The 144,179-nt window shown below is 37.5% G+C and overlaps 3 protein-coding genes and 1 long non-coding RNA gene across 13 annotated transcripts in view; 3 read left to right on the plus strand and 1 right to left on the minus strand.

Annotated features, from left to right (window-relative positions):
• The first annotated feature begins 11,556 nt into the window (after nucleotides 1-11,556).
• On the plus strand, nucleotides 11,557-80,941 carry TRPC3 (transient receptor potential cation channel subfamily C member 3). 9 transcript variants are annotated; one of them, XM_032292389.1, is made up of 13 exons: nucleotides 11,557-11,859; nucleotides 30,776-31,547; nucleotides 38,505-38,693; nucleotides 48,140-48,304; nucleotides 51,612-51,828; nucleotides 53,271-53,504; nucleotides 56,068-56,332; nucleotides 59,114-59,309; nucleotides 60,570-60,779; nucleotides 61,989-62,036; nucleotides 63,888-63,971; nucleotides 75,244-75,319; nucleotides 78,154-80,941. In XM_032292389.1, the coding sequence occupies exons 1-13, from the start codon at nucleotides 11,645-11,647 to the stop codon at nucleotides 78,294-78,296; spliced, it is 2,814 nt and encodes a 937-aa protein (XP_032148280.1). In that variant the 5' UTR covers nucleotides 11,557-11,644; the 3' UTR covers nucleotides 78,297-80,941. The 9 variants fall into 9 exon arrangements, 8 of the variants coding, with proteins under 8 accessions (XP_032148280.1, XP_032148281.1, XP_032148283.1 ...); XM_032292390.1 differs by having other exon boundaries at nucleotides 75,247-75,319; XM_032292395.1 differs by lacking the exon at nucleotides 11,557-11,859 and adding an exon at nucleotides 11,978-13,222.
• Nucleotides 80,942-87,406: 6,465 nt separating this feature from the next.
• On the plus strand, nucleotides 87,407-137,312 carry BBS7 (Bardet-Biedl syndrome 7). 2 transcript variants are annotated; one of them, XM_032292397.1, is made up of 19 exons: nucleotides 87,408-87,637; nucleotides 90,110-90,175; nucleotides 95,090-95,152; nucleotides 97,334-97,509; nucleotides 99,880-100,066; nucleotides 103,167-103,239; nucleotides 103,905-104,021; nucleotides 105,597-105,727; nucleotides 109,614-109,698; nucleotides 111,388-111,490; nucleotides 113,410-113,602; nucleotides 115,361-115,435; nucleotides 122,576-122,641; nucleotides 127,372-127,511; nucleotides 129,283-129,447; nucleotides 133,253-133,362; nucleotides 133,468-133,571; nucleotides 133,705-133,828; nucleotides 135,814-137,312. In XM_032292397.1, the coding sequence occupies exons 1-19, from the start codon at nucleotides 87,602-87,604 to the stop codon at nucleotides 135,945-135,947; spliced, it is 2,148 nt and encodes a 715-aa protein (XP_032148288.1). In that variant the 5' UTR covers nucleotides 87,408-87,601; the 3' UTR covers nucleotides 135,948-137,312. The 2 variants fall into 2 exon arrangements, with proteins under 2 accessions (XP_032148290.1, XP_032148288.1); XM_032292399.1 differs by lacking the exon at nucleotides 133,705-133,828 and having other exon boundaries at nucleotides 87,407-87,637; nucleotides 135,814-135,904.
• Nucleotides 110,579-111,203, minus strand: LOC116560864. Its single transcript, XR_004273175.1, has 2 exons — nucleotides 111,027-111,203; nucleotides 110,579-110,690 (listed from the first exon to the last, which is right to left on the minus strand). It is a non-coding gene; the product is annotated as an uncharacterized LOC116560864 (long non-coding RNA).
• A 272-nt stretch (nucleotides 137,313-137,584) lies between the features above and the next one.
• The window catches only part of CCNA2 (cyclin A2), a 7,776-nt gene continuing 1,181 nt past the window's right edge, over nucleotides 137,585-144,179 (plus strand). Inside the window, exons 1-7 of the mRNA XM_032292401.1 lie at nucleotides 137,585-138,362; nucleotides 139,132-139,375; nucleotides 140,767-140,879; nucleotides 141,075-141,298; nucleotides 142,323-142,530; nucleotides 142,960-143,073; nucleotides 143,698-143,831. Coding sequence (XP_032148292.1) covers nucleotides 138,150-138,362; nucleotides 139,132-139,375; nucleotides 140,767-140,879; nucleotides 141,075-141,298; nucleotides 142,323-142,530; nucleotides 142,960-143,073; nucleotides 143,698-143,831 — 1,250 coding nt within the window. The 5' untranslated portion in view covers nucleotides 137,585-138,149. The remainder of the gene's footprint in view (nucleotides 138,363-139,131; nucleotides 139,376-140,766; nucleotides 140,880-141,074; nucleotides 141,299-142,322; nucleotides 142,531-142,959; nucleotides 143,074-143,697; nucleotides 143,832-144,179) is intronic.

The following is a 144,179-nucleotide window of genomic DNA, read 5'->3' on the forward strand; positions in this document are numbered from 1 at the left end:
ATGCCCAGCTAATTTTTTGTATTTTTAGTAGAGACGGGGTTTCACCATGTTGACCAGGATGGTCTCGATTAAACTCTTAATTACAATTATTTCTGAGGGGTTGGGGGGAGTAGGCTTGAAGGAGGTAAAAGGTAAAGAGTATTGTTAGTTTTTACTTTTACTAGTTCACGCTTATTTAAACTTTTGATAATTAGAATATATTCACTTGTATAGTTTTGGTTTTACTCCCTTAAAAAAACGTTCAGAGGGCTGGGCATGATGGCTCATACCTGTAATTCTAGCACTGTGAGAGGCTGAGGTGGGTGGATCATGAGGTCAGGAGCTTGAAACCACCCTGACCAACATGGTGAAACCCTGTCTCAACTAAAAATACAAAAATTAGCCAGGCGTGGTGGCACATTCCTATAATCCCAGCTGCTCAGGAGGCTGAGGCAGGAGAATCGCTTGAACCTGGGAGGCAGAGGTTGCAGTAAGCTGAGATCATGCCACTGCACTCCAGCCTGGGTGACAGAGTAAGACTCCGTCTCAAAAAAAAAAAAAAAAAAAAAAACCCAAACATTCAGTGTGGTTCTAGTCTAAAGCAGGTTTGTGTTCAAGGCACAATGGTGGAATTATTTAAAGAGTGAAAAGGTTAGTGGTGAACTTGCCTTGGGGAAGGAAACTTTAAGGAGGAGACTTTTGAGTCTTGAAGGATGAAGAGTTCGCTAGGTGGACATTCATGGACGGGCACGCGGTTGGTGTACTTTATTATTATGATTATTATTATTTTGACAGAGTCCCACTCTGTCACCTAGGCTGGAGTACAGTGGTGTAATCTTGGCTGACTACAACCTCCGCCTGCCGGGTTCAAGTGATTTGCCTGCCTCAGCCTCCCCAACTGGCCTGTGCCACCACCCCTGGCTAATTTTTGTACTTTTTTTTAGTAGAGATGGGATTTCACCATGTTGGCCAGGCTAATCTTGAACTCCTGACCTAAGTTGATCTGCCAGTCTTGGTCTCCCCAAGTGCTGGGATTACAGGCTTGATCCATAGCACCTGGCCTACAGTTGGTGTTCAACAAGTTTTTGGAATGGATTCTAGATAGAAGGAACACATATACAAAGTCTCAAAGGAATGGTAGCAGGAGACAAAGCTGGAGAGGTAGGCAAGTGCCAGATCACCAAAGGCCTTATGTGTTAAGTAAAGGGCATTTTCTGGAAGCAATGAGGAGACATCAAAGAGAGTAAGTGGGGAAGATCACATCTATTTGGGTTTATTTTATGTTTCCAGCATATCATCTTACAGGTTCTTACTGCACATTAAGTGTTAAGGGATATTAGAAGAGAATAATCACTACTGCTGCTAATGAAGATGATGATGCTTTGAGATTCTGGGAAATAAAGTATATGGACTGTAATTATGACTGTCGCAAATCATTTAATGAATTTTTTGTATTTAAGATCACTTCATTCATGGCCACATTACTATCTTGATGTTTTGTGTTTTTTCTTTTGTTTTGTTTTGTTTTGTAGAGATAAGGTTTTGCTCTGTTGCCAGGCTGGTCTTGAAGTCCTGGCCTCAAGCAATCCTCTCCTCAGCCTCCCAATGTGCTGAGATTACAGGTGTGAGCCACCATGCCCAGCTCTATCTTGAAATTTTTTGTATCCTTAGGTACTGGTAATATTTTTCCAGCTTTTGACTCAATTGTAAATTTTGCATTTATATAAATGTATATTCTGAAAGATCTAAAGTTATGAATAAAATCTTCTGTGTTCCCAGAATGTCATTCTAGCTAAGCAATTCTATTTTCCCCCATAACAGTTCTAATCCATTAATCCTTACTGCACTCTTGCTGCCTGTTATGAGCTTTTACTATTCCTCCTAAATCAATTTATTTCTGGGTGTTGGGTTTTTGCTGAACTATCTCCAGAGGTGTCTTTGTTGATATTTTAATATATTTGGCTACAGTATGCATGATATTTCTAGCCAAGGATGAGCTGATTATTTTTAAATAAGGTATTATTGGTGGCATAGGCCCTTCAATGCATTTTTGGTAGAAATCCACCTGTGATTCACTAAGCTGACTTTACATGAAAATTGGAGCCATTTACGGTTTGGTAGCCTGCCATCTTCTTTCTGATGTGTGAGAAGCCTCTCTTTCCTTTGGGATTTCAGAATTTTAAGCTGGTAGGTAAACAGCTGAGTGAGGGAAAAGTCCTCATAAAACAAACAAAACATCCTAATGACTCCTTTTGTTGTTCAGTAGCCAAGACTAATGTATAACTTTTAGAATGAACACTTTGTTGTGCAGGAATTTTTTGATGTAGATATTAAGTCTTTTATTATTTTTCTCAGGCTCTACAGAAAGTGTCAGCCTTCAGAGGGTGCCAGAAATGTCCATTGGACAGAGCTCCTTTTGCAGAATAAATCACATTTAAGCCAAGATTCAAAGCTTTCACTCTCCATTATGTTTTAGAGCATTCTCCTGTTTGGTAGCCAAGTCTAAATTTATTGAACGCAAAAAGGTGTAACCTGTTTCATTTTTGGCTTACAACAATATAGATCTTTATTCATTGCCTTCTATCTCTGTCCCCAACTCATAATTATAACAGAAGTTCTGACTGGTTATATCCAAGACTTGAACTTAAAAGGCACACATTTTCAATAGGGACCCTATTGTTTACTGAATTTTTATTTTTTACACGTTGATATAGTGTGAATGTATGTCCCTGCTCAAATCTTACATTGAAATGTAATTCCAATTTTGGAAGTAGGGCCCAGTGGGAGATGTTTGGATCGTGGGTCCCTCATAAATGGCTTGGACCATCCCCTTGGTGATAAGTGAGCTCCCATTCTGAGTTCACACAAGATCTGGTGGTTTAAACGTGTGTGGCACCTCCCACCAACCCTCCCTCCTCCTTCTCTTCCTCTTTGTTGCTCCTGCTTTCTCCATGTGACCTGCCTGCTCGCCCTTCATTTTCTACCATGATTGTGAGCTTCCTGAGGCTTCCCTAAAAGTTGAGCAAATACCAGCACCATGCTTCCTGTAAGCCTGCAGAACTGTGAGCCAATTAAATTTCTCTCTTTTTTTAATACACTACCCAGTCTCAGGTATTTCTTTATAAAAATGCAAGAGCAGCCTAATACACATTTCCACTTGGACTTTTCTACTTCTCAAAGATGTACATGGTGTTGTACATCAGTGCCTTCCAGGAACTCTCACAGACCTCACTTAAAGTTCCCTTCTGAGTGCTTATCTCATCGCTAAGATATACAACAACCTTTTTAATAAGGGCATTTACTCATAGATTTGACTCATTGATTAAGATATAAGCCACGCTATGAAATTTTTTTGCTGGCATCCAAATCTCTTTTAAGAAAGGACTTATAGAAAAGGGAAAAAAAGTAAATAAAAAAGAAAAACCAGAATGTATTACGTTAAAAAATAATCTATAGAGGCAAATGAATCATCCTCTTAAAACTGTTTAGGTAATGAAAATATTAATGTATATGTAAGAACATTTAGTCAGGACTGTGCAAAGGAATTCAAACATTATAAGGTGATCAGACTAGATGTCCTTTAAAATTGTTTCAACCCCACATAGTTCATGATTTTCTGGACAATACAATCTCTTACCTTTCCTTTAGCTCTAAAGTCTTTAAAGATGTAATCATAATGTCATAGCAAAAGGATTAACAGTTGAGTTACACATTTCTATGTTGCCATATGAATATCTTATAATTTTAGTTATTTAACCAAAATTTGCATTAAAATGAGGCCATTGAGTGTCTTGTATGGGTATTTCATCCATTTGCAAGGTAATTTACTCCACATAATTTTGGGGAATCTTGCATGATACCACTATACCAGTGGCACTCCAAGTGAATATAGGGAGAAAAAATAATTTTTTAAATTTTTTTGTCTTCTCTATTTCTCTTTCCTCTTGCTTTATCTTAACACTTTTGCCTAAAGTTAAGAGTTACAGGATAAAAAAAGTTACATTTGAAGATTAGAGCTGGCTAATGGGAGGTAGGAAAGGCATGGCTATGGCAATAGGGAAACAGTGTCCTTTATATATCCAGAGTGTTTAAGTGAGTTTCCCCCTCACTTCTTGAAATTCATATCTGGTTTAACTTAGGGCATCAGCAAGTCAGATCTTTCTGCAATCAATGGTCGTGAGTAGATATTTCTGCTTTTAAACAAAACAAAGTTAAAGTGGTTAGCCACTAACCTGGTAATATGGACACTAACAACCTTATCCTAATTCCATTATTAGTAATTCGGAACTTAGAATGGGGCTGCATTTGGAACCTGTAAGAGGTGTGCATGTAGCACAGAATAAATTTGACATGAAAGAGCTCTGCAAAAAGGAAAAGTAAAGAGAATTAAGTTTACATTTTTAATTAACATTTTTAATATGTCTTAAGAATTCAGCCTGGGTAGGATTAATATAAATAAGAAACTATTGTATCTCATTCAATTGAAGGTAAAGGTACCATGACTGGAAAGACTGACCTACTCTATTTTCCCAATTTCTCTTTCTGACAGGTGACTTATATGACCCATTTCTGCCAGCTTCCATATTGTAAGTGATTGGTATTCTTTTTCTCCCTGAAGGAAAGACAAATATAACCTTTTTTTTTTCTTTTTTTTGAGACAGAGTCTTGCTCTGTCACCAGGCACTAGGCTGGAGTGCAGTGGCGCAATCTCAGCTCACTGCAACCTCCGCCTCCAGGGTTCAAGCAATTCTCTTGCCTCAGCCTCTCGAGTAGCTGAGACTATAGGCACGCACCACCACACCCAACTAATTTTTGTATTGTAGTAGAGATGGGATTTCACTATGTTGGTCAGGATGGTCTCGATCTCTTGACCTCGTGATCCGCCCACCTCGGACTCCCAAAGTGCTGGGATTACAGGCCTGAGCCACTGCACCCAGTGACAAATATAACTTTGAAGAACATGTCTTTAAATAGTTTTTGGAAGAGGGTCGGCAGGGATCATAGGGATCAGGGCCAAGTAGAATTGTTCTTAACCTTGCCAAAAATAGAGGCTGGACAGATTTGATTTCTGTACATTCAAACAGAGAGAGGTTGAGGAAACGAACCCTAAGTCTTCATGCCTACTTTCCCCAAATCTGCAAACGCAATAGCATTCTAAGCCCTGAGTTGCAATTTAGAGTTAAGTCATTTTTCAGATTACCAGCAAAAAACTGCAAGCACTCATCAAGTCTGTATCTCACATTGATTCCCTCTGGGATTGATTTCATATAAAAAATTGTATTAGCAGGTGTGCAAAGAAGTACGTGATCATAGAAAAATTGATTAATAATGACTTAGTCACATAGGAAAGTTATTACAACCCTTTTAAGACATTAATTTACTCTCAGAGATTTCTGATCTGGAGGGAGCTGTGAATTTTCCATCTATAAAATGTAATAATTTTTTTTTTTTTTTTGAGACAGGGTCTCACTCTGTCATCCAGGCTGGAGTGCACTGGCACAATCTCGGTTCACTGCAGCCTTGACAACCCAGGCTCAGGTGATCCTCCCACCTCAGCTTCCTGAGGAGCTGGGATTACAGGCATGTGCCACACAGTGTCGCTGTGTCGGGCTCATTTTTTAATTTTTTATAGAGACAGGGTCTCACTATGTTGCTCAGGCTGGTCTCAAACTCTTGGACTTAAGAGGCTCAGGCTGGTCTCGAACTCTTGGACTTAAGAGATCCACCCACCTCGGCCTCCCAAAGTGCTAGGATTACAGATGTGAACCACTGCACTCAGCCTATAAAATGTAATAGTTGTTAAGAACTATGAAAGATCTGAAATTTTACCCTATTTGCTAACAAGGTAGTTAGCCACAGTTCCACGAATGCTGGCAGAAGGCACAAAACTCCTGGGCCCAATACAAAGGATGATTTATTACTCATAGCAATAGCAGTAGCCAGAGTGCCAGTATTTGTGCCAGTTTCCTGAGTCTCAATTCCAACAGAGTGACATGGAGAGGGGCAGATGACACCTGCACATGCAGCAGGTTGCATTACAAGAGTAAGTACCTGGAGCTTAGGTAACCTGAATCTTTTCCAGCAGTCAGTAGGCATGCCTGAACTTTGCCTCAAGGAGAGCATTATCTTTATTACACAGGACAGTGAACATATTAGCTCTTTGCTGCTTGCCATACAACCATCCTTGAAAAAATATTCTAGAACAAAGGTAACCATTGCCTCTGCTTTCAAGGTGTATAGAAACATGAGGCACTCATGGAGAACTGTCTCCCAAAAATAAGAAATTTCTGTCTCTATTTGCTTAAGATTGAAACTATACATAAATCCCCTAGCTTTGCCCCTTAGCCCATTTTCCACACCCTCCACAAGTTGGGACCCCATCTTGACAATGCTATTGGTAGATGTTAATGGGGTGCAGAATGGGGCAAATTCAAAATGGTAGAAAATTATAACTTTTAGTAGTGGTAAAATGAAAGTCAGCTGGGCGTGGTGGCTCATGCCTGTAACACAGCACTTTGGGAGGCTGAGGTGGGCAGATCACAAGGTCAGGAGATTGAGACCATCCTGGCTAACATGGCAAAATCCCATCTCTACTAAAAATATAAAAAATTTAGCCACATGTGGGAACACCTGCCTGTAGTCCAGGCTACTCAGGAGGCTGAGGCAGGAGAATCTCTTGAACCAGGGAGGTGGAAGTTGCAGTGAGCTGAGATCATGCCACTGGGTGTGACAGAGCCAGACTCCATCTCAAAAATAAAGATGAAAGTCAGAGACTTTACAGGGGAGTGAGTTGTAGGCAGCTCTTCCCCAAAAGCATCTTCCTTTCACTGCATTTTAATACACAACAGGGGCTCACTCACATTAGCACTAATTTAAGATACTTTCTCTTTAACAGCTAACTAAGACTGACTGCCCTGAAGGAATAGCAGTTTTCACTGGCAGGGAATAGAAATGTCATTGAGAAGCATGGAGTGCTTCTGGGGTAATGGCAGGCCAGAGATAAGATCCTGGAAGGATTAAAACAATACAATGTCACTGAGCTCATAAGTGCCAGGAAAGATGGCATCATAAGGTAGACAAAGATGTAGAGAAAGAGCAGAGAGATACCAGAGAAAGGTTTTGTCAATTCTCAGATTTTACGTGGGATTGGCGCTGTACCCAACGCAGCCAAAGAAAAGTCTCTTCCTCCTCCTCCTCACTATGGGATCTCCTCATTTCACAAATAGTTATTGAATGGCTGCTGTTCCAATGGCCACTGCTGTTCCAACTGCCACTGCTGTTATTACTACTTACCATTTATTGAACACTCTCTATGTTGCCAGCTTTATTATTACACTGGTGTGACAATGTCAAATAAGACAGTATGCCTGACCCTAGAAGAACTGACAGCCCAGTTGTACAACTTAGCAAATACTATTATAGAATGACATCTAAATCAGATAGGATAGATTCTTGCTTTAGGAAACAGACTTCAGATTTCTATTGTTAGTTCTATAATTCACATAGTGAACTAGTAGTAGCTAATACTTACTAGTGCCTACTATATGCTAGGTACAGTTTTAAGTGCCATTAACACAGAGTCCTTATAACAGCCTTATGAAGTAGATACAATGACTATATCTTCATTTTACTGAGGAAAAAAACCTGAGGCTCGGAGAGGTTAAGTACCTTTCTCAAGGTCACACAGAACCTGTGAGCAGCAGAGATGGGATTTGATTACAGGCCTCTGATCTTATGTTCTTAAGTACCTCCCTACACTGTTATTGAAACAAGTTTAAGCTAACCTTCCAGAAAACATAGCCATAATTTATAACTTATTTCTATGTTAAAGTATATTTTGAGTTGTGATATGGTTGGGCTGTGTCGCCACCCAAGTCTCACCTTGAGTTGTAATGATCTCCATGTGTCAAGGGTGGGGCCGGGAGGAGATAGCTAAATCATTGGGGAAGTTCCATTTATAAATGGAACTGCACAAGCTCTCTTGCCTGGCTTCACGTAAACCGTGCCTTTGCTTCTACTTTGCCTTCTGCCTTGATTGTGAGGCCTCCCCAGGTATGTGAAACTGTGAGTCCACGAAACCTCTTCCTTCATAAATTACCCAGTCTTGGGTATGCCTTTATTAGCAGCATGAGAATGGACCCATATAAGTTCCAAAGTTATGATTAGAGGACATTTTCAAAACACATGTTTTAAGTGAGGAAACTGCCTGGGACCTCCTGAGACTGTAAAAGAACTGCAGGCTTCAGTGAAAGACAGTTTATGGGACACTATATAAGTTCTATGTAAAAGGCACTAGAAGGTTAATTGCCACATCATAAGTTCGGGAATCCTAATTTGGGGGGATTGACTGAAATGCAGCTTTTCTTATCTTCTTAATTTATACTGCTAACAAAATTAATCAGTTAAGGTTACTTTACAAAGCAAGCAAATGCATTTATAGGAGAACTTCTGCTTTTATTTTTATTTATTTATTTTTTTTTGAGATGGAGACTTGCTCTTGTTGCCCAGGCTGGAGAGCAGTGGTGAGATCTCAGCTCACTGCAACCTCCTCCTCCTGGGTTCAAGCGATTCTCCTGCCTCAACCTCCTGAGTAGCTGGGATAACAGGCACCTGCCACCACGTCTGTCTAATTTGTGTACTTTTTTTTTTTTTTTTTTAGTGGAGACAGGGTTTTGCCGTGTTGGGCAGGCTGATCTCAAACTCCTGACCTCAGGTGATCTGCCTGCCTCAGCCTCCCAAAGTGCTAGGATTACAGGTGTGAGCCTTTGCACCGGGCCAAGAACATCTGCTCTTAAGGAGGAGGAAAAATGTACACTGTCAGGAGCACTTTACCTGTTTCCGTGCTCTTGCTCCCTTTAGAAGATTGCTAAGTCTAACTTCTATGCCGTGTTTAATAAGAAGACATTGTTGAGCAGTAATTCTTACAACCTTATTTTAAAATTTTTGTGATACATTGAAGTGTTTAATCTTTCCTTTTCATATCCTTTTTTTCCCTGTCGTTTCTTCAATTCCTTTTGATATCAGAAAGTTATCTTCTGTTATGGGCTGAATTGTGTCCTGCTAGAATTCACATGTTGCAGTCCTAACCCCCAGTACCTCAGAATGTGCCAGTATTTGGAGATGGAGTCTTCAAAGAGGTAATCAAGTAAAATGAGGTGATGAGGGTGGGCCCTAATTATGTATGAGTGGTGTTCTTATAAGAAGAGGAGATCAATACACAGGCACAGAAGGAAGACCATGTGAAGACAGGGAGAAGTTGGCCATCTACAAACCACAAAGAGAGGCCTCAAAAGAAACCAACCCTGTGAACACTTTGAACTCAGACTTCTAGTCTCCAGAATTGTGAGAAATTATCTGTTGTTTAAGCCACAGTCTTTGATACTTTGTTATGGCAGCCTTAGGAGACTAAGACATTGTGTAAGAGTAAGCCCTGGTGACTCCAGCACTGCTATAGAGCTTCTATCCAAAGTCCTATAAGGGCAGTTTATAAACATATTAATGTAATTATAAAGAAACTATAAACTTCATGAATTCATCCAACAAACATTTATTGAGCTAGTACTGCCCATCAGGTACTGAGCTAAATGGCAAATACAAAAAGATGAGCTCCTTAGTAGCTCAAAATAAATAAGATCCCACATCACCGTCAAGGGATTAATAGTTTAGAGGAAACAGGCACATACAGAGTGAATTTCAATATGATGTGATCACTGATAAGACTGTGGTATGCTCAGTGTGGGTAAGGAACAGATCCTGTGGGAAATCCACTGGGACCTCAAGAGGGCTGTCAGACTGGAGGCCACAGCTAACCTAGTTCTTTAAGGAAAAGTGTGGCAGATGGATGAAGAGAGACATTTCAGTGACAGGAATGCCACAGACAAAGGCAGAGAAATGGGAAAGTAACTAGTTTGTCAGTTGATAGCTGAGAGTTCAGGGTAACTGCAGTTAAAATGTGTATGAAAGAGAGTGGGAGAAGAGATTGAAAATTTGGATTTTAACCTGATAGTGGAAAGCCACCAGAAATTTTTATAGAGAAAAGTCGTGATTGGACTTTGCTTTGAGCATGTTCTTTTTAGTAGTACAAAGAATGAAACAGTATAGGGAGAGAGAGATGGGCTGCAGAAAGGCTGGATGGCAGAGAGAAGCAGGGGAGCCTGAACTGAGGCGGTGGTACCCGTGTGGAGAAGGGCAGTCCTGCTTTAGAGATATTTAAGAGGTGAAATTGAATGGGTCTGCTAACCTACATTGTGAAAATGTTAACACTTTCATATGTACTAGCAAGTGAAAAGCACTTCCAAACATAACATAGTATACAATATTTACTTGTTTTTGTTCTCGCTGTATTAGATGTATAAATAAGTATCATTGTTTCTTTCAACATATAGACTTTTCGATTTAATACGCAATTTTTAATTTACTTTTTAAGAATTAAATTCAAAGGAGCTACATTTTCCTGTGATATACTTAAATTTGGGAACAACTGTTCCTCTAAAAAATACAGTATAATTGGATACAGTTAAATAAATTTTATCTCATTAGAGCGCTTCTGGTATTTTTGTGATTTTTCCAAGTTGGACTTGCTGGAAAGCTATTTGAAACAAGAGAAAATCCGGGAGAATACACTCTTCTGGATCTAATCTAAGTTTTCTCACTACCCACCTATCCTGGGTACTTTTTTCAGTCTCTCTAGGCCAAGGGTTTCTTATTTCCAAAAGGAGCAATAGATTCCTTGATACCTAAGATTCCTGCTGACTAAAATTCTGTAACTCTTTCCTCCCAAAAGAACTACTGGTCTTGAATTCTAAAAAATGCAATTTTTGTTCATGTGTTTTAAAAAGAAGACTACATTTTGCTGAAAAATGTTTCTTGGACAGTATATAAATCTTATTAGATGCTTTTGAGATTCATTCAAAGAACTGAAGCATCGTGAACGTTTAAAACATTGCCAGGCTGGAGTACGGAGGCATTCAGGGGAACGTACTTAAACCAAGTCTCACTGAGAGTAACACGATGAACAAGTGACGCTTTTTGAAACAAATTTGGAGAGTTGGCTGCAGGAAAATTAACAAGCCGGTGGATTTCCTTTTCCCTTCCTTAGGAAACTTGTTTCTGTAGGTGCAAAAATGGCCCTAGATCCTCTGAAAGAGGAGAGTGGGGAGGGGAAGTTTCTCCGCTTTCTCTACTCCCCACCTGCGGTCTGTCTGATTTCCTCTCCAGCTCTGTCTGATAAGGAATTGATTCTCCCCCTCCTCTTCCCCCTCCCACCCTCCCTCTCCTTCTCCCTGAGTAACGAGGCTGTCCTAGCAAGTGATGCTGTCGGAGACAGGAGACCGGCGCCGAGTAGGCAAAGCTGCCGCCGCGGGACTGGAGAGCCTCTCACAGCACCAGCGCTCCAGCTCGGCCCCGGGCTTCCTCATCGCAGCCACGGCCGCGGCGGCTGCTCCCACGGTTTGATGGTGGGCGGCGGCGGCTCGGCTTCGGCGCCCGCCTCTAACTGTTTGATTGCGGGCCGCGCGGCTCTCCGCTCCTGCCTTCCCGCCCTGGGTCGCCCGGGGCTGCGGAAGCCGCGGGAGGTGGGGAAGGGGCGCCGCCGGTAGACCGCACGGCTGCGAAGGCAGGGGAGGCAGGCGACCTGCACCCCCATACTCGGACTGCAGCCGGCGCGATGTCCACCAAGGTCAGGAAGTGCAAGGAACAAGCAAGGGTGACCTTCCCCGCGCCGGAGGAGGAGGAAGACGAGGGCGAGGACGGGGGCGCAGAGCCGCAGCGCCGCCGCCGGGGTTGGAGGGGCGTCAACGGAGGGCTGGAGCCGCGCTCTGCGCCGTCGCAGCGGGAGGCCCACGGCTACGGCCCGCCGCCCTTATCCCACGGGCCAGACCTGTGAGTACCGGGGCCCGGCCGGGGCCCGGCCGCGGCCCGCGCCTCGGAGGGCGGTGCCGGGAGGGGGGCGGGAAGGCGCGCGCCCGGCGGCTCCACGACGTGACCTGGACCTCCGAGACCCACTTGGTACGGCCGGGCAGTTCGATTCAGGGTGATCTGGAAGGGACAGACCTCGGCTGGAGGCTTGCCCCCTTGGTCCCGCGCGGTGGAGGGACTCAGGGGCCGCGGAGTGCGTGGCGCGGGCTCTGTCCCGGCTCAAGCGCACGGAACAGCCCGCAGACTGGCACATGGACGCCAGACAAGCATCCTAGCGAGCAGCCACTCCCTGTCCTAGAGCCAAGGAGCGCGCACGACTGCCGGCAGGGCTGGGCACCCCTTGGAAGTCGGATCCCGGGGTCCCGAGCTTACTTTGGGAGGCCAAGGAACGGGAAGAAGTGCGCAGACCCAGGCGCGCACTTGAACCTCGAACTCCTCCGAGACGTCCCAGCGTGTAGCCACTCTGGGAACTTGGGTCCCCTCCGACGCTTGGGACGTCGAGGGCGGGGGCAGAGAAGTGGGGAGTAGGGAGGGGACAGTGCGATACAGGGTGTGGGTTGAAGGTTTGCCCGGACGCCTGGTCTCCCAGGGGTTCAGTTACTATTAGGGTAAAGCGGTAACCGAAGCCCTATAGGGTCCCCGGAGGGAGGGAGTAGGCACCGGGCAGCGGGGGAACTGCTTTTTTTTGGTAACTTTGGCTGCGGTTCCCAGGCGGCGCGGGGTCTCTCTCTCTCTCCTCTTTCTCTCTCTTCCTCTCTTTCTAAACGAAGGAGCGGTCGGCGCGCTAGTACTTAGGAAGGAGCAACTTTTCTTAATTTCCTATCTTGGAGACAGCCTTTAATCAGTGCGAGACGCAGAGAAGATTAGAAGAGGGTGATCAGTTTTACAGGGTGACATGCTCTGTATTTTTCCTGTTACGTACACTGGGAGTGCCGCAGAGCTCTTTTTTAGGAAGAACGCTCAGAACTAGGTAGAGAACTTGGGGTCCAACGGTGGCGGGAGGCGCGGACTGGCGGAGCCGGGTGGTGGTTCTCCAGGGCGGAGACCGAGGTTCTGCAGCGCCCCCTGCCGCCGGCGAGCAGCCCACCGCCCGGGGCCGATACTTATAGGGTGACCCCGGACCCCAGAATCGTGCGCTGCTCGGCTCGCGCAGAGTCTGCGCCTGGCCTGGCTGCACCTGCCCGTAGGACACAGGAACACAATGAGTGGCTGGGAGTAGATCCCGTAGGGAAGAATTCTGATTTAAAATGAGCGACGCATCGCGATGTGGTTCAGTTATTGCTGAAGATTAGCGTGGAGTGGAAACGGCCCAGGAAACGGAGGGAAGGTATATCCTTTGGGATTAAAGCGCCGCCAGCTCACTTCCCTGTCTCCCTAAGGTTTTAAAACATTGTCCATTTTTCCTTTTGCCAAACTGTTTTTTTATAACCTAGCTGTTTCTTGATTCCTTTTAAAATTCTTCTTTTTAAAAAACCTTAAATCCTGACTACACGAGACACCTGAACTCTTATCTGAGAAAGCAGGGCAGAGGAGAGATTACTCACTTTGCTTTCTGAAATTTGAGGTCTATTACACAAAGCCCTGGGGCAAATTCTATTGCAAGCTTGCTATTTCACTGCTAATAGAACATCTTTCGTATAGGTTTGCTAACTTTATAATTCGACAAGCAAATGTGGTCGAGAAGAAGACCCAGTCATTTTTAAGGAGATATACATTAATAAATATTTCTTCTAGAGGAAGAGCAGCAAGCTCTTCATCTTTATTTCAGGTCTGTTACTTGGTAACATCAGAGATTAGCTTGATCTCCGTAACAGAGATTAGCTCTTTATTCTCCCTTTGAGGAGAATATGACCACTGTTTAATAAACACTGTTAACTTATTGTTGTTTAAAAGTGAACACGACAGCTCTAGGATAGGCTCAGAGGATACCCAGGGTCATTTCAGTAGTCAGAACAGCATAGCTGAATTTAAAATGCAGCAGGATGCTAAGGATACAATCCCACTTTTACCAAGGTAATTCCTCAGGGTAGTTCTGTTGCTCATTTCACTGCTCCATGTTTCGATTTTCCATGTGGAAATTTTAAATAGACTGACTTGGGAGGAAAAGTGTCACCTGCTGTATCACCAACAGCTGTTGATAGAACTCTTGATTCAACCACTGATTCAAACCAAGACTTCTTTATCCCAATTGTTTGCAAACCTAGGATCAAGTAATATGTCATTGTAGTGATGTCCTCATCCTTGAAATGTTTCAGTTATTCAGTCTATCTGATGAACTCCAAAAAAGGCATTGGAAGGCAGTTTTCATGAGTCTGAATTTAAGCATTTCTCAAGCATGCATATGTGCAAAGTGTGGGCTAGGTACAGCAAGCCACAAAGACAAGCATGACAACTTTCCTGTACTCAAGAAGTTTAAAATCTCATGAGGGAGAGGTGGTAATGAGACTGGCATGAGCATTTTTGCTATAAGTTAGAGTAAAATCAGTTCCATTCTTCAAAAAAACAAAGAGTTATAAAGGGTCAAGTGCAAAGAAGAGAAGGACAACATTAGGTTGTGGAGAAATCAAGGAAACCTTTATGGGCCTTGAAGGATAGATAGGACCAGAAGCAGAGACAGGGTAAATACTTAATTCAAGCCCTCTCTCCCCTCAAAACTCCAGGTGTGTTTAAGGAATATTAGTCAAGTTTGGTTGGAACACAGAGTATGTGTAGGCAAGCAGTGAAATTTAGCTGGACATGTTGGTTTGAGGCATTAACGTGGAGGATCTTGTATGCCAGGATGAGGCACTAGGGAACCACTGATTATTTTAAAGTAGCACTAATTTGAGCAAACCCACTCTGAATTGCAGTGGCAATTAATTGAAAGTGAAGAAACAAATTAGGAGACTACTGTAAGTGTCCAGGCTGAGATTAGGCTCTGTAATAGTATAGTGTTGGTGGAATGGAAAGGGGAGAAATTGGAAAAAAAAAAACCCAGCCAGAATCTATGGAATTTTGCAATTTACTATCCATGAGGGGTTTAAAGAGAAAGCAGGATCAGAGACAACTTAGTGATTTTTGACCCAGATAGCTAAGATTGTTGATACTGTTGTTGACAAGAAAAAAGTAAAGGTGAAGATCTGATTTTTTAGATAGTTGTTTATTTTTTCTTTTTTATTTAGAGGAATCGTGAATAATCAGATATTCCTGACAGAAGTGTTAAGCAGGGAAAAGGAAATACAAGTTTAAAGCTCAGGAGAATGTGAGAGGCTGCTGTCTGATGGGAATTGTTGCACAGTTGTGTGACTACATGAGAGTACTCAAAGGAGTATGAAGAGAGAAACAAAGGGAGACCAACATAGATTTTGAGGGAAATTTTTTTTTGTTTAGAAGGCAGGGAGAAAAAGCAGCAAGAAAAGAAAAACATCACTGCACACTCAGCAAAAATGGAAAAGATCAAGAGAAAAACTGATGAGTCCACTGCTAGTAAGAAGAATCAGTCCTTGTATGTATTAACATACATGTGCAAAATCATTAGATTTTTCAGCAATGTTATCTTTAACAGAGGAAGATTTCTAGAAAAAAATCTGTTTAATTTTTCTTCAGAGGAAGTGCTACCAAAAAATAGCCATAATAAAAGCAGTTAATTTGTGTTTATATACTACTTCATGTTGTCATTTATACTCATTCATTTGAATCACTCCTCTTTAAAGCATTTTTAAAAAAATCATTGTCATCACTAGCAAAGTGGTACACAGAGGAAGTTGGTACACAGAGAAGTAAAGTAATTTTCTAACACTCCCTGGCAAATCAGTAGTAGATTTTCTGACACCCACCTTTATATGATCAAGGAACCAAAGGTGAGTCCACAGTGCCTTGTAACTCAGATTACCTAAAGTACTTTGTATGTTAGTTTCTGTGGCACTGGCCTTGTATAAATGTTCCAGTCTTGGCTTCGTGTGTGTGTTGGATCGGGCATCAGATTGGATGCAGCACTTCCCTCCCTCCCAACTCGAGTAGAAATCAGATTCTCCAAGTGATTGTTGAATTTTAGGGAGAGGAGTCTGGACTTTGAGGACTGAAATTAGACTGACTAGTGTTATTAAGAAAGGCAACTTTCTTTACAGTTATAGTTTAATTTTTAAGAACAGCACAGCATGGCATTAGACTTAAGGACTTTATTTTTTTAATTCTTTTTTTTTTTTTTTTTTTTTTTTGAGACAGAGTCCCACTCCATCGCCTAGGCTAGAGTGCAGTGGTGTGATCATAGCTCATTGCAGCCTCAAACTCCCGGGCTCAGGTGATCCTCAAATCTTAGCCTCCCAAGTGGCTGGGACTACAGGCACACACTACCATGACTAGCTACTTTTAAAATTTTTTGTACAGATGAGGTGTCACTATGTTGCTCAACCTGGTCTCGAACTCCTGAACTCAAGCAATCTTCCTGCCTCTGCCTCCCAAATTGCTGTGATTATAGGCCTGAACCACCATGCCACCCAGCCTTGAGGCCTTTAATACTCTGAAACTTTTCTTTATATTATCAGTTGTATAACCTACAGTAGCAATTTCACTATGTAGAATGAATTGTCATTTTTGTTGGTTTGTTTTAAATTATTTTATGTAATTTCAAAGTATTATATGGATGTAGCTTTAAAAGTTAGATAGTGCTAAAAGACTTCTTTGAACAACAGCAAACCCCCAGCAATTCCATGGTCCCCTCTCCTTTTCTTTCCATCTTCTCTGTTTCACTCCACTTTCAACTCTTTCATATACAGCTATCTTTTTATTCATATTTTAGATGTTATCAATAGTCTCAGGTGAGAATTTATGTTCACATGTGTCTCTTTTCTGTTAATATCTTATTTAAGTTCTTCATTAATATGACCATGTAATCATTGTTCACTGCTAAATCAAGTAGTATAGTATGACTACATTTATTTTCTTTGATAATTGGTTGTTTTTCTTGGAGTAAATATTTGTCACATCGTGCCCTCGTTTCTTTAGCTGAACCTTCTGCTGTCTAACTCTGTGTGTTTTCCTGAAGTTATCCCTTCTAGAGCCCTCTAACTTTTTTTGTATGAGGTCTTTCTTTTCCCCGCTTCAGGAAGCTCTTAAAGCTCTCGTCTCTTCATTAGCTCTCTTCTGAAGATGTGCGTTGGTATGGATGCTTTCTTCATCACCTGAGCTGGACACTTGGTTAACGCTTTCCATCTGAACATTATGTCCTTTAGTTCTGGGAAGTTTTAGTTCTGGGAAGTTTTCCTACCCACTATTTTTATTCTTTGCTTTTTCTGGAATTTCTATTGTCTGGATGTTGGACCTCCCGACTGATCCCCTACTTTTTGTATCTCTTCTCTTCTGTTTTCCAATGTTTGCTTTTCATATTCTTTCTGAAATATTTCCTTGTCTTTATCTCCCAACTCTTCCACTAAATTTATTTCCATTTTAGTGTTATATTTTTAATTTCTAAGAGCTCTTTCTTGTCTTAAAAACGCGTATTCTTTTTTTGTAGCATTCTTTATTTCAGAGATGCAGTTTTTTTCCTGAAAAGCTCCTGTATCTCAGGGAAGAAGAGATTGGGAAATAATAAACCTGGTGTTGGTACTGATGAACTGGGCAAGAGTCCCCCTGTTCCTAGTTCCCGTCTTCCCCTGGGCCTGGTATCCCCACATCTAGAGCATTTCTGTTTCCACATCTCCAGAGATTCCATATCCTATCTTTTATAGGGGTGCAGGAGGGTTGTCTCTTAACTATATCAATTGGCAGGTGGGGATGTAGGGGCAGGGTTTCTATGCACTTGTTATACAGCCAGTTCCCTCATTTTAGGTTCCAGCCTTATCTCTACTTTCTGGAATTTCTTTTGCCTTCAATTTCTAGGCATTCTCTGGCATTGACCTTGGTGGATCAGCTTGTTTTCTGTAACAGGCACTCTAGTTGGAACTTCATTCTCTCCACTAAATGATTTACTATTGTAACAACTCATCTCCTTTCCACCTTTATATATTGTGGCTTGGAGTTACAGATGTCTCTTGGTTTTATGGAAGATGACATTTGTGTTGCAGTTCCCTGTTCTCCTCGTTTAGGGAGGTAGTTTTGAAAAGGAGAAGGGGTAAGAAAGGCCTTTATTCCACTATCTTGGGACTAAACATCCCTATGATTGTGTCTTTTGTTTATTTAAGCCCTAATGTTGACAATATTATTTAACAGAACCACGAATGGCAGAAGGAAGACTGTTCCTACCTGTAACTGATCTTACTAGGCACAAGGAGTAGACAGTAACTTAAGAATGTGTAATAAGAATGCTACAAAAGATGAATTCCCCACCTAAAATCATCTTAGTACCACACTTCTGACATTTAACAATATAGAATACTTTGAAGAATAATAGAATGTTTGAATTTGAAAGGATTTTATCTAGTCCAGTCTCTTATTTTACAAATTAAGAAACTGAAGCTACAGATTGACATCTAATTCACAGCAGCCCCAGGCCATCTGAAATCTCCAGCTTTCTGGACTGTGCTGTTCACACTGTGGCCTCCTTTGGTTAAGCATTTCTCTCTTCCTCAAAGAAATTTTAAAATGCATTTACTCCTGGGAGGAGCAACATAGGAAACTATTAATTAGTATTAATTTATTTATGAAATCCAATTAATTCATCATTTTAATTTGGCTGCTGATGGCAGAGCAACTTGAAATAGTTGGTAAGCTAAGTAGGAGGACTAAGAATAAGGGGAAAGAGGAGAAAAAGTTTATATCTCAAAGTACAGTGGATCCCCCGTCAATATTATTTATGATTATCTCTTTTATTAATATCAAAGAAATGAGAGGATCCCAGTTCAGCACTAGACCATCTTCTGAGGACCGAATTAGAATTTTAAGGATTTTCTATTACTGTGCTGGGGTAGAAAATGTGTTTGTGAAAAATTAGCCGGGCGTAGTGGCACGCACCTGTAGTCTCAGCTACTCAGGAGGCTGAGGCAGGGGAATCACTTGAACCCAGGAGGCAGAGGTTGCAGTGAGCCGAGATCATGCCACTGCACTCCAGCCTCGCGACAAAGCAAGACTGTGTCTAAAAAAAAAAAAAAAAAAAAAAAAAAAAAGTAAAAAGAAAAAAAGAAAATGTGTGTTTCTGTTTCTCTCTTAAAGTTTTCTCCAACATTGAACTTTTCCTTTGCCTACAATATCCCATAAACCTTTACTCCCACATACCCCTTCACCCCTCAGTTTATAATAGGCAGTCAAACACCATGGGAAATGTAACGGGAGAAAGAAAACTTCACGGAGTTGCTGTGTCATTGGTAGGAAGGAATCGTTTAAACATCCTAGCTCAGGGTTGAGATTTCCTGTTTCAGGGAGGATGCTTAAGTAATGATGAATGGCTGCTGGGCATTCTTCTAAGGAGGGGAGTCTCTTTGCTTGGCCAGAAGTCTTGCTTCTCAATCCTCTCCCCTGTACTGCCCTCAATGTTGCATAACATCCACCCAGAAGGGGCACCGTATTAGTGGCCTGTGCTGGGTGAACCCATAGGCATCTGGCCTGATATAGAGGGTCTGCAGATGTAGACTGTGGGCTGGCTGACTTCACACTTACACACAAGGGGCTCAGCAGTGACTTTATGAGAATAATTAGGATGGTCATAACATTTTGTGTTTAATTTAGCATTTAGGTCAGGAATATTTATCTTCAATTATCTAGTTTAAAAAAACTCTATTAAAAATACTATTTTCTTTGCTCTGTTCAAATAATAGGTGGTAATATGGATTTGGTCCTAGGTCTTTTTTAAAAATGAGAATTAAACGTCCACAAATACGTGACTTGTTAAGGAAAGAGCTTAATAGTGCTAATATTCTATGCCAGTTTTGCATCTTTAAATACATTTTATCAAATAGGACTGATGCATATAGATTCTCTGTTGAAAAGTAGGTTGCAGGGTTATGGGGTAGGAGTGAACATCTAAAAGCCTCAGACTTTTCACTTTAGATATGGATGATAATGATAGAAAACCAGATCCCTTTATTCTAATAACTATATATATATATAAAATTGATAGTGACTATCAATATATATAATTGATAGTGACTAATGTATTTAAATAGCCAAATATGAACATCTCGGGTCAGTAGAAGTTCCTTAATTTTATTATCTGAGGTTATTTTGTCTGAATTCTTGTTCAAGTATAGACTGAATTTATATAACTTTTAATTTCATTGTCACTAATCTTCCTGAAATAATAAACATTAGTTTTTAAAAGCATTCTAAAGATGAGTTTGAGAATATTTAATTACTAATTAATTATTAAAGGTTGTTAATTTTAAGATATATCTCCTGTTTGCCTCTAGATTATCCTGATAAAATATAATTATGTAAAATCAAAATCAAGAGATATAGAATGCATCAAACACTTTTATGGTATAACCAAGAATTAAATGTTATTAAGCAGAAATTTGCTTTGAAAGAATGGTTGTTGACATTGCTTGTATTTCTGATTATTAATTTATATTATTTGTGATATTCTTTTTTATAGACGAATCACTTCAATTACCCTCCACCACTGCTTCTTCCACACATAATCATATGTGGCCAGGGTATTCTGTAATCCAGAGGGGAAAATTGTCTATTTCTTAGGTCTTCAGTCATGTGGTTTATATATGTGTGCATCTGTGCATCCATCCCTCCAACAGATATTCATCACCATATAATAAAAGCCAAGTATATAGAGATGAAAAGAGTCAGTCTTTGCCTTTAAGGGCATTTTAGTATCATTAAGGAGATAGCCATGAAGACAGACAATTGCAAAGCAATACAGTAGTTGGTTTAATGGAGTTATACACAAAACACAGTTGCTAGAAGAATAAACATCTAAGTTCTAGAAGGCATTTGCTAGAATACTTTCTTGGGCATATTCATTTAAGAAGTATTACCAAGAAGTCATGCAGACAATGGCTAAGGGTCCTCACTTCTGTTCTAGTGTACTTTTAGAGGGAGCAATGCACTGTTAGATATCTGTTTGCTTTTCTGGTTTTAGCTGCTGAAGAATCTGGCAAAGAGCTACTCATGCTTTCAGGAAAAGAATGAGAGATCAAGCAATGGAGATAGACCAGAGTTCCTCTCCTTAAATATAAAATAGCTTCTTGCTTCTGAAAGTCATCTGGGAAAATGCCAAAATTAGCATATATCAAATATAATTTTTTAAAGTGTTTTTTTCTTGAGATAAGGTCTCGTTCTGTCACCCAGGGTGGAAAGATGCAATCTTGGCTCACTGCAAACTCCGACTCCTGGGTTCAAGTCATTCTTGATTCTCGTGCCTCAGCCTCCTGAGAAGCTGGGACTACAGGCACACACCACCACACCCAGCTAATTTTTGTATTTTTAGTAGAGATGGGGTTTCACTATGTTGCCCTGGTTGGTCTAGAACTTCTGGCCTCAAATGATTTATCTGTCTCTGCCTCCCAAAGTGCTGGGATTACAGGCATGAGCCATCATGCCTGGTGAAGATTTATTAAAATTGTGCATGAAGAATTCTGAGTATAATGCAGGGCAGCAAAAACTATCAGGGAATTCATTACTGTGGAGACGTAAATATCTCTCTGGGTTTATAAGTGCTGGAATGTTTATATTTAAAGTTTTTATGTGTGTGTATCAGGAGGGGCAGCAGGAAGAATGTGAATCTTTAGAAACGAAATCTGTGCTTTCCTCTTTCCTTAGCACCTTATCTTGCTGGTTTGGTTGTTACTGTGACAATGTATTATTGAGCTCTATGATGTGTAGGTAAATGCAGGCTGAAAGACAGGTGGTATGAGATAACTGTGGACCATCTCTGGCCATGCACCCTCTAACTAGACAGTTGAACTGATGGGGTACCTTTCTCTAGCCTTGCATGCTGGTGCACTTAACGGCTACTGGGGTTCAGAGTGTCTCCACTCTACTTCTTCCCCTCCAAAAAATACATAGTAAGAGACGTTCAAAATGTGTGTTTTTGATGATATTATTAAGACTATTTGTCAGATTCTTTCTCCTCCTTCCAACCACATACACATAAGCCTAGTGTGTAGATGTCAGATGTCTCCAGAAGTAGCCACATTGACTGACAGGTGCCTTCTTGCCAGGGAGATTATGGGATTTTTCTATTTGTTGACTCTCATCCCTGACTTTCTTGTCCTTTGTCAGTCCCTGCTGCTTCGCACCCTCATTACCATTTCCAATTATCACCATCTCCATAGTGTAACTAACATGGTGGTGGTTCTCTAACACTTTCCCCCACCTCTGTGCTTTTCTCACTACTTATCTTCTGTGGTTCCGTCTGTTCTTCTTGCCCTTCATAAACTGAGGGACAGGATCTTGGCTAGTTATCACAGTCACTTTCTTCATTGTGGTGAACTGCTCCATCCAAACATTTTGGATGTCATTCTCATTAATTCAGCACACATTGATGGTGTTCTTACTTTGCTTGCTTGCTACACGGGTTGAATGGCTGGTTAATCTTTACCTCATTCAATAAAGGATTTGAGGTGACTTCCTTAATAATGTTCATGTGTTGCAGTGTGCTAAGGAGCTTGTGATTCAATCCAAAGAGCCATGTTAGAAGCTGTTCTTTGTAGAACCAAAGTGTTGTAACATATAAGCTCAGCAAGCATTTTAACAATGATACTTGGATTTATAACCCCTTGTTCATTTTCTTATTCCCTAGCAGCATCATGATAAAGTAGCCAGGAAGAAGACCTCTGAGCTCTAATCTTCTAGTTCTGTACTCCTCAGTGACCTTAAGGAGGTACCATTTTGATGAAGTCTTTTAATCTTCACAATTAGTATTAATTGGCAAGTATTTCTGAACATATACTATATTAGGTACAGTGAAGATAATATATCAAAAATAAAACATAAGATAGAAGCATAAAACATTTATCCTCAATTGAACTTGAGGACATGAGTGTCACAGGAGACAGTAATTGAGACAAAAATCAAGGAGATGAAATAAAATTAATTCTCTGTATTTATGAGTAGACTGCCTATATTACAAAAGCTCAGGCTGAAGTGGTTACAAATGGTTTCAGAAAAGATTAAAAGACTCAACACTTTACACTGAACAGAATATTGTGGGTCATATCGGCATTGCCCTGTGTAATGTGACCCTCTGTATACAGAAATGTGTGCTACTGCCCTGTGAAACGTGACCCTCTGTGTACAGAGGTGTGATGTAAACTGGACCGCTGATGGTAGGAAGGATTTGAATTGGCAAAATAAGAGCAGAAATAAGAGTATGTCCAGGGAGGGAAATGTAAGGGGAACATCCCGGAGGCAGGTGTAAAAAGGTCAAGAAATGCTTCACGACTTGGATGGGCAGCCACGTGTAGCCCCCGTAATCTGCCTTTAACAAAAGTCTGTCTCCTAAGCCTCCCACCTACTGAGTAGGAGAGAAAAAATTAAATGTCCAATCTGTGGTTCACATTAGTGTTTTAAATTTTGTTTTGTTTTTGCATACCACACAGACACTCAACAAGTTAATAGTGCAATCAATAAATTAAGCAATTAAGTCAGTTAAGCAATTAAGCAGTTAGGTGAATTGACAAGGAGGGAAGGCTTGTTCTGCATTTCTGTAAGGATTTGGTCAGTTAAGACAGTGTCTCCCCATGTCTTGAGCTGGTGTGTAAGGGGCTTTTGCTTCCTGATTCTTGTCCCCCAATCTCCAAAAGGGCTCAGAGTCGCAGTGGCCTGTCTACCAGCGTTCAGCACACTGCAGAAAGAGGCTGGGAGGCTGACCTCATTTGTCTTAGTTTGATACTATAAAGTAAATGTTCTTTTAAAGAAATACTCTCTCATTTGGATAAACTTGCTCAGGCTCTTGGGAACTACCCTTTTTTTTCTGCTCTTCTCTGACACATCTGGCCCTTGCGGGAGGGGAGCTTATGTGTCTCTGGAGGGGGAAAGCGTTGGTATCCTCTAACTCTTCTGGTCTCTGGGCACTGTTCTATGTCTACTTGGGTGCTGCTTGTCAGTAGAAGTAACTGGATCTTGGCTGACTTTCTTTTGTTAGGAACCCAGATATGCTCCCTCAGGTACTTGGTTTCAGCTCAGCTTCCACTGCTACAAATCCCAGCACCTGCGACATCCTTCTTCCAGCATACGGAACTAGCAGCCTATTCGTGGGCTTAGTGCAGGCTACTTGGCTCTCATAGCAGAGTCCATACCACAGGGGAGCTGAGGGCGGCTTGAGAAAGCTCTTTGCTTTTCCCACACCATTCCATTATTTATCTATCCATTTCTTAGGTCCTTCCTCACCTTATTGAATCCACATCTTGACTTTTATTTCCCTTCTGTTATTTATTTGTCCTCCCAAAACAGTAAGCATCACAGCTTTGCTGTCAAAAGTGAGAGAGCTATCTTGTTTGCACAATGAGAGCACTTTATGATCAGTCTCCATCAGGATGAATTACAAGAATAAAGGAATTGAGCAAATCTTTTCATTAGACAATTTCCCTTTTCTCAAATTCTGCTTGCAAAATCCCATTTTGCTTGTAAGAATCTGAACATCTCCATGATCCTTTTCTTTGTAATCCTCCCCTAAACTGTATCTTCTCAACCTCCCCTTGAACACACCTATCCGATTCTATACTGCACCACTACCCTCCAGGCAGAGATGTCCTGAGTCAACCAGGGCAAAGAGCTTGTATTTGAAAAGATAAAAAAGAACACTTTAATATATTTTCAACAAATATCCTCAATAGTATAGGAATACGCTTGACAGAATAGGAATAGTAGAATAATATATTTACAGGACAGTGAAGAATGAATCTGAAGAACAAGGGAAGGAAGGTTGGCTAGGCAGGGTAGGGTGGGCTATGACCAACCCTGAAAGTCATACAGAAGAGTCTCAACTGATGGAAAGAACGGTAGGGGGTTACAATTTTTTTCGTTGTTTTAAAGGGAAGTGTGATATGGTGAAAGCAGAATTTACGAACAGCAAGATGCTGGGCATGGTTGTCATGTATAAAGAGGAGAATCAGGTACAGCCAGAGGCAATGGAAAATAAGAGTCAGACAGATTCCAGGTTGAATCCCAGTTCTTCGTTATTTTACCATTTGTGTCACCTTGGGCAATTTCATTTGAGCTCAGTTTTGTTATCTATGAAACAGAGAAAATTATACCTGCTTCATAGTATTGTTATGAGAATTAAATATGATAGTGCATTGAAAACACTACATACATATGAGGTACTCAGAAAAGTTTAGTTGCCTTCCCTCGTGCCATCTCTACTGGGAAGCTGTTACAACAACCCGGCTATGACTTGATAAAGATCCGGAGGCTGGTGCTGTAATGAAAATTGGAAGGAAGCATTCACTTCAAGAAATATTCCAAAGCAGAAGCTTCAGAACTTTGTGACTGACATGATCAAAACAGTGAGTCATAGATGACCTTGAAATGTCTAAATCTAAATAATCAGCCTGAGATACAAATGTTAGGAGTGGGAGCTGCTTTAAGGAAGAAGGTGACTTGGGACATTTTAGAGTGACCAGGGGACAGACCACAGTACATGTGGGACCTGAGGTCAGAGGATGGGACCTAGGAAGAGATTTGGAAACTCAACTAAAGATATATTATGGATATTTACTTTCTATGGGGCACTGTGTAAAACTCTGTGGATAATGATAAATAAAACATGATATTACTATATATGAATGTGCACAGTAATGGCATATATGACAGGGTATTTATTAAAACTCTGTTTGTTTTTTTAAATCAATTCAGACACTTGAGCCCGGAAGGCGGAGGTTGCAGTGAACTGAGATCCTGCCACTACACTCCAGCCTGGGTGACAGAGTAAGATTCTGTCTCAAAAAAAAAAAAAAAAAAAAGACTCAGATAACTGAAAACAGGCTTAAAACACATGGACTATAGGGTATTTGGTTTTAAATCAATGTGAGAAATCATTTAAAAAAAGAGAAAGACTGTGCCAGAAATTTGGAATAAGATAGTAACAATAATTGAGCAGTTTTAGTTCCTGGCTGTATTCCTGGATACCCTAAGAGGGGTGCGGGGAAGTGAGGGTTGGATAGTTTACATTATTAGATTAAGGGACAAAATCTCATCTGAAGAGAGAGGCTTCTGGATTTACAATTCTAGGTTGACTTTGGCACTTTAATCCTCATAAAAGGTACAATGAATACTATAGTAAACAATCTCTTTTTGACTCTTTAATTGTAGTTTTTGAAAAGATACAATAACCTTTTAAAAATACCACTCCTTCATAAAGCAAGGTCTTGACATTAAATAGTCCGTGCTGAAGGCATTTCTGTAGGCTACCTACTTGCTGTGCTGTGGTTTAGGTACATGGCTTCCTAGAGATCAAATTTTAAATAGTTAATAAAGTTTAGGGAAACTAAATGAATGTGAGGCTACTTGTCTTTTAGCCTGTGCTGCTAAAACATGTTATTTCAATTTGATTTTTGGCAGGACCAGAATGACAATTGCTTGAAGGCATCATAGTCTGGGGTCATTGATCCAGGATGCTCCATTGTTTTTATATTGGAGGTTCTCAGGAATTGTAAAGGACTTTCATTTAAAGTGCATATTTCAGGGTCCAACCATGAGAGATTCTGATGTAGTTCATCTGGAACAGGGCCTAGAAATCTGATTTCAACAAATAGTCCAAATGACCTTGAGGTGGGCGGTACTCAGGTCACACTGAGAGAAACCCCGTTAGAGGTCAGATGAGTTGATGACAAAGTTATGAAAACTGATGAGTGTTACTTGTATTTTTGCTTCTGAATAGAGTATAGCAGAGGCTTCCCTATGGCTCCACCACAATATTTCTCAGAAGAACCTTTCATCTGCTTAAGTGTTTGGACAAATTACAGGATCCCAAAATACATTAAAAAAATATGTTTTGCTTTAAAATGTATTGTCAGTGTCTTCATTCAGGCTGCCATGACAAAATATCATAGAATGGGTGGCTTAAAAACAACAACAACAACACAGAAATGTATTTTCTTTCAGTTCTGGAGGCTGGAAGTCTGAGATCAGAGTGCCGGCATGTTCGGTTTCTGGAGAGGTACCTTAAAGGTGGCCACCTTCTCAATGTTTTTTCACATAGGACATAGCAGGGTGAGGGAAGCAAGCCCTCTTGTCCTATAAAGGCACTAATCCCATCATCAGAGCCTCATCTTTATGATCCTATGATTTCATAATTAATCTCCCAAAGGTTCTATCTCCAAATTCTGTCACATTAAGGGTTAGGATTTCAACATATTAGTTTTGTAAGGATGCAATTTGGCCCATAGCAGTTAGATATTACTAGCTTTCTGTGTTAGCCAAAAGGAGCTTAAACATGGCCCTCATAGATCTTCTGATTTGAGGTCAGTGGTGCTCCAGTGCTTTTACCAGAAAGAAGTCCCTGCAGAATGCACTCTCACAGTGTTGAATGACCCATTGGATGAATATCTAAGGGTAGGAAGTTCCTGGCAAAATAATTTTAGTGTTAACATTATTAAACATTCTCTCCCATTCATCCCCATTCCTTCCTTATTTTTCATGCTAGAAGAGATACACTGTCAAAGCCAGCTGAGATTGTTTTTGCATTGTGGATGATGCGAATGTTGACTCATTCCATCAGTTCAGATTGATGAAATTAACTTGGTACTATAAGGAAAGTTAAAAAAAAATCCTTCCATTTGTGAGTTTACTATGAGTGACATTAAGTCAGCTCTTTTATTTTTGAAATAACAGTATAATTTGTTCTAATTGAGATATCTGACTTCTCACTTAACTCAGTGTCAGAATGTTTTAAAGATAAAAATGACGCATGACTTGTACTAAAATCACACTTTTCAGTTCAAATATATAGTATGGAGGTATAGGTTCTGAAGGAATAAAATGTATTAAGAAAAAACTTAAAATTTTTATTTAATTTTATTTTTAATCCCTTAGTTGACAAAAATGTTAAAATATAAGTACTTATTGGAAACCATGACATTATAATCTTTCTGAAGTAAAATAAATGTCCTGTATTTGGCTGTTATGAGTAGGTTATGATGTGTAACGGAGAGCATGGAGTGGAGAATAAAGAAAATATTCGGAAAATAAAGAAAATATTCATGAAAGAATCATGTCCTAATATTCTCAACCTGGTCTCTTTTGCGATAAATAGTAGGATTTTTATAAGTGATTTTCCTTGTAGGTAGCAATCATTAAATTAAAAGCCTTTCCGCCAAGATCTGACACTTTAATAAAAGTTTATTTTCCCAAAGATAACCCCTCTGAGTATTTAAATTCTGACATCTATACTCTGCATATATATCTTCTCATCAATGTATGATATTTTATACAACATGGAATTTCTAGCCATTTGAATAATATCAGTTCATAGACTAATAATAAAAATATTAACCCAATGAAGTCAGTACCACTAAGAGTCATAAAACATATTTATTACCATAATATTTGTAAGATTTGTTTAAAATCCTGTCATAGAGTTTGGTCTTGAAACACAGTTCTCTTTTATGTAGTTCTTGTCCACCTAAAAGTCGTTATTATACCAACACACACACAAACACACCCCTCACATGTCCGCCAAGTCAGACTTGCACCTCAGTCGTCTCCCACACATACCACACATCATACACTCCACTCTGTGCTCTCCGTTACACATCATAACCTACTCATAACAGCCAAATACAGGACATTTATTTTACTTCAGAAAGATTATAATGTCATGGTTTCCAATAAGTACTTATATTTTAACATTTTTGTCAACTAAGGGATTAAAAATAAAATTAAATAAAAATTTAAAACATTGATTTTATGTTTAATAGAGATTCAAACTGTGGTTAAAACTATTCAAAATGTGCAAGCTGGTATAATGAAAAGTGAAAGTCCCCCTTCCTCTATGACTTCTTAGTCTTAGTCCAGATAAAACTTTAAAAGCTTCATGTGTTGATTTCTAGAAATTGCTAGAAATACATATGTGTATATAAAACAAATGTTTATTTAATTTTTAAAAGTTGATCACTTGACACTAGTTGAGCCATTAGAATTGGGTGCCAGTCACAGCACTGTGTCCTTGAATAAGTCAACAGGCCTCTGGGGACCTCTTTCGTTGCCATACCTCTATAGAGTGAGGCTTGCCTGGCCACATTTGCCTTAGTTCCTATCTGGGAGACCTTCTGCCAGTGGCTTCTGTGCTCCTCTCTCTGTTTGGGGCCCTCAGAGCTGAAAATGGAGTGGGCACTGGTAGCTGCCTCAGATTCTTCTTGCCAGGGAAGCTTCCCAATTTAGTTGTCCACCTCCAGGTATCTGGGGAGACCAGTGTCCTCTCTAGTTAATTTTCAACTCCTAATTCCACGAATATAGTTTTTTTTCAATGGTAGGAGGTATTTCTGGAATATATATTCTAGAAATAAAGCACTTTCTTTTCTAGCCATTCACTTTTAACTTTGACTTATTTGTTTCAAAAGTCAGTAATGTGGAAGAAGCTTTATTTGGTACCTTTTGGTACAATTCATCCCATCAAAAAAATCACAGCTTTAAAAGGAAGTTATCTTGAATGTTGGAACTGGGTAATGTAAAGATATAGATTTATACAACATTTATGCAATATTTTAGTAGCCACCAAAATATTATACAGATTATTGAAAGATTATATACAGTCACAATGTTAAAAGTATTTAGCATTGTTTTTCAGAGACTGAATTTCTAAAAAAGCTTTTTATTCATGAGGAAAATCTGGAGAACTTTATAAATTTCCATTTTGTACCTGGCATAAGGATACACAAGAAAATGAAATTATTTACCTAACATCACAGAAACTAAGATGCGAACTGAAATCACTGTACACATCAATTGATACGATTTTTATAATGCCGCTAAATAAATCTCAACTAATGTGGTTGGTGTTAGGATTTCAGTGTGCATTGATCCAGATGTACAATTAGTGCCTAGTTGCTTTACTCATAAAGTAATTCTAGTGATTTTCAAACCATAATCAAACCTTATCCTTTTCATTCCAAGAGGCAAATATATAATACTGATAATTAAATATTTCTCATTACAAAGGCACACTTGTTTTCAATAAAATAAATCTAGGTTGATGCTTAGATTTTATAACTGCTAAATCTTGTCTGCATCTTTGAAAAGATAAATCCTGTAACTGGGGATGGTGAATTCCCTTAAGAGAAAAGCATGAGGTGGAAGGTGTGGGGGCTGGTGGCATGTGCCTGTAGTTCTAGCTACTTGGGGGCCTGAGGTGGAGGATTGCTTGAGCCTAAGAATTCAGGGCTGCAGCTGTGATCTTGCCACTGCACTCCAGCTTGGGCCACAGAGACCCTGTCTCTAAAAAAATATTTAAACAAAAATTTTAAAATAAAAATAAAAGGATCATAAAAATCAGATCCTGCAAGATGATACTTGGCCTAAATCCTGCACGTTTTTAGGGGGCTGAGAGTCAATGATTTTATTTAGTTAAAAGGATGCAATGACTTGGCCTCATTCTTGAAAAAATTAACTTCCATTAGCCTTCAAGCCTAGTGCTTTAATGTCAAATACCTGCTAGTTTCAATGTCCAGGCTTTTAAGAGCGGAAGGTACAATGAGTTCCATTTTTGCTAGGGTCACAAAAAAGGCATGGGTATATAGAAATTTTTTAAATTATTCCATCTGAATGTCATTTTCTAGAGAACAGGAGCATTTGTTCTGAAGGGCTACCAGCCCCTCTCTGGGATCTAGCAGCCAGTGTTAGACAGAGGTGTCACTTTCAGGCAAGTAGTTGGCAACGGTATCGCTAGCAACTGAGCCGGCCCCGCGCAGCCAGAGGTTTGCAGTAGGTACTGTGTATTCCAGAAAGGGCCCTGACGTGTGAAAGGAAGGAATATGCCCTAATATTCTACAGTTGTTTTATCGTTGCTACTGATTAGGTCCATGGAGGGAAGCCCATCCTTGAGACGCATGACGGTGATGCGGGAGAAGGGCCGGCGCCAGGCTGTCAGGGGCCCGGCCTTCATGTTCAACGACCGGGGTACCAGCCTCACCGCGGAGGAGGAGCGCTTCCTCGATGCCGCGGAGTATGGCAACATCCCAGTGGTGCGCAAGATGCTGGAGGAGTCCAAGACGCTGAACGTCAACTGCGTGGACTACATGGGCCAGAACGCGCTGCAGCTGGCCGTGGGCAACGAGCACCTGGAGGTGACCGAGCTGCTGCTCAAGAAGGAGAACCTGGCGCGCATCGGCGACGCCCTGCTGCTCGCCATCAGCAAAGGCTACGTGCGCATTGTAGAGGCCATCCTCAACCACCCTGGTTTTGCAGCCAGCAAGCGCCTCACCCTGAGCCCCTGCGAGCAGGAGCTGCAGGATGACGACTTCTACGCTTACGACGAGGACGGCACGCGTTTCTCGCCAGACATCACCCCCATCATCCTGGCGGCGCACTGCCAGAAGTACGAAGTGGTGCACATGCTGCTGATGAAGGGCGCCAGGATCGAGCGGCCGCACGACTATTTCTGCAAGTGCGGGGACTGTACCGAGAAGCAGAGGCATGACTCCTTCAGCCACTCGCGCTCGAGGATCAACGCCTACAAGGGGCTGGCCAGCCCGGCATACCTCTCCTTGTCCAGCGAGGACCCGGTGCTCACGGCCCTAGAGCTCAGCAACGAGCTGGCCAAGTTGGCCAACATAGAGAAGGAGTTCAAGGTAAGCTTTGCGCTCTACCCCGGCTGCTCTGCAGTCTCACCCGCTTCCCGGTGGCTGCCTGGCCCGCTCCGCCACCCTTCGCTCCACATTCGGTTTTGCCCAGTGAATGTGAAATCACGAGGGACTGAGAGCCTCATTCAGACTTCAGCTGATGTTTTCTTTCTCCCTCTCAATGATGGTGCTGTGACAAATTCGCTTTGGGAATCCAGTATTCTGGATCAGAGAGCTATAATTATGTTGCCGCTCTGTGTTCTGAGTAAGCATTAAATAATACTCAAAACTTCTCCCTTTTTTGCTCAAAGGAGGGTTTTGGTGTAATTTTTTGTCTTCCAAATACTTCCTCCTGTTTTGTAGTTAGTTGTCTTGTGGCAGCCAACACATAAGTAATATTAGTTTGTTTTATTCCCCCTGAGGGAGCGTACCGTTTCTGGAGGTCCTGCAATACCAGGTCTGTAGTGGACCAGACTGAGCAAGCTCCCATTTCATCTCCGCGATAGTGTTAGTTTTGAATGCGCTGTTCATTGGTCCAAGCATCTGTATACCCCTTTAGAATCAAAAGTCAAACGCACAGTAAAAAATACTATTAAAGTCATTTCGCTAATATGACAAAGTGCCTCTCCCTGAATTCCACGAATGTACAAAGTGGTGAGCCGTGAATATCAGTTCAATCTAGAAATAGGAGGACAGCAAAGTGATTTGCTTTAATGGATTTTTTTTTGTTTAACGAGTGAATTTTTTTTTCAGGACATTATCTTCAATCAAGCAGTATTATTTATTTTTATAAAAATTATATATTAATGACGGATCATTTTTATTTTTTGGTCAGTTGCTAAATCCTCCTAGGCGTTTTGATTGGTTCTAACTACTAAATCTGGGTATTTTTTAGTTCTGATCAAAATCATTTAGACTATTTTTGGCAGGTTCTTATCTCCCATTTCCCATCTAAGAAGGTGATTGTAGACATCAATTCCTTGAATTATTTTCTACATGCTAAGTTAATCTTTTTAGTTTAGTGTTGTGTTGTCAGATCACAGAAGAAGTAATTATACTTTCACAGCTGAATATGGTTTTTATAGTTAGTGAGATTTACACAAATGCAACTAGTAATATAATTCAGGTTACAGGAAATATACTTTGCCCTGGTGTTGCAAGAAAATGGTGGGAAAGTTGTCCCATCCCTTTTTAATACACAAAAAATTCTCTGGATATTCATCAACCCTCGTTTTGTCCCAGTAGAGGTCTGCATCTACTATAATTTTGTTAAACCATTAAAAATATTTTCTGATGTAAAAGCCACATACATTTATTGTAAAAATTTTCCAAAAAAGAGAAAATAAAAAGAAGAAAATATCTTATGTCTAATCCCTTTTAAGAGATTCATTATGTGGTATTTGAAAAGATTTGTTTACTTGAACCCAAAATGAATTTTTTTTTTTAGATAGAACTCAGATCCAGTTGAAAACTCTAAATTCTGTTTAGAGAGAGTAGAAAAGCATTTAGGTAAAGCACTTGTAAATATCACTTTGTTATTTTGAAACAGTAATAGAAACATAATTCTAAACATATTTTTTGCCACTATTTCAAATGGCACGCAAACTTGGTTTATACACATTTTTCTTTATATATACTGAAAGTCTGCAAGAGATTCTATAAAAGGGAATATTTTCTAAGATCATGTTTTAATAATTTACTAAGATGCAGCCATGGTAAGAGAATTTATTATGCATAGTTTTACCCTGAAGCTGGCTAAATCCATATTGGTAATGCTTACAATCTCTTTTATTTTGACTTACAGAGTCACCTCTGATAACCTTTCAAGGGTGAGGAAATATCATAAATAAAGAGGCAAAAAGGGGAGAAAACATAATTGGGTTCCAGAGGACATCTGTAAAGCTGCCAAATATCTATAAGGATATGCAAAAATAATCTAACTATCCCAGTTCTTTTTTTCTAGATTATATGGAAAGCACTATGTAGCAAGACAACCCTCTCTGAGTCAAAATTAGGACAATTCTTTAGAAGTTATAGTCTCCAAGGATTTTGTGCCTCTCTCTCCTAACTGAATATGCCTTTTCTTTCTCATTCTTACCTGTCCTTGTTATTTTTTCTTATCTGCCTTTCTTTCACCTTTTCCCCCTGTTATCTCATGTTCATGTCCATCTGTCAGGGCTTTAGACAGACAGAGAAAATACTGCTTTCATAGCACTGACCCAGAGACTCTGAGCTCTGAAAGGGCAGTGAAAGTGAAGCTCATTTCTGAGGCAAGCCGGTAACCTAATTTGCCCTATTCCATGGTGTTCGCTATATTCTTCCCATGAGGACTTTGAGCTCAAAGCACTAGCCTTGAAATAAAAAAATAGATGATGTGTTTCCCTAGTGAAAAAGAGGTGATTTTTTTTCCTTTTAAGATACCTATATTTTATCTTATCAATGGTCTGTAATATCTAGTATCTTACCCCTGAAATTGCCATCATTTAGATGCTTCAGAGAAGATTCTTAGCTACTCTGCAGTTTTCACATTTCTTTGAGGAATACAGTAGGCATGGTGCTGAAAACATATAAAGGTCAATACCCTAAGAGGTCAAATATTCTAGGATACAGATTTAGATAAATTAATGTAGGATAGCTTGGTGACAGGTTATTTAAAAAATATTTTGGGTGTGCAAATGCTGTTTGAAGCTATTCTGAGAAACAGAATATTGGACAGGATAGACTCTAGGTCTAATCCTCCAAAATGTCAGCAGCAAGGAAGCCAGTCATTTATTAAGCTGTGAGAACGCAAATTGAAATTTTCTAGTTCTGACTGAGTCAGTGACGCACCTTTTTTGTAAAAATAAAGAAGTGGGGAGAGGCGTTTGCTTCCCTGTGCCTCAGTTTTTCCTCTCCTTAAAGTAAAAAAGCAATTTCACTTAGTATCAGCTGTAAGGAAGAAAAGAAATGAAATAATCCAAACACAAGATAACATTTTATAGCAGGAAAATAAGAATCATCTTTCATTTTGTAAAAGATAAAGGCTATAGGCAACATTTTATATGTTAAGCCTAGATTTGAGTTTCTTGAGTCCCAGTCCTAGGTATTATATCTAATATAATGTACCTAGTAATATTGAAGCACTTCTTAGCACCTAATTTGTACCAAACACATTCTAAGCATTTAATCCTCATCGTACCAATATTGGGTGGGATTATTCATGTCACAAAGGTAAAGTGAATTCCACTTTAGCTGGTAGGTGGTAAGGCAGTATTTGAGCCCAGGAAGTCTGGCCTCAGAATCTATGCTTTTAATCACTATGAAAAGGCCTGACAGAACCAAGCCTGTTAAGAGTTGAATTTCAGCTTTCCTTTTCAGGACAAAAAGGGATTTGAATGATAATTCAACCATATATATTAAAGGAGTGTACAGAAGCCTGTAGATAGATTGTGATGAAGACTGAACTTCATTGTTTTTCCTCTGGCTTGAACAGATCCTTAGGGTTTTGAGTTCTGCTCTATAGGGTATGCAGTAGGTCCACCTGCTTAACTGTGGAGGGCTGTGGTAATGGATGAGTGGTACATTAAAGACCATTAAGCAAAACTAACTTAAGAAAAAATTATTAGGAAATATAGACCAGACAAATGGTCTGATCTGTGAAGTAACATGAGGCAGAGCCTCATGGTGGAACTAACAGTCAATGCAGACTATACATAGATGGCTGCTTTTGCAGCTGAAGAGAGGCTGTTCTTAGTTGGAGTTCTCTGTCTTTCCCCGGGAGCTCTGAATATGCTTTAAAAATGGTATCCAATGACTATAACAAAAGAAATCACCATTGTCTCCAGCTCTGATTATTTTCTGCACTCTGGCAACAGACTTCTTCAAGTGGGAAATGTTTACATTGTTATAAAAATAAAAAGTGCCATCCTTGCAACATGTTTGATTACCATTTTTTTTTGTTTCTTTACTGATCTTTCAGTAGATGTGCAAAAAAGCTTTCCTTAAAATTTAACAGTTTTTAGACTATAATTTTATAAGTAATGAATCATTATTTAGGTATTACTGCAGATGTGGGTACTAAGTTTTCTTCAAAGCACGGAAAGTAGCCTCTTTTTATTTCTGATCAATGGAGAAATGACCACCCTATGTTGTACCAAATCTTACAGAACAGTCTGAACTGAAGAATAACATAAGGAAATTTCATCTAAAAAAAAACGGTATTAAAAGGGAAGCTTTATATGGAAACGGGCATGGATTTAATACTTCTTTTGGATGCTGTAATAAAATATTTCATTAGTCTTTCAGGAATGGAAAGCAGATGGATATTTAACTGACACTCTGCACAGAAACCAGAGACTGAACATTTTATTAATTTTATCAGTTGCATGGTACCAACTTGAATGGAAACCAAAGATTGAAGTTTTATTCATTTTATCTGTTCCCTTATGAGGGGAAAAGGATTAACTGTAACTGTTCTTTATCTGAATTTCTGATATCTGAAATGGAAACTATTCTAATCTGTGTAGCCTTTAAACAGTCTCTCTTCTTCTTGTTTATTTTAGCTGATGACGTGGTTTTGCCCATCAAATCAAATTAATTATTTAAAGGAAAAAAATTGGAATTCTTCACGTCTTTTTTTTTTAAGTATGATTTTTTTTGAAAGCCCAGTAATTGTGCTCTGCTAAGTATTACTTGGATATACACACACACACAGTATCTCAGGACATGTTGCAAGGGGGAATTCTGTTTTTCTCGAGTGTTCCACATTAGATTATTATCTGGTTAACTTTCCTAGTAGGCTAGAGTTTTAGTGAAAGTCATAAAAGTAGAACTGAGGTTTCCAAAAATGAGGCACTTTCCCAGGAGATGGTCGTTGACACCTTCATTAGAACCAATGGATTGGAAATAAAGATCCATTCAGAAAGTAACAAAGAATGCTACCAACTGACTTCCTTATAGCAGTCCATGGTAGTATGTAAATATGCAAATGAAATTAAAGATTCGCAGATTATTTTTAGCAAGTTGTTAGTTCCAGTGGCCTGGAAATTTTTCTTTCAGGGACTGAATTCTGTAACCCTCGCGAATTCAACTACATGCAATGATATACTTTTCCTCTAGTTCTGCAGGGCGCAGTAATATGCCCTTCAGACAAACAAACAAACAAAAAACCTTCTGTATGCAATTGGGTATTCATCTACCTCTCTACATTCGCTATAAACTAGTTATCCTCAAACATAAGATGTGTCAGAATCCTGTGGAGGGTGTGTTAAAACACAGATTGCTGGGCCCTTCCTCAGTTTCTAAATCAGGACATGTGGGCTGGGGTCTGAGAATCTGCGTTTCTAACACATGCCCAGGTGCTTCTGTTGCTGCTGGTCTGAGGACTGAATATTGAGAAGCAATGTCTCCAGTAAGGCAACGGTAATGAACTGGACTAGTTATTTTTCACTGTCAACCTAAATAACCAAGAGAGAAGTTATCTAAAAGAAAATGAGGCCGGGTGTGGTGACTCATGCCTGTAATCCCAGCACTTTGGGAGGCCGAGGTGGGAGGATCATTTGAGGTCAGGAGTTCAAGACCAGCCTGGCCAAAATGGTGAAACCCTATCTCTACTGAAAATAGAAGAAATAGCTGGGTGTGGTGGCACATGCCTGTAATCCCAGCTGTTTGGGAGGATGAGGCAGGAGAATTGCTTAAACCCAGGAGGCGGAGGTTGCAGTGAGCCGAGATCCTGCCACTGCACTCCAGCCTGGGTGACAGAGCAAGATCCTGTCTCAAAAAAAAAAAAATTAAAGAAATAGAAAATGATATTTATTTGGGAATATAGCATTACAGTGGGAATACAAGAGACATGGTAAACTATGTGTGTATTCAGGGAGGTAAAGAAAGTCAAAGTTTTCAAAGGAAAGTGAGGAGAGCTACACTCAAGGAACAATAACAAAGGTGGAACCAGTCCAAAATCGTACTGGCAGTTGCTGGGCGGATGTCCTCACAGAGTTATTTTTTTGTGAAAGGTTGCGATGGCCTTTATGCAAGGTTATGGTTTTTGCAGCCTTTTGTGATAGTTTTTGTGTGTGAGAACCCTCCCTTCATGGCCTTCTCTGACTCTATCAGTCAAGATCTTTTTGTTTTGTGTTGTTTTTAACACAGTGGACTTAGTTTTGATTCTGACAATTTTCATATCACATATAGTTGATCTTCTACATCAAATTGCTGTTTTAGAAAAATTGTCATAGAAAAATTTCCGTTGTAGAAATGTTCTTCTTTTGGCTTTAAAAGAATTATTGTTTGTACAAAAGAGAGAAAACTCTTTGATCCTTTGGTCTGTGGGCATACAATTTTTTTTAGTAAATATTTTTTTAAAATTTTAATTGACAATTATTGCATATATCTACGGGGTACCATGAGATGTTTTGATATATGTATACAATGTGAAATGATTAAATCAAGCTATTAATATATCCATCACCTCACATTACTTTTTGTGGTAATGAGTCATTTGAAATTTACTCATCAATTTTGAAGCATATAATACAGTATTAAAGCTTTAGTCACTGTGCTATGCAAACAGATCTCAAAAACTTATTTCTCCTGTCTAATTGAAACTTTGTTCACTTTGACCGATATCTCCTCATTCCATCTCCACTTCACCCTACCTCCTACCCCTGCCCCCTGCCTATGGTAGCCACTGTTCTATTCTGAGTTTGACTTTTTTAGATTCCACATATAAGTGAGATTACGTACGTGCCATTTTCAGAGCTATCTCATAAAGTTGGGCTGGTTGCAGCAGAAGGAAACCTGGCTAAAGGGTTGGGTGGGTGCAAATCCAGCCTGTATTCAGCTCAACAAGCCTTGTATCCAGGTAGGACTGCAGCTTTCTACCCCCAAAAGAAGGGATACCTTTTTCTAATTCACACAAGTCCTAAACACTTTCCATTAAACGAGAGCAAATTCTTTGTGTTAAAACATTAAACCTCTTGTTCTTAGAATGACTATCGGAAGCTCTCCATGCAATGCAAAGACTTTGTAGTGGGTGTGCTGGATCTCTGCCGAGACTCAGAAGAGGTAGAAGCCATTCTGAATGGAGATCTGGAATCAGCGGAGCCTATGGAGGTGCACAGGCACAAAGCTTCATTAAGTCGTGTCAAACTTGCCATTAAGTATGAAGTCAAAAAGGTGAGTGGGCCTACTACTTTCATCTAGTGCCATATTAGAATAAACATGTAATACAAAGTATGCCATAATCCTAGGAAATTTATAAAAATAAGAAGAATATATGCTAGCAGTCTGGGCAACATAGTGAGACTGTGTCTCTACAAAAAATATACAGAATTAGCTGGGCATGATGGCATGTGCCTGTAATCCCTGCACTTTGGGAGGCTGAAGCAGGAGGATCACTGGAGACCAGGAGTTTAAGACCAGCCAGGGCAACATAGCAAGATCCTGTCTCTACTAAAAATTTAAAAATTAGCCAGGCGTGGTGGCATGTGTCTGTAGTCTCAGCTACTTGGGAGAGTGAGGCTGGAGGATCACTTGAGCCCAGGAGATTTGAAGCTGCAGCGATGCAGTGAGCATTGATAGCACCACTGCACTCTAGCCTGGGCGACAGAGCAAGGAAGACCTTGTCCCCTCCCCCCCAAAAAAAAAAAAAACATACTATTGATGAAAGATTTTTTTGTGGGGGGTAAAGTTGCAAGTTAAATGTCTAGCTTCTGATCCTTTCTACTTTTTACCCATGGTGGGACCTTGAATACGTCATAAATTTTTAAATTTCAGTTCCTCATACACAAGGAGGATAATATCTCTTATCTAAGGGTTTTGGTGGAATTTAAATGGGTTAAGATAGGCAAAAGCATTCTGTAAACTTAATTACAATACAATTAATAACATGATCTGTTACTTATATACATTGTTGTAAGGCACTTTTACATTCTTATGTGAATCCTTGCAGTAAGCCTATGTTATTATTCATTTTATCTATTTAATTAGGTCAGATAGATGACGGGGTTTCTATTCTACAAGGAAACTGAGGATTGCCAAGCTTCAATGACATGTCTAAGGTCACACAACTATGAAGTTGGTTATGTAGGTGCCAGAAATAAAAATTATGATTTTTTTACTCTGATTACTGCAGAAAAACTTTTATGTGTATCTATTTCTAATTTGTATGGGGCTTTTAGGTAATTCATAAAAATTGTAGTTATAATGTTTCACAATAACAAATATCTCAGTTGTCCAGAATCTAACAATTTATACATGTTATATAATAGATTTATTTGTACTTTAAGAGAAACTGATAAATCACAAGGAAATAAACTGTGATCAGCTCTGGATTTATGAAGCTGTTCAATTTACAAAGAGCCAAGTGTTCTGTCTTTTCTGCAGTGTGACATGGTGCTTAAGAAGTCAGGCACTAGAGCCAACCTGTAAGGAGTGAGGTCCTGACATCCCCATGTGCTCCCTGTGTGACCATGGGCAAGTCACCTAACCATCATGCCTCCATCTGCTCACTAGTAAAGTGAAGACAATAGTTGTACCTACTTATTCATTTGTTTAAGGATTGCATGAGATAATGCATGTAAAGTAATTAGCACAGAGTAGTACATGGTGATTGCTCAATAAGTATTTGCTACTAATAATGCCATTTCTACATTATGAAAATTCATATCCAGAGTGATGACTCTCAAGCAAGTTAGTCTTCAGTTATCAAAGACAGATTTCATGCCCCTTGTAAGTCCTTAGTAAGAGACCATAGCCATTTAAGCAGGCAGGAATTTAATAAGTGATATTGGGGAAGCTCACAGAATCCTAAGAAGAGGTAGAAGAACAAGTTTATCTAAGCTGTGCTTCCAAAAACCTCACCCAGAACCAGGCCCAGCATTGACCTGTTAAGGGAGTTTCTATGACCGAAACAGAACAATTCTGTCTCTGCTGCTCCCATATCAGCAGAGAGGATGCTCTGAATCCAGCCTGTTTTCATATGGCCCCTTCCACTGGCCAAAATGCCTCTGATCAGTGGAGCCTAAGCCAGTGTTTGCACTCTAGAGCCAGTGAGGATAAGAAAATCTCATTCGTGCTGTTTCTGTCTCTTTCTCCTCTTTCTCTCTCCCCTCCTCTCCATCTCTCTCTCTTCTGACACAAACAATTCTACTACCACAATGTAGAAACTTCTACCCATAGTATTTGCAAGATTTTGGTCAACCATTTAATGGCAAATCTCTCCATTACTTCATAAGACAATCAGATGTGAAGATTCTCAGTAAAGATTGAAATAAAACAACTTTTCAAGGAAAGTATGTTACAAGATAATTAAATTGGCTAGATTGACCTCCTCTTAGAGTGTTCTTGCTGATTGAGGTTTTGTTAATATATTGAGGGACAGGGATAATTTTGAACAAGATCAATAGTAAACTGTTTTTTAGAAATCTGTCTGGACGTATATTCACACATCCTGCAATATGTATCTCTTTTCTTTGGCACCTGAGAGAATTGATTTCAGTTGTCACTGGTTTTTAATCATTGCTTTGAAAGTGTCATATGAGCAAAGACAGCTTATCTACACTTGTGCTTCTGTCAACTAAACTGCCTTGCAGAGTTTATGTCTTCCTGCATGTTAATTTTAAATAAATTGACATGTAGATTACAATGTATGAAATGTTGTTAATAATAAATTGATATCAGTCAACCACCAGGAAACAAAAAGTAATGTTTAGAACTGTAAGGAGATTTAGGACTTTGCAAACCTTTATGGTTTTGTTTGTTTTATGCAATAAAAGGAGTATTAATTAGCGTAAAGTCTTTGATTTGGAATCTTCACTCAATAAATGTGTGTAGGAATTCTATTCTAGAATAATAAATGTGTGTAAGAATTCTATTCTAAAATACTCCAAAGCCCTAATTCCTCCTTTCTTTCTTCCTTTCAAAGGTTTCCTTCATTTTCACTCAATACCCACCCATCTTCATTCTCACAAAGAGAAAAAAATATCACCCCACCCACTCCTGCTGCTTCCTTTTCCCACCATCTCATTTCTAGTCTCCAAGCAAAACCAGGTCTTGGGTTATAATGATACACAAACCCTGCCCATTCTGTCACAGAGGTAATCTACAGCCATATGCAAGCCACTGGAATTTCAAGATAATTTTATACGTTATGGACTGATAACATAATAAACTCAGATTTATTCAAATCAACCCTTAATTTCACCAAGGAAACCATTCTTATCTAATGGTAAGCCATATAGCCACATATGAGACTCAGGAAGTCCTTTTTCTACCCTCTGTCTAAGATCTACTCCCAACTCTGATTCTGAGTCTGTTGGCTTCTAACTGGGCTCAGGATTCCCAGAGCTCTGGTCTTCCCTAGAAATCAAAGCGTGAGTTCAACCCAGGCCTTACAGAACTCAGTGACAGTTAATCCAGAAAATGAAAACACAAAACACCAGAATAGGAGATATATGGCCATGAATTTAGTGTTTAAGTCACAAGGAACTTTCTAATATAAAAGTGAAGAAATCACAAAGCAAAAATATAAATAAGCTGGCCACATATAATGTAAAACCTCTGTACGATATCAGAAAGATTATAAACAAAAAAGTGAAAGGCAAACTGGGAAAAATGTTCTTTTTGATTATAACTCACAAAAGATTGATCTTCTTAATATCCCAAGAACTCAAATTTGTAGGGAAAACATCCAGAGCCCCATAGAAAAATCAGCAAAAGGTTAGAATAGGTATGTCACAGAAGAGAAAATTCAGATGGCTAAAAGCATATTTAAAATTTTCAGACCTTCTAGTGATACTAATGTAACATATATTAATGTACAAATACCATTTTCCCTCTCTCAAACTAACAAAGAATAAAAATTTACAGTGCTGAATGATTATAGTAAAACAGCAACAATATGCCTGCATCTTTACTAACATGGAATTGATTTTGAAGATTATTCATCCTAAAATCTTTTTTTTTTTTCCTTTTTTGAGATGGAGTCTTATTCTGTTGCCCAGGCTGGAATGCAGTGGCGAGATCTTGGCTCACTGCAACCTCTGCCTATTGGGTTCAAGCAATTCTCCTGCCTCAGCCTCCTGAGTAGCTGGGATTACAGGCACCCATCACCATGCCTGGCTAATTTTTGTATTTTTAGTAGAGATGGGGTTTTACCATGTTGGCCAGGCTGCTCTCAAACTCCTGACCTTAAGTGATCCGCCTGCCTTGGCCTCTCAGAGTACTGGGATTACAGGTGTGAGCCACTGGGCACAGCCTAAAATCATTTTTAAGGGGTCTCTAAGGTAAATTATAAAACTGGAAGGATAGTAAACACTATTTACAGAAATACCTATATTATTCTTTGGAAAGAGAATGGAATAGATTGGAAGATGAAATTTGATTTTCTGAAAATGGGTACAAGAAAATTAATTTTTAGGCAAAAACACGAATTTTGTTTAATTAGAATAATGGACTATTTGTCCCCGCTCCCAAAAGTCTTGAATTCTATTTCTGACTCTACCTCTATCCTGCTCTGTGAGGTAGGAGTAATTAACACAGAGTAGTACATGGTGATTGCTCAATAAGTATTAGCTACTAATAATGCCATTTCTACATTATGAAAATTCATACCCAGAGTGATGACTCTGAAGCAAGTTAGTCCTCAGTTATCAAAGACAGATTTCATGCCCCTTATACTGGATCCAGTCCTTAGTAAGAGACCATAGCCATTTAAGCAGGAAGGAATTTAATAAGTGATATTGGGGAAGCTCACAGAATCCCCAATATATGCAGCTGAACATTAATCCACTCCCCACCATAGAAATAACCAAAATTCTACCTACTTCACCATGAGCTATGTCTATTGTGAGAAAGTTTTTGACAAAAGATACTAGAGGTTGGTAGACTGTTGAATCTGGAAAACTGGGCTCTCAGAAAGAGAAGGAAAACATTTCCTGAGTTCTTCCTTTCTGTTCTCCTATTAATATTTCCTCCATAGTAGGATTAGATTTAAATATAGAAAAGGCATTCTAAAAAGAAACATACAGCAGTATACATAGGATAAAATTATCCATTGTGTATCTACTTACTGTGCAAAAAGTGCACAGGGAAAGCCCAGAATTAAAGAAAGATAATGAGAGATTGGTAAGTATACCACCGAGACTTTGGGGTGGTGTGCTGGCCGGCACAGTCCTAGGTCCTGCACTGTGTGGCCTCTTGTCTTGGTCTGTCCCCAGGCACCAAGAGATAACAGAGCATTTTGTACTCAGCAAGTTTGAAAATACAGAAAATCTGTGCAATATAAATTTCGGGTTTATATTTCACAATTCAGTGAGTTTTAAAAAGAAGTCGAATAGCCTAGTTTTTATTTACAAGAATATTTTCCTTTAAATTGTATGAATTATGGCTCTCACAGTGTCATTTAAAACAAATCCGGAGTTCCTACCAGAGTTCCTACCATGTTTTTACACATACTGTATTCCCATGAAAACAGGTCTTGTGAAGGCTGATTTGATGAAAAATGATGTAACATGAATTAATTTTTAAGTTAAAAATGTGATTGTTTTCCCTAACCTGTCCTAATCAGTGGTTCAGTTTATAATCTATTAGTCATTTGGCAAGAAAAAGCATTTGTTCTACATGCTTTTTGCTCAATTGAAAGATTAAGATTTTCTGTGTCAAACATTCTCTTTTTAAATCAGAAAACTCCAAGTAAGGGTATTAGTTTTGTGATGACTTCAATTTGTTGGTGCACTGAAGTTAGGAAACAGCATACAAATTTTATCCAGCTGGGCGTAACTGGTGTAGTAACATAAGGAGATTTTTCAGGAGGTAAAACAGTTTTAAGGTATAAAGGTCATTGCCTTATTTCGAAGGCATTGAAAAGAGCGAAACTTATCTCCTAAAGGGATTAGCTTTTTTGCCTTCACTTATTATTACTGTACTGGCTTCACTTTCTTTTTTGAAATGTTCCTTGTGAACTTGCATTAGGATTTTAACTCATTGGAGGAAAATTGTTTGTGTGGATGAAACAGAATCAACAAGTCCATGAGCTGGTGTATAATTATCTCAAAAAAAAATGAGTAGAATTAGACGTACAGGAAATAGACCTGGTAAGCTGAATTTTAAAGGGTAACAGGCAAAATGCAAACACCACAATTTTGGTCACTACTTAATGTAGAGTGTTTGCACTGTTGTACATCAAGTTAAAGATTGATGATCATATGTATGCCATATGGAAAGGACTGATTTCATCAAGTCTTTGAAGCTATGCAATATTAATAAATATGTAATTAATGGCATAAAGCACATCTTCAAATTTAAAGATTAGTCCAAGGAGGAGGAGGAGGAGGAAAGGGAGATTTACTATAACATTAGTATTTCTGATCTCAAGAGTTTAAAACCTAAGAACGACCAGTGCCTCAGTCTATTTGCATTGTTATAACAGAATGCCTGAGGTGGAGACATTTATAAGAACAAAACTTTATTCTTCATAGTTCTGGAGTCTGGGAAGTCCAAGATCAAGGCACTGACAAGTTTGATAGTCTGGTGAAGGCTGCATCCTCCAGAGGGGAGAAACACTGTGTCCTCACATGGCAGAAGAGTAGAAGAGCAAAGTAGCTGGATGCTGCATGAAGCCTCTTTTGCCTCTTTTATAAGGGTCTTAATACCATTAACAAGGGAGCAGCCCTCATGGCCTAATCACCTCTTGAAGGCCCTACCTGTTAACTCTGCCACATTGACAGTACCTGATTTTTGGAGGAGACACATTCAAACGATAGCTACCAAACACTCACAAAAGGGAAATTTGTCCATCAATTCCATATAGACACATGCCCACCTGCCTCTTAACTTCATGGGGATTTTGTTTCCTATAGAAACCTTTGGTCTAAAAACTGCATTGTTGATTTCCTAAGTGGTAATCTGATTTGGCGACATTATATGCTCCACCTGTAGTTTACCCTGAATGCACCATTACCTGTCTTAAGCTTAGCCTGGCTGTGGTCACCAGGGATACCTTTTATTTATATCCATCTAACTTCCCACAAATACAGATCCTCCAAATATCAGGATGCTTGTACCAACATTCAAATTAAGACTATTTTAAATTCTGATTAGGCATCTTGACAAGCATATGAGTTGAAGTGTCAGTTATAATACCTTATTTTGTATCTATTGACAGCTTACTGTGTACCCTAGAACAATGACTACTTATTAATTAATTCAACTCTGATATTTCCATTTTCATCTTCTTGTAGCAATATACTTGCCCAATATACTTCCAGGATCATAGAAGGGGCTTAAGGCATTTTGATGAGTGAATAAATGAATGAATGAATAAAGGACATTTAGGGACCATAGAGGGAGAGGTGAAGCAGGAAGGAAATGATCTAAATATAGTACAGGGGCAGAAGTGGAATTTTGAAGTTCTCAACAAGAATCCTAGGAAGTTGTCACATATACTTAGGAAGCCTTCAACCTTGATTATATTCATGAGTTCAAATAATGACAGCATTGGTCTGTGAAATGCTGTTTTAAAAAATTAGAACCTTGGAAAAATGACAAAATCTTGGGTGTGGAGAGAAGATCTAATATGTCCTTAGCAACTAGCAGCTACTGAAAAGCAGGACCTGGGATCGTGAAAACTGAATGGAAAGGAACTCGCATGATAAAATATGCTTCTTAGTTCAGGCTGCTGTAACTATGTACCACAGGCTGGGTAGTTTATAAACAACAGAAATTTATTTCTCACAGGTCTGGAGGCTGGAAATCTAAAATAGGCATAGTGAAGATCTGGTGAGGGCTCTCTTTGGGATTGCAGACTGCGGACTTCTCATTGTATCTTCACATGGCAGAAAGAGAGTGAGCTCTCTGGCCTTTTCCTATCAGAGCACAAATCCCATTCATGAAGGCTACTCCCTCATGATATAATTACATCCCCAAAGCCTGGCTTCCTACTACTCATCACATTGAGGCTTAGAATGTCAACATACGAATTTTGGGGGAGGCTTAGAATTTCAACATGTGAATTTTGGGGGACACAGACATTTTGTCCATAATAATATGTTTTTCACATTGAATCATCAAACAAGAAAAAGTAGCATCTTCTTTGTAGTACTTTAGATCCGCCAAACACTACTAATTAGTACTACGGGAAAGAACTCAGTTAAGTATTTCAAATCTAATATTTGTCAATTTTTTCTCACCACCTCTGTCTGTGGGTAGTTTAGTTCCCCTGTATGGTGGAGCAGAGGCAGCCACCAGTGCAGACATCAGTGGGCTTCTCTACTGGGTGCACTCCGGGGGCAAAAGCAGGGATTTCAGGAAATTGCACCTCCATTGCCTGCCCTGGGAGATGAGACTTTCTTTTTTAATTAAAATTGTTGACAGGAAACTGTGCACCAGTCAGTGGAACCCTGTGCATTTTCTTGTAAGTGGGCTTTGATAAATAGCCAAATATTAGTAACTCTAGGAATTACCTGGAGTTACTAAGAATCATCAGGATCATTAATTAGAGCTTGATTAAAGAGGAACCTCTGACCAGTAGGAACTGCAGCTGCTGTGTTTCTTAGAGTTCCCCAAAACATTTCATGGGTATTTCTTAACAGGCTCATTGTTATTGTTTATTCTGTTTTTTAGAAGACAGTGACACCTTGATTTTTGCGTTATTAAAAACTCCTTTAAAAAATATGTTGTCACTCATAGTTGATGTCTGAATTCCTGAGCTTGAACAAAGTGCATACGGCCATTCAAAAAAAGGCATATCTAGCTACAAATGGGCAGCTTTTGGCATAGGGACCTTTACGTGGGCCTGACTACAAATAATATTCTGCTTCTTGAATACGGACAGGGTTTTAAAGAAATCACAGTCCTTCTAAATGATGCAGGCGGATAACTTAACAAAATCAAATGGCTGGACTGAAATAAGTATAATTTGCTCATTTTTCCTGATTAGAATTGTAGTTATTAAAGAACTGCTGAAGATAAATAGTCATGTTCTTTTGACCTTTTGATAAAGGAAGCAATCAAAAAGAGGGCAGGAGGGAAGTGGCATTTGATGCCAGTTCCTGGAAGCAGTGCATGTGTGGACCCAGCATACTACTTGCAAGTCCATTGATTATTTTTCAGACCTTTTACAGATTTGCAGTAATAGTACATAATTACAAAAGGGTGCATCATGCACATATTTTTTATACATGCAGCATTTTAGGGGTTGCTCACAAAACTTCACACATTTCTCTTTTAGCTATAGTCTGCAATAAACCAAGTGACTTTTTTTCTTTTCCATTTTGAACTGGATGCAAGTAAGCTGGCCAACAGCAAGATGGGACACATTTTTACAAAAGAAACCAGATGTCACCCAGTTTCCACAGAGAAATCTGTGAATCATGGAGGGTTTCCATCAAAAAGAACTATGATAAGCACAACACCAATTTTACCTTCTCGTTTCCATTCTAGTTCTTCTATTAGTTCTGAGACAATTTTGAAAAATGGAGGGAAGGCAAAGAATATTACCAGAACCTTCCTGTACCTATGCTTTAATATCTTTAGGATGCACATGCATTTAATAGTTGAACTATTGACAATGGTATGGAAACTTACCTTTCTCTTCCCTTCTCAAACTCTCTCTCTCCCAACAGTTTGTGGCTCATCCCAACTGCCAGCAACAGCTCTTGACGATCTGGTATGAAAACCTCTCAGGCCTAAGGGAGCAGACCATAGCAATCAAGTGTCTCGTTGTGCTGGTTGTGGCCCTGGGCCTTCCATTCCTGGCCATCGGCTACTGGATTGCACCTTGTAGCAGGGTACAGGCTTTCTACATCTCTTTCCTCTATGGTTGGTGTACCATGTCTCTTTGGGATTAAAAAAAAAGTAAAAGCTTCATGCTTAATACTCTTATCAGTTTTACGCTGAATGTTAATTGACTCAAGAACACAGATTTTGCTTTTTAATTACTGGATCAATTCAAATAAAGGATGAAAAAGGATTTGGTACTAATGGGATAGATCACATTTTCAGGCATAAAATATTTAGGCTTTTAAGATAAAAATCCTCATGGTAGACAGGGAAGGAAAAGCTGCTTGAGCAAAGTAGTACTTGTATTGATTTTATTGACAGCTTATTAACAGTGTCAGCTGGGCTGGCCTGTGGACAGACCCGGGAATGGAGAGCATGACTGCAGTAGTACCAAGAAACAGTTATGCTGGGAACTAGAAGGGCAGCCCATTTGGACCTGTCAGAAGAAATCTAAGGTTGATTATGTGAAGCACAGTTGAGAACAGTGGTGGTATTCAAAGTCTTCAAGAAAATGCACGTCAGGTTCCCCTAGCCCTTTGTTCATTCAGACAGTTCTTAAAAATGTAGAATTTAGGCTGGGCATGGTGGCTCATGCTTGTAATCCCAGCACTTTGTGAGGCCAAGGCTGGTGGATCACGAGGTCAGGAGATCAAGACCATTATGGCTAACACAGTGAAACCCTGTCTCTACTAAAAATACAAAAAATTAGCCAGGCGTGGTGGCACGCACCTATAGTCCCGCCTACTTGGGAGGCTGAGGCAGGAGAATCACTTGAACCCAGGAGGCAGAGGTTGCAGTGAGCCGAGATCGTGCCACTGCACTCCAGACTGGGCAACAGGGCAAGACTCTGTCTTAAAAAAAAAAAATGTAGAATTTAGTTTCTGGGGTTTTAGATTTTTTTTAGATTGCTTATTTGGTTTTGCTTGGATCATTTTGGTTAGTACCTTCATTCTCCTCTCAACTTGCCAATGTAGAATCAGTTTAGTTGTGCCCAAGAGATCCCCTAGCAAGATGAGGAAGGAATACTAGTCATACCAGTTATTAAGGCACTGCCAGAGAGAAGGAGTTGTGCTGAGATCCTTTAATCCTGTTTTTATATTCTGAAATTTGATTTTGTTTAAATCAGAGGTAGTTTCAAGGCAAAATGAGTAAAGGGCACTTACAAATGATCCTGGAAATCTGCCATCTCTCTGGCTCAGCAGTCTCCCCCGGCAGAGTTCTGCTCTGAAAACACCATAGATGTATGAGAACATTCATCCATCTCACTTCATCATTGAGTTGCCCATGCAATCTAAGGCAGAAAATTTGTCATTTTGATAATGTTTGATAACTCAACTAAGTACTTTTGTTATGTATCATGGAAAATTACAGTAAGATTCTTCAAATACATAAACACTAAAGATGAAAAACTATAAATAATATGAGAGGGCATGCAATAAAACAAAAACTACATCCTACCTAAATAATTTTCCTTTCTGAAGGAAATGAGTTGCAAAATTCAGGCTTAGAAGTCTCTTAGGGGAGCTTAATCAGTTAAAACATTCCATCAGGTTTGAAGTTGACATCTTGGGGTTCACTTCTTTTTTTTCCTACACATTTACAAGTACAACTAAGTGTGGAATGCTCTGCAGAGAAGGGAAACGTGGAGGTTGAGCCATTCCCGGAGCTCATGTTTATAGCTGCCATATACCACCTATCTTACAGCAAAACGGCAACATAGCAAGAATTTTCCATGTAGATCCCATTTTTGAGATTGGCATTCTGCTTTCTTTTCATGTTATTTAAAGTTTTAAAAGATTGACCTTTAGGAGAAACAGACTTGGCAATTCCCAAGAAATTTCTATGTGCTAGGGATAAGCTACCCCAAATGTGCCCTTTTTGCAGCTGTATAACAGCAAGGTGATGTGTAAATGTGTTATTTTTTCTGTGTCTCACATAGAAAATGTGACATTTGTCTGTGTGCATTCATACTCAATCCTGAAAATACGAGACATTTCTTTCATCATTTATTGATATCACATTAAGGTTCTAGACCTGCAAAAACTTTTGTTTGGAGTTACAGTCCTTTAAATGTGAACTTCATTACTTTATAAGGTCATAGAGTGAGTTAAAAAGCGGGGTTTGAGAGTGTACAATAGAGAACATACTTGATAAATCTACCAAATGTACCTAATTCTTGGACTGTGGAAGCCCTTGGGACAGAAGGAATTGTTTTTCATTTTCACAAGAACGTGGGACTTTTAAGGACATTATATCATAGGGGATTTTAAAGGAGTCACCTTAAAATAATTATAAACTGAACTTTAGAAATCCTTTTGTACCATTTACATGATTATCCAACTCAGAGATCACTTTCAATTAAGTTAACCTACTTAGAGGTTTTAATTATTGTGTATCTCCCTCTTCTCATTAGGGGTAGTAACAGATACAATGTTGATCTTGATTCTAATATTTTCTGCCTTTTTTATAGTGCACCAGGTATAACTTGATTTTGGAATATTTAGAATGAGAACTAAAATTTATTTCTGTAGTAGTAACTTTTCTTTTTTTTTTTTTTTTTTTTTTTTTGAGACGGAGTTTCGCTCTTGTTACCCAGGCTGGAGTACAATGGTGCGATCTCAGCTCACCGCAACCTCCGCCTCCTGGGTTCAGGCAATTCTCCTGCCTCAACCTCCTGAGTAGCTGGGATTACAGGCATGTGCCACCATGCCCAGCTAATGTTTTGTATTTTTAGTAGAGACGGGGTTTCACCATGTTGACCAGGATGGTCTCGATCTCTTGACCTCGTGATCCACCCTCCTTGGCCTCCCAAAGTGCTGGGATTACAGGCTTGAGCCACTGTGCCCGGGTGTAGTGTAATTTTTTTAATCATCAAAGGGTTTTTAATGTCTTATATGAGTCTATAAGCTCATCATAACATCTCAATTGCAAAGCGATAAAGAATTATACAGTACAAAGTTGAAGTTTCTTTTCCTAGACCCTAAAAATCTGGACTTTGCATATTATTTTCTGTAAAAATAAGAGCAAGTACCAGTATGGGCTCTGTGATTTCCAGGAGTGCATCTGTGAATGCAGCCTACCCTAAGACAAATTGAACGTTTAGAAACCATGAATTTTGAAGACTTATTAAATTATTTTTGGAGGAAGCATCTCCCTAAAAGAATATTTTTCACAATGTAGAGCTTTTTGGAAACAGAAACAGAATTTTGAGTGTTCTCCTTTCATCTATTTTTTTTTTTTAAATCCTGTATTGTAACTGCCACAAGTGAAAGCCAGATTCTCTGAAGCAAACTTTTCCTCTATGCTTTGTTACAGCTGGGGAAAATTCTGCGAAGCCCTTTTATGAAGTTTGTAGCACATGCAGCTTCTTTCATCATCTTCCTGGGACTGCTTGTGTTCAACGCCTCAGACAGATTTGAAGGCATCACCACACTGCCCAATATCACGGTTATTGACTATCCCAAGCAGATCTTCAGGGTGAAAACCACCCAGTTTACATGGACTGAAATGCTAATTATGGTCTGGGTTCTTGGTAAGCCTTTTATTTTAAGTACCCTAATTTCTACCAAAAAGTAATTATAGAAATAATTGTCATTTTCTATTGAAAAAAATATTATATCTTATATGACGATAACATCACTGTTGTAAGATAAGCTAAATAGCAAAATAATTAAATAATTTTCCAGCTAGGTAATACTAAAAGGTATCCCTTAATACTAAATAAATTTTTTCATGAGTAACATAAGCCTAATTACAAATATACTGTGTTTCAGAAATCTAACTTCAATTATTGAACAAGATGTAAGTTTTAAAACATGACTCTCTGTGATCAATTATTTAATTGAAATACTTAAGAAATGACCCAGTGGTTATCAATTGACAACAGAGAATTTCTCTGTTGCTTTAGTTCCAGAGATTTTAAGAGACTTTTCATTTTCAGAATATTTGTTATTAGGTTGGGTACTAAAGTAATTGTGGTTTTTACTATTTTTAAAATGGCAAAAACTGCAATTACTTTTGCACCAACCTATTTCAACTTACAATAACCCATTTTGAATAGCTAGGTTAAAATAAGAATTTGACGCAATGTGAGGAAAATAATTTGTTGTGCTCCATGCTAAGAAATGGAAACTGGAACAAGGTTGTTTATTGCTGATTAATCCAAAGTCATTTTTGCACATTCTCTTTTATCCAGTGTAATTCTTGGTATCTTCTCATTTTCTGAGTTAGTAGTTTCGTTCTTCTCCTCATTCACTCCTGTGGCCTCAGCCTAGGTCATATAATTATTTTATAAATTTTCTTTTAAGCCATTATATATTTTTTTAAATTCCACAATATTTTCCCTTTTTGTAGTCAGGACAATTTGTTAAGTTGGACTATTTTGTCCTCATTTTCTGCTTTCAGTTCCTTCAGAATGTCCTAGGGCTACCCACTTAAGGGTTTCATCTTTTTCAAATGATGTTGCTTTCTTCCCAGCATGACATGGAAATGAGGAGAGAGGATAAGAGGATTATTGGGAAACTGTTCTTCTTGTTAAAAATCTTGGGGACTTATTTCTCCGCTAATCACTATGGTTCGATAACTAACCATTGTCATCTTATAAGAACATATTTTCTTCTCCAAAAGTCTTATGGGATGACTTGAAGAGCCTTCCTTGCTTATTTCCTTTCCTTCTTCCTTGTCCCCACCCTCCTCTACCACCTCCTCTACATGAATAAAGACATTTCTGGTGCCACATGTAGACTGTACTTCTCCAAATTCTAATGTGGTGGAGTGAATTATTTTCTTAGCAGGAGCTTCTTCCATTTAACTCTGCCCAGGCCCTCAGTGACCATACAGTCAATGCTTTGTGATGCCTAGTACAGCGCTTGATGTGTAGGGTATTTCAGAGAAGTGGCTGATGATGGACAGAATAATGGCTTCTTGGTGTAGCCTGTAAAATCTGACCTGCACCTTCTGTATTTGTTGTGACAGGAATGATGTGGTCTGAGTGTAAGGAGCTCTGGCTGGAAGGACCTAGGGAATACATTTTGCAGCTGTGGAATGTGCTCGACTTTGGGATGCTCTCCATCTTCATTGCTGCTTTCACAGCCAGATTCCTAGCTTTCCTTCAGGCAACAAAGGCACAACAGTATGTGGACAGTTATGTCCAAGAGAGTGACCTCAGTGAAGTGACACTCCCACCAGAGATACAGTATTTCACTTATGGTAAGTTGTTAGCTTCAGGGTACCCTTCTGTTTTGGGAAAGGTATCAGAACCACATTTTGGAAGGAAATGCCAATGATAGGTGTATTGAATATTACTATGGACAGTGGAGAAAGCATGAACTTTGGAACTCTACACAACGATTCATTTCAAGGCTATGACTCCCCTTTGTTGTGTAACCTTGTTCAGGTCAATTTGCTTCTCTGTGTGTCAGTTTCCAAAGCTATAAAAAGACAGTGTTGCAAGATGGAAGAAAATTATCTTTAACCCTATAAGATAATTACTATTGGGACTGTCTTAATTAGGGAAAAAATAGTTTGATAAACTGCTTGAATGTGGAAGATAAGTCCCTGAGAGCATGGATTCAAGGAGATAAGATAATAAAAAGTGTCAAACTGCTCTGCAGGCAAAGTGAACAGGTAATTCAACAGGGGCAGGAAGTAGGTTCTAAAGTGACCGTGAGAATGTAAGCCCTGGAGAAACAGCAGGAATATGGGGGGAGAATGTTGTCCTGTTCACATGGCATGGAATGGGGTTCATGCCAAACTTCTCTATATTATGTCAGTGAGACCTCAGCTGACATCCGATGTGAAAGGACTTGATGCCTTCCTTGCCCCATACAAGTAATGTTAGCCTCCTTTCCCTTGAGGCCAAATTGAGGAGCCATAGTTAGCAAATTTGTATATGGTTGTAAAATCTGAAATATGGAAAAGACTTCAGATTTCATGAAAGTATTGTATAATTTTCATCTTACAAGTAAGGGAACTCAGGCACAGAATTTAAATGTGTTCTGGTTGTGAAGAATTATTTTTTATGGGTGTAATTAGGGCACACTGTGATGAGTACAAGCAGCATGTTAATGTTATTGAAGGCTGGACTTCAGCTCCGAAATATACGATGTAATTAAGCACCTCTGTTATTGTCATAAGCAAATATGTTTATATACCAAGGAGACTTGTTCAAATGAGCACCATTTGTGATTAATTAATTTTAGATTGTATTTTATGTAATATATCTTGACTATTTCATAACCTATTTATTTAAATTTATTCACGTATATTTAGTGACTGTTGTCTGGAAGGGAATTTGTGGATTAAGGCTTCCCTACCTCCTATGTGTATTGTTTTGATCAAGTTTTTAACTTTTCTAAGTCTGGTTTCTCTAAAAAGAGGATAATAGTATCACATCCATAGGGTCATTGAAAGAAGTATCTGACACATATTAAACATTCAATAAATGTTAATTTCTTAAACTTTTATTTTAGATTCAGAGGGTACATGTGCAGATTTGTTACCTTAGTATATTGCATGATTCTGAGGTTTAGAGCTAAGAATGACCCCATGACCAGGTTACTGAACATATACACAATAGATAGTTTTTCACACCTTTCCTCTTCCCTCTAGTAGTTTCCAATTTCATTGTTGCTATGTTTATGTCCATGAGTACCCAATATTTAGCTTCCACTTATAAGTGAGAACCTGCCATATTTGGTTTTCTATTCCTGCATTAATTCACTTAGGATAATGGCCTCCAGCTGCATCCATGATTGTTGTTCCTTTTTGTGGCTTCATAGTATTCAGTGGTATAGATATACTACATTTTCTGTATCCAATCCACTGTCGATGAGTACCTAGGTTGATGCCATATCTTAGCTATTGTGAATAGTGCTGCAATGAAGATGCAAGTGCATGTGTGTTTTGGTAAAATAATGTTTTATTTTGGATATATACCCATGAATGGAGTTGCTGAATTGAATGGTAGTTCACAGTTCTTTGAGAAATCTCCAAAGTACTTTCCACAACGGCTGAACTGATCAATAAATGTTAATTTTTGTTGTTATTGCAGATGTCTACAATACATCCATTCTTTTGGGAATGACTCAGTTTACACAAAATTAATCACATAATATTTCACTGACCTGCCAGGTCTGCTGCAGACATAATAAGTGACCTTGAAAGGGTTGTTAGGGGTCCTCATTCTGAATCTATATCCAAAATTTTTTTACTTCAGTGGCATTTTACATTTTTTTAGGGATAAGTTATATTGCTTAGATATCACATCATCAGCATCACTGTGATTCAGTGACATTTTCACTCCTCGAAATATTTTATTTGCATAAACTGTTGGTTGAACTAATTTTTCCACAAAATATGGAAAAGAAATTACACTCCAGCTGTGCCTACAGGATGATAAAGTCGCTAGTCAGTAAATCTAATAACTGAAGGGACAAATCAGTCAAGTTAGTTTTTTGTCATCCTGGATACAGCCTATGTCTAACGAAGTGTTTTAACCATTTCATGTTTTGTATTTTATTCTGTTTCTGCTCAATGTGAAGTCAGCTTAGCATCTTTTTAATAGTAAGTAATCCATCGAAAGTAATGTAGAATTCACGTTTCTGGTTTAAGATGAAAATAGTACCTGGACAGTTAATTAAATCTAGAGTAGCTTCAACTGAAATGGTAACCACCTACCTACAAGATAGATCCTATTTAAGGTATTTGCTTTGTGTAGTTGGAAATGAATAGAAAGCTCCATTTTTAATCTCTTTCTCTCTTTTTTTTCTAGCTAGAGATAAATGGCTCCCTTCTGACCCTCAGATTATATCTGAAGGCCTTTATGCCATAGCTGTTGTGCTCAGCTTCTCTCGGATTGCGTACATCCTCCCTGCAAATGAGAGCTTTGGCCCCCTGCAGATCTCTCTTGGAAGGACTGTAAAGGACATCTTCAAGTTCATGGTCCTTTTTATCATGGTGTTTTTTGCCTTTATGATTGGCATGTTCATACTTTATTCTTACTACCTTGGGGCTAAAGTAAATGCTGCTTTTACCACGTAAGTAAAACATCTTATGATAAAGGTACAATTAGGAGAAATTTTAACAAATCTAGAGGAAGCAAAGGAAAAATTTCTCTGATTGTAATAAAGATGTTTTTAAGTGCAGAAAAGAATCCATTAAAAACAGTGCTTGTGTGTGATTACATTGCTCTGAGCTTAGTCAGCATTTGACCATAGAATGGATCAGAATTTGGAAAAACCTTAGACAAAACTGGCTATTTGAAGAAAGCAGGATAACAAATTTCTAATACTGGATGTCTCTTACATTACATATAACATTAAAATTAGTTTCATCATTTTTTAGCCAGTACTTTTCTTTCAGAAAGGAAGCATTAGCTTTTATTGTAATGTATTCATTAATCAGTACAGGGAGTCGAGTAAGAGGAAATTATAGCTAAATGTTTTATAGCCCACTATCATGGTAATACCAGTGTCTTCCTTTGGCCATACTGGTTTCTGCACTGGAGACTCACCACTTCCATGAAGTCTTCCTTGATCAAGCTTCCTTAGTCATTTTCCCTTTAAGTTCCTTCAGCATCGAGACACTCAGATTGTGAGATCTTTTTGCACCCAATAGTGTTTGAATGTCATGGAGGTAGGGCCCCCCCACTCTGTACTGCAGTTCTTCCACTTGGGGAGGTTATAAACCCTCCCTACTTTCCCTTTGTTCCCGATAATGCCACAGCTGGAAACAAACTATACACTCAATAACTACTCTATAGGCTGAAGTAGAATATCAAGTCCTTGTAGACATCTCAACTGTTCTAAAATGAATTTTTTAAATAGTTACTATAGAACAGGTCTTAGAGGTGAGACTTGAAACTCACTGTATCGTAATGAAGAAGAAGAAGGAAAATCTTTTTTAACTCAGCAGGGAAATGACAAAGAGATCCTGCACATATTGTAACTCCTGCCCCCTTTTTCCTTTTAACTCTATGGTTATACATAACTCATTTTATACATTCTATTTTCTTCACTGTTTTGTCTAGGGACGTGGTCATACCATGTAGTAGAAAGGACATAGGCTGAAAATCATGCAGAACTGGATTTGAAAGCAATCTCTGCTGTTTTCTAGCTGTGGCTTTTGGTTAAGTTCCTGAACATTTCTCAGTGTTAGTCTCCTTATTTTTAAAATAAGCACAATAAAGTTTAAATAAGGTTGTCGTGACGATTATGTAAGGTGAGTTATATAAAGCCTCTTGCCCACAGTAGGAGCTCAGAACTGCCAGTGTCCTTTCCTTTTTTTACTATCCCCCTCTTCCCACACAGGCACTCCATATAGATTCGAAGAGAAGGTAGGGGCAGCAAGGTTTGCAAAGGAGCAAGAGGAAGGAGCAGGAGAATTTTTGTGATGCAGTTAAATAAATGGCAGGAATAAAGACGTTATAGTTTTTCTTACTCTCCTGTCAGCATCTATGCCATAACATCACAAATGTTTCATAATTGAGAGTAACTCTATAGAAACAGAGCTATTCAACCATCCATCCTCAGGGTGTAGCAAAATTTCTAGAACATAATAGGTGCTCCATCAACATTTGTTGTATGAATGAATGAATAAACTAGTACTGAAGCCTACAAATCTATAAAATTCATTGTTATTTAGGATCTGTTATAACACATTTAAAAATTACCATTTTTACCAATCTTTTTCTGGAAAAAAACTTACTTTTGAAGGTGTAATGGAATTCTATGTGTGTAGATCTTTAGGGATTGTTAATTTAGTTTACCAGTGATTACAATTTGGTTCTATGACAAAACCAGCCAAATACGTGTTGCCAAAGGTCATTTAAGGGACAAAAGTAGGTAAGTCGTCTGGAGAAGGCCTAAGTGCTAATTGTTGTGATGGAAGAATCAGGAAGTAGATTCTATGAATTTAGGGAAAAGAACAGGAACCTTTCATTCTGCTGCCTTCTCTTCATTTTCAGTTAAATATTTCTAGATAGGTGATACATTCTTGTGATAAAAAATTTAAAAAGAGAGGCATCTACAAGGAAATGCCTGTCCTTCTCCCTAACCTTGGCCCAGTCTCTTACTTCTCCTTAGTTCCCAGAGGCAATGGTTTCTTTTCAATATTTTCAGAGGCATTCTTTTATATAAAAAAGAATATAAGTATTTGTATGGCCCTCTTTTTTATTTAAGTGATAGAATATTTCACACTTGCTATAGCTCATTTTTTTCATTTACTATATCTTCGATATAATTTTATATAAACACATGAAGCTCAGTCTGTCTCATTTTTCCCACAGTGGCTGCATAGCATTCCCTTGTATGGATATACCAGTATTATTTGGCCTGTCTCCTACTGATGGATATTTAGATTACTTTCATTCTTCTCCACTGCAAATGATGCTGCAAGGAATAGGTTTTTATGTTCTTTTAAAAAATTGGGTATATAATTTTAATCCCAACTCTGTTCTACTACAGAAAACTTGATTTAAATTTCTAAATCAGCTACAAAATCAAACACCAAATTCCCATTTTTTTAGGAGAAAGGAATGGTTATTGTGACTTGACTTCAGCTTTCTCCTGTGGAGTTCAGAGAATTTTCACTTAGTGACAACTTCAGAAAAGCTGGGCATTGGTACTATGTAATCACCAGTTCCTGAAAACCTGAGAGTATAATTTTTCTATAAAATGTCATAAGAAAATAATTACACTCTTGGAGTGTATTATGGTGGCATTTTAATCTGTACAGGAGAGCCTAACTTGTTTTTAGTTTTCACTCTTGCATATTGAAAACTCTTAACTTACTTACTTTGTACCTTATTTCTTCAACAGTGTAGAAGAAAGTTTCAAGACTTTGTTTTGGTCAATATTTGGGTTGTCTGAAGTGACTTCCGTTGTGCTCAAATATGATCACAAATTCATAGAAAATATTGGATACGTTCTTTATGGAATATACAATGTAACTATGGTGGTCGTTTTACTCAACATGCTAATTGCTATGATTAATAGCTCATATCAAGAAATTGAGGTAAATCTGTTTTCTATCCATAGTGTTTATCCTTGTCATCCTGTTCTGATAGTATACATCTGCTTCTGTACACTATGGCTGAGTTCCAGCTCATATAACAAAGAAGCTTATATCCACACAGAACTTGGACTTTTTCCTGTGTTTTCTACCTGGATAGGTAGCTATACACATTCTAGTGTCTTCTAGGTGCACAGCAGGGGTCCCCATGAATTTACTGCTGCTTTGCCTTCTCTTGGAGTATATTTCAAAAGTTTTGAAATTAGTGGCTAGAAGAAGTATTGGCCCTAAGGAAATTACTTTCTGTTCAGTAGCCAGCCTACCATTCTACCTGGTAGAATGATCAGATGCTTGGCAAACATTAATGATGTTCTTTATGCAGTCAAAATTTTGAGTATTCTAGAAATCACTTGATTCTTAGTTTTGGGTTTGGCTGGGTTTGGTACCTCTCTTCACTGTTGTATATATGTTTTCTTACGTCCTTCAGTTTAGTGTTCAGTATATCTTTAGTGCTTTGCTGTTTGTTAACCCCACCAAATCTCTGTATGTTTTAGAAACTCATAATATAGTGTTCTCAAAGCAGAAGTTTTGGTCCTAATGGCCTTCTAGGCTGTGTGAACTGAGACAGCCAGCCTCCTCCTCGTAAGGCCCCACTTCCCTTCATTTTTTTCTGTCAGTTAGGGTGGTTTCTCCATCACTGTGGGCAGCACAGAGAATGGAAGGAGATGTAAGACAGGTCTAGGCTACTTAGGGACTTATGTGACATTCGGGGTTATATGGTAGATGCAGGAACACCAAAAAGCAATTCATCTGAGAACCATTTTTTTCCCCTTGCCCTTGAAATATAATATGCTGTGTCTACAACCTGGCTTGGATAGGTATAGGTGAGGAAGGAGGATGGGAGATAGGCAACTATTGTTGAACATGCAGAATTGATTGGGTTGGGGGACAGAAGGAGGAATTAACCTTTTTATCCTTCGTTGGCACTCGCTTTTTCTTGTCCTTTTTGCCTTGTTTTTAGATAGTAGACAGGAAGTTCTGGTTAAATTTCAATGGGTACAGGTAGAGGCATATGAAAGTGAATGAGTATATTTTATTTGAAAAATGAGAATATTATGTAGGTCTATAGAGTATATGTAGATAAATATGTATAAGTCACCTGTTTCAAAAACATAGATTCATTGTAAAAAACCTATTAGCAATCAGTTAGTAGAATAATTAGCTTTTAAAATTAGTTATCTTTTTTCTATTTTTGTGACACAGGATGACAGTGATGTAGAATGGAAGTTTGCTCGTTCAAAACTTTGGTTATCCTATTTTGATGATGGAAAAACATTACCTCCACCCTTCAGTCTAGTTCCTAGTCCAAAATCATTTGTTTATTTCATCATGCGAATTGTTAACTTTCCCAAATGCAGAAGGAGAAGGCTTCAGAAGGATATAGAAATGGGAATGGGTAACTCAAAGTCCAGGGTAGGTATCGAAAACTTATCAAGACCTTAAAATGAATGTTCTGTCTTTTTTTTCCTTGTCTTTTGATGTTTGTTCAATAATTTTTGTGTGTGAATTTAGAAGATGTTAAAAGTAACTGTCTAATCCATAGTCTTTCACAGACTAATACTAAATATTTTCATGATATTTCAAGAAGTCACTGAGTCGAGGCCCTGCTTTTGATCAGAACATCATATAAACTACCAGATTAAAAACAAACAAAGTCTTTAACTGGTTAAAAGTAACCAGAAAAGTTACCGTTAGAAAACACTTTGTGTTTGTGTGTTCCATGCTTCTCAACTGTTATTCTGAAGTTAAATAGTTTAAACTTCCAGCCTTCCTACCATATTCTCCTTTTTCTACAAAAAAGTTTTGTAGAAACTTTTTACTTCTTTTTCCCATACAGGCCCAAGAGCATCTGCAAATAACCATAAATATTCATTTTATAAATAAGCAAGAAACCCTTGATTTATAGTTGAGTCATAGTTTAGTTTTAACAACGAAGATAATTTTTGTGATGGTACTTTATTATCATGAACTAACTTTCAGAGATAAAATTTGTGTAGATAGAAGGATGTGAGTTAACCTAAATAATAGGGAATAAGGCAGATAGGAACAAATGTATAGAGTTAAAATATAACTTTTTCTAAAATTGTGAAAATGGTCTGTAGCTATAACATCCTAAAAGCCCATCTCCATAAAGCGTAGGCCTCCCTGAGCAAAGGTAGATATATTAGATATTTTTTTCTCATTTGAAACAGGGAGAAAAAGTTAAGATTAGTGCAATTTAAGTTATTGCTTTTTAAAATTGATGTGAATTTTCAAGAACTGTATTCTTTAAGAAAGTGACCTTTTAAATCTTCTTTTGTTAGACCTGCTTATGGGCTCTTAAGGCTATTGGGTTACAAGTCAGCGATTGGTTGTGACAGCCCATGATTTAAAATGATACCTCATTTATGCAGTGAGAAGCAGTATAATGCAAATTAGAGCGCTTCGGCATTAGACCTGGATTTGAATTGTGGCACTTATGGCTTATTAGCAAGGAACATGGATAAATCACTTCACTACTCTGAGCCTTAATTATTCACCAATTGTAGACAATTGTCTAACTTTGTAGAGTTGTTGTGAGGATTATATGAGATCTACAAAATTCCAGCCTCAACAAATATCAGTGCCCTTCCTCATTCACAGTTTACAAAGTGCTTTGCTGTACATTTGAACCTCATGCAACGCTGTGAGGTAGGTATTATCATTATTCCCATTTTATAGATAAGACAATTGAAGCTATTAGAATAATTCGCTTATACAAGGTCATATAAACTGACCAGTGTCGGGTAGGTGCAGAATTCAAGTGTTTTAGCATCAGATGCCTAGCTCTCTCTGTGGCACCTGGATGCCTCATGTTTAGCACCTGAGTCCATTTTTGGTTACCGGCCCACTTCCTCTCAGCGGGCTGTACCTTCAGCTGTGCGGTAGCTGGTCTCTTAAAGGAGCCAGGCTCTAGTTGTCATCCAGGGCAGCTTCTGCTGCTACTGAAATTGACTTTGCTTTGAGGGACCTTTGTTTTTCTGGGGATTTATTAACTGAGGCTTTATTACAAAAAAGGTAGTCTCTCAAGTGTGGGAGCTCACAACTCTTGCAATTCAGAGTACACACCTTGTTTTCTTTCTGTAGGCAACAGGTTTCACTGACTTCATTTCTGATAGTATCATAATGTAAAAGGGGAAATACTAAATGTCAGGTTGAGAAGGGCACACACAGTAGGCTTGTGGCTACCTAGACCACTGTAAAAAAAAACACAGCCTGTTCACAGCAACGGGAAGGAAGCATTGCATTTAGGCTGTCCTCTCCTGCCTGTATCACACCATTGACAGTGAAAGAATAGCTTTTCTCAGAGAAGATGCTGGAAATAGAAAGTTGGACACTGATCCCTCAGGAGGCTTGCTCCTCAACTTCCCACTCTTCCTGTATCTGGTTAAAAACTGCCAAAAATAAAATTTTTATTTTGTTTTAAATTGTGCTTACAGCTGTTTACATCTCTTTAATATTACTTATATTCATAGATACTCTTCATGTATTGAATGTAGCAGATATTTGGAGAAATTATATTTTTCTCTTTCTGTTTTTGGAAGAGAGGAAGGAGCCTCAAGAAATCTTTCCGGCTAACCTAGACAGCTAACCTCAGTCAGTAGTCAGATACTGGCCTCCAGTGGCCGATTGGAGAATTAACTTTGTTAGCCAAGGTTTTCTCCAGGCACAATTCTAAGAAAACAAAGGAAGGTCCTTGCCTATCAGTGCCACTTCCCTACTCCTCAGCATCCCACACCTTCCTGAGTTATAACGGTGGGAAGTAGGTAGTGAGGCCAATCATCTCTTTGGATAGAGGGTCATGCCTTTGAATCACACCTTACAGTGGCAGAGCTTGTTTGCAAATAAGAGGCAGGCCTTGCTCATATAAATGAAGACTAGACAGTAGTACCTGTGTGTTCCTCTTGCTTCCTGTTCCTACCCACTCAAAAGCTAAACCTTAAAAAGAAAAAGAAAAGAAAAGGAAACCAAAATTCTTCATCCCAGTTCTCCCCAAAATGGTGAATGTAGCTCAGCATAAGGCCAAGATGCTTTGGAAGATTTGTTATTTTGCCCAATATTTTAGGGCTACAAAATACCAAATGGTGCCATCTGAACCTGTAATGTGTTTCTACTCAAGTCTAGGAGAGGAAATTAGTCTCAGGAGCAAATGGAACTTCTATGGAACTTGGCCTTCTAGATGCTATGAGTACATTTAGATAAAGTATACAAGGTCCCCAGGAAAAAATATGTTTATTGTGAACCAATGTTTAACATATATATTCAATTAAATAGTTCTATTACAGTAGTACATCTTGCCAACATTTTAACAAATGTGAGCGTATTGCTCACAGCAATTTTAACCTTTGGGAATATATTACATCACTTATAAAGCTCAACTTCCACAAAATGTTTCTTGGGAATGTTGACTCCAGAAATGTTATCAAGGAGAATAAATGGATTATATTTTTTATTCCAAATGAATGTATTCTAATTTACTAGGTTAATTGTATTTTTTCCTAGTTAAACCTCTTCACTCAGTCTAACTCAAGAGTTTTTGAATCACACAGTTTTAACAGCATTCTCAATCAGCCAACACGTTATCAGGTAAGCATACATTAGACATATCTCTTATCTGTATGTGATTCCATATATGTCTCTGTGTGTTTGTATATGTGTGTGTCGTGAGTTGAATTATATTCTTGAGATATACCATGATTAGTTCAGAACAGAGAAAATGATTCAACACCTGTGAAATTTTTTTTAAAAAAAATTTAAAATAAGAGAAAATAGTAGGTTAGTTGGAGGAGACTTTAGAAATCAGAGTCCAAATCCTTCATTCTTTAAACTAAGAGTTCCTCTTGCAATATTGAAAGCAAAGTGTTGCTACAATTACCAAATAATGTATAACTTAAACTGAAGAAAGGAGAAGACAGGGTATGTTAAAATGAACAGCGCTCTCACAGTAGGAAAATTTGATACATTTCTCTAGGTTTTTCTTTCAGGTGATCCATTTTTTAAGTGGATTGTTTGGCTATACTGTTTCATGAGTACTACCTTAAAATAATGTTTGCATTTTGATACTGGATGTGACATTTGAACACTATCCTCTAACTCAGAGGTTATAGTTCTTTATTTTTCATCTAGTTGTTTTGACTATGAAGTCTTTGACTTTCTGATGTCTGTAAGTTCACAAGACTGAAGATCAAGGAATTTATAATATATTGGTGATGTCAATTACTGTGTACTGTTCTATTCCTTATCCAATTATTTTAGAAGCAGAAAACTACAAAATGGCTCAGCATATTGATTGTCAAAGTCTTTTTTCTTTTTAGAAAAATTTTATAAATTTTATTTTTATTTTTGTTTTATTGGTTTTGTCTAATTTTATTTTTTCATTGATAAATTATATTGTACATATTCACTGTGTACATAGTGATGTTTTGATACATACCTAAGGATCAGATCAGGGTAATTAGGTAACATCCATCATCTCAGACATCTATCAATATTATGTTGGGAATATTCAATATCTTCCTTCTAGCTCTATGAAACTGTGTAATATTAACATATCATTGTTAACTATGGTCATTCTATAGTGGTGTAGAACAGTGGTCCCCAACCTTTTTGGCACCAGGGACTGGTTTTGTGAACAACAATTTTTTTCATGGATGGGGGCATTCATTTCAGGATGAAAGTGTTCCAACTCAGTCATCAGGCATTAGATTCTCATAAGGAGTGCACAGCCTAGATCCCTCACATGTTTAGTTCACAATGGGGTTCACAATAATAGAAGGATCTAATGCCACTGCTGATCTGACAGGAGGTGGAGCTCAGGCAGTAATGCTCGCTTGCCCGCCACTCACCTCCTGCTCTGCAGCCTGGTTCCCAAGAGACCACGGACAGGTGCCAGTCCTCAGCCTAGGGGTGGGGGACTCCTGGTGTAGAACTTATTCCTCTTATCTAGCAGTAATTTCCTTTAACAAATCTCTTCATATCCCTCCCTACCCCCTACTTCTCACAGCTTCTAGTATCCTCTGTCCTACATTTTACCTCATGAGATCAACTATGTTAGCTTCCACATATGAGTGAGCACATACAGTGCTTAACTTTATGTTCCTGGCTTATTTCACTCAACATAATGTCCTCCAGTTCCATCCATGTTGCTGCAAATGACAGAATTTCAATCCTTTTTATGGCTGAATAGTATTCCGTTGTATATACACACCACATTTTTCATACATTCGTCTGCTGTTAGACACCTAGGTTGATTTCCTATTTTGAATATTGTGAAGAGTGCTGAAATAAAACATGTGAGTGCCGTTGTCTCTTTAATACAATAATTTCTTTTCTTTAGATAAATTCCGCGTATGGGGTTGCTGGATCATATGGTAGCTCTATTTGTAGTTTTTGGAAAGTCCTTTATACTGTTCTCCATAGTGGTTTTACTAGTTTACATTCTCACGAACAACATATTAGAGTTCCCTTCCTTTGCATTCTTGCCAGCATTTTTTGATAATAGCCATTCTAACTGGAGTGAGATGATACCTCATTGTGATTTGGTTAGTGATGTCAAACATTTCTTCACATTTTGTTGACCATTTATATGTATTCTTTTGAGAAATCTCTGTTCAGATTATTTGCCCATTTTTAATTGGATTTTTTTTTTTCTGTTGAGATGTTTGAGTTCCTTGTATATTCTGGATATTGATCTATTGGATGAGCAATTTGCAAATATTTTCTCCCATTTTGTATGTTGTCTTTCTTTTTTAAATTTTTTTTAATTTTAATTTTTTTTATTTTATTACTTTTTTTAATTCGGCAGGTGAGTTGTTACACACTCTTTATCGGATTCCAACTTCTGTGGCTACCATCCTGCTAGGTTGTCTTTTCATTGTTGTTGTTTCCTTTGTTGTGCAGAAGCCTTTGGTTTGGTATGACCCCATATGTTTATTTTTGCTTTTGTTATTTGTGCTTTTCAGGTCTTATTCATAAAATCTTTTCTGAGTCCAATGTCCTAAAGCATTTCCCCTATGTTTTTTTCTACTAGTTTTATCATTTCAGGTCTTACATTTAGGTCTTTGATCCATTTTGTGCTGATTTTTATACAAGGTAAGAAGTGGGAGTCTAGTTTCATTCTTCTGCATATGGATATCCAGTTTTCCCAGTACTGGTTATTGAAGAGACTGTCCTTTTCCCAGTGAGTGTTTTGGCATCCTTGTAAAAAATCGGTTGTAGATACATGGATTAATTTCTGAGTTCTTAATTCTGTTCCATAGATTTATGTGTCTGTTTTTATGCCAGTACCATGTGGTTTTGGTTACTACAGCCTTGTAATATATTTTGAGGTCCGATTGTGTGATACATCCATATTTGTTCTTTTTGCTCAGGATTGCTAGGGAGTCTTTTGTGATTCCCTACAAATTTTAGAATTTCTTTTCTATTTCTGTGAAGAATGTCATTGGTATTGTAATAGGAGTTGCATTGAATCTGTAGATTAATTTGAGTACTGTTGTCATTTTAACAATAGTAATTCTTCTGATCTACGAGCATGGGATACATTTCCATTTGTTTGTATCTTCTTCAGTTTCTTTAATCAGTGTTTTGTAGTTTTCCTTGAAGAGGTCTTTCATCTCCTTGGTTAATTTATTCCTGGATATTGTAAATGGCATTGCCTTTTTATTTTCTTTTTCAAATAGTTTGTTGTTCACGTATAGAAATGACTGATTTTTGTATGTTAATTTTGTATTCTGCAACTTCACTGAATTTATCAGTTCTGAAAGTTTTTTGGTAGAGTCTATAGGTTTTTCCATGTACAAGGTCATGTTGTCTGCAAACAGGGACAATTTGACTTCCACCTTTCCAATTTGGATACCCTTTCTTTCTTTCTCTTGCCTAATTGTTCTGGCTAGAACATGCAGCACTATGTTGAATAAGAGTGGTGATAGTGGGCATCCTTGTCTTGTTCCAGTTCTAAAAAAGCTTTCAGCTTTTCCCAGTTCAGTAAGATGTTAGCTGTGGGTAAGATCGTTCAAAATCCTCTCTTCTAGCTATTTTAAAACATACAATGTGGTTAACTGTAGTCACCCTACCATGCACTATAACACCTTAACTTACTTCTAACTATAACTTTGTACCTGGTGACCAACTTCTCCCCACCTCCCATTCCTCCTGCTCTCTCCAACTTCTGGTAACCACTATTCTACTCTCTACTTCTATGAGATAAACTTAAGATGTCATATATGAGTGAGATCATGTGATATTTGTCTTTCTGTACTTGGCTTATTTCACTTAACATTATGTCCTCCAGGTCCACCCATGTTGCCACAAAGACAAAATGTCATTGTGTCTGATAGAATTCCATTGTGTGTATATATACAACCATATTTTCTTTATCTGTTCATTTCTTGATGGACAGTTAGGTTGATTCCATATTTTGGCTATTGTGAATAGTGCTGCAACAAACATGGGAGTGTAGCTATCTCTCCAACATATTAATTTCATTTCCTTTGGGTAGATACCCAGTAGTGGGATTGCTGGGTCACATAGTAGTTCTGTTTTTAACTTTTTAAGTATCTCTTCAATATATTAATTGAATTTCCTTTGGATATATACCTAGTATTGGGATTTTTGGATCCTATAGTAGTTCTATTTTTAATTTTTTAAGAAACTTCCATAATGTTTTCTGTAATGGCTGTACTAATTTGCATTTCTTTCAATAGTGTATGAGTTTCTCTTTCTCCACATCCATACTAGCATTTGTTACTTTTTGTCTGTTTGGTAATAGCCATCCTAACTGGGGTGAGGTGAAATCTTAATTGTGGTTTTGATTTTCATTTCTCTGATGATTAGTGATGTTGAACATTTTTTTCATATGCCTGTTGTCTATTTGTATATCTTCTTTTGTCTCTTCAGGTCTTTTGCCCAGTTTTTAATTGGATTACTTGTTTTTTGCTGTTGAGTTGTTTAAGTTCCTTAGATATTATGGATATTAATGCCTTCCAGATGCATATTTTGAAAATATGCTTGATATAATCTCATTTGTCTATTTTTGCTTTTGTTACCTGTGTTTTTGAGGTCTTATCCAAAAACTCCTTGCCCAGACCAGTGTCCTGAATCATTTCCCCCATGTTTTCTTCCAGTAGTTTTATCATTTTGAGTATTACATCTGAGACTTTATTTTGAAATGATTTTTATATATGGTGAGAGATAGAGGTCTATTTTTATCCTTCTGCATGTGGATGTCCAGTTTTCCCAGCACCATTCATTGAAGAGACTACCCCTTCCCCAATGTATGTTCTTTGTGCATTTGTTGAAAATCAGGTAGCTGTAAGTGCCTCTTGGTTCACAGACAACTGACTTCTCATTTTGTCCTCATATGGCAGAAAAGGGACAAGGAAGTTTCGTGGGATCTCTTTTGTAAGGGCACTAATCCCATTCATAAGGGTGGAACCTAATCAACTCCTAATACCATCACATTGTGGGTTCTTAGGATTTGAACACATGAATCTGGGGTGAAGAAAACATTCAGTTCATAACAATGAGAGATAATAACAATTATTTAGTTGTTAGAGATTTTTTTTCATGCAGCCTGATTACAATAGATAAGACTTACCTTTAAAAAAATTTCCAGAAGTTGGGGGTGGGCGTGGTGGCTCATGCCTGTAATCCCAGCATTTTGGGAGGCTGAGGTGGGTAGATCATCTGAGGTCAAGAGTTTGAGACTAGCCTGGTTAACATGGTGAAATCTGTCTTTACAAAAAAAAAAAAAAAAAATCAGGAACTTGATCTGTTGAATAGGAATTTTCTTTCAAAGTGATAACCCTTGGAATATACTAATGGGCTTATGACAACTCAGAATATTTTTAGAACATCTTTAAAGAATTATTTTTATAATTAGTCCATAAGACCCAAAAAAGTTTCATTTTTTTCTGGTTACTGAACTTAGCTAATTATTCCTATTAAGAAGACAGTGCCATCACTTTGCATTTTTTCAAAAATTATCATATCCAACTTCAACAAACATGTAGCCATCACCAATAGGGTTATCACCTTACATTTTTATATCCATATGAGGGCTTTTTTCCTCCAAAACAATTTCTTCAAAGACAGAGATTCAAATATGCCCCAAGAGGCCACAGAGGAAGATTTTCAAAAATGTTTTGATCAGGGCCAGACATGGTGACGCAATTCTACAATCCCAGTGCTTTGGGAGGCTGATGTGGGCTGTTTTGAGTCCAGGAGTTTGAGGCTGCAATGATCACATTACTGAACTCCAGCCCGGGTGACAGAGCAAGACCGTTTCTCTCAAAAAAAGACAAAAATACCAAAAATGTTTTTATCAATGGTGGTTTTTAAAATTAATTATTAATAGCATGTTGAAGTAATTCTATTATGTGTGTAAAGAATTTTTTTTAAATGGGTGTGATTTTTCTCAAGAACATATTCAGGAAGATGGCTATGATTAAGTTCTGCTAATTTTAATGATTTTTTAAATTTATTATAACAATATTTGTGCTTGGATATTTCAAGTTAAAGGCTTATATCTTAATTTATTTCAAGTTGCAGATACACTAAGATATGTTAAGAAATAGGAATTTATTGTGAGCCTCCACAGAAGCTGGACTGTGGGTTCTTGAGTTTTATTCGCTCTGTTGTCTCTTGCTGGCAGATCTGCTTTCATAGCTGACTTCACTTTGGTAATACCTTTGGCCCAAATAAATACAGTGTTGGATGGTCTTTGGCCCAGGTGGTGGACTCTGGTCCAGTTCATGAAGGATATCATTGATGGCTTGGTTATACTGGAAGCACATGACAAGTTTTCACTAAATGGGGCAAAATGAGATGTTCCTGAACTCTACTCACAGTGAGCTTCCAGGCACATTCAGGATAACCCCTGTTATACATGATGTTAGGTTATACAAATACAAAGATATAGTCCATGACTTCAAGAAGATCTCCATTGGAGTAAAATGGCAGTGTTGAGGTGAGGAGGAAGTAAAGGAAAGAATAAGTAGACAAATATTCACATAACACTACATGGCTATGTGGTATAGTTATGCCTATATATGAAATAGAAATAAATATAAATATAAATAAAATGATATGGGAATAGAGAAAAGAAAAGTAGCTCAAAGCAGTCTGAACTATGTGACGTATGAAAAATTTATCAGGTCCCAAGAACATGAGTATGGGACTTTCAGTTACAGCTGCCTACCTCTACCTATGTCTGAGGACAGCAGCCTAAAGGCATTTGTTCCAGACTTGCAGCCTCACGTGTTATCTTCATGTTCCTGGAACTTGTGATACAAAGAACAATGTATAACCAGTCAAAAGCTTATGTTATTTCAATGTAAATCTTTGGTAAACAACTTAGGAACTGCCTCTTTTTTTCCCTCTAAAAACCCACTAGTAACTGCTGCTAATTGGAGCACATATTCAGGGCAACTGGGGAGCACAACTGAATCTGTGCTCCCCAGGTTGCAGTCCTTAAACTTGGCACAAATATATTTAGTTTGCCTCAGATTTTTCCTTAGGTTTATAGAACTGGGAAACCTAGAAAAGAGGATATTTTAAAGTCAATCATCAATAGGTTTGCAGGTCCCTCTTCAAAAAAAGGCAGAAAAAAGTAACAGGTAAAAGTCAATCAAGTAGAAGAAAAAAAATTTATTTGCTGTTGCCCCAAAGAACAGAACTTGGACTGATAGTTATTTTGGCTTCAATACAAAAGAACTGTTTTCTAACAGCTACAGCTGTCCAAAAAATAGATTAAACCAGCTGTTTGGAAAAATAGCAGGCCATCAATCACAGAAGTTCATACAGAAGCTATGTAATGGTAATCTTTTAGAAAGTTTCATGAGTGGTATAAAAACATGAAAGACAATGATTCCCAAGGTCCTTTTCCTGTCTAAAATTTTACTTTATGCGTCTGAGTTTTTTCTATTTGTCTAAATCAGTCTTATTACCTTCATTCACTTTTTAGATTGTTAAAATTCATAGTACAAAACCTACTAATGACAGTCAAATTTGGCTTCTCTATAGAATTAAATGGGAGAATGAATGTAAAAGTACCTGATAGAGTGCTTGACAATTATTAGTTGAATTTGAATCAGTAAAAAAACAGGCAAGCGAGAAGAAAAGCTTTCACTCCTTTTGGGAAGGAAGATATCTAACCATCCTGCAGCTACCCAACCACCCACATCTTATTTCTTCTCCCAGTCTTAATGGAGGGTTGAAAAATGAACTTGGGTTTGTTTGCAGGAAGGACTGTTTGAAGTAAGTATCACCTGGGCTCTTTACCTGGTTACCACTCAGTTTCAGTTTTGGAACCTCTCTCTAGAATTCCCATACCCTGGACAGAGAAAATCAATAGTTTTCATAGAGTTATAATGTCTTCCTTAAAGAATGATTCACAGGCTTGTACCAGGAAAGCTGTATAATTTCTGGAAGTTCGTGGAAAGTGGAAGTTAATCTATAGACTTCTATTGTGTTCATTAGTTAGCAATTTGAGCAAGAGGGAAAAAAGATGAATCTGTTATTGTTCAGTTTAATTTTTGGTACTGGCTTTAATTAAAGAATCAGTTGGAAATTTAGTTAAAAGCTAATATTTAAAATTGTATTTTTACTTGTTACATATGAGTTTCATGGTCCTTGTTTATGGTACCATCATTAAGATGGATTTATCAAGATTTGCTTTACAGAAGCATAGATAATAATGAGAGAATAACAGTTATAGCACCTACTATGTAATTTACATGTACTATCTCTTTAACAATGCAAGACACAGTCTAGCATTTCTATTATACAGATTAAGATACCACGGTTCCAGAGCTTGTTAATGATGGAGTCACAACTCAAATCTACATGATTTGTTCTTTCAGCTCACAATCTCAACTGTGTTAAAGAAAACCAGAGCCAGACAGTAGATAAAGTGGTAAAAACAGGTTTTACTCAGGAACTATTGCAATAAGGGGAAAGAGACCTCAAGGAGAGAGTCTTTGTCGCCTATTACACAATACTGCCTTGGGTTTACTAAACAAGCTTCCTAATAGAATGCAGATGGCCATCTTTGTCTCCTTCTCTGAGCTACAGATCATTTTAGAATTCTTATGAATTATCTTTCCAACATGAACAAAGGGGTGGACCATTACCAGGTAGTGTCATGTGTGGGGAACTGATTTCTGTCTAACCTCAGGTACCTTCTTGCCTCGTACACAGGCTCAACTTGTCTCAGCACTACTTGTTAAATAGCCTTTTCTTTTCCACCAATTTGTATTATTGTCTTTCAAGCTGCTTTTAACTGATATACATAACGTTGTATTTTCATTTCATAGGACTCTGTCTTTACTGTCCCCTAAACTTAACTAGATCCCTGATATGTTCACCCATTATAGTGAATTGTTCCATATTGATATGAAGTTTCACTGGACTGGGGACTATGTTCACTGTTGTACTCCCAGTACCTGGTGCAGTACCTGCCACAGAATTGGGTCTCAATAAATATTTTCTGAATGAATGAATGAGCCCAGTTTAAGATCCATCTAGCTGTGAGTCTGTCCTGGGATCTAGATTCTACAAAATTCAACAGGTTTTATGTTTTACGGTGACTGGTAAAATGAGCTTTTCCTTTTCAGTATCATGGGCTCTCTCAGTCTATTATTATTCTCTGCATAACATTTTGAGTCTTTTTAGATTCCTCTCTTACCTGACCTTGGCATAATTTCTACTTTCTTAAAAATTGGACTATATATTTTCTGCTCTCGCTAAGCTTGCATTTTAGTTCAAGTCTTTTTTCCTTTCCTTTGTTATCTTTTATATGTGGTGTTTGTTACATGCATAAGAGTATGTGTAACGCAAAATAAATTATGAAGCATAATTACATTTACACTCATGAAACCACCACCGACCTGACAATGATAACATCATCCGTCCATTGCCTCTACTTATATGCACCTCCCTACCCACTCCTCTGCCTCCACCTAAGAGTTAATCCCTGTCTTGAAGTTGGGTTTCTCCTCTTCTTGCTTTAATGTTCTTTTCTAATATAATTTATTACATGTATCAATAATCTTAAATATATATTCTATAGATTTACTTGTTATTGAGCTTCATAAGAATACTTTCATACTTTGTGGTCTTCTGGAATTTTTCATTCAACATTATACTTCTAAGATTCATCCACACTGTTGTGTGTGGCTATGGTGCATTAATTTCATTAATGAACATAACATTACATTGTAACATACTACAATTTGTCTATTCTTCTTAATATTTGTTTAGATTGTTTCCAGGGTTTTGCTATTTCCGACAGGGTTGCTACAAACATTATTGTATGTCTCTTGGTTCACACCTGCAGTTTCTCTAGGCTTTATACCAAGATGTAGACTTTCTAGATAAAAGGGTATGCAAATGTTCAACTTTAAAAGATAATACCACCTGGATGCAGTGGCTCATGCCTATACCCCAGCTGTTGGAGAGGCTGAGGCAGGACAGCATTGAGCCCAGGAGTTTGAGGCAAGCCTGTGCAATATAGTGAGACTCCACTTAAAAAAATTTTTTTAATAGAAATCAACTTAAAAACTAAAAAGATAATACTAAATTGTCTTCAAAGTTGTCTATTTAAAGTCATACCAGTAAAGTATAAAAGTCCCCATTGATCTATATCCTTTCCAACAGCTGGCATGACTGGATATATTAATCGTTCTCTTTATTAGATGTAAAATTGTGTCTTCTTTAGTTAAAATTTGTATTTCCCTGAAACAGAGTTTGAAATTGTTTCTTAAGCTTATTGACCCTTCACATTTACATTTCTGTGAAATATTTATCTTTTGCCTATTTTAAAATTGGGTTATTTGAGTTGTTCTTATTGAATTAAAAGTTCTTTATATATTTGGATGCAAATTATTTGTTACTTACAAGTATTACCAATATTTTCTCCCAGTCTATGGCTTGCCTTTTCATTTTCTTTATGGTAGCTTTATAAATAGAAGTTTTAAATTGTAATGAAGTTGAGTTTATCAGTCTTTTCTATTGTAATCAGAAGTTTTATTCTTGTTTTTTAAAAATCCAGTTCTACACTAAATTTTATAAATATGCTGTCTTATATAATAACTTTCTTTTAAGGATTCAAAAGCTTTGTCTTTCACATTTAAGATGCACATTGAACTAATTTTTGTGTTCATGGTATGAAGTAGGGCTCCAATTTAATTTTTTCCATATGGATAAAGTTATCCTAGAAGAGCATTTATTTAGACTGAAAATAGTCCCTGTATATTGCTATTAGAGAAAAACATGCAATATAACAAAATATATGGTATTTAGAAAACATAAAATATAATACATACAGCAATTAGTATATATACAAAATTTAAAGAAAAGATATTATAAGGACACACACCAAAATGACAACAGTGATTATCTTTGGATGGTGAGGTTGTCAGTGATTTCATTTATTTATTTTGTTGTTCTCTATATTTTCCAAATTCTCTATATAGAGTATACATTCATATATTTTTCTAAATACTGGGAAATAAGGTGGTACCTACAGGTGATAAAGTAGTATCAGTGTAAATTAGAAACTATTCATTGAAAGAGAAGCCATGAATTCAAATATTCTAGCTTAACTGCTTTTTAAAAGCTTCTTCCATTTCTGAGGCCAAAAAACAAAAAAAAACTATTGGTGGATTATGCAGTAAGTCTCAGTAGAAGGTGTAAAACAGTGTTAAGTTCTGAAACCTGTGTAATTATTCTATACATAGTTGTATAAAATTTTCCTCCCCTGAGTTGTTTGCTTTACAGGTATGTAAGGTTCTTTGGAAAATAGGATTTGGAGCACTTATGTACATCACTGAAGAGTTAATCATTTATTTTTGCCCAACAGCAGATAATGAAAAGACTTATAAAGCGGTATGTTTTGAAAGCACAAGTAGACAAAGAAAATGATGAAGTTAATGAAGGTAAGCATCTCCAACTTGAGAAACATCTTTTTATACCTAACTTAATGAACCAGGAAAACTTCAAGTTGAGGCATACTTTAAAAATCCAATCCCAGATTACAGTTTCGATGGCTCCAAGATGGGAGGAAGATCTTATGTTACATTTCTTTTCTTTTCTTTTTTTTTTTTTTTTTTTTCTTGAGACAGTCTTGCTTTGTTGCCAGGCACCAGGCTGGAGTGCAGTGGCATGATCTCGGCTCACTGCAACCTCCGCCTCCTGGGTTCGAGCAATTCTCCTGCCTCAGCCTCCCAAGTAGCTGGGACTACAGGTGTGTGCCACCATGCCCAGCTAATTTTTGTATTTTAGTAGAGATGAGGTTTCACCAGGTTGGCCAGGATGGTCTCGATCTCTTGACCTAGTGATCCGCCCGCCTCGGCCTCCCAAAGTGGTAGGATTACAGGCGTGAGCCACCATGTGGGGCCCTTATGTTACATTTCTAAAACATCTTTTAAAATAAACAGTTACTTAAACTATTGATCAGAGACAATTTACGTCTACTCAGATTGCCCTGATTCTTAGAATGTAAAGACTGACATCTCTCTAGGAGTTTTTTAATGCTTCCAACATAAGGTAGTCAGTAGTATCGGTTATGTTTTCAATGAGTTCACGTTAGTGTTAACATTTTTCCAGTTACGCAGATAAAACAGTGAATACAGAATTCATGTCTTCAAGGAAACCTCTATTTTGTTGTCCAGAAACACATTTTTAATCTGTTTTTCTTGTCTGGTGCTTCTCTTTTGAATTTTACTTTCCTCCCTGCCTCCTTACTTTAAGCAAGCTTATTTTTAAAGGCATATTTGAGGCAGGGCATCTATCTGGACTAAACATTTTTTTTTACCAAAGTCTAGGGGATAGAGCTAAACATAGGCCCAGAGGTGGAAAGAAATCAATCAGGGAGAAATAAGTTGTCCTAAAAATGGAAACTGTACCTTCCAACACCAATGTGATGCCACTAGATCTATCTACACTGATAAGAAAGGGCTAAACTTAATAAAATTTTTAATGGGCTTAGAAGCCATTACTTGATTAAGACAAGGAATTCCTTGTACATTTAAATCAATCCAATACTATATGTATATAGAAAAGAAATCTATAAATTTATAATTCATAACTAGCAAAAATCCAATCATGGTGACCTAGAAACTATCTCAGGAGAAAGGACTGGAATTCGGCTGTAGTTTAGAAAGCAAAAGTCTCATCAGTTGTACCCTGACCTCCATGGGGGGCAGGGAGGGAGGAACAAAGGAGAAAAATTGTATGACCAAAACAGCATAAAAAAAGACAAAGCATTTCCAAAGCCCTTGCACAAAAGAGGAAAATCAATGAGAATCTGGAGTTTTGAACAGTTCTTACTATAAACGTGTAGCATATAACCTCCTCATTTAATTAATGAGGAAACTAAAGTCTGAAAAGGTTGAGTAACTTGTGTTTCCTGAATTGGTAAACTAAATAGTTAATACAACACATAGGTCGTAGCCTCCCCATGAGTTGGGAACAAGGAAGAAACGATAGTAGAAGGTGAAGTGGGGCGGGGGGTCCACTATGGTACTGAATGGTCTGAGAATCCACTCCTTCCACTGAAGTCTGCCTCATGATTTCAAATGAGATCAGTTTATTCCTTTTATATTGCCATGTGCCTCAAGATCATGATAATGGTAGGAAAAAAATATACATATATATATTGCCATATGCTAAAGAAAGCACTTTTTTGCAACAAAGGATTCCTCAAATGTTTTCTGTGTATTTCTGAGAGAATTTTTTCAAATAAAAAGGTTCTGACTTTTATATAATAGAAGAATATTGAAATTTTACTTTAAAGCATATTAAAGATACCAGGAATTATCAAAGGTTGTGTTTTAAATGCCATTTTACTATAAAAGGCTAAATCAATGGTTTGAAGAATTATTTCTTAGATTCAAGATAAATTCTTGCTCCAACATTCGCTTTTGAAAGTCAGCAGTTTATCTACATTACAGTCACTTTCAAGAGAATCCAGCATTTCTTTTATTTTCTTCCATAACCAAATACCACCTCTCCTTGAAGAGAATCCAGTTTTTAATTGCAATATATATAAGCTCAAAATATTGAGAAACTGAATTATGGGAGCAATTGATTTTTACAGCCCAAACTCTCCTATTCTCTTCAAGAGTATAGAGTCTACACATTGCCAGTGGTATCATATCTAAACTCCTCAATTGTACTGTTGCTTGTTACTTCCTTACGCACTGATCCTTTGTGCTGGACAAACTAATGTCTTCATGTCCATTGCCATTGCCTTCCCTAATAAACGCTTCCTACTCTTTTTCCTTTCTTTCCTTTAGTTCAAATTTGCCTCAAAATTATTTGCCTGTCAGAAAGATTGATTCATTTTTAGTAAAGTTTAGTTTTTCTAGGATTCCCTTTGATACTAGCAATGGGAGATGTTTGATGAAGGTGTCAATCTTTATACTTGAAAGAAACAAAGGGACTCCCTTGTAGTCAGAAAGGAAGTATCCTGGCTGTAGATCAGTTAACAGAGAATCATCTAATGTTAAAAGGTGGGTGAAAAAAAAGACAACACTTTAAGCTGAGTGTTACTATTAAAAAATATAGCTGGCTATTTTTATAGATTTTTTTCAAAGGTCAGTATACTTTTAAAGACATGTTTCTGAAATATTTTAAAGAAAAAACTTTGAAGTAGCTACCTTAGAAAACTTATGAAGCAAATACATGGATATTGTAAGAATTTCACTCTTTGTTCTTTTCTAAATCCAAAGAGCAACTTACCAATGACTTTTTAATATCAACACTACAGGTGAATTAAAAGAAATAAAGCAAGATATCTCCAGCCTTCGTTATGAACTTCTGGAGGACAAGAGCCAAGCAACTGAGGAATTAGCCATTCTAATTCATAAACTTAGTGAGAAACTGAATCCCAGCATGCTGAGATGTGAATGATGCAGCAACCTGGAATTTGGCTTTGACTATAGCACAAATGTGGGCAATAATATTTCTAAGTATAAAATACTTGAAAAACTATGGTGTAAATTTTTAGTATTAACTACCTTTATTATGTGAATCTTTAAAAGTTAGCTCTTAATGATTTTATTGTTTTATCATATGAAAATGCATTTTATTTGTCTGCCTTGACATTACAATGACATACCATTGTGTTGAAAAGCCCAGTATTACTATATTATTGAAATTTTTATTCATTTTAGAGTAAATGCCACATCTTTGCACTACCTGTTTGCTGCCAAGAGACTATCAGTTCCTTGGGAACAGGGACTCTGTCTTATTAATCTTTGTGTCTCCAGCATCTAGTACAGTGCCTGGTACATAGTAGGTGCTCAATAAATGTTGAAACCAACTGAATTGAACTGCCAACAAAATAAAAATAAAAAGTCCTCACTATGTAGCACACCTTCCCTTGTCCAAGTTCTGAAGAAATCTTTTTTTTAAATAGAAACTGAAGAAATTTTACAACCAGCTATGACTTGGTAAGACATTCTTAGAATTTTAGGTGTTACTGATAATCCTAGAACAATTGAGCTCCAAGTGAAGAATTTAACAGCAAAATGGGTTCATGGAAAATATAATTACATTATATATTTAAGTTTCATAGAATTATTTAAAACAACACATTAAAGATTTTTCTAAAATATAGACTGCTTTCTGTCTTAACGTTTGTTGTTTTTCAGTAATGTGATTTTCTTTTAAGTTGGGGGTAACGCAGGTTTGTCATTTTGTTACAACTGTCTAATTTCTGCCTCTGCTGCTTTAATGCTAAATGAGATATCAACAGCTGACTTCATATCTCACTCGTGAGCTCCCTTCTGAGTTTTGGAGGGTCTGCTCGTGGGAAGAAATAGGAAAGAGCAACAACTCTAGGCATACCTGGAAAGACATGGCCAAGCATCCCCAGGTGTGTTTCAGTTCTTTTTGAGGCATTTCTTGCCATCATTGCTTACAGTGGTTGACATCTTTTTCCTTATCAAAGGATTTCAGTTCTACTTTCTATATAAAATAGATTGTGATATATCTATATATGCCTTATTACATAATTGAGCTGAGTGCTGGTAATCCCGAAATGCCTCTTGACTTTAATGGGAAAAGGCATAAAGGCCAATAAGTTCCCTGGTCACTTCACAGACTACAAAACACTCAAAGCTTTTTTTTAACCAGCTAGGTTTAAATCTCTCATAGAGTTATGTTTAGCATCCTGAGTCTCTTCAGTCAGTTGCTGTCAAGTTTTATAGGAATATGAATTATGATCATAGCTCAAAGAGTTTCAGAGATCCTTAAAACCAACTAAATACATCCTACTTTAAAATCATTGGTATCACACAGAAAATCTTTCTAGACATGAAGATAGAAATAAGTGCTAAATGGAACTACATAAAGCTCTTTAAAGATTATTTCTTAATTTCTACTTTTGGGGAGTTAAATTTAAGAAAGGAACTTTATAAATTTTTTGCTACCATTGTAGAACATTTCATTAACTTTTGTGCCATGCTAATAGTATGTCTTATTTTTCAAACTTTATGTATTCTATGTTGTGTCTCAGAACTGAATAAATATTGAATTTTTCCATTGTTATATGTTACCGTATGTTGTATTAAGATAGTAAAGATGCAAAGTTTCTATAATAGATGATACTGATAGTTTTATAATATGGTCCAGGATTCCAAGTGTGAAAGTTTTTGCTTATAGCTATGGATCTGAATATTTTGTAATTTTCTTCTTTGGGGTTGGAAAAAGTGCTGAATGAAAAAGTGGCAGATTCAGCTGGGGACAGCGCTCCTAACAGGCATTTTTTCTTTATTTACTATGTTTGTATAAACTGGTACAATTTTAATATTCATCTTTTTCCTTATTCATAATTTCAAGGTGTTATTTCAGAAGGTGTGATGACAGGGGATAGTGAGTGTGGTTGATGTTTTTGATGCCCTGCCCAGATGCCCTCTATTGGGCCAGTGTACCCATCTCCCAGATACTCCTGTCCAGTTCCCAGCTAATCACTTCTGTCAGAGAATTGCCCTCAGCTAAAAAGAAGCAGCATTCCCCTGGATGTGATGCTTCCATCTCCGCATGGCCAGTGACTGATGGGTGGGGACGCACACAAGGGCTGGTCCCCTGTTTCAAGGTGGGGCCAACTATTTGGCGCAGTTCATGCTCCAGAACTCTTGAAAGAATTAGGCTGATGCCAGACTCAAGCTGAGATGGAATCTTTGTTTAGCTTCTTCCTCTGCCTTTTCCTGTTTCCTTCCCTCCCTTTCTCCAGCAAGCATCCCTTCAATGAGTCACCCCGTCCAAATCTTGTTAGGTTTTGCTTTTAGGGAACTCACACTAAGACATAAGGTATTAATGTGGTAGCATACAGTTGAGATGAGGATTAGTTGAGCGGATTGCTGTCAGAATTAGTCCTTTACTTGAGGATAAAGATAGCTCTGGGTCAGCAAGTCCTTTCTCTACTCACTTTTAACAGGCACCTTTGGGAAAACAAAGCTCAAAGAAGTTGTTGGAGCAACTCAGAGAAGGGAGCATTTAAACAGGACCAAAAACAACTTTCTAGAAAAAAAAAAAATTAAAGGATTGTCAAAGCCCCAGGACTCTTCTTTCCTTGTGACATCTCTCACTTTTTGACCTCTTTGCTATTTTTATTTTTTTTCTCAGTTACAGATAAAATAAAGAAAATAAAGCAACATTCAAACTGCTTCTTAGACTTACTATTTAAAAAGTTGGGTACTTTGTAAGTGCCTGCTATATTGAATTTATAGAGCACCTGTGACTTTATGGAAGTCACAATCTGTTCAAAAACTTGGGTTCATAGACTTGAAATAATTAGAAAACTTTGAAAAATGGTACACAGTATCATCAAAGAATTCATGCACAATAAAATTTAAAAATGATACATTGTAATAATTAAAAGCAAATGTAGTACAATTTAGGATAACTATCTTACCCAATATGTCAATATAATTATGTTTCAAATGTGCAAGCCAAATGAAAGCAGCTTTTGTAAATGGGAAGATAAATTGTCTTATGGAAAATGTCTAAAGAGAACTGAAGCCACACTCATTATTGTGGTGTGGGACAAATTGTTTAACTCTCTGGTCTTCATAAATAGTTCAAACAAACAGGGTTATGCTACATCAGGGGTTCCTAGTCCCTGGAGCTCATACAGGTGTTTCAGCAGGCTAGTCATTATCCAAGGTGGTAATAATCTCTCTTTCTGTATCTTTATTATTTTTAAATAAATTTTTAAAAATATATTTTTAGAGACAGGGGTCTCACTATGTTGTCCAGGTTAGTATTGAACTCCTGGCCTCAAGCAATTCTCCTGCCTCAGCCTCCCAAAATCAGGCTGGGCACAATGGTGCACACCTGTAATCCCAGCACTTTCGGAGGCTGAAGCAGGTCGATGGCTTCAGTTCAGGAGTTTGAGACCAGCAGGGCAACATGATAAAACTGTCTCTATAAAAAATACAAAAAATTGGACACATGTGGTGGCACATGCCTGTGGTCCCAGCTACTCAGGAGGCTAGTGTGAGAGGATAACCTGAGCCTGGGAAGTTGAGGCTGCAGTGAGTTGTGTTCACACCACCGCACTCCAGCCTGGGTGACAAAGTGAAACCCCATCAAAAAACAAAAACAAAAAAAACCTAAAATGGGTATCTATAACTTTGTTCCTTTTTTAAAAAGAGTTTGAAAACTTTTTAAATTTATACAATGTGTTAGGGGAAACTAATGTTTTTGCTCATGACTCAGTCGCTCAGCTGACCACCACTATCGTGTTGGTGATTTTAACTTTAATGCAGTTTAAATTCCTTTTATTTTTAGCCATAAGTTGTTTAACTTATACCTGTAATGGTTGCTTTAGCACCATAACGTAAGATTATAAGTTACTGAGGTGCATGATAATTCTGCAAATTTGTCTCAAAGTGGTATTTAATCACATCTGAGAGGTAATCATCTTCTGTTGATTTTTATAAACACCACCAAGATGTCTCTGGTACCTTAAAACATCTTTAAAAAGAGGAAATACAGTGGTAATTTAATCTAACTTGACATTTTCTTTATAGTGAATAAAAATTCCTCACCCTGCTAATTAGTTATTTGAGAAGTACTTAAAATTAGTAGTTTGAAACCTTTGATAATCATTTCAAAACCATAGATGTACTTTAATAAATAATAAATTGCGTTTTTAGATGCAAAATCAAATAATTCCAGCTATCATATTATGCACACTTTTTGTCTTGTTCTGATGCTATATCATAGCCTCATTTCACTGTTTTAAAATAAATTAGAGCTTCAAAATAAACTCTGACTTTTTTTCTACACAATTAATTAAACAGTGGACATCACTTGTTAAACAGAAAATAAGCACTACCGGCATTGTCTGTTTTTGTTTTTTATCTATTTATTGGAATCATAGTATTTCTTCATTATTAATTTGTATGAAGTATTTTTAAGATATTAACTCTTTTCTCCTTTATTTTTGTTGACGTTTAAACATTTTTGTGACACATTGAAATGTTTAACTATCTTTACTTTTTCATGTTTTTTAAGTTAGTTTTTTTTTTTTCTTTTTAAAAGATGGGCCTTGCTATTTTGCCTAGGCTGCATTCTTGGGCTCAAGCAATCTTCTTGCCTCAGCCTTCAAATAGCAGAGACTACAGGCTTGTGCTACCATATCTGTTTTTTTCTTTGTGGTTTCTTCTATTCCTTTTGAGATCAGTTTCCTTCTGTTATTGGCTGAATTGTGTCCCCTCAAAACTCATGTTAAAATTCTCACCCTCAGTATCTCAGACTATAACTATAGTTGGAGATATGGTCTTTAAAGGGGCAATTAATTTAAAATGAGATAATCTCATTGGGCCTTCATTCAATATGACTGGTGTCCTTATAAAAAGACAAGATAAGACACAGACAGACATAGAGGGAGGATCATGTGAAGACACAAGAAGACAGAGATCCACAATCCAAGAAGAGAGGCCGCTGAGGATTGGTTTGGTTCCCTGCTGACACCTTGATCTATGACTTTTAGACTCCAGGAGTGTGAGAAAATAAATTGCTGTTGTTTAAAAGCCTTCCAGTGTGTGGTACTTTGCTATGGCAGCCCTGGCAAACTAATAATATACCCTCTAACCTCCAAAATGCCATAAAATGCTATACAATTCTATTTTCTTCTATCTCTTCTATGGCTTTATTTTTCAGTAGACTTCTAAAATTTATCTGTATTTTTTTCTTGAATCTAAATTGATATATATTTCTCCAAAATTGCTAAACAGCTAACCCATCTTCATGTATTGTCTATTTTAATGTGGAGTTATTTTAGCCTCAGAGAAATAATTGTCTGGACCTGAGACTTGGGGAAAACTTTTTCAAATACTGCTGCAGTAACTAACTTCTCTTCCTAAGAAGCACCTATTTTCAGGGGTTTAATTCTTTTTGTTTCACAATTATTTGTGAACTCTTTCCTGGAAAACCACAGTGGCTCATGTCTGTAATCCCAGAATTTTGGGAGGCTGAGGTGGGTGGATTGCTTGAGCTGAGGGGTTCAAGACCAGCCTGGGCAACATGGCAAAACTCTATCTCTACAAAAAAACAGAAAAGAAAGAAAAAGAAAGAAAGAAAGAAAAAGGAAGAAAGAAAGAAAGAAAAAGAAAGAAAGAAAGAAAGAAAGAAAGAAAGAAAGAAAGAAAGAAAAAGAAAGAAAGAAAGAAAGAAAGAAAGAAAGAAAGAAAGAAAAAGAAAGAAAGAAAGAAAGAAAGGAAAGAAAGAAACCACAAAAATCAAGAAAGTAGCTGTATCTGAACTCATCTGTATTTCCCCAGGCAGACCTCTAGGCTCATTAAGGAAGGACTGATGAAAGAGTGTCAAAGAATGTCAGCTCTTAGTCAGATCCTGGGTCACTATAGGTCAGCAGACGTCTGTGGGGCCCTGAGGGGCGGGAGTGGTTCCTGAGGCCTTGTCACAGCTGTCTGCAACTTTGAAACTATTTTCATAACACTAAGATGTTTTGTGCCATTTCACTGTGCTGACATTTGCGCTGATGGTACCAAAACAATGATGGTTAATAGTGCCAGTGCTCAAGCATAAATCAAAATAGTGGCTCCAAACTATACAAGTAGACACTATATTCTACATGCCATGCACTGATAGGAAACAAAAACCATTTCATATAAAAATATCCTTTACAAAGCAGCAAAATTGTTAATATTGTCTTTTTTTCTCTTTCTTCTGATTCAGCCCTCATTTATTACAGCTTAACTCTTGAATACATCTTTTTAAATATTCTATGTGATGACATAAGAAGTATGTATAAAATCCTTCTGCCGAATACTGAAATACATTAGTTGTCTCAAGGAAAAGCACTTGTGGGATTGAGCTGCTAGCTGAACTTGCTGCTTTTCTCATGGAACGCTATTTTTATTTGAAGAAATTACTGACAAATTATGATTTTTCAGACTTAGATATTTGACATTTTTTTTTCTGAATTCAAGAAAGGAACCTATCAGTTCAAGGAAAACAACCAGCGTTAATTGCCAATGTGTAAATTTCTTTCTTTTTTTTTTTTTTTTTAAGATGGGGTTTCACCGTGATGGCCAAGCTGGTCTTGAACTCCTGACCTCAGGTGATCCACCCACCTCAGCCTCCCAAGGTGCTGGGATTACAGGCGAGAGCCACCGCGCCCGGCCGTAAATTTCAAACTTTCAAGCACAAATTCAAATTTTGGAAAATACGTATTCACCATTGAAGTTTGACAGATCCTCCATACTCGGGACTTTTGTGATGAGATCCATAGTGATATTAACAGATGGGATTTTTTGATGTTACGTAATGAAGTCACATTCCACATTGCAACTCACCTTTCAAAAAACTGCCACTTGTTGAGTTTGGACCAAATTTTCTTCATATACATGAGCAAAAACAACATATAACAATATATTGACTGCAGTAGCAGATTTGAAGCTCCTCCTGTTTACTATTAAAATAGACAGAAAATAGATTTGTGTACAGTGCCAGTTTCATTTTATTTTTTTATTTTGGAAAATATTTTTTTCATTAAGGTTTTTTAAACTACACTAATTTTCAGTTCTAATGTCTAATATGGTAAAAACTAATCAATAACTCATATAAACAAATTGTCTTCATATTTTCCAAAGCAATCCACAGATTAAGTGCAATTCCATCAAAATACCATTACTATTTTTCACAGAACCAAAAACAAAATTCTAAAATTCATATGGAACCAAAAAAGAGTCTGAATAGCCAAAGAAATACTAAGCAAAAAGAACAAATCTGGAGGCATCACATTACCAGACTTCAAATTATACTGCAAAGCCAGTTACCAAAATAGCATGGTACTGGTAAAAAAGTAGACACATAGGCCAATTAAGCAGAATAGAGAACCCAGAAATAAAGCCAAGTATTTATAGTCAACTAATCTTCTACAATGCATACGAAAACATAAATTGGGGAAAAGGCACCCTATTCAATAAATGGTGCTGGGAAAACTGGTTAGCCACATGTAGAAGAATGAAACTGGATTCCCATCTCTCACCTTCCACAAAAATCAACTCAAGATGAATCGAAGACTTAAATCTAAGACCTGAAACCATAAAGATTTTAGAAGATAACATTGGAAAAACTCTTTTGGACATTAGCTAAATGCAACAAAAACAGAAGTAAATAAATGAGACCTAATTAAACTAAAACGCTTGTGCAAAGCAAAAGAAATTATCAGCAGAGTAAACAGCCCACAGAATATGAGAAACTATTTGCAAACTATGCATCTGATAAAGGACTTATATCCAGAATCTACAAGAAACTCAAACAACTCAGCGAGGAAAAACCAAATAATCCCATCAAAAGTGGTCAAAGGACATTTCTCAAAAAAAGATATACAAATAGCTAACAAATATGAAAAAATACTCAACATCACTACATCACTAGGGAAATGCAAATTAAAACCACAATGAGATACCACCTTACTCCTGCAAGAATGGCCATTATTAAAAAGTCAGAAAAAATAGATGTTGGCACGGATATGGTGAAAAGGGAACACTTTTACACTGCTGGGAGATGTAAATTAATACCACCATTCTGGAAAACAGTATAAAGTTTCCTTAAATAAATGAAGGGGGAGATACCATTCAATCCAGCAATTCCACTACTGGGTATCTACCCAAAGAAAAAGAAGTCATTATATGAAAGAAGACAAATGTACACGCATGTTTATAGCAGCACAATTCGCAATTGCAAAGATATGGAACCAACCTAAGCGCCCATTGACCACTGACTAACAAGTGGATAAAGAAAATGTAGTGTATATACACCATGGAATAATACTCAGCCATAAAAAGTAAAGAAATAACGTCTTTTGGCAGCAACTTGGATGGAGCTAGGGGCCATTCTTCTAAGTGAAGTAACTCAGGAATAGAAAACCCAATACTGCATGTTCTCACTTATAAGTGGGGGCTAAGTTATGAGGATGCAAAAACTTACAGAGTGATGTAATGGGCTCTGGGGACTCCAGGTAGGGAGGAGATTGGGAGGGGAATGAGGGATAAAAGACTACATGTTGGGTGACGACGGGTGCACTAATATCTCGGAATTTGCCACTCAAGAACTCATCCATGTAACCAAAACCTGCCTTTACCCCCAAAACTACTGACATTTTAAAAAATTAAAAATGAGAGAAAACCCACCAAAAGCAAATGGTCTTTGTGGTCCTCAATGGTTTTTAAGAGTTTCGTAAAGGAGTTCTAAGGCCAAAAGTTTGAGAACTGCTGCCCTTTCCAGTGTCGGAGTGAAATCGGTCAGAATCTACGGAGGCTTAACTAGTTTCTTCTACAGCGATGAGTAAAGAAGCCGAGGATTAGCTCTGAGCAGCAGTGAGGTTGGAGCCAAGCCTGCGTCTGTGGTTTCTGTGGAAACCGCCCTGGGTCTACGGTACCTCGCGTCCTTGGTTCCTCCCCGCCTCTGACTGGAACGCGCTGTCAGTGGGCGGTGCTTCGGGAAAGGGGCGAGCCTTCATCTTCGTCCGGGAGCCACTCGCAGCAGCGTACTGACGTCACGCCGGACGCCGCTGCCCTGCCGCCCAGCCTGTGCTGCCCGGGACGTGGGCGCGGTTGCTGGGGCTGGCCTGTGAGTGGGTGCCGGCGGCTTTCTGACTAGTTCGGAGGCCTGAGGGCCCAAAGCCTCTGTCCCTCCTGTTCTTGTCCGGCGCTGCCTATCCCTTCCACGTCGTCATCATGGATCTGATTTTAAACCGAATGGATTATTTACAGGTAAACCCAAGGGATGGGGCGGGCGCCGAGCTGGACAAGCCCAGCTCCCTCCCAGAGAGGATTCCTTGCTTCCACTGAGATAAGTCTGGGTCGCCAGCAGCGGGTGCGGAGGCTAAGGAGCCGTGTTGGGTGCTGCCCTCCCAGCGCCCCGCCTTTGGGCAGCTCCCGTGTGTCTGTGACGGTCCGCGGAGACTGGGAAAAAGCGGCGCAGGCACCCGCGGTGCGGCTCCTGACGGTACCTGAGGATACCCTGAATGTACTGACACAGTCTGATCCTGGATTTCCCCCGGGACCCTTCTTCTCCTCAGGCGAGGCTGCCTGAAGGCCTCTGTATCCTGAATCTCCTTCTCCCGAGCACGTGGCATTTGTTTGTTTCTTACTGTGAGCTGGACCGCACCAGGCAGATCATAATACAAGCAATGAAAACCAGGCCCGGGGCAGTGGCTCACGCCTGTAATCCCAGCACTTTGGGAGGCAGAGGCGGGCGGGTCACAGGAGGTCAGCAGTTTGAGACCAGCCTGGCCAACATGGTTAAACCTCTTCTCCACAAAAACTACAAAAATTAGCCGGGCGTGGTGGTGCGCGCCTGTAATACGAGCTACTCTGGAGGTTGAGGCAGGAGAATCGCTTGAGCTCGGGAGGCGGAGGCTGCAGTGAGCCGAGATCACGCCACTGCACTCCAGCCTGGGCAACAGAGTGAGACAGTCTTGAAAGGAAAAAACAAACAAAAAACAATGACAACAGTTCAATGTGCATCCAGTTTATGCTAAGAATTTAGCATACTAGGGAGTTGCTGTTTGAATCAAAGTCTCGGACTCCAGAACTGGTGTTATTTTTGTTACACCACATTGCCTTTCAGAATTTCTTTCAGCCCTAAAATTCTCTCTTACCCCAATTCCTCCTCATCTTTTTTGGTCATCTCATTTTAGCTAATGGCACAAACGTTTGCTGAGTCAATTTTCTAGGGGTTTCTGCTAAGTACTTCCCACCTTAATATCCTCTATATACAACTGATCACCATATCTTGCTGCTTTTAACTCCCAAATATCTCTTGAATCTGTCCCATATCTTCTATCTCTCTGACCCTCATTTGGGTTCTCATCTTCTCTTGCTTGAATAATTGAAGTAGCCTCCAGACTGGGCTCCTGAACTCCAGCTTCATCTCCATCCAAGCCATCCTTCACATCATTTGCTAGACTGATGCTTCAGAAATACAAATCTAAGCAGATTACTTTAATACAAGTTTCTGGAATGCAGAATAAAGTCATTTATACTATATGAACGTTTTATCATGATCCGCTGTTTTCACCAATTTCGCTTCCATTGGTCCCATCCTCCTCTCCTAACAATACACCTGAGTGACGGTTCCTTGCTGTTTTCATCTTTGTGTTTTTTTGCAAAATAATCTTTTTCATCCGTTAGATTGGATATTATGGCCATCATCATGTTTGGTATTTTAGCAGAAATCTTCTATGTTGCTTTTTTTTTTTTTTTTTTTTTTGAGACAGGGTCTTGCACTGTCACCCAACCAGTCTGGAGTACAGTGGCATGATCACGACTCACTACAGCCTCAAATTCCTGGATTCAAGTTATCCTCCTGCTTCAGCCTTCCAAGTAGCTAGGCCTATAGGCATGCACAACCATGCCAGCCAGTTTATTATTTTTGTAGAGACAGAGTCTCCCTGTGTTGCCTAGATGGTGCTGAAACCCTGGGCTCAAGTGATTCTCCCACCTTGGCCTCCCAGAGTGCTGCAATTATAGGCATGAACCACTGCATGTGGTCTTATGTTGCATTTTTAATAACTATAATCTATTTTCAAAGATCTTGAATCACTTTACAGAACAACTGTATGCAGTTGGAAAAGAAGGCTTCTAGAGATATTTTTTAATAAAGCATCTTGCCAGTCATCTTACACAACTATTTTTGGCTTGACAACTTTATAGGATAAATTTTACTATTTTGGTTGTTTCCTATATGTATTCTGACCAATGTGACATATTTCATTAGAAAATAAGTTAATTGGCCGGGCGCGGTGGCTCAAGCCTGTAATCCCAGCACTGTGGGAGGCCGAGGCGGGTGGATCACGAGGTCAAGAGATCGAGACCATCCTGGTCAACATGGTGAAACCCCGTCTCTACTAAAAATACAAAACATTAGCTCGGCATGGTGGTGCATGCCTGTAATCCCAGCGACTCAGGAGGCTGAGGCAGGAGAATTGCCTGAACCCAGGAGGCGGAGGTTGCAGTGAGCCGAGATCGCGCCATTGCACTCCAGCCTGGGTAACAAGAGCGAAACTCCTTTTTAAAAAAAAAAAAAAAAAAAAAAGAAAATAAGTTAATTACTGGTAATAATAGTTATATCACTAATTTCAGTTTAACAAAAATGTTCACTGTAACCTAAATCTGCTGATCATTTTAATCTCTGTAATAACTTCAAATTAAATTCATTAGGTGGCTGGTGTTTTTCTTTAGGTGGGAGTAACATCTCAGAAGACTATGAAGCTACTTCCTGCCTCCAGACACAGAGCTACACAAAAGGTACTGTACAGATTCTGATTTCTCTATTATTCCCTAGCACTGACAGAGGAGAGGCTCCTATTTCCTTCTTTATTATTAAGTTATTCTCTTAAAAATGCTAATTTTAAAATGGAAATGATTTTTTTTTTAATTTGAACAAAGATTGGAATACCAAGGGATATTTATAGACAATAATTTTCTTGGACATTAAAATTATTATATACCATTAGTAAATAGTGTAAGCAGACTTAAAAACCATACTCCATTTTTTCTGTGTATCAGATGTGTATATGAACAAAGAAATATAAAGCAGAATAAGATATAAAGAAAATGCTCTCTTTAAACGTTCTCTAAAGTTATTATTTTGATGTTGAACTTTATATTTAACAATATTGATTATGTTTACAGAAATATCGATCCTGTGATTTTCACAAGATTATTATGGTTTCTTGGTAGACTAGCCAAGTATTTTAATAGCTGGAAAACATATTTTATTCTGATACATCAACATTTTAGCAAGATGAATCAACAATTCCACATAGTACTAGAAGTCCTAGCCAGAGCAATTATAAAAAAAAGAAATAAAGTACCCAGATTGGAAAGGAAAGTCAGAATATCTCTGTTTGCAGATGACATAATCCTATATATATAAAAACCTAAAGACTTTATCAAAAAATTCCTAGAACGGACAAATGAATCCAGTAAAGTTGCAGGATGCAAAATTAATGTATAAAAATTAGTAATGTTTCCATACACAACAAAATTGCTGAGAAAGAAACCAAGAACACAATCCCAATTATAATTGATAAAATACTTAGGAATAAATTAACCAAGGAAATGAAAGACCTCTACAAGGAAAACTATAAAATACTTATGAAAGAAATTAAAGAGGATACAAACAAATGGAAAAACATCATCCCATGTTCATGGATTAGAAGAATTAATATTGTTAAAATGAGAGTACCACCCAAAGCAATCTACAGATTTAATGCAATCTCTGTCAAAATACCAATGACATTCTTCACAGAAAGAAAAAACAATCTTGAAATTTGTATGGAACCACAAAGACCCCAAATAGCCAAAGCAATCCTGAGCAAGTAGAACAAAGCTGGGGTATTACACTACCAGAGTTCAAAATATACTACAAAGTTGTAATAACCAAAACAGCCTGATACTGGCATGAAAACAGACACATAGAACATGAAACAGAATAGAGAACTCAGAAATTAATCCACATATCTACAACCAACTGATTTTTGACAAAAGAGCCAAGAATACTCATGGGGAAAGGACAGCCTCTTCAATAAATGGTTCTGGATAAACTGGATATTCATATGCAGAAGGATGAAACCAAGACTCCCACCTCTCACCCTGTATAAAAATGAACACAGAATGGATCAAAAACCTAAATGTGGCCAGACGTGATGGCTCATGCCTATAATCCCTGCACTTTGGGAGGCCGAGGCAAGTGGATCACTGGAGGTCATGAGTTTAAGACCAGCCTGGCCAACATGGTGAAACCCCATCTCTACTAAAAGTACAAAAAATTAGCTGGTGATGGTGGCAGGCACCTGTAATCCCAGCTACTCAGGAGGCTGAGGCAGGAGAATCGCTTGAACCCAGGAGGCAGAGGTTCCAGGGAGCTGAGATCACGCCACTGCACTCCAGCCTGGGTGACAGACTGAGACGTCGTATCAAAAAAAAGACCTAAATGTTAGACCTAAAGTGATAAAATTACTAGAAGAAAACAAAAAGGAATTGCTTTAGGACATTGGTCTGGGAAAATATTTAGTGAATAAGACATCAAAAGCAAAAATAAACAAATGGGATCACATCAAACCAAAAAGCTTCTACACAGGAAAGGAAACAATCAACAAGAATGAAAAGACAACCTATAGAATGGGATTTAAAATATTTGTGAACTACTCACCCAACAAGGAATTAATATCCAGAACATACAAGGAACTCAAACATACCAATAGCAAACAAACAAGCAATCTGATTAAAAACTGGGCAAATGATCTAAACAGACATTTCTCAAAAGAATACATACAAATGGACAAAAAATATGAAAAAATACTTAACATCATTAATCAGGGAAATGTAAATCAAACCACAATGAGGTATCATCTTACCGCAGTTAGAATGGCTATTATAAAAAAGACAAGAAAACAACAACAAAAAATAATGGCAAGAATGTGGAGAAAGGAAACTCTTATATACCGTTGGTAGAAATGTAAACTAGAACAGCCACTATAGAGAACAGTATGTAGGATTTTTCAAAAACTACAAATAGGGCTGCAATATGATCCAGCAACCCCACCACTGGGAATTTACCAAAAGGAAAAGAAATCATTATATCAAAAAGACAACTTTGCTCCCATGTTTTATTGAAGCACTGTTCATAGTAGCTAATATATGGAATCAATGCGGGTGTTTAACATATGAATGTATAAAAAATGTGGTATATATGTATGTATGCACATATATATATATATATATATATATATATATATATATAGTGGCATATTATTCAGCAATGAATAAGAATGAAATCCTGGCCAGGGATCACACCTGTAATCCCAAACATTTGAGAGGCTGAGGCGGGCAGATCATCTGAGGTCAGCAGTTTGAGACCAGCCTGGCCAACATGGCGAAACCCCATCTGTACTAAAAATATAAAATTTAAGTGGGCATGGTGGCAGGCATCTGTAATTCTAGCCACTCAGGGGGCTGAGGCAGGAGAATCACTTGAACCCAGGAGGCTGAGGTTGCAGTGAGCCGATATTGCATCATTGCCACAGCCTGGGTGACAAGTTTTGAAACTCTGAAAAAAAAAAAAAAAAAGAAGAATGATATCCTGTCATTTGCAGTAACATGGATGGAACTGGAGGACATTATGTTAAGCAAAATAAGCCAAGAACAGGAAGCTGAACACCACATGTTCTCATTCACATCTGGAGGCTAAAAAAAAATGTTGGTCACATTAAAGTAAAAAGTAGGACAGAGGATGCTAGAGGCTGCAAAGAGTCGAGGGAAGGGAGGGATAGGGTGATGTTTCTTAAAGGATATAAAATTATAGCTAGATAGGAAGAATAAGCTCAAGTAGTCTATACCACTGTAGGATGACTATGGTTAACAATATATAGTTTCAAATAGCTAAAAAGAAGATATTGAGTGATCCCAACAAAAGAAATGATCAATATTTTAGATGATGGATATGCTAATTATACTAATGTGATCGGTATATATGTATTGAAACATTGCTATGTACCCCTTGAATATGTACAACTGTTGTCAATTAAAAAATAAAATTAAATGAATAAAAATGATAAACCAATAGATTTCTGATTGTCATTTATTATATTAATTCTACTAGATTAGCACTTCTCAAACTTTTTGTTCTCAGCACCCCTTTGCACAATTAAATGATTGAGGATCCCAAAGAACATTTGTTTATGTAAGTTGTATGTATCAATACTTTATTAAAGTGAAAACTGAGAAATGCTTAAACTATTTATTTAAAAAAGAATAAACTTATTACATGTTTACATAAATAACACATCTTTATGAAAAGTAACTTGTTTTCAAAACAAAAAATAATATAGTGGGTATAGTGTCATTGTGTTACACTTTTTGCAACTTGTTTAATGTCTGGCATAGGCAAACACATATAGATTTTTATATTTGTTTACTGCAATCTGTTGTGATATGTTGTTTTGGTTGACGTATTTGAAGACCTAATTTACACAGATACATAGTTGAAAATAAGGAGGGATATTTAAATAACTTTTCCAGTTGATTGTGACTCTTTCTATTTGATACTATGCCTAAACTTGTTGAGTAGTTTTTTAAACCAGTGGTCCCAAACATTTTTGGCACCAGGGACCAGTTTTTTGGGACACTTTTTCCACCAGTGGGGCTGGGATTGTTTTGTGATGAAACTGTGTTCCATCTCAGATAATCAGGCATTAGATTCTTATAAGGAGTATGCAACCACGCGCAGTTCACAGTAAGGTTTGTGCTCCTACGAGAATCTAATGACTGCTGATCTGACAGGAGGCGGAGCTCAGTGTGTAAATGATCCCTTGCCCACTGCCGACCTCCTGCTATATGGCCAGGTACCCAACAGGCCGTGAACAAGTACTGGTCCAAGGTTGTTTGATACTTACTTTTGAGGAAGTGTTAAAATGTCCCTCTATATTTATTTCAAAATAATTCATTGTCTACATGTTGATAATTGCTGCAACTAGGTGATGGGCACATGATAATTCATTATAATATTTTGCGCATTTTCTTATATTAAAATTTTTTGGCCAGGCGCAGTGGTTCACACCTGTAATCCCAGTACTTTGGGAGGCTGAGGCAGGTGGATCACTTGAGGTCAGGAGTTCGAAACCAGCCTGGCCAACATGGTGAAACCCTGTCTCTAAAAAAAAAAAATAAAAAATTTTTTTTAAAAAGGTTTTAAAAATTATTAAAAATGTCAGTCATAACCTTATTTGATAATCTGTTTTTAAAGTTAATCTTAAAATGTTCTTATGTTCCAATTACAAAGAAAAATTACTTTGTGGGCATTTCTGTCCATAATTCTGTTGTCCGACAGCATACCTTTGTAACAGCCTGCATATGGACTCCCAGAACCTACAATAAAAGTTAAAACAAAACAAAACATATTGTGTTGTCCTATTAACATTGTAGGAACAAAATATATGGCCAGTTACTTTTCCAGTGACTCCATATCCTTCTCTTTGGGCTCTTTCTTGTTCTTTTGAGGATTTTGTGTGTGTGTGTGTGGGGGGGGGTTTCTTTCCTAGATTTGCTGATCTCTGTTAAGTCAATATTTATATTTTAAGAATCTTGCTTTCCCTGTACATAATTATTAGGGCATAATATTAATAATAGTAATTTTAGATTCTCTTCAATGTATTACAGGTGGTTATTGGAGATCATGATGGGGTAGTTATGTGCTTTGGCATGAAGAAAGGAGAAGCAGTGGTAAGTATAGCTTTTTGAAGAGGAACAGTGGTTTACTAAAAGAGATTGCACTACTTATTGAATAATACTAGGTTAAACATTTCCTAAAATACAGATAATGGAAAATGGGTTCTGAGGGAAGTAGTTACATGAGGTATGAGTCTGCAGGCAGCACAAAAATTACTTGCTAGCTAGTTGTAAGGCATCTTCAGCATCCTGTGGTGGTGGGTTACTTTTCTATGCTGTGTAATATATTACCTCAAATTTAGGTGCTTAACACAACACACATTTATTAATTAACAGTTTCTGTGGCACAGAGGTTTGTGCTCAAGGTTTCACTTGGCTGCAATTTAGGTGTCAGCTGAGCTGTGTTTCTTTCTAGAGTGTGGGGTCTTATTCCAAGCTCATGTGGTTGTTTGCAGAACTCAGTTCTTTGCTGTTATAGGACTGAGGTCCTCACTTCTGCCATCCATAAGCCAGGGGCTGCTGCTCTCAGTTCCTTGGGGCCTCTAAAATTTCTTGCTGTAATGGTCCTCACAGTCCTTCTCAGAACATGGTAATCTAATTCTTCAAAGCCATCAGGAAATTTCTCTAGTCTGCTAAAAAAGAATCTTATATAGCATAATGTAATCGTGGAAGCAACTAACCCACAACCTTTTCCACTTAACCTAATCAAGGAAGTTATTATTATTATTATTGCATTATCATATTTATAGGTCATAATTTAGGAATGATGAGTCTTAAGTGTGAATTCTGGTATTCATTATATATTACATGGAATTAGCAAAAAGATGAAGAGAGTAACAACCACCAAAACTCAGTGTTTCCATTATTTATATTCTTCCAGATAACTTATTCTCTATGTATAAAGTCATGGGGCAGAAGTGGAGGTACAAATAATAAAATGGAAAATAACCATGAAAAAATTAGTGAAATGAATATTGTTTTCAGTTAAATAGATATGTGATTATAAGTATTAAGTCATACATTCACATTTTCAGTAATTTCTATAGTCCTTTGCTATGAAAATTTATAAAAATTGTAGGCCGGGCATGGTGGCTCACGCCTGTAATCCCAGCACTTTGGGAGGCCGAGGCGGGCGGATCACCTGAGGTCAGGAATTCGAGACCAGCCTGGCCAACATGGTGAAACCCCATCACTATAAAACAAAAAAAAAAAAAAAAAAAAAAAAAGGATAAAAGTAAAAAGAAAATTTATAAAAATTGTAAAAAAGTCAGGAAAGATTATTTTTAAAAGATGACTGAAGTGTTAAACATGTTCATTGAACCTCATTAAAGAATTCTACTATAAAGACACACGCACACACATGTTCACTGCAGCCCTATTTACAATAGCAAAGACCTGGAACCAACCCAAATGCCCATCAATGATAGACTGGGCCAAGAAAATGTGGCACATATACACACCATGGAATACTATGTAGCCATAAAAAACGATGAGTTCGTGTCCTCCTTTGTAGGGACTTGGATGAATCTGGAAACCATCATTCTCAGCAAACTGACACAAGAACAGAAAACCAAACACTGCATGTTCTCACTCATAGGCAGGTATTGAACAATGAGAACACTTGGACTCAGGGAGAGGAGCAACACACACTGGGGGCAGTTGGGGGATGCTGGGGAGGGACAGTGCAGGGTGGGAAGGGTGGGGAGGGATAACACAGGGAGAAATGTGGGACATAGTATGCACCTATGCAACAACCCTGCATAACCTGCACATGTACCCCAGAACCTAAAGTAAAATAAAAAAAAAATAAAAAAAAATAATTTGCCAAATGGACGTCCCTGTTCATTAGGAGTATTGTGTAAGCCAGTGCTTCTCAAACTTCAATATGCATAGGAACCAGCTGGGGAATCTTGTTAAAATACAGAGGTTCATTCAGTTAGAGGCTGCATTTTAAATAAATTTAGTGATGCTAACATTGCTTAGTGAACCATACATTGAATTGCAAGGATTTAGATTTCAGTGACATCATTCAAATATGTGTGGGAATATATATTTAAAAGTTAAGTATAGCAAAAAAACTTGAAGACCTAAAGTAAATAGATTACTATCTAAAATGATTTCTATATAGTGGAACTATAATATTTGCAAATTTAAAATCGTAACATTTTCTATGGTAAAGGAAAGTGCTCACAATAAAATAATTTGTGTACTTTTTTCCTGAATGATTTTTTTCAGGCAGTGTTCAAGACTCTACCGGGACAGAAGATTGCAAGGCTGGAACTGGGAGGAGTTCTCAGCACACCTCAGGAAAAAATTTTTATTGCTGCAGCATCTGAGATTAGAGGCTTCACAAAAAGAGGAAAACAGTTTCTCTCTTTTGAAACAAACCTCACAGAAAGCATTAAAGCTATGTATGTCACCTGTTCTCTTTTGTATTTTTACATACTTATTTATAATATTTTGGATAGATGTAAGGCAATTGATTAAGCATCATGTCTTAATAGACTTTCTGGAAAATAAAATTAACTAAAGGTATTTTATTAGTCAGAAACTAAATTTGACCTACAACCAATATTCAGTGGGTTGTTGAATTTTTTTTTAAAAGAACTTTATATTACTCATACAATCATTTTGACTACTTGGTTCAGTTTTGATTCATGATCAAGGTATGGAAAAAAAATGGAAAAGAAATCGCTAGGTATTTAGCTTTATGTTCCTTGGCTATTTTTGTTAGATCTGGTTTTCAGGTAGCATTATGATGTTAAAAGGCTGGCTTTCAAAGTCAGTGACTATCAATAGGGTATAATTTCAGGTGTATCAGGTAAGTGAAATATAACTCCCTTAATGTCTTCCTGATATGTGAAATTTTGCAATTCATATATTAGTTTTTGAATCACAGGGAGCTGAAAAGGGCTTTAAATTTCATCTAATTCATTGTTTCTTAAATGTGCTGCTTAGGAGAATCCCATGGGACAGTTAAGCAATTCCTTGTCCTACCTCATACCTGCTGAATCGGAGTAACCAGAAGTAGGTTTTATTTTTATTTTTTAAGTTCTTTATTTGAATCTAGTGCAGTCAAATTATGTAATCAGCCAGACTCTTAAGTTGGAAACTACTATTCAGTCCAGAGTTCTGTATAGTGCACAGCACATCTCCTGATGTTTGGGATGTAAAACGTTGACTTGGTGAAATTAGGTAACAATTAAACAATGATAAGTGGAAATATGTAATTTCAAGTGATTTAACAAAAATAGTAACACTTCAAAAATACACTTGTAGATAGACATGGCCAATGATAATTGTGAAATACTAAAAGTAATATGTTAGTAGCATAACTCTACATTCAGACAGGTATATAGATAGTAGTGTGAGAAGGATAAGAAATTTCCCAGTAATAGTCTCTTTAAGTGGTTTCTTAAATGTTTTGACTAGAGTAGCAAAGATGGGATAGAAAAGTTCTTTACCCTGTGCTGGGAAAAAAAAGAAGAAATTAAAAAAAAAAAGTTCTTTACTCACTTTTTGAAAATTGATTTTCTGAATCCCCACATTTATAAAGTTTTATAGGAAAACAAAAGTTATAACTTGAAGATATTCAGTAAGGAAACTGACCACTTAACATTAGTCACCACTCATCCTTTCCTGCTTAATGCTGCCATGTGTCACCACTCACGTCAACAATAGTGATTGTTAAATAGTACTTTGGCCAATATAATGCAAATATAATACAGATTGGCTTCAAAATGGAATTAAAAATTTTGAAAAATATAGAGAATGTCATGAAGTTGATAAAAATATTAGAGGACTATTCAATCATAGGCAGAGCCACAAAGTGAGGCCACTTAACTGAAGAAGAGAAAATCAGTGAAGATTGTTATAGGATCAGCTCTTCAGAAAATAATTTTAATATAAAAAATTTTAAATAGAACTTGGAGGTAGAGGAATGTGTGAAACATTCAAATAAAATTACCCTCTTTATGATAAATATGGTAATAGCAATCTAGAAGTGAAAAATATATCACACTTACATAATTTTTGTCAAAAAATTACAGCTCATCTAAGTGAAAACTTGATTCAGTCTAAGAATTCGAACATAGTTATGACTATTATCTAAATTTTCTTCAGTGTAATTTGAAATGAACTTATTTTCATTTCTTTTTCAAGATAAAGTTCTAATGAAATTTTTTTTCTCAGCTGTTTATCATTTTGTTTGAGTAAAGTAACTTAAAATAGACTTTTTCAGGCAATTTAGCGTGGTAGTAAGAAAGCTAACTACAGAGCAAAACACTGAGTTGCAATCTAATCTACTATTTAATAATTAGGTGCCATTCAGCAAGTTATTTAACATTTTATTATTCACCTGTAAAAAGGAATAATAATGGTCCCTGTTTTATAGAGTTATGATGATTAATTGATCTAATACATAAAAATCACTTAAGATAGTGTTTGGCACATAGTACACAAAGAAGTCATTTTTTGACATATTAATTGTCTTTGGACATAGACAATTAAATTATCATTATCTTGTCTTTGTTTTCCATTTTTCTGAGCTAAGTTTTTATTGAGAAGCCTGAGGCCTTAACATCCTCATTTTCAGCGTTCAAAATAGAAAACAGTGTTGTACCAAAAAGACTAGAAATTAGGTAGGAGAAAGTTTTAAAAACTGTGTTCTCTTAATTCTGTAATAAAATGTTAGTAAACTGTATAGATTGTTTTGATTTTATCTCTGAAAAAAATTCAGTACCTGTGCTTATTTTTTAAAATTACTATTTTAATGTTCTCAGGCACATATCTGGCTCAGACCTCTTTCTCAGTGCAAGTTACATCTATAACCATTATTGTGACTGCAAAGACCAACATTATTACCTCTCTGGGGATAAAATCAATGATGTCATCTGCCTTCCAGTGGAAAGATTATCTCGAATCACACCTGTATTGGCCTGCCAGGACAGAGTTCTCAGAGTTTTACAGGTTGCTGTTATTTGTATTTTTCTAATTTTCTATAATTTATGTGAAAGAATATTGGTGAACATTATGTACTTGAGATAAATTACGGTAGTGGTTACTGTTTTAAATGCCTATATAAAATATCTGGAAACAATTTTTAAATAACTTGACACAATTTTTTTTTAACTTGAGTCAAATGTGTTTTTTTTGGTTTTTCTTTTCTTTTTTTTTTTTAGTAAGGCTGTCAGGTGGATCTTTTGCATTTTTAGAGAAGGATATTTAGAAGAAAAAGGATATTTTTTGCTTCACCATGCACAATTTATGAGCTATTATCAGAATGGAGTACTTTGACTACAGAGAACTTTTACCTGCCTTTTTGTTTTGTTTTTTTTCTTCCATCACCTTCCTCTTCCCAAAAAATTAAATTAAAAGAAGAAATTGGGTTGGGGAGAGGGTGTTATATAATTTGAGTTTATCCACCATGTATGGCAGTATATGGAATAAGTGCTTAGTAAATATTTGTTGGATAAGGGAATGAGTGATGGAAGGAAAAATCATTTTGATGTCCTTATATTTCTGGTAAAAACCATGATTGGCTAAAACAACTGCTTCAGGTCATTGTTATGGGTAATATTAGTTACCACTATATCTTTTTGAGAGTGGCTTTCAATAAAATGCACAGACATAACACACACACACACTCTCACTCTATTGGATGCTTAAAATAATGTTTAAATGTAAATAGCATGTAACAGATGAATTGGATCAGAAAGAGGCTGATAATAGTTGGTGCAATTGATCAAAAATTTTAGCTGTGAAGCTCATGCCACCACAGATTATCTCAATCTTTGGAATTCCGTAGTCAAATGGCCATTTCTTGGCATCAGCCCTTTTGTAGAAGAAAAGATCCAGGGATCCTATAAGGTTTTTACCTTATAGGTAAAAACTTTGTTACTTTGTCCCCCTGGGCGGGACAAAGTAATGTTAAAGATTCACTTTAGGCTGGGCGTGGTGGTTCACACCTGTAATCCCAGCATTTTGGGAGGCTGAGACAGGAAGATCACCTGAAGCCAAGAGTTTGAGACTAGCCTGGCCAACATGGTGAAACCCCGTCTCTACTAAAAAAGCCAGGTGTCGTAGTGCACCGCTGTAATCCCAGCCACTCAGGAGGCTGAAGCACGAGAACTGCTCAAACCTAGGAGGTAGAGGTTGCAGTGAGCTGAAATCATGCCACTGTACTCCAGCCTGGGCAACAGAGGGAGACTCCATCTCAAGAAAAACTAGGTGGAAAAAAAAAAAAAAAAGAAGAAAGGTTCTTTTTAGAGTTATGAATGATTAATTTCCCCTGTAGCCCATGCTTTTAAATATTAACTGTTTTGAACAGGCTTTTAACAGGAGCTGTTTAGTATTCAATTGGAAATTGACTGAATTTTAGGATTCTGCTTTGTTTGACAAGAGATCCATATGCTTATTATTTCAAAAAAATTACTAAAGATTTGTAGAAAATAAAGAGTTGAAGTATTTCCCTCTGCACTGCATAGGTCTTTCTCACTCCCTATCTATCTTTGTAAGTAATCCATTACTCCAGAGGTTGCTTCTTTTTAACAGTTTTGTATATATTCTTTTGTGTTTATATAGTTAAGTGTAGATATCTGTAAATTTGAAAATGATATTTTAAATAAAAGATAAAGCAGGCTGGGTGCAGTGGCTTAGGCCTATTACCCCAGCACTTTGGGAGGCCGAAGTTGGAGGATGGCTTGAGTCCAGGAATTCAAGCCTAGCCTGGGTAATGTAGTGAGACCCCCACCTCTTAAAAAAAAAATTTAGCTGGGCATGGTGGTACATGCCAGTAGTCCCAGCTACTCAGGAGGCTGAGATGGAAAGATCACTTGGGCCCAGGAGGTCGAGACTGCAGTCAGCTATGACCACACAATTACACTGCATGTACTCCAGCCTGGGTGACAGAGCCAGACCCTAGCTCAAAAAAAAAAATAAAAATAAAAAGATAAAGCCTATGGCTCTCTTATGTGTTCTAAATAAACATTAAAAATTTTTAGGCCTGGTGTAGTGGCTCATGCCTATAATCCCAGCACTGTGGGAGGCTGAGGCAGATGGATCACCTGATCAGGAGTTCAAGACCAGCCTGGCCAGCATGGTGAAACCTTGTCTCTACTAAAAATACAAAACTTAGTCGGGCATGGTGGACTGCGCCTGTAGTCCAGCTACACAGGCAGCTGAGACAGGAGACCGGAAGGCGGAGGTTGCAGCGAGCCGAGATGGCCCCATTGCACCCCAGCCTGGGGAAAAAAAGCAAAAACCCCCCCCCAAAAAAAAAAAAAAAAAAACCCAAAAATATATGATATTTACTATAATTTTTTAAATTTCATTTTCATTGAATTAAATATAATGGATATTTTTTCCATGTGAGTATAAGTACTTCTACCTCATTCTTTAACAGCACCACAAATACTCTGCCCAAAATGACAAGCATTACAAGTAACAAAATTGAACAACAGAAATAAAAGAACCTAGCTTGTTTTCTTATCTAAGTACCTGGTCATTCTGCCTCTAACAGGAGCAGATTTTGGAAATACCCAAAGGCCAGGCCAAAATTGTCCTTAGGAAGTAACTTTGCGTCTGTTAAAATGTTTGGATATATTCTAAGTTAAAGCCCTCCAGTTAACCTAGAGAGGACAGAGGGCATAATATGTTCCTAGAGACTTGATAGGAAAATCTACCAGTGTCAAGTTTTCAGGCAAACAGTGTATTTAAAATTTATTGAAGGTAGAGATTATTTTAAATGTTTTCTCCTTGGCCTTTGCATTATGCATGTGTGTGTGTGTTTGTGTGTATATAAGTTTTATAAGATATGCATATATATATATACACACACACACACACACACACATATATATATAAAATCAAGTTTTATATATAGAGTTATATATATAGTTTTCAAATCAGTTGACATATGCAAAATCACTAAGAAATGCAAGTTGTATTCATAACCTAATTTTTAAAGCAGTTTTATTCTAGATGTTACTAAGAGTACTATATTTGAACATTGTTGTTATTCATGAATGCCTCTATTATTTTCAGTTTGTAAATACTTCTTTTCCTTCAGGGATCTGATGTGATGTATGAAATTGAAGTTCCTGGCCCCCCTACTGTCTTAGCACTACACAATGGAAATGGCGGTAATCAGGATTTTATTTTTCACAATCAACTATGTGTTTTAATATTAAGTGAAAATGGGAAATTGTAGAAAGGGCATAAACTAGAATTGAAACAGTTATCTTTCTGGTAACTTGCCAGTAATTAACAGCACAATTTATTTAACTTTAATTCTCTATTTTTCTGTTTTGGGGATGAGTGGGGGCAGGGTCTCACTCTATCTCCCATGCTGGAGTGCAGTGGTACAATCTTGGCTTACTGCAGTCTCGACCTCCCCAGGCTCAAGGGATCCTCCTGCCTCAGCCTCCCTTGTACTACAGGCAAAAACGACCATCCCACCTAGCTTTTTGGTATTTTTTATAGAGACAGGGTTTCGCCGTGCTGCTCAGGCTGGTCTGGAACTCCTGGGCTCAAGTGATCTCCTACCTCAGCCTCCCAAAATGCTGGGATTACAGGCATAAGCCACGGCACCCAAACTAGTTTCTTCATCTTAAAATTAGATAATGGGGAAAGGTCTTATCTCTTATAGCTATAAAATTGTGTGAATATGTAACCATTCTCCTAAATTAAGTTTTATGTCTTTTTTTATAATATTTTTTAAATGAGATTTTTATATAAAAACATTTCAATTTTAAAGAGATTATGAGTTGTAGGATAAATATAATATGCTGACTTTAATTATAACTAGGTGACTCTGGAGAAGACCTTTTGTTTGGAACGTCAGATGGAAAACTTGGGCTTATACAGATTACTACATCCAAACCAGTACACAAGTGGGAAATTCAAAATGAGAAAAAGAGGGGAGGTATGCTTTTGATGTAGTTCAGATTCTGAGTTGTCAATGATTTTTAAGTATCTTAAATTATATAAATCATTCTATTTTATCCATTTATACTACATAGCAGACAGCAATTCACACATTGATTTATCTACTAATTTGTTTATTTTTCAGGTCTATTATATTATTGGCATGATTTTTTTTAAAGTAAGAAATGCTTATAGTAATTTGGTATTGATAGGTTTTCATAGGCTAATGTCATTTTATGCTAAAATCCACTTTTAGAGAATTAATTGAAATCTGGGGGTCTTTGTTATGAGGCAAAGAAATGCAGTGGGTCAGAGAATATTCCTGTTTTCTAAGGAATGTATACCTTTCAAAGGAGAATTTATAACTGATTTGGTAGATAATGAGATGCCTATTTATATGTTTGGGATATTCATATATTCATTTATTCCTTCAACAAATACTTATTAGGAGAGACAGAGTAAAAACAAATGAATACATAAGACAGCTTCACCTAGTCACCTGAGGAAAATAAAACAGGGCAGCGTATTAGAGTGACGGTGGAAGGACGAGGGCCACTTTTAGACCGGGTGGTCAAAGACAGCCTTTTAGAAGAGGTAAAATTTGAACTGAGATCTGACTGATAAGAAAAAGAGTTAGCAATATGAAGATTTGGGGAAAAAATGTTTCAGAAAGAGGAAAAAGTAAGTGTGAAAGATTTGAGATAGAGGTAAACGTGATTCATTTGAGGAACAGTACGAAGATCAGTGTGGCTAAATGTGTTAACATGGCAGGAGATGGAGTCAGAGAGATAGAGTAGAGCCAAATTGTGTAAACCTTGGAAAAGAGTTTGAATTTTAATCTAGGTGCCATAGGAAGTCCTTAGAAAACTGTCAGTGGGAGTGTGACATTTAATTTACTAAGCCTAAACAAAACAAAGGACACTGCTTAGAGAATGGATTGGAGGGGGTTGGGGGAAGCAGATCAAAATTGGAAGCATGGAGGCCAGTTAGAAGAGTTATAATTTATTCCAGTCTAGGCTAGCTTAGTCTAGGCCAATAGTAGCTGGAAATGCAAAGGAGACAATTTCAGTATATATTGTGGAAGTAGAGCAGATGGAATTTGCTAGTGGTTTTGATATGAGGGGTGGTGAGAAAAAGAAAGAAATCAGAGATGGTAGCCCAGAATTTTTGTCTGGGCAGCTAGGTAGTATAATTTATTGAGATGGGGGAAGGCAGAGGGAGGAGCAGTATTGAAGAGATTCGGTAAAGAGGATAATAAAGAGTTTTGTTTGGGGTATGGAAAGTTTAAAAAGCAGATGTCTGTGAAACAATACCAAATTGGATATATAAGCCTGGAGCTTTGTCCAGAGCTGAAGGGAGATATAAATGTAGGAGTCATTCCCACTTAGATTATATTTAAAGACCTGGAAATAGATGAATGTGGATGGACAAGAGAAGAACACTTGATTTTGCTCAAAGTTTTCTTTGCTCACCATTCTAAGAAGGTATATGTGTTTTTTTCATTCTTACTTGGCATGTACTTGACTATAACTATTAGTTTTCTTAATAACTTATGACATATCTCTTTTTAAAGGTATTTTGTGTATTGACAGCTTTGACATTGTGGGTGATGGGGTTAAAGATTTACTTGTTGGGAGAGATGATGGAATGGTGGAAGTGTATAGTTTTGATAATACAAATGAACCTGCTCTACGATTTGATCAGGTAAGTTCATTTAAAAAGACTACATATGCTTATTATTTGTCAAATTATTATAGAGATGACAGATGGTTTGAATTTTATTATGTGAAAATATATTAAAATCTTGTGTTTGGTTTATAATATTGCTATTTTGATGTTACCAGAATCTTCTCTAGACTTCTCTTGTGTTTGAATAATAGACTCTTGCCTTTAAGCAGGATCATAAATTATTTTTATTATACTTTAAAATATTATTATAAATCTCTAAAGTAGAGATTTTGCCTTAGTTTTATTTTGCCTTAGTTTATAACGTATAATGAAACTTTGTGAGAGTAATGTTTTTATGTTTGGTTAATATAAATGAGTCTGTTGTTTTAAAATAATAAGATTTTAGAAATAAACTTTATATTGTTAGGACAGTATCGGAAATATCCTTAAGCAAAAAGAAAAAAGTAGTAGTTTCACTCCTACCCACTCAAGGGCCAGCTGTGTAAGAAGAAATACTAGATAAAAGTAATTTTAATTCACACATTTTAAATGTGATTAAGCTCATTTATGCTAAGCTATAAAGTTACATAGAGCAGCATTTTGGCATAAATTGAATCTTTTTTTTTTCATAAACTGGTGTTCTCCAATCCAGGGCTTCCCTATCCTGCCTCATGTAAGACACACTGAGGCTATTAAAGAAAAATAAAAAGAGTTCACAACTCATGTCGACTCTTTTTTTTTTTTTTTTTTTTGGTCTAATTTCTTTACCAGTGGTACCTCCCAATCCTAACTTCAACTGCAGTTCAGGAAATACAAGTGGTTTGAAGCATAGGTAAAGTATATCATATAGAAAATATAGGGATTGAGGTTATTTTGTAGATTTGTTTCAAATTTGTTCATCTTATTTTGGTGTAAAAAGTTATTTGCTAATGATGCAAGTAATAGTTTAGGCTTAGAAATACTAATCCATTGTTGACCATCTCCTGCTTTTTCTCATTAGCCCTTTGAGAAACTTTTCCTATTCAGACCCAAAGTCTCCTCTTTAACTTGTATTCTAAACCCCAGAAATGTCATAGCATTTACCTGCTCTACCAGATCTAGCACTAAGAAATCTTATCGTCCTCCTATTTCTTCCGTTTGTCTAATGACAGAGATGCTGCCTTCAGGTTATGCTTAGGCTGGGAATACTCTACCTCATCTTGGATTCACATTATCACTCTCTATGTTGCTTTCCTAATCAGGAGAATTCCTACTGTCTGACACAGTCCGGAGTGGTAGTTGGTTGATTAATCAAAAAAGATCCTTAAGGGGTGAATCATAAAGAGAGAAAATATGTACACTTTAAACATTGCATTTTAACTTAAACTTATATATTCATTTGCCAATATTTCGAGGAGGGATCAAGGTCTTTTTTTGTAAGTTTAGTTTCATGTTTTCTTACATAAACCTTACCCATACTATATTGCCCAGGAGCTCTGATTTTATGGTTATAGAATCAATTTTTTCTTTCTTTCTTCCTTTCTTCCCCTCACCTCCCCTTCCTGCCTTCCTGCCTGCCTGCCTGCCTGCTTTCTGCCTGCCTGCCTGCCCTGCCTCTTTTTTCTTCCTTTCAGAGCAGGGCTATCCCATAGGCAGTGTGCAGAGTAGCCCCAATTTCTTTTTTATAAGTACATATGATAAATGAATGTCATTAAAATATTCTATTGGCAAAAGATGTATAGAAATAAACAGTCAAAAAAGGAAATGGACAGTTTTAAAAAATTTTTTGTAAGGTTTTCCAAGTATATTGCATTAAATATACTCTTTAAAGTTGTAATTAATAGTTACCTAATAAACCACTCAGTAAGTGAGAAGGTGCGTGTTTCTATTGGTTGAATAAAACATCCTTCTGCAAGTCAGGTGATTTCCAGTGTTTTGTGTTCAGTACATTAAAGGAGGATCTAATCAAATTGTCAGATAAATAAAAAACAATTTTTTGAAGACTTTTATTACACACGATCAACTGGACACTTGTTAAAAATTCAGATATTTGGCCAGGAATGGTGGCTCACGCCTGTAATCTCAGGACTTTGTGAGGCCGAGACAGGCGGATCACCTGAGGTCGGGAGTTCAAGACCAGCCTGACCAATGTGGAGAAACATCGTATCTTAAAAAAAAAAAAAAAGTAGATATTTGAACCCACCTGTAAATGTAACTTTATGTGATTTGTAATCAAACCTTTGTTACCTGAATTTCTGAGGTAATTAGCCCCAGGAACAACTATCATAGCCTAATTTGCAGGATAGCTCAGATGTTTGCCCCCTATAGGATAGGTGAAGAGAACTAGCATTTTGTTGATTGGTTTAATGCTAGTGTCCCTTCCTTCCACCCTTTCCTTTTAAACAATGGTTCTCAGCCTTGCCTGCTAAGAGTTACCTACCAGAGTTTTTCAAACTGCTAGTCAAAACCAATTAGTGTGTTGCAGTGCAGTTTTTAAAAAAACAAAATAGAATAGATTAGAATATATCAGAGTATGACACAAACCTTTTATATACATTGCTGTATATGTTTTTGTGTGAATATATACCAGAACATAATATAAAATTTATTGCTTTCTTTCCAAATAGCTTGAAAGCCATGACCTAGAGTGTTTGTTAAAATACAGTGTCTAGCTTGGCACAGTGGCTCATACCTGTAATCCTAGCAATTTGGGAGGCTGAGGTGGCAGGATTACTTGAGCCCAGGAGTTCAAGACCAGCCTGAGCAACATAGGTAGACTCCATCTCTGCAAAAAAATTTAAAAACTTAGCTGGGCATGGTGATGTATGCCTGTTGTCCCAGCTACTTGGAAGGCCAAGGTGGGAGGCCTGAAGAGGTCAAGGCTGCAGTGAGCCATGATCAGTGTACTACATTCCAGCCTGGGCAACAGATAAATGTCCTGTCAAAAAAACAAAAAAACAGCTCCCTACAGTTATTTAAAAAAAAAAGAAAGAAAAAAATACAGATTCCTTCTGAATTCTTTTATCTGGAAAAAAGGAAAAAAAAGTAAAGAAAAAAATACAGATTCCTTGTTGACTTCCCTAAGTGGTTATCAGGCAAGTTTGGGTGCTTAAAAGATGGTTATTATAAACTCTGAGTTATCTGAAAAAACTTGCCTTCTCTCCATAATAGCAGATTTTCTAAAGGTTCCATATAGGCTGCCATGTTTTTTCTTTATCTAAAAAACTATTTTGAGAAAACACATGAGAGATGGTCTTTGGAATTCAAATAATAGACTAAACTTACAGAGTATTTTGCTTATGTAATTCAACAACAACAACAACAACAACCACAACCACAAAACTTTATATAAATAAATTGGTCGAGTGCTGTGGTTCACGCCTATAATCCCAGCAGTTTGGGAGGCCAAAGTGGGCAGATTATTTGAGCCCATGATTTGAAGACCAGCCAGGCGACATGGCAAAGCCTCATCTCTACAAAAAAATACAAAAATTAGTCCAGCATTGTGGCATGCACTTCTGGTCCCAGCTACTCTGGGGTCTGAAGTGGGAGGATTGTTTGAGCCCTGGAGGTCCAGGTTGCAGTGAGGTCAAATCACAGTGAGCTGTGATTGAACCACCTCACTTCAGCCTTGGTGATGGAGGGAGACTTTGTCTCTAAATAAATAAACTATTTTTGCTCATTAGATGAGTATTTCATTACTTGAGTGTTACCCACAAATATACTAGGGTCATTTTGAATCTTTTATCCCACATTAAAAAACACTGAAGTTTCCTGCCATTTGTTCAAGATATTTTGTCTTTCTAATCTCAGTGTTTGCACATAAGCATTCAGTAAATATATGTTCAACCTCTGGAGCCAGGGAAAATGTGTGGCATATTTTAAAAACATATCTGTGAAATTTTTTGTTACTAATGAAGTGCTTGATCTTAAATTTTTTTAGATGTTATCGGAAAGTATCACATCTATCCAGGGTGGTTGTGTGGGGAAGGACAGCTATGATGAAATCGTGGTGTCCACATATTCAGGTAAAGTAAATGATAGTAGGTAATTGAAGAAAGAATCAGCAACAAAAAAAATCTAAATTTAATAGACTGCTTTTGATGACTCTTTTTAAGAAAGAGTTATAGTAGTCCCCCCTTATTCATTGGGAATCCATTTCAGGACCCCCAGTGGATGCCTGAAACCTCAGATAGTGCTGAACCCTATATATTATGCTTTTTTCTGTACCTACATGCCTATGATAAAGTTTAACTTGTAAGTTAGGCATAATAAAAGATGAACAATAATAACCAATAATAAAATAGAGCAATTATAACAATATGCTCGCACCACTACTCTTGTGCTTGGGGCCCTTATTAAATAAAGCAAGGTTGCTTGATCACAAGCACTGTGATACTACAACAGTTGATCTGATAACTGATTTGGCCTCTAAGTGACCAACAGGCTGATAGCAGGTATCACATACAGCAGGCGATATGTTGGACAAAGGGATGATTCACGTCCTGGGCAGAATGGAGCAGGATGGCATGAGATTATATCACCCTATTCAGAGTGTTGTACAATTTAAAACTTAGGAATTGTTTCTGGAATTTTCCATTTAATATATTCAGACCACCATTGCCTATGGGTTACTAAAATGTAGAAAGTGGAATTGTGGTTAAGGGGAGGCTACTGTATTGGTCGGTGACTCTTACCTACAGCATTAAAAACTTCATTAGTTAAAAAATAAGGAGAAAGTATAGGCCTCAATTTATAAAATAGTTGATACTTGAATGATACTTTTTAGAGTGTTTAGCATGTCACTATTACCTTTAAATATTAAATGATATTCTTTGATTTAAAGAGAAGTACTTATTGAGATTTACTTCATGTTCTAGACTATGTATATGTCTTATAAAAACTTCCTTTTTTTTTTTTTTTCCAGACAGGGTCTCAAAAAACTTGCCAAAACTTGTTTTTGAGTTGGTAATTTTTGCATTCTCATAGTAATGTGAGAGTTTAAATTTCCATGAAAGTACTATTTATTTTATTTTATTTATTTATTTATTTATTTATTTATTTTTGAGACGGAGTTTCACTCTTGTTACCCAGGCTGGAGTGCAATGGTGCGATCTCGGCTCACCGCAACCTCCGCCTCCTGGGTTCAGGCAATTCTCCTGCCTCAACCTCCTGAGTAGCTGGGATTACAGGCATGCACCACCATGCCCAGCTAATGTTTTGTATTTTTAGTAGAGACGGGGTTTCATCATGTTGACCAGGATGGCCTTGATCTCTTGACCTCGTGATCCACCCGCCTCGGCCTCCCAAAGTGCTGGGATTACAGGCTTGAGCCACCGCGCCTGGCTGAAAGTACTTTTTAAAAGGCAATTCTTATTTTTCAGCTGTTTTTGAAATTGCCAGAATATGTTGACTTATTCCATACTTTAAATCTGTTAAGAAATAAAAGATTCCCTTTATTATACTATTATAGTATTTCAGGCAAAAAAAAAAAAAATGGTATCACCAAATGCTTAAGTAATTTCTCTGTAGTCTGAATATTTTCCAGCTTGACTCTATGTTTTGTTTTGTTTTTGAATGAAGTCCTAGGGTTACGTCTGGTTGATATTAGTGGACAGAGGGGCATGTACATGGGAGTTTCTGCTACACAATGCATAATTTTTCTTTTTTAACACCAGCAGTACTAAGTGGTGCCTAATTATAATTCATCTCTACAGGCTGGGTTACAGGTCTGACAACAGAGCCCATTCATAAGGAAAGTGGACCAGGAGAAGAACTGAAAATTAATCAGGAGATGCAGAATAAAATTTCTTCCTTAAAGTAACTTTTTTTTTAATTTCCTTTTTTAAAAAATTTCCTGAAGTGTGTGGTTGTTGCTTTTTATTACTTATAGTTGCAGTATATTTTATTGGAAGGAATTATATAATTAATTAATCACCTTTTAAAATGAAAGTTTATGGTTTTGAGAAAATTAGCAGTAGTGCAGGTTAATATTTTGCAGATAGAAATACACTTTTTTATATGCTTTATTCTATATTGACTTTTTCTTAGGTCAAGAGTTGTATTTTTCATCATAGACTCTGGTAGTGTTTTATTTTTTGTTTTTCACAGACATTAGTAATAAATCAACACAGATGGCTGTATTGTTTCTCATTAAAGCTGATGTTTACTGTTCCTGCGGACCCTTCTGAATCTGTAATGTTGGCTTATAAATTTTCTTAACTGGAACTGAGTAATGCTTACTCCCCTAGACACAGGCATTGCTTTTATGGTCTGCTCAACTTGATACGTACTGTGAAAAGGGACCCCAGATTCAAATAAAGATGCTTCATGCAATGAAGAAGTAGGAGTTGCTGAAACCTTTAATGACCGCTCTCCCCGTTTCAACCCATGCTGACCTTCCTGGAGTGAGGGATGATCTTTTTTTTTTTTTTTTTTTTTTAAGAGACAGGGTCTCGCTTGTTGCCCAGGCTGGAGTGCAGTGGCTATTCACAGGCGCGATCCCACTACTGATCAGCACGGGAGTTTTGACCTGCCCCGTTTCCGACCTGGGCCGGTTCACCCCTCCTTAGGCAACCTGCTGGTCCCCCGCTCCCGGGAGGTCACCATATTAATGCCGAACTTAGTGCGGAAACCCGACCGGCATAGCGTACTGCAGCCCAGAACTCCTGGGCTCAAGCGATCCTCCCACCTCAGCCTCCTGAGTAGCTGGGACTACAGGCACAAGCCACCACATCCGGGGAGGGATGATCTTTTTTTTGGTAGTAGTTGAAGGCTACCAAACTTTTAAGGCAGCAAATGCCACAAGTACTAGTAGCACAAGCTGTTTCACCAAAGCCACCAGAGAGCAAGCTATAATGCAAACAAGGATACTAAGTATAGTTAATGACTACTCTCACATTCTCAATACAGTACCTTTTATTTATAACCAACTCTACTGTCTCTTGATTCCACTGGAATGTAAACTTTATGAGAAGCTTATGTCTGATTTGTTCATTTGCTTCCCAAACACATCGGAGTAAATATGTAAAATTTAGCAGTAAATATTTCTTTGATGAATGAATCTTTTCCTTTGTTCTTTGCACAGATTCCTTCCAAGCTCCTCCCCAGACTTTTCCTCATAAACTGTGGCCAGTTAAGCCTCATGTTGTTCTATCCCAATGACTGTTTACTTCATTTGCATGTGGTGTTTCCCCTTAACTGGAGATCTAAGCAATACCTGTGTAATTCAGTCTCAGCAGAATCCTCTCCAACACTTGGTAGTTAAGCTGTAACACTGGCTCATGAACATCCTTGTGGTACCCAAAATGTTAATGCTCTGCAGCTTCCTTTTATTTTTTATGTCTCTCCTAATGTCTTACTGAAAGTTACATGTTTACTGGCTTCACACATTTTGTCTTTTTTCATTAAGTCTAATATGTTCTGCAGTATTAGTTTCTCTTCTTATTAGTATAAGTTTCTCTTCTGATTAGTACTTTATGTAACTATAACTAGATTCCTGTGTTTGATTGCTAGTATGGGACTGAGTAGATGTTTTAATTTTTAGGTTAAGGATAAATAATGTGGAACCATTTGGTCAGTCAGAGAAGCAAAATTTTTGTTCCCTTTATTTTTATTTTATTAGCTCAGCCAATAAAAACACATTTTGCAAAAGCAAATGTCTCAAATTTTCATAAACATTCTAAGGACCTCAAATGTTTATACTTATATTTGACAAATTTGTGTATGTTTTACTCCAGAAATGAGTTGGAGCATCTGCAATATAAGGTATTACAGGAAAGAGAGAATTATCAACAGTCTTCTCAATCAAGCAAAGCAAAATCAGCAGTACCTTCCTTTAGTATAAATGATAAATTTACACTAAATAAAGATGATGCCAGTTACAGCCTTATCTTAGAGGTACAGACTTCAATAGATAATGTCTTAATACAGGTAAGCAAAACGTCTAATTTCTTAGTTTTATGGCTGGATCTATTTTGCAAACCAGTCACATGTACAAATTATTATTGAACATTTTTAGTTTTAGACAGTACTTTCTATTTTATTTTATTTATTTATTTATTTTTGAGACAGAATCTTGCTCTGTGACCTAGGCTGGAGTACAGAGGTGCAATCTCAGCTCACTGCAACCTCCACCTCCCAGATTCAAGTGATTCTCCTGCCTCAACCTCTTGAGTAGCTGGGACTACACATGTGTGCCACCACATCTAGCTAATTTTGTATTTTTAGTAGACACAGGGTTTCACCATGTTGGCCAGGCTCGTCTCGAACTGCTGACCTCAGGTGATCCACCTGCCTCAGCCTCCCAAAGTGCTGGGATTACAGGCGTGAGCACCCCACCCAGCCATAGACAGTAATTTTAAATGTTTATGCCTTTTTTACCTTCCTTTAGATAATTAGTTGCTCATCAATTATTTGAATTATATTTTTATTTTTATTTATCATGTACTTAATAAACAAAAGATGGACTTAAGTTTTAGGAAATGGTAGAAAAGACAGGTTTTTCTTCTTTGGCCACCCTCTGGGAGAATCTTCAACAGAGAGATGACTTAGAAAACTCCCATATTTAATGCCCTTGCTAGAAATTTTTTTTTTATTTTTTGAGACAGAGTCTCACTCTGTCCCCCAGGCTGGAGTGCAATGGCATGGTCTCGGCTCACTGCAACCTCCACCTCCTGGGTTCAAGTGGTTCTTCTGCCTCAGCCTCCCAAGTAGCTGGGATTACAGGTGTCCACCACCATGCCCAGCTAATTTTTGTATTTTTAGTAGAGACGGGGTTTTACCATGTTGGCCAGGCTGATCTCAAACTCCAGACCTCTTGATCCGCCTGCCTCAACCCCTGAAACTTTTTTTTTAAGCCCCAAACATTAAAGTACAGCTTGCTCATTAACCCACTAGTTTTTGGTAGGTCAACAGGCAAAGTAGAAAATCCTAAAGTGTGAAATTTAGGGATAATAATGTAGACTCCATTCATCAATGTATATATTTACTTATTTAAATTGGAAGGTATTGAGGAAGTAGAAAAGAATGATAGGATGAATAGAAAACAAACAAAGGGCAGTAAACCAATCACGAAATGAGAACATAACAAATTGGAGGAAGAAAAAGTTTAAAAAGATATAATGGAGAGATCAAATTATTAATTAACACTTAAAGGCAGAAAACTCTCAAGTAATGCTAGCTCCCGGGCTGCTGCATTGAACAACTCTAGGAATGCCATTCACATAGAACGTAGTGTAACAACTTTGTCCTACAAACTACCTTTCCAGAAGATACCAAAAATTATCTTCTTTCTGTGTTATAGGTGAAATTGAAATTGATAAAAATGAACTGATACAATCAGAATGGCTATGTGATTATTTATAGCTCATGTTAACATTTTTATCACTTTACAAAAATAGGTGGGACAACTAGACTTTTAAGGGAGTGGTAAGAGATGATATTCTGTAATTTTTGTAATCCAAGTTAGAAAAAAACGGGTGATTATAAAATAATATTTGTTCTTCATAATATTTATTTTCTAGAAGTATATACTATCAAATATAAATTAAGAGAATTCATACTCTCAAATTAAAGATGAGTATAAACTAGAACTAAGGAGAACTGTTAGAGAAAACACAATTTCTGAACATTTTTAGATTTTCCATCTCAACCTTCTTTTTTTTTTTTTTTTTTTAATATCAACCATAGAGTGATGTTCCAGTAGATTTACTTGATGTGGATAAAAATTCTGCTGTTGTTAGCTTTAGCAGCTGTGATTCTGAGGTGAGTAAAAAATATAAAAGAATTCTTCACCTGCTTTCCTTTCTAATATGCCATTTTGATTAAAGTCTATAAATGCTGCTAGGTTTTGATATTTCTTTTTCAATCGTTTCTTACATAACCTTTCCTTCAAAAATCTGTGTTGGTTCTCTTTCCCTATCTTCAGTCAAGAAACCTGGTGTTGTCCTAGATTCCTTCTTTTCTGTGATCTGTTACAGGTCGATATCCCTTATGTGAAATGCTTGGGACCAAGAAGTATTTTGGACTTCAGATTTTTTTCATATTTGGGAATATTTGTATTATACTTACTTGTTCAGCACCCCAGATTTGAATATCTAAAATCTGAAATGCTCCAATGGGCACTTCTTTGAAGTATTACCTTGGCACTCAACAAATTTAGGGTTTTGGAGTATTTTAGATATTCAATTTGGGGATGTTCAACCTATATATCCAATTAGTCACTAGTTTCTGTCAGTTCTACCTCCGTGGCTTTCATACTTCTACTTGGGTTCATTCCTACTCCTGTGAACTTAGTCCAGGCCCTTATCATGTGTTACTTAAACTACTTTATAGGTTTTGCTGCCTCAGCTGGGTACGGTGGTTCACACCTGTAATTCCAACACTTTGGGAGGCTGAGGCGGATAGATTGCCTGAGGTCAGGAGTTTGAGACCAGCCTGGCTAACAGAGTAAAACCCTGTCTCTGCTAAAAATACAAAAAATTAGCTGGGTGTGGTGGTGGGTGCCTGTAATCCCAGCTACTAGGGAGGCTGAGGCAGGAGAATCACTTGAACCTGGGAGGCAGAGGTTGCAGTGAGCTGAGGTCACGCCATTGCACTCTAGCCTGAACAATAAGAGGGAAACTCCATCTCAAAAAAAAAGTTACTTTGCCTCTAGTCTTGCCGCTGACTTCTAGGCTATGCTGTATGTACACTGCCACAAGAGAGGTCTTCCTTCCTAAAACACAAACATCACCGTATCTTTCTTTTCTCAAAACCTTTTAAATATTCCTGATTTCCTGCTAGATATAAATCTAGATTCCTTATTGTGGCATAGAAAACTTTCCATGATTCAGCTCTTGATTACATCTCTAACTTCTTTCTCACCAGCTGCTACCGTCCCTCCCATGCACATTATTTCTGCCAAACTGAAGTTCTTAAAATTCCTGAAAATGCTATATAGTTTCACACATTCCTGCATTGGAGTATGATCTGTTGCTTCCCCCGCTCTTCCTGCCCTGCCCCACTTTTTCTAGGCTTGTTGAAAGCGTACTAAACTTCTTTCAACAGACTTTTATTGAGCACTTAACATGTGCACAGTACCTGAGATAAGATCATGTCAGTGCTTTTGGACATGCTTCTTTCTTCTTAGTACTAGCCGATAAGCAGTCTCAGAGCTAGGTGTGACTCCTGAAGAGAAGTTAGGGTATAGATAAGGTTTGGATTAATTGCATTGGAGAAGGCAAGCCAGAGCAGGAGGAGATGGTAACTGGAGTTGGTGGGTAGTTATATTAATATATATTTTACTTTTTAAATTTATATGCACTGGCACTGCTGCAGAATATATTTTATTTATTTTTTGTTATTTATTTTCTTCAGACATGGTCTCACTCTGTTTCACAGGCTGGAGTGCAGTGGTGTGATCATGGCTCACAGCAGCATCAACCTCCTGCGCTCAAGCAGATCCTCCCACCTTAGCCTTCGAAGTAGCTAGTACTATAGGCACAAGCCACCATGCATGGCTGATTTTTAAATTTTTTGTAGAGATAGGGCCTCCCTATGTTGCCCAGGGTGGTCTCAAACTCCTGAGCTCAAGTGATCCTCCCACCTCACCCACCCAAAGTGCTGGGATTATAGGCATGAGCCACCCCTTCTGGCCTTATATATTTTTTATAAAGGAGGTTCTACTTGGGTTCATTCCTACTCCTATGAACTTAGTCCAGGCCCTTATCATGTATTGCTTAAACTATTTTATAGGTTTCCCTGCCTCAGCTGGGTGCATTGGCTCACGCCTGTAATTCCAACACTTTGGGAGGCTGAGGCGAATGGATTGTCTGTGGTCAGAAGTTTGAGACCAGCCTGGCTAACATAGTAAAACCCTGTCTCTACTAAAAATACAAAAAATTAGCTGGGTGTGGTGGTGGGTGTCTGTAATCCCAGCTACTAGATAAAGTAGATAAAGTAAAAAGAGTAGATAAAGTAAAGTGTTGATAGATATAAGAAAAATTTTCTTTTCTTTTTTTTTTTTCCGATGGAGTCTCGCTCCATCATCCAGGCTGGAATGCAGTGGTATGATCTCAGCTCACTACAACCTCTGCCTCCCAGGTTCAAACAATTCTCCTGTCTCCGACTCCCAGGTAGCTGGGACTACACACGCACAACACCATGCCCGGCTAATTTTTGTATTTTTAGTAGAGACGGAGTTTTGCCATGTTGGCCAGGCTGGTCTTGAACTCCTGATCTCAGGTGATCCACCTGCCTCGGCCTCCCAAAGTGCTGGGATTACAGGTGTGAATCACTGTACCCAGCCTATTTTTCAATATAATTTCACAGTAAAAATTTTATTTTTAGTAAGAGATTTTATAACAGTTGCATTATATTATCAATATATGGTTTGTCATCCCTGTTTGAGAACAAAACATGAAAGATATGGCCTACATTTTTATGATTATTTAGAAAATCAAGTTAACCTAAACTTAAAATCTTTGATTCTTAAGTTACTATGAAAGATTAATCTGTTTTAATTATATCACTGAAGGATTCTTTGAAATGAGTGTTTCATACTAATTTAAAATATATTTTCTAGGACAATGGCCTTAAAAAAAAAAAAACTAATGGAGATTTCAAGTATACACAAAAGTAGAAAGACTAGTATAATAACTTTCATGTATCCATCACTAATTTTCAACATATGGTTAATCTTTTTTTTTTAAGAGATGGGGGGATCTTACTGTGTCATTGAGGCTGGAGTCCAGTGGCGTGATCATAACTTACTGCAGCCTCAAGCTTCTGGGCTCTAGCTGTCTTCTTGCCTCAGTCTCCTGAGTATGTAGGACCATAGGGATGTGCCATGATGCCTGGCTGATTTTTTTTATTTTTTATTTTTTTGTAGAGATGGGGCCTCACTTTGTTGCCCAGGCTGGTCTTGATGAACTAGCTTCAAGCTGTCCTCCCACTTCCCAGCCTCCCAAAGTGCTGGGATTACAGGTGTGAGCCATTGTGCCCAGCCCAGTCTTATTTTTTTATGCTCTTCACCCTCTCCTTCTCCACCCCCAAACCTAATTCCAAACCTGTTATCTGTATTATTTGTCGATAAACACTGTGGTATAAAATGTTTGTTTTTACTCATACAAGAATATATTTGCAGCTGGGCATGGTGGCTCACGCCTGTAATCCCAGCACTTTGCTAGCCCAAGGCAGGTGGATCACTTGAGGCCAGGAGTTCAAGACCAGCCTGGCCAACATGGCAAAACCCCATCGCTACTAAAAATACAAAAAAGTAGCTGGGTTTGGTGGTATGAGCCTATAGTCCCAGCTATTTGGGAGGCTGACGTATGAGAGTCACTTGAACCCAGGAGGCAGAGGTTACAGTGAGCTGAGATTGCACCACTGCACTTCAGCCTGGGTGACACAGCAAGACTCTGTCTCAAAAAAAAAATTAAAAAAGAATATGTTTACTTTTAAATTGATTGGTCCTCTCTGTTGAGTTTAAATGATTTGAAATTAAAATGTTTGAGTTTTATTTTTTATATTACTATCTTTTTTCTTTGATTATTTAATAAAAATAGAGAAATAGCAGTCACGAAAATTGCATATAAATCATCTTACGTTGCTCTTTTTTTGTAATCCATGCACCTAGCTATGTTTTTCTATTTCTAGTAGTTTAATATTCAATTTCAAGAAGTTAAAATATTTGAAGGAACTCCTCTAGGTTAGTTCAACAAACATGTATTAAGCACTTACAGTATGCCAGGCACTATGCTATTTGCTGGGAATACAGAGATAAGATGTTTCATTTTCCTTTATAAGTATTGGTGAAAATCAAAGAGATTCAATATCAAACTCTGATGTGTGTGCCTTTATAGTATAAACATTTTGTATTAGTGCATTTTCACACTGCAGATAAAGACATACCTGAGATGGGATTTACAATTTACAAAAGAAAATTTACAATTTACAAAAGAAAAAGGTTTGTTGCACTCACAGTTCCACGTGGCTGGGGAGACCTCACAATCATGGCAGAAGGTGAAAGGCACATCTTACATGGCGGCAGACAAGAGAAGAGAGAATGAGAGCCAAGAGAATGGGGTTTCCCATTATAAAACCATCAGACCTCATGAGACTTATTCACTACCATGAGAAACAGTATGGCAGAAACTACCTCCATGATTCAATTATCTCCCACTGGGTCCCTCCCACAACACATGGGAATTGTGGAAGTACAACTCAAGATCATATTTGGGTGGGGATACAGCCAAACCATATCATTCCATCTCTGCACCTCCCAAATTTCATGTTCTCACATTTCAAAACCAATTATGCCTTCCCAAGAGTCCCCCAAATCTTAATTAATTTCAGCATTTACTCAAAGGTCCACAGTCCAAAGTCTCATCTGGGACAAGTCTAGTCCCTTCTGCCTATGAGCCTGTAAAATCAAAAGCAAGTTAGTTACTTTCTAGATACAATGGGGGTACTGGCATTGGGCAAATACAGCTGTTCCGAATGGGAGAAATTGGCTAAAACAAAGAGGCTATAGGCCCCATGCAAATCCAAAATCCAGCAGGGCAGTCAAATCCGTAAAGATCCAAAATGATCTCCTTTGATTTCATGTCTCACATCCAGGTCATGCTGATGCAAGATGTGAGCTCCCATGGCCTTGGGAAGCTCCACCCCTGTGGCTTTGCAGGGTATACCCCCAATCTTGACTCTTTCACTGGCTGGCATTGAGTATCTGTGGCTTTTCCAGGTACACAGTGCAAGCTGTCAGTGGATCTACCATTCTGTGGTCTGGGGGACAGTGGCCCTCTTCTCACTAGGCAGTGCCACAGTAGGGACTCTGTGTGAGGGAACCAACCCCACATTTTCCTTCCACACTGCCCTAACAGAGATTTTCCATGAGAGACTTGCCCCCGCAACAAACTTCTGCCTGAACATCCAGGCATTTCCAAACATCTTCTGAAATCTAGGCAGAGGTTCCCAAACCCCAGTTATTGACTTATGTGCGCTGACAGGCTGAACACAACATGGAAGCTGCCAAAGCTTGAGGCTTGTACCCTCTGAAGCCACAGGCCAAGCTCTGCATTGGCACCTTTCAGCCATGGTTGGAGCAGCTGGGACACAGGGCACCAAATTCCTAGGCTGCACATAGCACAGAGGCCTGGGCTTGGCCCACAAAAACACTTTTTCCTCCTAGGCCTCAGGGCCTGTGGTTGGAGGGGCTGCCTTTAAGACCTCTGACATGCTCTGGAGACATTTTCCCCATTGTCTTGATGATTAATGTTTGACTTCTCATTACTTACGCAAATTTCTATAGTCAACTTGAATTTCTCAGAAAATGGGATTTTTTTTTCTATTGCATTGTCAGGCAGCAAATTTTCTGAACTTTTATGCTCTCCTTCCCTCATAAAACTGAATGCTTTTAACAGTACTCAAGTCACCTCTTGAATGCTTTGCTGCTTAGAAATTTCTTCTGCCAGTTACCCTAAATTATCTCCCTCATGTTCAAAGTTCCACACATCTCTAGGGCAGGGGCATAATGCTGCCAGCTGTTTGCTAAAACATAATAAGGGTCACCTTTGCTCCAGTTACCAACAAGTTCCTCATCTCCATCAGAGATCATCTCAGCCTGGATTTCATTGTCCACATCACCATCAGCATTTTGGACACAGCCATTCAACAAGTCTCTAGGAAGTTTCACACTTTCCCACATTTTCCTGAGCCCTCCAAACTGTTCCAGCCTCTGCTTGTTACCCAGTTCCATTGTCACTTCCACATTTTTGGGTATCTCTATAGCAGCACCGTACTCTACCAGTACCAATTTACTGTGTTAGTCAATTTTTACACTGCTGTTAAGGACATACAGGAGACTGGGCAATTTACAAAAGAAAGAGTTTTATTGGACTCATAGTTCCACGAGGCTGGAGAGGCCTCACAATCATGGCGGGAGGTGAAAGGCACATCTCACGTGGTGGCAGAAGGGAAGAGAGAATGAGAGCCAAGAGAAAGAGGTTTTCTCTTATAAAACTATCAGGTCTTGTGACACTTATTCACTACCATGAGAACAGCATGGGAGAAACTGGCCCCATGATTCAATTATCTCCCACCAGGTCCCTCCCACAACACATGGAAATTATGGGAGTACAATTCAAGTTGAGATTTGGGTGGAGGCATAGCCCAAACCATATTACATTTGTTGTTTGCATTGTCAGATTTTTTTTTCTTTTTTTTTTTTTCTTTTTAAATTATATTGCATTTTAGGTTTTGGGGTACATTTGAAGAACATGCAAGATTGTTGCATAGTCACACACGTGGCAGTGTGATCTGCTGCCTTCCTCCCCATCACCCACATCTAGCACTTCTCCCCATGCTATCTCTCCCCAACTCCCCTCCCCCCACTGTCCCTCCCCTATTTCGCCCCAACAGACCCCAGTGTGTAGTGCTCCCCTCCCTGTGTCCATGTGTTTTCATTGTTCAACACCCGCCTATGAGTGAGAACATGCAGTGTTTGATTAGGGACATGGATGAACCTGGAAACCATCATTCTCAGCAAACTGACACAAGAGCAGAAAATCAAACACCACATTGTCAGATTTTTAGAAAAACTCTTAATGTTTAAAAATCTTATTGTAAAGACTTAAGATGGAAAGAGCATGCGCTTTAGATAGAAATTTGAATTCCAGTTTCATTACTTACTGGCTTTGGGGAAGTTACTTAACTCCTCATAAACTAGTTTCTTCATATGTTAAAATTTAATTAGTAAAACTTAGTGCATAGGGTTTTTGTAAGTATAAGTTAGAACATGTTTGAAAAGCACTTAGCACCAATGACAGGTACTTAAGTTAATGTTAACCATTATTATTATTGATGATTTGTTGTTGTTGCCAAATCATGGATTCATTCTTTTCTTCCACTTTGTATTCTTCCCAGTTAAATGACAACTTCCTTCTTGCCACTTACCGGTGCCAGGCAAATACCACAAGGCTGGAACTGAAGGTAAAAATATTAGAATTTACCTGTACTTGAATGTTTGGATTTCCTTTTTCCCGCTGGTATATCTTACAACATATGATGTTATTTGTTTGCATTTAATTTCTCCCTGAAATGAATTGTTTTGGAGTAATGAATTTTGAGTGACCAGTCAGGTTGTAATTTAGGCCAAACCACAATCTCTGCTATTACTTCGCAATCACCTTCTCTAAAATCATTGATTTTTTTTTTTTTTTTTAAATAGAAACTGGGTTTTGCCGTGTTTCTCAGGTTGGTCTCAAACTCTTGGGCTCAAGCAGTCCACATACCTCGGCCTCCCAAAGTGCTGGGATTACAATGCATGGGATTACAGGGGTGAGCCCCCATGCCCAGCCTAAAATTACTGGTCCTAAAATTTCATCTAACTGAAACATTTTTTTCAAGTTTTCTATTATAGAAAGTTTCAAACATTTATAAAAGTAATAAATCCCCATGTATTAATCACACAGCTTCAGCAATGATCAACTCATGGCCATCTTGTTTATGCTATCATTCACTACCCTAAAATATTTTGAAGCAAATACAAGATATTCATCATTTCATTTAGTATGTCTAAAAGATAGGTACTCCCTTTTTTTTTTTTAACATAACAACACTATTATCACACCTAAGAAAAATCAACAATATTTTTTAATATTATAAAATATTTAATGTTCAGGTTTTACTGATTTTTATTTTATAGCTTAAGCCAGTCATTTTCTAAATTAACTTAGTTATTTAAGTATCTGGGCATTCACCATATATTTTTCTACCTTCTGAATTTTGCTGATTGCATTCCAGTGATATCATTTATTACCATACATTCTAGAGAAAACCTTTTAAAGTTTTCTTTAGCAATTTAATGACATAGTCATTTTTATAATTAAATACTTAGCATAGCACACAAATCAGTTTTAGTGATTTGTAGTGGGATTCATTTTGATAGAACTATGATCCAAAAATTAAGGACTGTAACTTTTTTCCTGGTGTTCTGATGTTTTGAAACTCAAAGGTTTTTTAATAAAACTTTTCAAGAGGATGCCGTTACACAATATTTTTTTCACATCTGGTTAAGGAAGTTTCAGGAAAATATGATTTTTCCCCTAAACAATTCATTTTGGTCTGCATACATTCCCTTTTATGTACTTTGAAAGAGAAATGGAAAACTGAGAAAAATTTATTTCTAAAAAAATGAAATTGTTTTTTCAGTAAGTAACCTAATTGAACATTTTACATTGAGCAAGTTTCTGCCAATAAATTTGAAAGTAGTCTAAAAATTGTTTAAAAGCAATGTTCTCTTTTTTTTTTTTATTTTTTAGTTTTTGAGATGGAGTTTTGCTCTGTTGCCCAGGCTGGAGTGCAGTGAGGCAATCCTGACTCACTGCAACCTCCACCTTTCTGGTTCAAGCGATTTTCATGCTTCGGCCTCCTGAGTAGTTGGGATTACTGGCATGTGCCACCATGCCTGGCTAATTTTTGTATTTTAGTAGAGACAGGGTTTCACCATGTTGGACAGGTTGGTCTCAAACTCCTGACCTCAGTTTATCTGCCTGGCTCCAAAGTGCTGGAATTACAGGCATAAGCCACCACGCCCCACCATATTCCTCTTTTTTTAATTGGATATAATAATTTTAAAGTATAGAAGAATGACAAAATGCCTGAAAAGAGCCAAGAAAATTATGAGAAAGAAGAAAAGGTGGAACTTGCTTTGCCATATGATAAAACATACCATATAACTACCATAAAATAATGGAAGATATTTCTAAGCCTAAATAAATAGGCCATGCAACAGAATAACCTAGAAATAGAACCCAGAATACATTTCACATTTATGGGAATTTAGGGCATGACATTTCTATTTTAATAGAAGGGAACACTTCTGTTAAATCAATATTTCTATTTAAAAATTGCTGTTGGCACAACTGGCATCCATCTGGAAGAAAATTAAATGAATTATCTTATGCCATATATCAAAAATAAATTCAGATGAATTAAGTACCTACTTATTTTAAATAAGAAGACTCAATTGTCTAACAGATAATAATTGTCAATAAAATATAAATACAGCCTATAATTGTTACAATAAAAACCACCGAGTAAGGAAGATAGGCAAAGGATATGGATAGGCAAGTCACAGAAGAGAGGATTGGGCACAGTGGCTCACCTCTGTAATCCCAGCACTTTGGGAGGCCAAGGCAGGTGGATCATTTGAAGTCAGGAGTTCAAGACCAGCCTGGCCAAGATGGTGAAACCCTGTCTCTACTGAAAAAAAAAAAAAGGAAAAAAAATTAGCTGGGCATGGTGTTGCACACCTATAATCCCAGCTACTTTGGAGGCTGAAACACAAGAATCGCTTGAACCCAGGAGACGGAGGTTGCAGTGAGCTGAGAATGTGCCACTGTACTCCAGCCTGGGCAATGGAGTGAGACTCTATCTGAAACAAAAAAACCCAAAACACAGAAGAGGGAATCAAAATAGCTAACAAACAAAAAAGTTCTACCTTATCTTTAGCCAGAGAAATTCAAATTAAAATAACAAAAAGAAGACTGGCAAAAAATGTTAAAGAACAACATGCCAGGGGACAGGGATGAGGAAAATGACACTGTCAGTCATAGCTGGTGAATATATAAGTTGTTACAGCCGCTTTGGAAAATAGATATGGGGGAATCTTTTTTTTTTTCTAGTTATTCTTTGGGGGGGGGTTTTGCTCTGTTGCTCAGGCTGGAGTGCAGTGGTGTGATCTTGGCTCACTGCAACCTCCGCCTCCGGTGTTCAAGTGATTCTCCTGCCTCAGCCTCCTGAGTAGCTGGGATTATAGGTGTCCATGACCACGCCCAACTAGTTTTGTATTTTTAGTTGAGATGGGGTTTCTCCATGTTGGTCAGGCTGGTCTTGAATTCATGACCTCAGGTGATCCACCCACCTTGGCCTCCCAAAGTGCTGTGATTACAGGTGTCAGCCACCACGCCTGGCTGGGGGAAGCTATTAATAGCAGTAAAATAGCAGTCATAAACATATAGATGTGAATATAATTAATTGCAGCATTGCTTCTAGAAGCAGAAAGGTGGAACCAAGGTGAATACTCAGTGATTGAATGGTTGAATAAATAGCTATTTATTTATATCTTGGAATATTATACAGCTATTATAAAGAATTAGTTGATCCATACCTGTTAGCCTGGATGGAATTTCATAAAACAAAATGCTGATAAAATCTCCCTATATGATTTGTATATACTTTTATCTATAATGATATAAATATGAATAAAGGTATGAAAAGAAACATACCTGTCTGATACATCCAGTTATACAATATGGGGAAGGCATAAGTGGGATGGGAGGAGCAGGGAGGTGATGGTAATAGGAGAGGCAGAGATAAGGGGGAAAATGCGAATACTGGAAATGAAAGCAAAGATATCTATGATCTCAACAGAACTTAGCCATGTGAAATATATTAAATTAGGTCTTTCTCTTAAATTAGATCTTCACAGCTTAGTGAATTATTATTTCCTGTTAAGTATGTTGAATTCTCAGGATATCCGGCCAGTCATATTCAAAATAGTCCAAAAGAATTTCCAGCCCAGATATGCCATAATTAGATTATAGATATGCATCTCTATTTTCTTTTTTTTTCCTTTTCTCCACCATAAGTCGTCATGCTAGTACATCTCTATTTTCACAGAATGTCAATAATTAAGTTATTTGAAACGATTTTTCTGTCAATAGATTTTTCTAACAACAGCTATATGCTAAATACTTTTTTTTCTTACATGTACATAGAGAGACATGTGGGAGGATTTCAGGTGACTTACATGTTTGTTCAGATTTTTCTTTATTGTTTGAATTTGTAAATCAGGAATATTAATTGTTATACTGATTATTATAAATTAATTTTTTTATATTGTTATGTTCATTATTAAAGCTCTTTTTTTTTTTTTTTTTGAGACGGAGTTTCGTTCTTGTTACCCAGGCTGGAGTGCAATGGCGCCATCTCGGCTCACCGCAACCTCCGCCTCCTGGGTTCAGGCAATTCTCCTGCCTCAGCCTCCTGAGTAGCTGGGATTACAGGCACGCGCCACCATGCCCAGCTCATTTTTTGTATTTTTAGTAGAGACGGGGTTTCACCATGTTGACCAGGATGGTCTCGATCTCTTGACCTCGCGATCCACCCGCCTCGGCCTCCCACAGTGCTGGGATTACAGGCTTGAGCCACCGCGCCCAGCCTAAAGCTCTTTTTCTTGTGGAAAAAATTCCCTGCCAATATGAGCTTATTACTCTTTAAAAAATAAACTGTAAAATGTAGGTTTATCATATCTATTTTTTATTTTCTTTCTATATTTTTACTTCTTTTCTTATCATCTTCCTAGTCAGCAATATTTGCAGTGCAACATTTGCAAAAAATCTTGCTTAAACTTTTAAAATATTTCCCACTTAGATCAAATGTTGATATTTTCCCCCTTATGCTATGAAAAGTATGAGTTAAAGGATCAATTAGATTAGAGAAGTTAATTTTGTGTAGTTCAAGAGGTACTACAATCCATCCCGTGAATTGGAACAGAGTGGGAAAGGAAAAAGAAGCTGGACAGCTTTCCAACTCCTCTTAAATTAGGCCTTCGCATCTTAGTGCATTATAAGTCTTGATAACTTGTGTTGAACATTTTAAAGATATATTCTGTTGCTAAATATTCTTATTTTCTTTCCTCTTTTGTGTTGAATAAGATTCGCTCAATTGAAGGCCAGTATGGCACACTACAAGCATATGTGACTCCAAGAATTCAACCCAAAGCCTGCCAGGTTCGCCAGTACCACATCAAACCTCTTTCACTTCATCAAAGAACTCACTTTATTGATCATGACAGGTAGGACAAAGGAAAGAGCAGTTTCTTTTTAGGATATTACACAATTCAAATAGACCTGTTTTTTATTTTTATAGTGTGAATTCTGGTAGCAATTTTTACTTTACTTTTTACTTTAATTTTTACTTTAAATATTTTAAATACTATGGATTTAATATTTCTAAGAAATATAAGATTCTTTGTTTTATTTTAGAGGCTGATTTGTGTTGGACTTTCCCATCTTTCTCATATATTACTCTCCAGGGATTATTAGAATAGCAGTTCTCTCTCTCAGACACCTAATGTGAGAGCAAATGCTGTTTAACCTTTAGGTAGTGTAATAGTTCTCTGTGAATAGGGCCTCATTGTATAAGCCTCAAATATTATATTTCTTTTATATTTCTTCTCAGGGAATACTGATAAAGCAATTGGTTGTGATAGTGCCTTTTATTTCCATTCCAACGTAGGCATCCATCTCTTTGTAGTTTTTTGAGGTTAGAGAACATGGGCCTAAATGAAAGAGAAGAGAAAGAGATGAACAATTACTGATTACTTTCTTTGTGCCATGTATTAAACTAGGTGCTTATATAGCATTTAATTCTTACAACAAAACAAGTAATAATGTCTCTATTTTACAAATGAGAAATGGAGGCTTAGAAAATTAAGTAACTTGCTGATAAGAGGACTAAAGCTATGAATTGAAGCCAAAACTCATGTTCTTTGTATTGCTGCCTATAATTTAAAATATGTAATTTGAATAACATGTAAGGCAGGCTATTCCTAAAGAAGATTTTTGGAAAACATTAAAGAGAATAGACTCTTTCTGTCTTGCTTAAAAGTCAAGGTTGGTATTAACGGAGGTGGCATGGTATGCTAGTAAGAATAGTAAATTGGGAATCAAGAGACTTGGATTACAATCTGTTCCTGTCTGATTTTGGGGAAATAATTTAGTCTCTAGGTTTTAGTTTTTTCATCTGCAAATGAGAGGATTGGTCTGAGCTTTTCATTTTATAAACTGCATTTTCTTAACTCTTTATAATTATCCATCTGATTTATTTTAAATTTGATTTATTTTACAGTTTTTTTTCATGTTACATTAGTGTGTATGATACCATGTTTTTACAAGACAGAAAGTATGATACCATATTTCTGCAAGACAGAAGGTATTATTCTCTTAAGTTGTCCAATGGCACAGAGCTAGTAAATAATGGAACAACCTATGTCTGTCTTACTCAAAATCCCAATTCTTTGCCTTCACACTCTGCTGATTATTTCCCTAAGGAGATCCTTATATAAGTATATTTTGTAGTTTATGTAGTATAAATACTAGATAAGCTTTTTTAACATTAGGGCTGGGCATGGTGGCTCACACCTGTAATCCCAGCAGTTGGGGAAGCCGAGGCAGGTGGACTGCTTGAGCCCTGGAGTTCAAGACCAGCCTGGGCAACATAGTAAGATCTCATCTCTATAAAATAAAAATAAATAAATAAACTTAAAAAAAAGAAATATGCCCAAATAAATGGAATTTTATTGAAAAGCATGTTATAATGAATAAAACCTCTTTACATATATCACTTAACCGATACTTAGCACAGGTGCAGGTATAGATAAGTGTTCAATTTTTTTTTCATGAAATTGAAGTGTTCATTTATTTGATGTATAAGATTAATCTGGGAAAATTGAATGGGTTTTTTATATTTGTTTAACTATTGCAAAATTCTGCCTGTTAATGTGTACATATGGTACTTCCATGTATTCCCACATATAAATGTGTGCCTCTACTATTAAATTACAGACCCATGAATACACTGACTCTAACAGGCCAGTTCAGTTTTGCTGAAGTTCACTCCTGGGTGGTTTTTTGTCTGCCTGAAGTTCCAGAAAAACCTCCAGCAGGAGAATGTGTGACATTTTACTTTCAGAACACCTTTCTAGATACACAACTTGAAAGTATCTACAGGTAAATCAAACTTATTACTGGTTCACAAGTGTTTTTTATATTACTGTAGCTTCTAAGTTTTCCTTTAAGTTAGGAGTTATTGGTGAGTAATCTGATTGAAAATCTATACTGTTCAAGAAAATCTATTGATAAACAAGTCAAATTAGTAAGTTTAGAAAAGTGATTGAATAAAGATGTATATGCAAAGATCAGTAGATTTCCTAAATTCCCAAGAATAACTAGTGAGAAAATAAAGTATTTAAAAAGACATTTTCAGAGTAGCAATAACAATAACAAAATAGCCACATAAAATCTGTAGGAATGTTCTTAATTAGAAATATGTAGAACTTGCATGAGAAAACTGTAAAATTTTATTGACATAAAAGACTTGATTAAATGGAGTAATATATTCTATAGTCATCAATATGAAGACATTGTAAAAGATGACAGTCCTACCCAAATTGATTTGAAGATTTATCCTAATTCTAATAAAAACTCCAGCTGAATTTCTTTATGCACAAAATAGACCATGGCTTAAAACTTTAGGGCTTAGAACGTGCAGGCTTTTTGCAGCTATTCTGATGTGATATGGAGGTCATGATATTGTTTTATACTCTTCTAAAGCTTCTAGTTGCACCCATTACTCCTCCACTGTCACTTCTAACTCATCTCCTATAAGCTCCCATAATTTCTTTCTTAACTTCTCAATATAATAGAAGCTAAACTTTTCCTTCTTTTTTTTTAACCTGTCTGAATGTGAAATGGCCTACTTCTTGGGCAAGGCTGATTTCTCTACATCTACCTTTGAGCTTGAATCCTGCTTCTGCAAGGTTTTTGCATTTTCATTCTTTCTCACATCTGTAGGTTGTTTTTTATTTGTTTGTTTTGTTTTGAGACAGGATCTCATTCTGTCACCCAGTTAGAGTGCAGTGGCTCGATCTCAGCTTACTGCAACCTCCCAACCTCCCTCCTGAGTAGCTGAGACCACAGCCATGCACCACCATGCCCAGCTAATTTTTTTATTTTCTGTAGAGATAGGGTTTCCCCATGTTGATCAAGCTGGTCTGAAACTCCTGAACTCAAGCAATACTCCTGCCTTGGCCTCCCAAAGTGCTTGGATTATAGGTGTGAGCCACCACACCAGGCCTATAGGTTGTTTTGTTTGTGATTTTTTTTTTTTGTGGGGTTTATTTGTTTGTTTTGCTTTGTGTTGTTTATCTGGGAGAGATAAACCTCTTAAGGTTCTTTCCCTAAGCAGATAATTGACTTATTCTCCTAAGTTCTAAAAACTTAGCATGGTAAAGTCTCAACTAGGGAACAAGAAGTAGAACTACTAGGGAGGTCGTATAGAAGCGTGTGCTTTGTAGGTAGACATAATTAGGTTTGAATCCTGGCTCTGTGACTTACCAGCTCTGTGACCTTAGCTAGTTACTTAACTCTCTGAGCTTCAGTTTTCTTTTCTGAGGAATGAAAATAATAGCACTTACTTTATTAATTGTTATGATGATTAAAAGAAGATAACCATTTCAGTCATTCTATAGTACCTGGCACTGTGTGTTTACAAAATATCATCTGTTAAGATTAAAGACTAGTAGAAATGTCATGATTTCTAAAATATAAATAAGATCAATGTAGTAAGGGTGTATTATTCATCTTTCTAGAAAAAACCCATAATTATCTTTCTTGTTTATTTGTTTTGAGACAGGGTTTCACAGGTTGGAGTGCAGTGTCCTGTTCTCAGGGCAACCTCCTCTGCCTAGGCTCAAGCAGCTCTCATGCCTCAGCCTCCTGAGTAGCTGGAATTTTAGGAGTGCGCCACCACGCCTGGCTAATTTTTGTATTTTCAGTAGAGACAGGTCTCACCATGTTGGCCAGGTTGGTCTCAAACTCCTGACCTCAAGTGATCCACCATCTCAGCCTCACAAATGCTGGCATTACAGGCATGAGCCACCACATCTAGCCAAAGCAATTATCATTTGCATATAGCCAGTGGTATGCATGATTTGTGTGTGTGTGAAAAACAAATGAAAAAGCAACATTAAGTATATGAAAGATGATACATGTTAATTAGGAAACTTGGTCATCATAAAAAGGAACCAAATGCATGCAGCTTAACCAAATAAAAGGAATTTATCAGCTCACATAACTTAAAAGTCTAGCAGTAATCTGCCTCAGGCACAACTGGATCAGTGGCTTAACTAATGTCATCAAGATTTTAATCCCTTGTTAAATTCTGCTTTTATCTTTTCTTGGCCTTACCATCCAGTGTTATGGCCACCAGCAGTTCCTAGAATCCACTCTTACATATTTTCAGCTGCCTTTGGGCTTTTCTTGCCCACTAGCTCTAGTAAAAGTCCCAGAATTGAGTATCATTGTCAAGCTATGAACCACTGTAGTCAGGGGTATGGAAGGTACTACTCAATGCTTCCTCCTGAAGTCCCAGAAATAGATTGAGACCAATGCCACTGAAACTATATGGACTTAAGAGGGCAAAAGAAAAAGGAGTGGTTCCCTAAAGAAAAATAACGGTCCACTGGCCATAAGCAGTGCCAGTGGATGCTGAGCATGAAAAACAGCAGATGTCACTCTTTCATATTTGATATCAGATTTAAGGATAAAGCATATAGTCACACTGTAATTTGTGTGATTACATCAAAGAAAAACTTATGTAAGTAAGCAATTCTAAGTGCAATATATATATATATATATATATATATATATATATATGAGTTTGGCTATTGAAAATATTACTGAAAAAAATGAAGATAAAAGTTGTTTTAAAAATCAAAACTACATTGAGATACCATCTCACACCAGTTCAAATGGCGATCATTAAAAAATCTAGAGACAACAGATTCTGGAGAGGATGTAGAGAAATAGAAACACTTTTACACTGTTGGGAGTGTAAATTAGTTCAACCATTGTGGAAGACAGTGTGGCGATTCCTTAAGGACCTAGAAATAGAAATTCCATTTGACCCAGCAATCCCATTACTGAGTATATATCCAAAGGATTATAAATCGTTCTACTATAAGGACACATGCACACAAATGTTTATTGCAGCACTGCTTACAATAGCAAAGACCTGGAACCAACCCAAATGTCCATCGATGATAGACTGGACAGGGAAAATGTGGCACATATACATCATGGAATATTATGCAGCCATAAAAAACAATGAGTTTGTGTCCTTTGTAGGGACATGGATGAACCTGGAAACCATCATTCTCAGCAAACTGAAACAAGAGCAGAAAATCAAACTCCGCATGTTCTCACTCATAGGCGGGTGTTGAACAATGAGAACACATGGACAGAGGGAGGGGAGCACTACACACTGGGGTCTGTTGGGGGGAAATAGGGGAGGGACAGTAGGGGATGGGGAGTTGGGGAGAGATAGCATGGGGAGAAATGCCAGACATAGGTGAAGGGGAGGAAGGCAGCAAATCACACTGCTATATGTGTACCTATGCAACTATCTTGCATGTTCTTCAAATGTACCCCAAAACCTAAAATGCAATAAAAAAAAAAAGAAAAATAAATATTTTAAATATTCTAAAAAAAAAAAAGTTGTTTTAAACGAAGTTTTTTTATAAATTGTCACATCTTTAGGAGGCATCTATTTTTTGTTTAGTTTTACAAGTATATTCAGAAGCTGAATTAATATATTAATAAAGGATTCATGTTTGAATTTGCTTTATATTATATATATACAAAAGAAATTACAGTCAAATGAAATCTAAATACTAAGTACTAATCATAAAATATATATGTACTGGACTACTTCCTTCTATAGCTTATTCTTTTAAAAAATGCATTAATTTTATAGAAAAGGAGAGGGAATTTTTAAATCTGACAACATTTCTACTATCTCCATCCTAAAAGATGTGCTTTCTAAAGAAGCCACAAAAAGGAAAATCAACCTCAATATATCATACGGTAAACAAAAAATTTTTAATTATTCCTTCTAATTTTTATTTTGTGGTGGTGTTACATTATTAATGTTTCTGATCAAAGTGATTTATCTAACTGTACTCCTTCTAGAGATAAATGAAATATCAGTCAAACACACTTTAAAGCTAATCCACCCAAAGCTGGAGTATCAGTTGCTTTTGGCTAAGAAAGTGCAATTAATTGATGCTTTAAAAGTAAGTATATGTGTCATCATGGACTGGTGGTTATTATTTTAAGTCATAGGATTTCTAAAATTATCAATACTTTAACATTATATTAGATTGAATTTTGAATATTAAGGTGCTTCTGTTTTTAATTTTAAATAAGGAATTGCAGGTTCATGAGGGAAATACGAACTTTCTGATACCAGAATATCGCTGTATTCTAGAAGAGGCAGATCACCTACAGGAAGAATACAAAAAGCAACCTGCACATCTTGAAAGACTCTATGGTTAGTAGACCATCCTAGAATACCTTGCCATATTTCTTTCAACTGGCTATTTCCCAAGGATCATGTAAGAGAAGCTGGGCAGAAAGATACAAAGATTACATGAGTCCTGATTCATGAACCAGTCATGAATCAGTCAGCAACCAATTTATTGCAGACTATTTCTGTATTTTGTCAAGCTACTTTTAATATTTAATTCTTTTACTTGATAAAATGCTAGTATATTAAGAAATAAGTATACTGTGATGAATCTATATATGTGAACAAGCTTGGTACAAAATGAATGTAATCTATGAACTTTTAGAGCTTAGACTATATTTCACACAAATAACTACCATGTTTTGTTGCTATCATGAAATATAAAAGTGCAGCATTCAAAATTTTTAAAGCAAAATTTAATAAGGGATTAGAGTATTCATGCAATGTCAGTTTACAATTCAAAACTTACTTTGGTGGTGAGAAGTTGAATGCTCCACAAATTGCACTGAAACACAGAGAGAGTACGGGAGGTGAAGGGAGGGAAAGAAGGAGTGAGGAAGGAAGGAACAGCTTGAAAAAAGCAACCTTGTTAGTAATCCTTATGTAAGACCTGTTATATAGCATACTATTTATACTGTCTTCATAATCAGGTGAGATATTTAATTCTTACAATAGCTCTGCAAGGTAGGTGGCATTATCTTTATTTTTCATATACTTTTATTTTTTTTTAAAGATGGGGTTTCACCATGTTGGCTAGGCTGGTCTCAAACTCCTCACCTCAGGTGATCCACCCACCTTGGCCTCCCAAAGTGCTAGGATTCCAGGTGTGAGCCACCACACCCAGCCTATTTTTCATATACTTTAACTGAAATCTGAGTCTAAGGAATTTGTTGTCACCTAGCAAGTCAGTGATAATGCCTGCATTAGAATCTTCTCACCCCAAAATGCATGCCTTTCATACTATGCCAAGTCTTCCATAGTCACTGTAGAGCTAACTGGTATCATTAGTCCATGCTGATCCTTAAGCCTGTCTACTGAATTTCTTATTACATATCCAGAGACTTTCTCACAAACTGTAGCTGTATTTAATGTCTTAACCTTTATTATATGGCATGCACATGATCTCTTTTATCCTTATAATAACTTATGAGATTGGTGGTACATAACTACCTTCTCTTATCACTGATTGCAAAATCCAGACAGCTTTGTAAACCAAAGTTTTTTTCATAATTTGACAGCAAAATCTTGACTTAATCTGAATTAATTTAATAACAAAACCTGACTTAACCTGACATGAGGTTATATCTTTTTTATTCCACTTAGTGCAAATATTCATCAATATAATTTGTGACAGAAATAGTACTATGTTTTGCTTTGGATGCTGCCACTCAGTCCCCTTGGGGTTAATACTATAGTATATTCCTTTCATTATCTTCTTAAAATAGGAAAAATTCTAAAATACATCTTGCATCAAGCTTTTTGAATAAAGGATTGACAGCTTGAGTTATTCCTATTTTACATAAGAGAAAACTCAAGGTGAAATGATTTGCCCAGATCTTTGAACCTAGGACCATTTGCCTTCAAGTCAAATCCCAAGAATGGTCAACATATAGGTGGAATCTTTTAATTCAGATAAAGCTGTTAAAAATAGAATCTGCCTACACTTTGTCAAAATGGTCAGCTGGTGGAAAAAAGATACCACTATATATATATATATATATATATATATATACTGATAGCAGTTCAAAAATGTCCAGCAGTTGTCTGATTTAATAGGTCATATTCAATTGTTAAGAGGGTTATTAGGCTAATGATTTATATCTTGAAACTTGTTTTAAAGTCCCCCCAAATGAATATTTTTAAAAACATCATGCCTTTTAGGTTTGTGTATGATAAGTAATAGAATTACAGGAGCTTAAAAATAGATTATCAAGCAGTTACTTTAATGAAATACTGCGTCATTAAATAGAACTAATCAGTGACAGGAAATTTACCTTTTTCTTTTATAGGCATGATCACAGATCTTTTCATAGATAAATTTAAGTTCAAAGGCACCAATGTAAAAACTAAAGTACCTCTTCTACTGGAAATTCTGGACAGTTATGACCAAAATGCATTGATTTCATTCTTTGATGCAGCATGAAATACAAATAAGGTAAAGTCCCAAAGAAATGGTCTGTTTAAATGAAAAATGTTAAAACAGAATTACAAGTTAACTCTGTACATACTTTAATTTCAAATGCTTTTTACATCTAAAAATATTTGAGATATAATGGCTTTTTAAAGTAATGCTTCTATTTCTTTTGACAAATGGAACTTTTTAAAACTAACAGTATTTTTATTTTTAAAACATGAGTGGAATGATTTAAATAGGATTTTAATGAATTTTTGGCAAGTGGCTATTTTAATTTTTAAATTGAGAACTAATATGCGGAAAATGAAAATATATTCAAATGTATTATAAGGTACAGAAACACATAAATGTATAAACTGCTTTGTAGGTTTGAGAATATTTTTTTATATATTACCTTATTTGATCTTCACAACTGTTGCATAAGTTTGTCAAATCATATAAGAAAACTGATTCTCATTCAAATCTTGTGATTAAGAGGACATGCTAGTATTTTATAAAGCTGGGACCAGAACCCAAATGCTGGTACTTGCTTTGTGGTGTCCTGGTTACTATGTATGTTGTCAGCTAGTAGAAAAACCTACCAATTATTTTTTCTAGGAGATAGAATTAATTTGCAACTGATTTCCCTTTTGCTTAGGAATGTTTTAGGACTCTGCTGCAGTTTGTGAAATGCTAGACTTGGCTCAGTGCTATAAATTGTAGCCAGGGAAATAAGGAGAGCTTACACAGAGTGGAGGGATCTTAACTAGACATGCTGTAACCAGTCAAGCTATATAAACGTGCTGCAGATGAAGAGTGTAGAAATAGTTATGCCATCTTAGATTTTCCTACGCTAGTATCTTCTAGATCTCTTTTTATCATATATGACATTAAGGCTACAGAAGTTTTGTACATTAATCTTAATTCATATTTATTAACTTCAAAGGAATATTGTATTGAAAGGTTTTAAACTAGCAAAAAGATAATGGAAAATATGCTTTATGTTTCAAGAAGGGCAGACTCACAATTTTTTTAGAAAACAGTGCTTCTTAATGATATGCTATTATACTTATTAGTTATGTGAAAGCTTTTTATATAAATATAAAAATTTGTTAAAGGCACATATAGTTAAGACTTTAGTTTTATTTTAACAAGCTCATATTGTTTTTGCCATATTTAGAGAAACTTTACTTCTGAAAGGAACATAATTATATCTAGGTCACTAGAATTTCATTGTTTTTTGTTGGCTGCCACAGCTTGGGGAAAAATAGATAAAAATTAATGACTATTTGAATATTTTGTAATACATTGCTATTTGTTATATATATTATTATGTAGTTCAAGGTAGCATCTTAAATTAATTGCATCTTCATTAGGAAAAATGTTAAAAAAACACAATTTCTGGTTACTGTGAATAAACACCTAAATGTTAAGATGACATTGTAGTCTGCTAATTGAGTACTGTATTACTATGTGAGCCCCGTGTTAAACGATTCATGGACATTATTTCATTCTAACAACCATATGACTGTAGATATTACTCCTTATTAACAGATTAAAAAAACAGAGAATTGGAGATATTGAAAAACGTGGCCCAGATTTTAAACCTTGAGAAAAAGTCAGTTAAGCTAACTAGAGATGTCAGAGCTAAAAGCTGGGGCAGCCCAAATCATAGTCGCTAGGTTTAATTCCGTTTAATTCCCTGAAAGGCTCAGCCTCTGGACCACCTCGCTCCCTAGGTGGCTCAGTTTAAAGTAATCGGAAGCTCGGGCCCTGAGACCCACTCCCTGCGCAGGCGTTCTACCTCCCGCCCCAGCCCCAGTTCGTTTCTCTGTCCTGCCCCGCCCCTGCTCTGTTACCTTTGTGCTTCCTTCACTTGCCTGCGACCCTGTCGCTTCGAATGACGTCAAGGCCCTGGCGTTTTCATTGGTCCATTTCAATAGTCGCGGGATACTTGAACTGCAAGAACAGCCGCCGCTCCGGCGGGCTGCTAGCTATATCTCCGGGCGTCTTTGGCCCGCCACGCCCGGCAGTGCCTGCCTGCACCTTTCACAACCTCCTCGGCCCTGCGTGGTCTCAAGCTGGGTCAGTGGGCGGGCAGGTAGGCTGGCCTGGGCTGTGAGCGGCGCCTACGACTGTTCTTTGGCCGGGTCGGTGCGACCGGTCGGCTGGGCGGTGTGCACGCTGCTTGGCGCCGCAAGCTGATCCCGCCGTCGGCCCCCGGGAACAGTGATGTTGGGCAACTCTGCGCCGGAGCCTGCAGCCCGCGAGGCGGGCTCGGCGCTGCTAGCATTGCAGCAGACTGCGCTCCAAGAGGACCAGGAGAACATCAACCCGGAAAAGGCAGCGCCTATCCAGCCACCGCGGACCCGGGCCGCGCTGGCTGTACTGAAGGCCGGGAACCCGCGGGGCGCATCGCAGCAGCAGAGGCCGAAGACGCGACGGGTAAAAGGATGCGGGATATCTGCAGGAGGGTGGGTCGAGCAGGGTTTGGCATTGGCTTAGCAGGCAGACGAGAGAGGCGAGAAGGCATCTCCTAGGCTTTTGGAAGGGGGCCAGGGTCTGGAGTCCACTTGGTGCTGGTGTGTGGGATGCCACAATAGGAATTCTTAGCATCACGATCCCGCCAACACTGTGTGTATGCTGCCTTTTCTGCTCTCTGTAAGGGGCATCTACGTTACATAATAGGGTCAAACCCAAGCTCTGTAACGTGTAGTCTTTGCTCAGCACCTCGCCTTTCTCTCCACTTTTAAACCCCAGGCACTGCTGTAGGACTTTGCCCCTCTTCCTTCTAATGCTTAGCAGATGACCTCTACTTTAGAAAACGGTGTACGAAATACTTTGCTTTTGGCAAATTCCGCCATTTTAGCTGGATTTGCTCTGTTGCTCCACCCTCGGGCGGACAGTGGTGAACCAACACTTTTTTGCAATGTCTTTTCTAAACTTGTCATGTATTGGCCTGCCACCCGACCCTTCTTGTGGCCTTGATTAGCTTTGCATAATTCCGCCTAGTGTTAACTGTTGTTAGCCTTTGTGGGAATGCCTGTGACAAATGGGAACATCTATTCTCTTTTTGAATACTCAGACTATTCTTTGTCCTAGAAAGTTTAATTCCTGGTATTTAGGAGAAAAAGCAAAAGCCGACACCCATAAGAGAGAGAATGTAAAACTCTAGTAGGCTCAAAGCCAGTTATTAATTTTTTTTTTTTTTTAGGTTGCACCTCTTAAGGATCTTCCTGTAAATGATGAGCATGTCACCATTCCTTCTTGGAAAGCAAACAGTAAACAGCCTGCATTCACCATTCATGTGGATGAAGCAGAAGAGGAGACTCATAAGAAGCCAGCTGAATCCCAGAAAGCAGAGCGTGAAGATGTCATGGCTTTTAATTCAGCCATTAGTTTACCTGGACCCAGAAAACCATTGGTACCTCTTGATTATCCAATGGATGGTAGTTTTGGTAAGTTTTAAGGAAATTGTTAATGAGTGGTTGCTCATGTAGTCATTTTGACCAGAGTGAGTTAGGTTTAATGTAACAAGGCTTAGAAAGGGTGTGACTTATCTTGGATCTCACAGCTAACACTTGACCTGGTGTCCTACAAAAGGATCCTAATCCAATACTCTTTCAGGTTCACTGCCATCATATCAATCTAATTATAATTAGATCTTAAATGCTTATTTTAATCTGATCCCATAAATGTGTCCTTGGTTTGGAGAATGGATTTGTTTTATATAACTCACTTATATATCACTTAGAGTGTGCTATTTGAAGATGCAGTTTTAAATATTGTGATTACATAACATCTCTTACAGTGTCACAATTTTGTTTATATAAAACCAGTCTGGTTTATCATCTGATTGATACCAGAAAGTGACACTTTTCCTACTGCAGGTCAACAGTTGTACCATGGCTGTTTGCCCTTACTCATGTATTAAAAGTAGCTGCTGTAAACAGCTCTTTGAAGTTTGTATTATTTCTTTGCACTAGGGATATTGAGTCACTGGACAGCTCACTAAATCAAATTTCATTTTAGTTTTAGTTGATTGTGGGGGAGGATGAGTGAGCAGAAAAAGTCCTTTTGAAATATTTTGTGTGTTTTTATTAAAATTTTGCAAAAAAAAGTTTAATTTCAAGGTGATCTTTGATGTGAAAGGAATAATGGATGATACTCTTTGCTTCAAAAGATAATTTACGCTACAAAAAATACTTATAGTGTTAATCTGTCCATAACCTAATTTTTTTTTTTTTTTTTTTTAAAGACGGGGTTTCACCATATTGGTCAGGCTGGTCTCGAACTCCTGACATCAGGTGATCCGCCTGCCTCAGTCTCCCAAAGTGCTGGGATTACAGGCATGAGCCACCGAGCCCGGCAACAAACCTAATTTCTTAATAACACTTGTTAATGGAGACCATTAAACTGATTCTAGCTATTGCCTAATTGGGCTTTGTATATGTCAGACTCTGGGATTTGCACTAGGGCAAATCTTAGATATTATCTCAAAACTTGGATTTTAAGTGCTGTATCCTAACAGAACCACCATGCCATCTGCTCCTTTCTGTAATGGAAGACGAATACTTTAAGATAATATATGATTTTCGTTTTCCTGTTAGGGGCCTACCAATGTATTTTTTTTTCCTCATTAACTAATATCATCCCAAAGATATATGTACAGAGATACTAAGACTAGGGTAAAATATTCTACATATTTCATCATGAGAAGCTGTTTTTAGTTTGATGAAATAAGTGCTTTGCTAATATAAGATTCCTTACAAGGGCAGTCATTTTTAGCTGTTAAACTAAATAGACAAATCAAACAATTAATTTGATCATACCTTTTGAATTGTCCCAGAGTCACCACATACTATGGACATGTCAATTGTATTAGAAGATGAAAAGCCAGTGAGTGTTAATGAAGTACCAGACTACCATGAGGATATTCACACATACCTTAGGGAAATGGAGGTAAAAGTTCTCTGAATCCAGTTTGTATAATATATTTGTTAAATGTGGCTAAATGAAATTAAGAGGATGTTTGTTTTTAAACTGCTAATGAATTATTTTAATGATACACTTAAGTTTATAGCATGTAGCCTCTCTTAATTCATGGTAAAATAATCTAATTGCAATTTTAACACTACTAAATAATTTTCTCAATAGGTTAAATGTAAACCTAAAGTGGGTTACATGAAGAAACAGCCAGACATCACTAACAGTATGAGAGCTATCCTCGTGGACTGGCTAGTTGAAGTAGGAGAAGAATATAAACTACAGAATGAGACCCTGCATTTGGCTGTGAACTACATTGATAGGTTCCTTTCGTCCATGTCCGTGCTGAGAGGAAAGCTTCAGCTTGTGGGCACTGCTGCTATGCTGTTAGCCTCGTAAGTCTACCTAGGTTTGTTTGATTAAAAGTTATCACTACCTTTTGTTTAGGGAAGAAATTGATTTTTAATGGTGACCTTTTAATATTATACCAGGCAGAGAGTCAGTGACTACTTTAGGGATGGCAGTGTGGTAGGGCTTGGAGTGGAGTAGGATGAAACTGTGTTCTAATCTAGAACCCTAATTTTCCCCTATCTGGATTCCTTGAATGAAAACAGACTGTCTATATTATATATAGTACACTAGATTACAAATTTTAAAACATTTTCCTTCCAATATTAAAGTACTTTCTACAAATTTTAAAACATTTTCCTTCCAATATTAAAGTACTTTCTGGCATATAAGCAGTGTCTCTTTCATTAAGAAGTAAAGGCCAGGCATGGTAGCTCATGCCTGTAATCCTAGCACTTTAGGAGGATGAGATGGGTGGATCACTTGACATTAGGAGTTTGAGACCAGCCTGGCCAACATGGCAAAACCCCATTTCTACTGAAAATACAAAAAATTAGCCAGGCATGATAGCACAAGCCTGTAATCTGAGCTACTAGGGAGGCTGAGGCAGGAGAATCACTTGAACCTGGGAGCTGGAGGTTGCAATAAGCTAAGATCGCACCACTGTACTCTACCCTGGGTGACAGGAAGACTCTGTCTCAAAAAAAAAGAAAAAAGGGAAAACTACACTTAAAAATGAAAACAAAATATGTTTTCTTAGGACTTGTATTTCCTAAATTTTCAGCTACTTGGTGAACTCTGGATTGTTTCCATCTTGAGAAGTCTCATGCCTTTCATTTACTTCTTTTGACTGAACTGGGAAAATACCTCAAAAGTGCCTCATTGATTTGGACCTTTTAATTAGCATTTAGCTATCCAGTCTCTGCTAGAAATGATGATCAAGTGTCTGGAAATCCAGCTGGTGTGGGTTTTGGATTCATTCCATATATTCTGCTAATGGGATTTCAGAATTGGGATAAGGAAGCTTGCTTCTCTTTTAGGACTGATTACTTAAAACTTTTTTTATTGTAGAAAGTTTGAAGAAATATACCCCCCAGAAGTAGCAGAGTTTGTGTACATTACAGATGATACCTACACCAAGAAACAAGTTCTGAGAATGGAGCATCTAGTTTTGAAAGTCCTTACTTTTGACTTAGCTGCTCCAACAATAAATCAGTTTCTTACCCAATACTTTCTGCATCAGCAGCCTGCAAACTGCAAAGTTGAAAGTTTAGCAATGGTGAGTTAACTTTCATTTTGAATGGCGATTCTTAGGTAATAATTAGGGGCAGGTCCTAGTTCCTTTGTACAGTAGTGGGAAAGAGATTTAGTATTCAGAGGGAGGTTGATACTGCAGTATGGAAGAAAGCCTGCTGCTGGTAAAAGATAATCTATATCAGGAAAGCACTAGAACTGGAGGTATAAGGATGAAGTCTTGGGAATGGGTTGTCAGAATAGTTGTTTTTTAAAAGTTAATAAAGGAGGGAATATACAGAATGAGGATGGAGCAAAACACTAAAATGGTGAATCTGTTTAAAGATGAGGCTGTGAAATATTTTTTCTAGGGTTGCTACAGAGCCATTATCAAAGGTAGGAAAAAATTAGAAGGCAGGGATTTGAGATTTGAATTCTAGACGCTCTTGTGATCATAAAGTATTTTTTATTCCAGTTTTTGGGAGAATTAAGTTTGATAGATGCTGACCCATATCTGAAGTATTTGCCATCAGTTATTGCTGGAGCCGCCTTTCATTTAGCACTCTATACAGTCACGGGACAAAGCTGGGTATGTATTTACAGTCTTCACACACCTACCTTGTAATCAAATGCCTGTGCCAGATTAAATAATTGTCCTACAAAACTGAGGGTTGCCTAGATGTTCTTACTTGGAAAAACTTCAAATATATACAGTTGACCCTTGAAAAAACACAGGTTTGAATTGTGTGAGTCCACTTATACATGAACCTTTTTCCAGTCAAATGTGGATTGAGAATACAGTATTCAGGGGATTCAAAACCCATATATATGGAAGGGTGACTACAGGACTCAAGTTATGTACAGATTTGGGTATATTTGGGGAGGGTCCCAGAAGCAATCCCTCCTGTATACTGAGGGATGGTTATATGCTGTTTAAGGCATGTTACCTGTTGTACAGCATCTGTTTGTTAGGTGGAAAGCTTAGTTGTAACTTGGATTGAAAGGTGAACTTTTTAAAAAGCCTCTGATCTGTTGCTGGCAGGGAAAGCAGCAACAAATGGATTCAGAGATGGAATAGTGGCCTGAGAGAACTAGTTGGAAGAGTTAAAGATTAGTACTAGAATATAACATAAACTTAATGCCAACTGTTAACTCTGTTTGGGGTCCGTTACTAAAAGCAAAACTCAGGGGTTCTCTATTCCCTTCTCTGTAGCCTGAATCATTAGTACAGAAGACTGGATATACCCTGGAAAGTCTTAAGCCTTGTCTCATGGACCTTCATCAGACCTACCTCAAAGCACCACAGCATGCACAACAGTCAGTAAGAGAAAAGTACAAACATTCAAAGTAAGAATTAACTTGGATATTGAAGCTACTTTTCTAGACTATAATTCAGAGATCTTTGACATTCTAACTTTATTCATGAATCTTCCATAGCCTCCTTGAGAATCTGTTCTCTTAACTGGTTATGTGTTCGAAGGTTGTAGTTAATGCTTTCTGCCTTGGGTCTGGGGGAGAAGGGAGAGGAAGGGGCACAGATGTGTATTTCAGGGATTAGACAATGTTTCTAAAACCATCAACTCGGTCAGATAGAAATAGCATTTTTTAGTTTCCAACACATGAGCACATACATTATTCCATGATCTTCTTTACCCAGTGAATGTTTACTAAAAATGTTTTTTTCCCCTACTTATA

The sequence above is a fragment of the Sapajus apella genome, unplaced genomic scaffold (assembly GCF_009761245.1).
Source record: "Sapajus apella isolate SASKATOON/1434 unplaced genomic scaffold, GSC_monkey_1.0 scaffold27, whole genome shotgun sequence".
NCBI lineage: Eukaryota > Metazoa > Chordata > Mammalia > Primates > Cebidae > Sapajus > Sapajus apella.

Coding starts and splice junctions, on each gene's coding strand:
- BBS7 (XM_032292397.1), top strand. CDS start 87,602: ATGGATCTGATTTTAAACCGAATGGATTATTTACAG. Junction 87,638..90,109: donor ACCGAATGGATTATTTACAG/GTAAACCCAAGG, acceptor GTTTTTCTTTAG/GTGGGAGTAACATCTCAGAA. Junction 105,728..109,613: donor CTGCTCTACGATTTGATCAG/GTAAGTTCATTT, acceptor AAATTTTTTTAG/ATGTTATCGGAAAGTATCAC.
- TRPC3 (XM_032292389.1), top strand. CDS start 11,645: ATGTCCACCAAGGTCAGGAAGTGCAAGGAACAAGCAAGGGTGACCTTC. Junction 31,548..38,504: donor ACATAGAGAAGGAGTTCAAG/GTAAGCTTTGCG, acceptor TCTTGTTCTTAG/AATGACTATCGGAAGCTCTC. Junction 59,310..60,569: donor GCTCATATCAAGAAATTGAG/GTAAATCTGTTT, acceptor TTTGTGACACAG/GATGACAGTGATGTAGAATG.